The sequence below is a fragment of the Hyla sarda genome, chromosome 1 (assembly GCF_029499605.1).
Source record: "Hyla sarda isolate aHylSar1 chromosome 1, aHylSar1.hap1, whole genome shotgun sequence".
Classification (NCBI taxonomy): Eukaryota; Metazoa; Chordata; class Amphibia; order Anura; family Hylidae; genus Hyla; species Hyla sarda.
Window position 1 is genome coordinate 377,426,471 of NC_079189.1, and position 128,474 is coordinate 377,554,944.

General features: G+C 43.0%; 1 protein-coding gene across 1 annotated transcript; it reads right to left on the bottom strand.

Moving 5' to 3' along the window:
• Positions 1–8,075: 8,075 nt before the first annotated feature.
• RASEF (RAS and EF-hand domain containing) lies at positions 8,076–120,300 on the bottom strand. The gene is made up of 17 exons (XM_056523797.1): positions 119,270–120,300; positions 63,362–63,508; positions 61,368–61,458; positions 32,812–32,907; positions 31,144–31,221; positions 26,290–26,405; positions 26,133–26,201; positions 24,724–24,808; positions 22,277–22,353; positions 21,026–21,260; positions 19,176–19,322; positions 17,082–17,232; positions 14,876–14,957; positions 13,004–13,118; positions 11,513–11,632; positions 8,914–8,990; positions 8,076–8,617 (listed from the first exon to the last, which is right to left on the bottom strand). The coding sequence occupies exons 1-17, from the start codon at positions 119,632–119,634 to the stop codon at positions 8,509–8,511; spliced, it is 2,160 nt and encodes a 719-aa protein (XP_056379772.1). The 5' UTR covers positions 119,635–120,300; the 3' UTR covers positions 8,076–8,508.
• Between the last annotated feature and the right edge of the window lie 8,174 nt (positions 120,301–128,474).

The following is a 128,474-nucleotide window of genomic DNA, read 5'->3' on the forward strand; positions in this document are numbered from 1 at the left end:
TGCCTGATCACATCTTCCCCAGCTTTGCTATCAAAGTAATCTTTTTCCAATTTTACTGTTAAACCTATTTCTATAAGAAGCTTCATTTCAGATGTAGTGAGCGCCAACAAGGTTTCTGCAGCAAACTACGCTATATGCTTAGCAGTGCACACCAATGAATGTTGACTGCTTCTGTACAGTGCTAAGTGGTGATGCCTACAATGTATGCCTTACTACTCACTGCACATTCGTCAGACCTAGTGTAAAAGCACTCAGCCTAGCAAATGTACAGTGTACAGTAGTGAGTGGAGATGCATCCACTCTATGGGGGCAAGACGACTTACGAAAAAGTTGCCCATAGCAACCAATCAGATTGCTTCTTTTATTTTTCAGAGACCTTTTCAAAAATAAAAGAAACTATTAGATTTTTCACTATGGACAACTGGTCCACTTTTCCTCTGCACAAGTTTTGATGATTCTTCCCCAATATTCTTAAATTTACATTCTTGAGGTTGCAACATCTGTCAGATTGTGTGCTCCTAAAAATGTTGCACTTTGGGCATGCGCCCCTGTGCTTCCACCACACACACTAAGCCACTGGTATGAGGACTAGTGATGAGTGGCATAGGCCATATTTGAATTCACAATATTTCGCGAATATATAGGCGAATATTCATCCTATATTTGCGAAAACCGCATATTCGCTTTATTCACACCCTTCTTTTTCTATGCGAAAATTAATTACCAAATTTGCATGCGCAATATGGGCGTGATCTACTTTCGCAACTTGTTTACTCTACTATGCGAAGTTTCCAGTGAGTTGAAAAAACATGGTTGAAAGCAAGTTTCTCGAGAAGCAGGAAGAACTCTTGATCCCTGTGCTCTTCACAAATGAAAGCAGGTTCACACTGAGCACATGTGACAGAGTCAGGAGATGCCGCAGAGAATGTTCTGCTGACTGCAACATCCTCCAGCATGACCGGTTTGGCGATGGGTCAGTAATGGTGTGGGGTGGCATTTCTTTGGGGGGCCGCACAGCCCTCCATGTGCTAGCCAGAGGTAGCCTGACTTCCATTAGGCACTGAGATTAGGCCTTCAGACCCCTTGTGGGACCATATGCTGGTGTGGTTGGTCCTGGATTCCTCCAAATGCATGACAATGCTAGACCTCATGTGGCTGGAGTGTGTCAGCAGTTCCTGCTAGAGGAAGGCATTGATGGTATGGACTGGCCCTCCGGTTCCCAAGACCTGAATCCGATTGAGCACATCTGGGACATCATGTTTCGCTCCATCCACCTACGGCCCGTTGCACCACAGACTGTCCAGGAGTTGGCAGATGCTTTAGTGCAGGTCTAGGAGGACATCCCTCAGAAGACAATCCGCAACCTCATCAGAAGCATGCCCAGGCGTAGTAGGGAGGTCATACGGGCACCTGGAGGCCACTACTGAGCCTCATTTGGACTTGTTTTAAGGACATTACATCAAAGTTGGATCAGCCTGTAGTGTGGTTTTCCACTTTGATTTTTGAGTGTGACTCCATATCCAGACCTCCATGGGTTGATAAATTTGATTTCCATTGATAATTTTGTATTTCATACGATTAGTTCATTCGTTCAGATCTAGGATGTGTTATCTTAGTGTTCCCTTTATTTTTTTGAGTAGTGTATTGCTATGCTGTCCATACGTACATGCCACAGACAGTGCTGTGATGTCACAACAAATACTTTTAGATTGGAATAATTAATATACTTTCATCTTAATCCTGCAGCGCTTTTTGCAAAGGGGATATGATCAGACCCGTGTGCAGGCCGACAAACAGACCATTGTCAAAGGCCTGAAAGAGGAGTTTCGGAGCAAATATGAAAGGTGCCACATCCGATTGGCCATTCTCAAAAAGTGGTCAGATTTGAAGAGGAGGAATATGGATCCGATCACTAAGATCCGGGGCAAGAAATGCCCAGGTACAATGCTTACATTACAATTGTTTCTCTCGCCAACACTCTCTAATGTATATATACAGTTATGAAAATAAGTATTTCATCCCTTTACAAATGATTACTCAGCATAAATGCCATTTTTCTCACCTTACATCACAAAAAGTGTACTAACAAAAATTTTGTGACTGAATTTTCCCACTGTCCTGAAATACAATATTTGACAAGCAAACACTCTTACAATGGCTAGGATAAGTAAAAGCATTTTAAAATTACTACTGTAGAAAGTTACACATGTCCAATTTGCTCAAAATGGCCTGGGCAGAAAGAAGAAAAATGGCCCGGTCATTAAGGGGTGAATTTGCATTGCTTATGAGTTCTAAGTTGTTTGTCTACATTCTGAATATTGTGTGATTACAGGGGCTCCACTTCCCTCTTTTCGGCAGAGGAGATCACCCGAGGAGATGGAGTTGGTTGAGGGGTCACCGGAGGAGCAGGAGGACGATGACGACGGAGAGCATGCAGGCCCCTTCCATCGTTCACCTGCTTCACTACCACCTGAAGTGGGGGAAAATGTGGAGGTGGAGGCCGACAAGGCTTCTCCATATCAGGAGCTGCATTCTCCCCCCCCCCCTCCCCCACCCAGTTCTTGATGAGGAAGAAGAGGGGGAGGAGGAAGTTGCCAACTGTCCCCACCATGAGGGTAAATAAGTGCACACAGCATTATAATTTTGTATCCATAAGATGTTCAGAAAAAAATGGCCAACAATGAAGGAAAAACCACACAATACAGTAATATAATACAATAACACTAGACACTAACTCTACATAAAAACTATTAAATAAAAGAAATCACATTTTACTCTACATAACTATCACAAACTAACCAACTAAATAACATTAAACTATAGTGAACTAACACTAACTAACCAACTAAATAAGAAATGAACACATTTTTTTAAAATTTTATTCAGCCGATTCACTGAATATTCCGAAAAAGATCAGTTCGATCCTAATCAGGCTAGAGGTGGCAGAAGCATGAGGAGACCATATAGTGGCAGAATGACACAGACTTGAGGTGGCAGCAGCATGAGTAGACTGTATTGGGGAAGAATGACCCAGGCTTGAGGTGACAGCAGCATTAGGAGACCATATAGTGGCAGAATGACACAGGCTTGAAGTGGCAGCAGCATTAGGAGACCATATAGTGGCAGTATGGCAAAGGCTTGAGGTGGCAGCAACATTAGGCAGACCATGTAGTGGCAGAATGAAACAGGCTTGAGGTGGCGGCAGCAAAAGGAGACCATATAGTGGCAGAATGACTCAGCATGGAAGTGGCAGCAGCATTAGGAGACAATAGGGCAGCAGAATGACACAGCCTGGAGGTGGCAGCAGCATGAGTAGACCATATAGTGGCAGAATGACACAGGCTTGAGGTGGCAGCAGCATGAGTAGACCACATAGTGGCAGAATGACACGGGCTTGAGGTGGCAGGAGCTTTAGGAGACCATATAGTCGCAGAATCACTCAGGCTTGAGGTGGCGGCAGCATGAGTAGACTATTTAGTGTCTGAATGACTCAGCCTGGAGGTGGCAGCAGCATTAAAAGACCATAGGGCAGCAGAATGACACAGGCTTGAGGTGGCAGCAGCATGAGTAGAACATATAGTGGCAGAATGACACAGGCTTGAGGTGGCAGCAACATGAGTAGACCATATAGTGGCAGAATGACACAGGCTTGAGGTGGCAGGAGCATTAGTAGACCATATAGTGGCAGGATGACACAGGCTTGAGGTGGCAGCAGCAAAAGGAGACCATATAGTGGCAGAATCACTCAGGCTTGAGGTGGCGGCAGCATGAGTAGACCATCTAGTGTCTGAATGACTCAGCCTGGAGGTGGCAGCAGCATTAACAGTCCATAGGGCAGAAGAATGACACATGCTTGAGGTGGCAGCAACATGAGAAGACAATAGGTCTCAGCCTGGAGATGGCAGCAGCATTAGGAGACAATATGGCAGCAGAATGACACAGCCAGGAGGTGGCAGCAGCATGAGTAGACCACATAATGGCAGAATGGCACAGGCTTGAGGTGGCAGCAGCATTTGGAGACCATATAGTGGCAGAATCACTCAGGCTTGAGGTGGCGGCAGCATGAGTAGACCATCTAGTGTCTGAATTACTCAGCCTGGAGGTGGCAGCAGCATTAAAGGACCATAGGGCAGAAGAATGACACATGCTTGAGGTGGCAGCAACATGAGTAGGCCATATAGTGGCAGAATGACACAGGCTTGAGGTGGCAGCAACATGAGTAGACCATATAGTGGCAGAATGACACAGGCTTGAGGTGGCAGCAGCATGAGTAGACCATATAGTGGCAGAATGACACAGGCTTGAGGTGGCAGCAGCATTAGGGGACCATTTAGTGGCAGAATGACTCAGCCTGGAGGTGTCAGCAGCATTAAGAGACTATATAGTGGCTGAATGACTCAGCCTGGAGGTGGCAGCATCATATGGAGACCATAGGGCAGCAGAATGACACAGGCTTGAGGTGGCAGCAGCATTATGAGACCATATAGTGGCAGAATGACACAGACTTGAGGTAGCAGCATTAGGAGACCATTTAGTGGCAGAATCACTCATGCTTGTGGTGGCAGCAGCATTAGGAGACCTTATAGTGGCTGAATGACTCAGCCTGGAGGTGGCAGCAGCATGAGTAGACTATATAGTGGCAGAATGACACAGGCTTGAGGTGGCATCAGCATTAGGAGACCATATAGTGGCAGAATGACCCAGCCTGGAGGTTTCGGCAGCGTTAGGAGACCATATAGTGGCTGAATAACTCAGCCTGGGAGTGGCAGCAGCATAAGGAGACCATAGGGCAGCAGAATGACACAGGCTTGAGGTGGCAGCAGCATTAGGAGACCATATAGTGGCAGAATGACTCAGCTTTGAGGTGTCGGCAGCATTAGGAGACCATATAGTGGCTGAATGACTCAGCCTGGAAGTGGCAGCAGCATAAGGAGACCATAGGGCAGCAGAATGACACAGGCTTGAGGTGGCAGCAGCATGAATAGACCATATAGTAGCAGAATGACACAGGCTTGAGGTGGCAGCAGCATGAATAGACCATATAGTAGCAGAATGACACAGGCTAGAGGTGGCAGTAGCATTAGGAGACGATATAGTGGCAGAATGACTCAGCTTGGAGGTGATGGCAGCATTAGGAGACCATACAGTGGCTGAATTACTCAGCCTTGAGGTATTTATGGCCCCTATGAGTTTAACAGGAAAAAAATAAAAAATGCAAAATGCGTATATTACTCTTAGATTAGATAAATAAAACAAAAATCCGAAACATCAAGCACCTCACCAAAAATACTGGTGCATGAATGTGGTATGTTAATAAAATATATAAAAATATGAGGAGACGGTGCTTCAAATTTTTAATAAGATTTATTTATACTAACAAACTAAAAACTGTAGATACACACTATTACTGCAATTATTGTTTGGATCAAGGTGGTAGATTAAAGTTCCCATTGAATATCAGTTAATCCAGCATCTACTACTCCGGCACTGGTGGCAGGAGATGGTGAAAATTCCGTGGCTATCGGCCTAAATGCTTCACAGTCACTGACAACACTAACATGTTTAAAGAATGGTATATAGAAGTAATTATTGATAATCTCCCCAAATACGTTGTAGACGTCCTGTAAAAGGTCAGCTCTGACAGCGGGAGGACGGCTGGCACTGTCTGCAACGGCCATACGATGGAGTCACTGCCGCACTCCATTTTGGTTAGCGGAGAATGGACACTTGTTACTCCAATCGGCAAGACTGGAGCTCCAGCGGAGTGGCATCTGACGTCAGGAGAAGGTCCACATGGGGTGAGATGTTGAGAGCAAAGGCCGGCTGTTTGATTGAAAGTGCATGAACGGGATACGTGTGTAAATGTCCGAACTATAAAAAAATATCGTCAATTAAACCGCATGGTCAATGGCGTACTTATTTTTGGTCACTTTTCATACCATAAAAAAGTAACAAAAGATGCGATCAAAAAGTCTGTTCAAAATAAAAATGGTACCGTTTAAAACTTCAGATCACGGTGCAAAAATACTACCCTGTACGTGGAAAAATAAAAAAGTTATAGGGGTCAGAAGAGGACAATTTTAAATGTATTCATTTTCCTGCATGTATTTATGATTTTTTTCCAAAAATACAACAAAATCAAACCTATATAAGTAGGGTATCATTATAATCGTATGGACCTACAGAATAAAGATAAAGTGTAATTTTTACCGAAAAACGTACGGCGTAGAAACAGAATTTACAAAATTGTGCTTTTTCTTCAATTTTGTCGCACAATGATTTTTTTCTCCGTTTCGCCGTAGATTTTTGGGTAAAATGACTGATGTTATTACAAAGTAGAATTGGTGGCGCAAAAAATAAGCCATCATATCAATTTTTAGGTGCAAAATTGAAAGGGTTATGATTTTTAAAAAGTAAGGAGGAAAAAACGAAAGTGCAAAAACAGAAAAACGCTTGGTCCTTAAGGGGTTAAGGACCATTTTTTGCACATCTGACCACTGTCACTTTAAGCATTAATAACTCTGGGATGCTTTTACTTATGAATTTGATTCGGAGAATGTTTTTTCATGACACATTATACTTTTACAAAATGTCATGAAAATTTTGAAAATGTCGCATTTTGCTAACTTTGAAGCTCTCTGCTTGTAAGGAAAATAGACATACCAAATAAATTATATATTGATTCACATGTACAAAATGTCTACTTTATATTTGCATCATAAAGTTGACATGTTTTTACTTTTGAAAGACATTAGAAGGCTTCAAAATTCAACAGCAATTTTCCAATTTTTCACAAAATTTTCTAAATCAGAATTTTTCAGGGACCAGTTCAGTTTTGAAGTGGATTTGAAGGGCCTTCATATTAGAAATACCCCCTAAATGACCCCATTATAAAAACTGCACCCCTCAAAGTATTCAAAATGACATTCATAAAGTGTATTAACCCTTTAGGTGTTTCAGAGGAATAGCAGCAACATGAAGGATAAAATTCTAAATCTTCATTTTTTACACTCACATGTTCTTGTAGACCCAGTTTTTGAAATTTTACAAGGGGTAAAAGGAGAGAAATCCCCCCCCCCCCCCCCAAAATGTGTAACCCAATTTCTCACTAGTAAGGAAATATCTGTGGATGTAAAGTGGTCTGTGGGTGCAATAATGGGATTTTTCTATATATATATATATGGGAATTGTAGTTTGCTATCCACATGGGCTGCTGTTGATGCCATTCTTCTCTTGTTGCTCTGAGAAGCATAATGTAGGGAGAAACTGTTTAGTAACCGTGCAAGTTTACTATGTAGAATTAGGTTATACTGCTGTTTTTTGCATGGAATGCACCTGCCAGCCTTCTTTTATGTTTTTCATGTCATCTCCAGAGTTTTAGTTTTAATAACTAGTTTCCTCTTGCTGTCACGTCAAACAAGTAATTTACTTACACTCAAGTGTCATAGAGGCTGTGCTGAGCTGCAGCATGCACATCTCCTCTCTCCCCCCTCCCCTCCCCTCCGACTAGCATGACTGCTGTACAGGGCTCAGTGCTAGAAGCCAAGCAGGGAGGGGGAGGAGTGCATGCTATAATTTTAATAACTAGTCTCCCTTTTCTGCTCACATCAAATAAGTAGTTTACTTACACTCTCGAAATACACCTGTTCTTTGTTCTGCTAGCATGTCATGACCTGTGGTGTCAACTCTTTCTTCCAAGTGGTTTATTTTGCAATATTCTAATAATTGTTTTAAATAACCATAGCAACAGCTCTAATACAGTGGGTTACTGTGTTAAAAATAAGTTAGTAATCAGATACAGATTCTTTTGCAATGAAAGCAAAGACTCTATTACATGTTGTCATGGGTAGGGCATGAGAAAATACGGATTCACAAAATAGGGCTATAGAATGGGCATCTAAGCTTATAAAATGGCACTGCCTATGGAAGGAAAATAAGTTTCAGCATTTTCATTCATGTTTTATTTTCCATCTGTTGTGGCAGTGGACCATACCAAAATTCTACATTTTACAACACATTCTACGAAACACCTGCTCAGAATGAAATATTAAAAAGACAATAGAACTACATTCTTGGCATGAATTTTTTTAATAAATTATGAATAAGAGCAATAGTGTAATTAAGGACAAATACAGGGACATTCACATAGTATCTAAGAGAGAAACCAAAAAAGCATACGAAGTCACATTTATAAATAAATGTATAAAAACAGGCCGATTACATGCATTCTACATATCTTCAATATGTAGACAGAAGAACGCATGGTTAATAGCGACAGGGGTGTTGAGTTATAATCTTCTCTGTAGTTTATCCATATTGGAATCTGTACATGTACTGATGCATAAATAATATTATATCAGTTACCAGGTGCAATGTGCATTACAGGAGGAAGCAATGGGGGACAATAGACAGGCCTTATAGCATCATATACTGTATGTACAAGCCTTTGTCCAAAACACCTTATAAAAAGTAGCATTGTATGATTGGAAAGGGGCTTGTTAGAAAAGTTTAGACATTACAGCAGTTTTTCATTTGTGTCGGCTTTTTGGTAATGGCTCCCGAAAGATTAGTTACAGATCCTCTGTCATCTTCATTATCAGTGCGTTTCCTCACTTCCCTAAACAAGAAAAGACAATGGAAAGTAAATTTTAAGGCACACATCGCTTCCCTGCTCTGCACACAGTCCCCAATGGTCAGAACACAACAGTGGCCTCGCTCAACATAGCCCACACATTATTTTAAAGCAATATGGAGGCTTACTTTATAAAACAAAATACCTATTACAAATGATGCTCATGCAGACAGCTGCACCTGTCACATGGGATTTTATAGCTTTGTTTTTGTACTATAACCTAGTATAGGTTCATTTTAGATTCTGATTTATTCTTTACATATGGTAGGTATTATACATACCGTGCAAGATGAAGGACAGCCTCTACAATATTTGATCCCTCTTTGGCACTAGTTTCACAGAATAAAGCTCCATATGTCTAAACAAGAAGAAGAAAAGTTCATTTGCTTTATGAATCCTATGTTACAATGTAGTTGGGCGAACTGTATCTTATGTGGATAGGGAATAAGTGTTAAAGGGCTTGCCCCACAGGATAGGGCATGAGTGTATGATCGCAGGAGGTTCAATTGATGGAACTCCCCCATCAAGATCTCAAGAACAGAGTCCTGAGTCTCCTGTCAGAATGGAGAGGTGATCTAATGCGTGCCCTGCCATTCTATTCTCTGGCTTTAGGAGGTGCAGTAGATAGTTGGGTGCTGTTTCTGGCAGTTCCAAAGACAACTAATAGGACAACAATACACATGCATGACCGCAGTGACTTTCTGATGGGAGTCTCTAGACCCCGTTCTCGAGATTGTGGGGATCTCAGCAATGGATATGGAATAAATATTAATGGTGGGAAAATGCCTTTTATGGTAGCACAAGCCCTTTAAGTTATGAAGCCATGATGACATGTATGATGTATGAGAAAAGGGTTTTCTCACCAGAGACCTATAGCACCTAACCTACTGTGTCATTAACATCTGATTATGTTGTATTCACATGCTGGTAGCCTGTACTGGTGAGTTCCCTGGTGAGGTCCCTGTACTGAGGCAACCATACAAAGCTGGTTTGAGTAGGATTGCTTTCTTAAAGCAACCCTAAAGTTGTTCATGTTGGCCAAACACCCAAATCATCAGGATTTGCCAACCAAGTTCTGATCTCTGAATGAAAATACTTAAAAAAAATATCTGTACATTTGCAATGATTTTGGTTACTCCTTTATCCAAATTGTTGTGCAGGTAATTGTCATCATTGTCTATCACTAAACAGTGACTGGTAACAACATAAAGGTCATAGCAAAAAAATAAATCATGTGTCCAAGTAAGTGAAAACGATGTTTTCACCCAAAACACTTCCCCACCTATAGCAATGTTTTCAGTTCACCTTCATCACAAGAAAAAAAGACAGGTGATCAACATTGTCATATTTCATTCCACACATCTTTGCATTAACCTGTTCCTTTGGTTTTATCTAAACACTTTCAAGCATTTCTGGTTCAATAGTTTTAACCCCTTAACGGCAATGGACGTAAATGTACGTCATGATGACGTGGTACTTAACACACCACGACGTACATTTACGCGCCGCCATGACTGCGAGTACTGGGTGCACGCGTCATGTGCGGCAGCTTTCAGCAGCCAAGGACCCGCCGGTAATGGCGGACATCCGCGATCGCGCAAATGTCCGCCATTAACCCCTCAGATGCCGTGATCAATACAGATCATGGCATCTGCGGCAGTGCAGTACTTTCAATGGATGATCGGATCGCCCGCAGCGCTGCCGCGGTGATCCGATCATCCAGCATGGCGGCCGGAGGTCCCCTCACCTGGCTCCAGCCGTCTCCCGGGGTCTTCTGCTCTGGTCTGAGATCGAGCAGATCAGAGCAGAAGATCACCGATAATACTGATCAGTGCTATGTCCTATACATAGCACTGAACAGTATTAGCAATCAAACGATTGCTATAGATAGTCCCCTATGGGGACTATTAAAGTGTAAAAATGAAAGTCAAAAAAGTCAACAACAAAAAAAGTCAAAACATTTTAAAAATCCCCTCCCCCAATAAAAATGTTAAGTGTACTTTTTTCCTCATTTCACCCACATAAAGTGTAAAAGTTATAGGTTGTCAAAATAGAAGGATTTTAAACTACTACTACTACTAATTTGGTTAAAAAGTTTGCGATTTTTTTAAGCGCAACAATAATGGAAAAGTATATAATCATGTATATCATTTTAATTGTATTCTCCCACAGAATAAAGAACACATGTCACTTTTACCGTAAACTGTACGGCGTGAAAATGAAACCTTCCAAAATTTGCTAAATTGCGGTTTTCTTTTTAATTTCCCCACACAAATAGTATTTTTTTGGTTGCGCCATACATTTTATGGTAAAATTTGTGATTTCATTACGCAGGACAATTGGTCACGCAAAAAAAAAAAGCCCTCATACTAGTCTGTGGATGAAAATATAAAGGAGTTACGATTTTTAGAAGACAAGGAGGAAAAAAACGAAAATGCAAAGATAAAATTGGCCTGGTCCTTAAGGTCAAACTGGGCTTGGTCCTTAAGGGGTTAATTGGGCACTGTTAGATCCAAAAACGTTTATATGTTATTACTGATGAAAATAAAATACCTTTGGTAATATGGTTGCTAATAAAAATTATGAATATTTGGTATAGAAAACGGCTCCTGAAAATCCCACCACTAGGGGTCCCCATACCTACAGGGACACTAACCAGTCCAGCAGCATCAGCTTGTCCATGAGTCATGGACAAGAGATGACTCATGGACAAGGCTGCACCAATCACCTCCAACCACCACAAGGAGGGACACTCCCCTTTCCCCTGAGAGGATTTCTAAGAATGTGAGCTGATGAAAAGAGGTATTTTTATAATAAGTATAGGTGACTCGACAATGTACACTTTCAAGCATTTCATTCAAATTTGCTTTTGAAACCTACCATGGATAATTTCTCTCCATAACTGGTCGGTACACATTTATGACCTTGTTCTGATAGTGTTTGTCGGAGATCAGCTTTATTCCCAACCATCATGATAGGTATACCGTCATTTGTTGAATCCTGCAAAATAACATGACAACTTAAATATAGATATACACCTATTGTGGTTAATATGATTATTATGTGCTTAGGTACATTTCCTGAAATACATTTATGTGAGTTTGTCAGAACTAGTTTGTTTCTATACTCTCAATATAAGTGTGTGTATATTATAGTGTTTGATTGGATAGAAGTAAAAAAAAAAAGGCTGGTTTCCCTTTAGCCTGGAAGAATAATAAGCAAAGATGGGGTAGGTAATACTGCAGAAGGCATAAGTCCATAATTTAGTTTAATAATACATGTCATAGCATAATTCCTAAGTGGTCTACAATGTTAATAAACATTGTTTTTTCTTCTTATTAGATCTACTCTCAGTTTATCTAAATGATGTAAACCTGTGTATGTATAAGCCTACATGGCAGTATATTTTATGCTGCTGTGACAACATTTAAAGGCTAGGCACACTATTGGCACTGTCATTTTTAATGTGATTCATGTATTTTTGGATAAAAAAAAAATGGTTAAAGGTTTTATAAAAAATTGTGAACTGTTTGGGTTTGACAGCTTCTATGCAAGCTGCAGAAACATATTCGATATGAAATCTGTCAGATCCCATGTTTGACAGTTTAGGGTGACAGTACATGAACAGACTGCTGCCTGGTGTGAATGCTGGTTAACTAAAGGAGCACTCGTTTAACTAGAATTACATGGCTCAGTAATCATGCAGGCAGAGCCACACAGACAATCAATTGGTTCAACCTTAAATCGGTAACCCAGCCCTAAAATAAATAAGGTATGGTACTTATACCTATACAAGTCCTGTTGCAGCTCACATTCTCCTGCCAGTACCCCACTGCTCAACTCTTCAGCCTGCATCCGAGATAAGCAATCAGTGCGGGACCGTTACGCTCAGCCAATCACTGGCCTCAGTGGTGTCATGTACTGCCAGTGCTTGGCTGAGAGGGCAATTCCTGCCCCCCAAATGCTTACCTCGGAGTAGGCACAGGGGACTGGAAGAAGAAGAATGGGAGCTGCAGGGGGACCAGAACGGGACCAGAAGTTTTTTCTATTTTAATACAATCTCAGCACTACATAATTTTTTTACAGTGCCGGAATACCGGAATACCCCTTTAACATCTACCCTTCATCCCCTATTACAATAAACAAAGGATTTTTTTTAACATGTGAAAACCATGTGATCAGCTGACAAACAAGCATTTGCTGGTTCATTGGCTGACCGTTGGACCTATTACACAAGAGGATTATCAGTCAAATGTGTACAGTGAAAGGCTGAAGCTGAAAAATCCAAATGGTTTAAAATAAAAAAGCTAATTACCAAAATATTTTTTATTCATAAATTCTTCATTTTCTTAAATGAAAGGGTGAACTAACCTCGATCATATCTATCCATTCTCTTACATTCAGGAAGCTCTTCTCACAAGTCACATCATAGAGAAGTAAAACTCCATCTGCTCTTCTGAAGTAAGACTTTGCAATGCTCCTAAATCTGAAACAACAAAACAAGTGATTTCTTAATGTTTTAAATACTTATGAATATACAGGGTGGGCTATTTATATGTATACACCATAATAAAATGGGAATGGTTGGTGATATTAACTTCCCGTTTGTGGCACATTAGTATATGTGAGGGGGAAACTTTTCAAGATGGGTGGTGACCATGGTGGCCATTTTGAAGTCGGCCATTTTGAATCCAACTTTTGTTTTTTCAATAGGAAGAGGGTCATGTGACATATCAAACTTATTGGGAATTTCACAAGAAAAACAATGATGTGCTTGGTTTTAATGTAACTTTATTCTTTCATGAGTTATTTACAAGTTTCTCTTTGTTTACAGCCATTGACATGTCGTCGAGGTTAACACGTAAGGAGCGGATAGAAATTGTGTTGAGGTCTGGTGAACGCAGTAACCGGGTCATTGCAGCAGATTTCAATGCAAGATCACCTACAAGACCACCCATCTCCCATGCTACAGTTAGCAGACTGCTTGCTAAGTTTCGTGAAACTGGTTCAGTGTTGGATTTGCAAAGATGTGGACGCATGAAATCTGTCACTAATGAAGAAACATCAGTGGCTGTCCTAGCTTCATTCAGGAAGAGCCACGGCGTACCACTCGCCGCATGTCACTGGAGAATGGCATTAGTCGAACATCCCTTCGGCGGATATTAGCTACTCACAAATGGCACCCTTACAAATTCCAGCTACTGCAGCATCTCAACGAGGATGACCCAGATCGGCGCACTGAATTTGCAGAATGGGCAAAACAAAAATTGGAAAGGGACCCTCAGTTTACGCAGAAGATTTTGTTCAGTGATGAGGCAAACTTTTATGTGAATGGTGAAGTTAACAAACAAAACCACCGCTATACGTCTGACACTCACCCACATTGGATAGATCCCTCCAAGACTGTTGGAACACAAAAATTGATGGTATGGTGTGGTATATGGGGTACAAAGATAGTGGGGCCATTCTTCATCAATGGAAACCTCAAGGCCACTGGATATGCAAAATTGCTACATGATGATGTGTTTCCCTCTTTATGCACTGAAGCTGGCACGTTCCATGAGTTTTTCCAGCAAGATGGTGCACCACCACATTATGGGTGTCAGGTCCGAGCATTCCTAGATGAACAGTTTCCTGGAAAGTGGATTGGTCGTCGTGGGCCCCCAAGGTCTCCCGATCTGACCCCCTTTGACTTTTATCTTTGGGGTCATCTGAAGGCAATTGTCTATGCTGTGAAAATACGAGACGTGCAGCACCTGAAACTACGGATACTGGAAGCCTGTGCTAGCATTTCTCCTGCGGTGTTGCTATCAGTGTGTGAAGAGTGGGAGAAGAGGGTTGCATTGACAATCCAACACAATGGGCAGCACATTGAACACATTTTATAAGTGGTTAGAAACTTGTAAATAACTCATGAAAGAATAAAGTTACGTTAAAACCAAGCACATCATTGTTTTTCTTGTGAAAGTCCCAATAAGTTTGATGTGTCACATGACCCTCTTCCTAGTGAAAAAACTAAAGTTGGATTCAAAATGGCCGACTTCAAAATGGCCGCCATGGTCACCACCCATCTTGAAAAGTTTCCCCCCTCACATATACTAATGTGCCACAAACAGGAAGTTAATATCACCAACCATTCACGTTTTATTAAGGTGTATCCATATAAATGGCCCACCCTGTATATTAAATTGAAATATATCTTTGACACAAATATAAGAAATCATAAAATCTTTGATGCAATACCTCTCCTGACCTGCTGTATCCCACAACTGTAATAGAGCTGGTTCCCCATCCACCACCAATGTCTTCATCTGAAAATCCACACCTATTTTTAAGAAGGAAATTAAAAAAAGATGTAAGTTATTTTGTGAAATCTTTATGAAATGGTATCATAATCACAGAAATGTAAAATCTATATTACTAAGCAGAAATTCAGAATTGTGAATGAGAGTGCGGAATCCCATAGAATTCTATGAGCTTAAATTTGAGGCAGAATTCTGCAAGTGGAAATTCTGCCATGTGAATAGACCTTCACAGGATTGTAGCTATACACAGCTATAGTTCAACAAGCAAAACTAAGGCACAGTAGGCCAAACAGGCTAACAGTATGGTGTGATATTGACAGCATACAGAAAAAAATTCTAGTTTTTTTTACTTGACTTTGTTTCTATAGTCACAAAAGAATACAGCAGTACTATAAATAACATGCAACAGTTGAGGGCCTTTGAGTCATTATACAATAGTGTATGCTGCCTGACTGTGTAATTTCCACAGTGATGAACGGTTACACTGAACCCCAATCTGTGGCTGTCCAACTGTTACAAAACTACAACACCCATAATGCTTGAAGCTTTGCAGGCATGATGGGAGATGTAGTTTTGCAACAGCTAGAGAGCCACTTAAACCGAGGTGATTTTAGAGTATGCAGCCTATTTTATTTTAATGGGTGTCTGACTTCTGCGACACCCACCGTAAAAAAAAAAAAGGGCTGAGTAGTCTAATATGGCCGGGCCTATTTTTGCTTCCAGTCCGGCCCTGGAAGTATGTGTATTACAGGAATTTCCCAACCTTTATCTCTACAGTTGTTTCAAAACTGCAGCTCCCATTATGCTCTGCTGTCTGCTTGATGGCAGTTGGAGTTTTGCAAAGGTGGAGAGTTCATATGGGGGGGGGGAGCTAATTCGTTGTTTTAAGGGACACAATGGCAATATTATATTTGGGAGTTCAGCATGTGGTAGTTCTATACTCAGGACAGTGTGAGGCAGCATCATAATCAGGGGCACAATTTGTGCCAGCATTATACTCAGGGACAGGTGTGTGGCAGTATTATATCAGGGGCATAGTGTTTGACAGAATTCTATTTAGGTATACAGAATGTGGCAGTTCTATATTCAGGAGCACAGTGTGACAGTAATTATACCAGGGGCACAGTATGTGGCAGTTATATATTCAGGGGCACAGTATGTGGCAGTTACATAGTCAGGGGCACAGTGTGTGGTAGTTACATATATAGGGGCACAGTATGTGGCAGTTATATATTCAGGGGCACAGTGTGTGGTAGTTGGAGAACAATTATGACTTATTAAGTGCTAATTATGTTCAATAACAGGCCATGCCTACTTCTGGCATGGCACTGCGGCCGCTAGGTGTGAACCAGGTCCTAGCGTTTAGCTCGGACCTACACTGGATGGCAGACCTGGAAAAGTGGACCCCTACTAAAAGTAGTTGAGTACTCCTGCTGTAGACCATAAGGAATTTTACCATAAGCACATCACTATTTAGGCATTCCAAAACAGCATATTTGTTGTTTTAATTCAGTGAATTAAAGTCTGGTGTGGAAATATGTGGCAGTGTTATGTGAGCACTATTAAAGCATTTTTAATTAATGTATAGAGGTGTTATTTAGGCATTGTATGTAGTATTATTAGGTACTAAATAGCTGCATTGTATGGGCACAGTATAGTAGCATTATTTTTTATTGTATGGCAGTATGTGAGTATGAACACTCAAACATTAAGGTTAAAAGTGCATGAGTATATGTAAGAAAAAATGTATACATATACACAAAGTACAAGATATACACAAAAATAATGGTGAGCGCTGTGCGGTGAGCATAATCTTGCTCATATTATATCAAACTGGTCCTGCACTAAAGGATATGCCACACTGCAGTCTTACTCTTGATTAACCACTGGTACAATATTTAAAGGGGGTTTCCCAAGATTAAAAGTGATCACCAATCCACAGGGACCACCATCGATCACAAGAATAGTGGTCCCTTGTCCTCCAGGCGAATGAAGCACCCAGAGGAAAGAAACCCTTTGTTCCTGTGATCGGATGGGATCCTACAGGTCAGATTCCAACCAATCAGATTGTTTTCCCCTCTACAGCGGAAAGGTGATACTCTTTAATGCTGTGATAACTCCTAATTCTCAGTGTGTTAACATACCCAGGGTTGCACTTGTGTTCCCTCGAAACTCATTTTTACAAAGTCTCATGAGAAAGCTGGACTTCCCGACAGCAGCATCCCCAGCGAGGACTATCTTGTATGCTTTCTCGGTGCTGGGAAATTTGCTCACACGGTCTGCAGTAGTCTCTGCCTGGTAGGAGAGATAATATTCTACTCAGTGTCAAGATATTTGTGATTATTCATTAATATTATTCATAGAAATACTGTAGATAGATATTGTGTAACAGTTAGGCATTACAAAAATGTTCTGGTGTTCAATGCAGTTGTACCTAAAAAAATCTTTATATGTTATACTTAGCTGGTTACAATAGTGTCAGACATGATGCAATTTCATATACACTTAGAAGTTACACTTAGGAACACATCCTTTGTCTCTCAGATAATGGCATCACGACTGATGTGGCATTATATATATATATATATATATATATATATATATATAGATATATATATATATAGTTGCAGTATCTTGTAATACCTTTTTTATTGAACTAACAAGATTTTATAGAGACAAGCTTTCGGGATTCCTCCCTTTATCAAGTCATAAGCATCAATGGACTAATACGGCTACTCCTAACTACTCTCTCTCTCTCTCTATCTCTCTCTCTCTCGTGTGTATATATATATATATATATATATATATATATATATATATATATATATACACACACAGTCATGGCATAAATGTTGGCACCCCTGAAATTTTTCACGAAAATTAAGTATTTCTCACAGAAAAGGATTGCAGTAACACATGTTTTGCTATACACATGTTTATTCCCTTTGTGTGTATTGGAACTAAACCAAAAAAGGGAGGAAAAAAAGCAAATTGGACATAATGTCACACCAAACTGCAAAAATGGGCTGGACAAAATTATTAGCACCCTTTACAAATTGGGGAAAAATAAGATTGTTTCAAGCATGTGATGCTCCTTTAAACTCACCTGGGGCAAGTAACAGGTGTGGGCATAATAAAAACCACATCTGAAAGCAGATAAAAAGGAGAGAAGTTCACTTAGTCTTTGCATTGTGTGTCTGTGTGTGCCACACTAAGCATGGACAACAGAAAGAGGAGAAAAGAACTGTCTGAGGACTTGAGAACCAAAATTGTGGAAAAATATCAACAATCTCAAGGTTACAAGTCCATCTCCAGAGATCTAGATTTGCCTTTGTCCACAGTGCACAACATTATCAAGAAGTTTGCAACCCATGGCACTGTAGCTAATCTCCCTGGGCGTGCACGGAAGGGAAAAATTGATTCATTCCGGCTGAGAGGTGTAAGAAGCTTATTGATGGTTATACGAAGCGACTGATTTCAGTTATTTTTTCCAAAGGGTGTGCAACCAAATTTTAAGTTAAGGGTGCCAATAATTTTGTGAAGCCCATTTTTGGAGTTTGGTGTGACATTATGTCCAATTTGCTTTTTTTCTTCCCTTTCTTAATTTAGTTCCAATACACAAAGAGAATAAACATGTGTATAGTAAAACATGTGTTACTGCAATCCTTTTCTGTGAGAAATACTTAATTTTCTTGAAAAACTTCAAGGGTGCCAACAGTAATGACCATGACTGTATATATATATATATATATATATATATATATATATATATATGACAATATAGTTATTTTCTATCTTGTAGGATTCTTTACATGCTATTAATTTCAGTCAAATTTAATTTCTACATTAAAATGAGTGGGAACTGGACATGCTTGACTTTACTGGGAATTAGAGCTTTACAGGCTTATGACATGTCTGGTTGACATGTCCTAAAAAGTCTATTTATGGTAGCGAGAAAATGACCTACTGTTTAAATCAAATTATGTTATATGTCATGATAAACTTCATTAAGAATTTTAAATATTTTTTTTTTAAGTTAAACAATTCATTTTCTGATACATTCCCTTTAAAAAGTGTCCAACCAATTCTTTTTTTTTTACCACATGTATCTTTTAGGACAAGTATGGTTCGCCTATCCACTTTCAGCACTGTGTTTTTAGCTATGATTAGATCAAATTACATTTAAAGCATTCATTTTAGTGTAAAGACTTGTAAGCAGTCACAGGATCTCTGCTTACATTTGTCACATGTGCAGGCAATGCTGAGATACACTTTCTCGATGATGCACCTGAGCTGCTCCTGCTGACCGGTCGTGATGGTTTCCAATCTAGATATGAGCCACCAGATTCAGGAGCATAAGATTCTTCATCCCGAATTTCAGGAACCTGCAAAGGATTAACAAAGATGACATACCGCATTAGTACTACTTCATAATGCATCTATCAAATTTGTGAAAAATATAGCTTCAATTTAAGATAGAATATTTGTAAATTAATTTTAGTCATTTAAAAAGATTTTTATAAAACTGCGTGGTTTTGGTTTATTAGCCCTTCAGCCCTGGCACCGAGATCCTGAAAGTCCCTTCCATGGAGAACAGCTATTTTTTATTCTCTCCATTTCAGGCAGAGGGACCAGAACTTGACTGTTTGCCAGTACTACACATCCAAACACCATAGACATCTGTAGGCACATAGGGGAATATTTATTAAAACCTGCCAAGAGGAAAAGTTGCCCAGTTGCCCATAGCAACCAATCAGATCGCTTCTTTCATTTTTGACAAGACCTCTGCAAAATGAAAGAAGTGATCTGATTGGTTGCTATGGGCAACTCAGCAACATTTCCTCTAGACAGGTTTTGATAAATCTCCCCCATACACCTTAGGCTAAAGTAGGCCGAACCCGGCGACTTCAGACTTCTCAGCTCTCCACTGACAGATGATGTCCAAGGAGAGATGGGTTATGAGTGGTGGATTTTACCACCTGACCATATTGTTTCTGTGAGGAATAAGCTGGCACTAGAGCTGTCTGATAGCAGCTTACCCTTCCCTTTGCCATAGCGAATGCATGAACAGGGGCTCAGGAGAGATAACTGTTGGCCAAACTTATTTTCGCCCAACAATTATCGCAAATGTGATGTCAACTTAATTTCCTTTTCCTTAGTTTCTCTCTAGGCTAACACTATGCTGGGGAATGAATTACAGTACACTACTATAGATGGTATGTGTAGGGAGAAGCTGTTTTTGATGCACTGGCTTTGAAAAGTGCTATGTGAGCAGAAAGGAAAGAAACAGCAGCAGTAAAGCAAAGAAGGGGTTACAGAGAATATTTGACTGCTGCTGTTGAGTTGAGAGAAAAGCCTTGATTTACCTTTCAGGCCGAGCTTTGATCCTTCTAGTGGAAGCAGACAAGTTCCCAGATTGCAGGTACATAGCCTCTCCCTCTCTCATATACCACTAGCTAAGCACTGCTCCCACTTTCTGTGCTCTGTCTTGCTGTCTCTGTTCCCAAGAAGAAATTTCCCTAACAAAAGTCAGTAGACAGCAGATAGCAGGGAAAGGAGTCACCAGTGGCCAAGACTTTTTTGGGGGGTAAGGAAGTTTGTGTTAGGGAAGTTTTTGAAACAACAGTAAACATTAAAGCCTAAGTCTAACTTTAGCTTTTACGGGTTCCATTATAATTACACATTGACACATATGCCACAGTATTCATGTTGAAAATAAGGACGAAATTAAGTTTAGATATATAGGTATATACAGTGTGGCATTATTTAGTTCTACAATAGGACAGCATTGTTTGTGTGAACTGACATGCTTTTATATAAGGACTCCTTGCGTATCAGAAGCCATGAACATCCTCATTACATAATATTACAATAATCCCTGTATATTATATATTATCTCCACAGTATTATATATTATTTCCACAGATGATAAAATTATTTTACGTAAAGAGAAAGTGTTATTGATATGAAGAATTATTTATTATTATTTTCCTTATCATTATATATAAAGAGATAAGTAACAGCGACCTATTTAAAGTAAGGTGACATCTGTGGCTCGGAGAAAGAGTGTTCTGATGCACATACTCACATCTGTATCTGATGCATCACCGCCATAGCCTTCATGAGCAAATCGTGAGCGCTGAAAACTTCTTGGAGGCCTGTATTCTACCTCAGAATCGTATTCATTGGAGTCCCTCAAGGTGGACAGTCCACTGTCTATACAACTTTCAGGAAGGCTGTCAACCTCACAGTTCATTCTCTGCATTGGATCACATGCCGCCAAAGTATCATAGTCTTCATCTAAGAAGGATGATCGAGGAGACCTTGCAAAAGGAATTTTACTATGTTACACGTGCACTAGTGCCTGCTCTCTTATAGGGCTAGTGTGCGCTGAAGTTCTGCATCACCATTCAGTGATCTTCAATCTTAATCCTTCTCTTATCATTTCCTGCCCTAGCAATAAGGTTCTTAGCAACTGTTTGTACAATGGGTTCTACAGAACAATTTACTCATACTTGACTACAGGGCTCCCTGTTGCTAAGTTTAGATGCTTGTGGGCGAAAAAGAAGGGAGGCTCTTAAACTTTGCCTTTCAGTTTAGACCCAAGTGAAATCCATTGCAACCTTGGGGATTAGCATCATCTTCCAGGAAGCCATTCTTTCACATGTCCTTATAATTGTTAGAGCTATGTTTTTTACAATACAGAAGTCAAAATCCTGGGCTTACTGTCATACAGCAGCGGAGCAGAATGACAACATTTTGGATGTTTGCAGCTGCCACTAGGAGGAGCTAACAAAGTGGATTTGCTAATGTATACATCTACCTTATAGCTCCCTCATTTACTCTTTTTGTGCATTGTGCAACAACATTTTTCAACCTTATCCAGGGATGATTTTATAGAAAATGGGGTACTAGGTAATGAGGCCCTTGCTTGACATTTTAGACAGTTACAATAGTATTTTAGAAAACTGCAAAAATAATAACTATAATTATTATCAAAAAAAAATACTACCATTAAGTTCCCTTATACCACTGTCATATATTGCTCACAAACAAATTGCCATGCAATGGCCAGACAATACTGCCATACAATGCCAGACAATACTGCCATACAATCCTGAAATAACGCTTCACATATTAATGTATATATAGCTTACATAATACAACCTTATAGATCTGTACATAGCAAGAAAGAGAAGGCTGTGCAACTGTGATTTAGGAAAAAGAGAGTCTCGGCAACAACCCAGTTTGATGCCCCACAAAACCAGCCCTAATCCAATCACAACATGAAATAAAAAGTAGAAATAAAAAATGAGACATCACTAAAAGTCATACTTACCGGTCGTAGGGAGAATTAGATCTGTTTAGCTTAGGACTGTGTCTGGAAATTGTACTTCCAGGTGAAGTGTTTGCACGCTAGAAAGACAAAGCACAATGGCCAAGGTTTATCAGTGCTAAACAGCCTAAACTGAAACTAGACAGTCTAAGAAGTCACACAATTTATCATAGTGGCACAAGCTGTCTAATACATTTTGCACAGTTTTGTTTAACTCTTATAGCAATTCGAGATTTGCTTTAAAAAAAAAAATCTGGGTAAATCTAGATTTTGGTGCAATTTGTTTCAATTAAAGCCAAACCCCTTTTAAGTCACGCCCCTTGTTTAGTGAACTGCAAATTAAGTCTAAAACTCATAACAAATGTTAAGATGCAACAAATTTTACCACAATTCACACAATTTAGAGTGTAACTGCCGTTAGCAAGAACTTAATATATAATGTAGATACCATTATATGTATATTTTCATTGGTTAAAAACATCTGTATATTTTGTCCCTACAGCTATTGCCTGTGTGTCTCTGTGAGGAGTCCTAATACAGGAAGTGTAGGTGGACAAGCAGGGCTGTGTGCAGGCTCCTGGCTTTGTCAATCATCCTGATCTGTGAGCCGGGAGAGTGTCACTGAGCCTTACTGCACAAAGCCCTGCTTGTACTCAGTGTACAGAGCCCTGCTTGTCCTCAGTGCACAGAGCCCTGCTTGTCCTCAGTGCACAGAGCCCTGCTTGTCCTCAGTGCACAGAGCCATGCTTGTCCTCAGTGTACAGAGCCCTGCTTGTCCTCAGTGTACAGAGCCCTGCTTGTCCACAGAGCACAGAGCCCTGCTTGCCCCCTGCTTGTCCTCAGTGTACAGAGCCCTTCTTGTCCTCAGTGTACAGAGCCCTGCTTGTCCTCAGTGTACAGAGCCCAGATTGTCCTCAATGTACAGAGCCCTGCTTGTCCTCAGTGTACAGAGCCCTGCTTGTCCTCAGTGTACAGAGCCCTGCTTGTCCTCAGTGTACAGAGCCCTGCTTGTCCTCAGTGTACAGAGCCCTGCTTGTCCTCAGTTTACGGAGCCCTGCTTGTCCACAGAGCACAGAGCCCGGCTTGTCCTCAGTGTACAGAGCCCTGCTCATCCTCAGTGTTCAGAGCCCTGCTTCTCCTCAGTGTACAGAGCCCAGATTGTCCTCAGTGTACAGAGCCCTGCTTGTCCTCAGTATACAGAGCCCTGCTTGTCCTCAGTGTACAGAGCCCTGCTTGTCCACAGAGCACAGAGCCTGGCTTGTCCCCTGCTTGTCCTCAGTGTACAGAGCCCTGCTCATCGTCAGTGTTCAGAGCCCTGCTTGTCCTCAGTGTACAGAGCCCAGATTGTCCTCAGTGTACAGAGCCCTGCTTGTCCTCAGTATACAGAGCCCTGCTTGTCCTCAGTGTACAGAGCCCTGCTTGTCCTCAGTGTACAGAGCCCGGCTTGTCCTCAGTATACAGAGCCCTGCTTGTCCTCAGTGTACAGAGCCCTGCTTGTCCTCAGTGTACAGAGCCCTGCTTGTCCTCAGTGCACAGAGCCCTGCTCGTCCTCAGTGTACAGAGCCCTGCTTGTCCTCAGTGTACAGAGCCCTGCTTGTCCTCAGTGTACAGAGCCCTGCTTGTCTTCAGTGTACAGAGCCCTGCTTGTCCTGAGTGCACAGAGCCCTGCTTGTCCTCAGTGTACAGAGCCCTGCTTGTCCTCAGTGTACAGAGCCCTGCTTGTCCTCAGTGTACAGAGCCCTGCTTGTCTTCAGTGTACAGAGCCCTGCTTGTCCTCAGTGTACAGAGTCCTGCTTTTCCACCCACACTTCCTGTATTTGGTTTCCACACAGAGACACACAGACAATAGCTGTAGGAACAAAAAATACACATTTTTACCAATGTTTATTACAAATATACAGATAATGTTACATATATAAAATACATTATATAAAAAGTTTTTGCTAAGAGCAGGTAAACTTTAATTTGAGGAAAATGCACATAAATACATTTTCCCCAAGCTGTCATAGGAGCTGAGGTGAATATACACTACAATTTCTCAATTGATGAAAAATGAAACCAGCAAATCAGTGAAAGAATAAAGTGGGAAAAAGAATAAACCAGAAAAAGAAATATTTTATGCTATTTTGTGTAGAAACTTTTCCCTTACATAAAGAAACTTTCCAGGTTTCCTGATTGCCATGTGAACTCAGTGAGTTCTTTCTATATTCTAATTTGTAATAGAAATGATGTAAAAATTGCCAGGCAGAATTGTGCAGCCAAGCTATAAAATGTCTTTTATAGCAGATAAATTTGTTCTCCAGATAATATTTTTCTTGCTGCTAGGAGAACCAAGTAGAAAAGATTAAACTTTGCTAAAGATGTCGATGCCCAAAGCCAAACTCATATTCACATGGCAGGGAGCGTATAATTACGCACTTGTACAGCAGTAACCAGAGTCAGGAACTTACCAGTGATCTGTTATACTTGATCAGGCTGTTCTCCAGCACGGTCCGCAGTCCATCATTACTGTCATGCAGCTTTCTATTAGCTGTTCTGTAATCAAAAGGAATAAAATGTGAACTAAAGAAAAGCTCCGGGGTCTTTTCTGCTTAATTTAGATAGTGTAAAAGAGAATTATAAAATTATCATTTAAAAAAAATGATAATTTATAAAAAAATATCATTTAAACCTAGCAATCAAACGTATAGTTAAGAGTAATGTTGCCATTATTATCTGCCAGCCAAAAATCTAAATGCACAGTGTTTCCCCAATAAGAGCATTCATATGTAAACACACTGAAAAATTACCAAAACACAAAAATCCCCAGAATGGGTTAGGGTCAAAATGATCTAGAACAAATTGACCAGGGGTTGCCCCCTGATCACAAAACCCTTTTTAAATTCCCACCCCTTAACACTTAACTTTTATTATGTCATAAATAATAATGAAAAGTATAATGTGAAGTGGAGTCTATTAAAACCCCAGTCCTTTAGTGTGTATATCAATATGCATACATATTATCAGATACCTCTGTGCATGTTCAGTGAAGTAACAATCACCAGTGGCCTGCAGGTACCCTGGTTGATTATAGTATTGACACACTGTTAGGACTGCAATTAAAACCAAACACTGCCCCCTCTACATGTTTCGTTACAACACTAACATCCTCAGGAAGAAACAGGCATCCTGAGGACGTTAGTGTTGTAACGAAACATGTAGAGGGGGCAGTGTTTGGTTTTAATTGCAGTCCTAACAGTGTGTCAATACTATAATCAACCAGGGTACCTGCAGGCCACTGGTGATTGTTAATTCACTGAACATGCACAGAGGTGTCTGATAATATGTATGCATATTGATATACACACTAAAGGACTGTGGTTTTAATAGACTCCACTTCACATTATACTTTTCATTATTATTTATGACATAATAAAAGTTATGTTTTAAGGGGTGGGAATTGGTTCTAGACACTGAAAAATTAGGCACTTTGTTTTACTAGATAATACAAATTTAAATTTATAAAAATTTTTTTTTCATATATTGTACTTAAAACAGATACCAAATAACATTGTGGAGGCACAATAGCCCTGTTCAAGTTTGGCACCCATGTAATAGGGTCCTGAGGCTGTGTGGATATTTTTATACCAGTGCAGTTATTGTTATGAACCTCTTAGAATACCTGGTTTTAAGTGTTTTTAAAGTAAATAAAATTGATTTTTTATAGAATGGTAGACATTTTCAATATAGAAGTGGATTTGTATATTTAAAGTTTTCTATTATGATAACATATTTAAATAAGGGGGGTAGTTTAATATGTGCCCAGCCTAAGAACTGAGGTCTTGCCTTTTAAGCTTTTTGTGTATAAAAATGTACATACTGCAAAATTTCGATTTGCCGTGCCAAATTGTCACGTTCATCTGTATATTCCCTGATAACTTCCATGTCTCTGTAATGGAGAATACATCAGTATTACATTCCAACCATGAACTTTCTTAACACTTTTCTCAAGAAGTAAGGCTTGTTATACTGTATACCTTTCAGAGGTCAGGCTTTGATCCGCATAATCGCTCTTCAGAGCATCCAGTTCACTCTGGAGAAAAGAGATGCTGGTTTGAGCCTCTAGGAGATCTTTTTTAAGTTTTTGATTTTCCTGGTAGAAAGACATAGCAACAATTTTAATATGAGAAACATGAAGTTAATGTATATTACTCTGACAATGATGGCGATGTTAATATTTAACATTCCATCAGTAGTCATCCAGTTGATTGTACAACTATCTCACTACCCAACAGAGAAAAATGTCATCACCTTGTGCTTTTCTCTTTTCTGGATGCTGTGTAACGCCAGCAGGAGCCTCTCGCCGGCATCCTATCATTAACCACCATACTTTCTGACATCATTATGCTCCTGACACTTCCAAGCCTGACCTAATGGGGGCATACACAGGCTCCTGCAAATTCCTAAAGGGCCAATATGCACGCTTCTAATCTGTCCCTGGTCAGCACAAACTATTTAAGACTTCTCTGCCCAGCATCCTGTACCTGAGTAATATTGTGGTTCCATAGTGTCTATAGTAAATATAGTACCCACATTGACGGACCACCATTGTGGAGCAACCTGGTATCCTCTAACAGCAGAAGTCTAGCTTCCACATAATAGAGCAAGATAAAGGGTGGTAACCTACAGGTGCTTAGACACCGCTCCCAAGCAAAGCCCAAAGCCATACCAGTTCGGTTGCACATTGAGTGCGCATACAGTGCCTCATAACATTTCAAAGAAGCTAGTAGCCTTGGAGTATCTAAAATCTGGAAGCCAAAGCATTGAAAATATACAATTTTACAAAGAAACATCCAGTAAATCCCCTGAAAGATATCAGAACAGACGTGAAAGGGAAAAACCTCTTTATTAGTTCACAAGCAGAGTACCCAGTGTTGTCTTTTTTTTCCTACTTAATCATTGTGGGAGACGAAAAGCAACATAGGTGGAAGCTCTTGTCCTCATATCCCTTTGTTATATCCCAACCCAATATCCCCTCCTCATATCCCGGCCTTATATCCCACCTCTTATCTTGACCTCATATCTCATCTTATCCTGTTATCATATCCCAACCTTATAGCTTGTCTTTATATCCCGTCCTCATATCTCATCCTCATATCCAATCCTCAGGTGGGGCTGAGTGGTGATTAAGAGATGATATAGAAACTAGAAGGGGGCATGGCTTTGTGGTAAAGGGCATGGCTTTCAGGTGGGGAGTGGCTTCAACTCACTCAGAGATGCAGAGCAAAGCGTGTGGAATAAGGGACCGTAAGTCCCATAGACTTGCATGGAACATCAGGAAAAAAACACCCTCACCTAAGGGGGTAGGTTAGGGTTAATTTAACATCCTATATTTTTATTTGAGACATAAGTACCATGTGTACCAAGTATTATCAAAATATATCCAGCCATTTGGAAGTTATAGACTTGCATGGGACTTAAAACAAAAACCCCTCAATACATACACACATTGGGGAAGATTTATCATTAGGTGTCTATTGTAGACATAGATCTACCCCTTTACACCGGTATCTAATTTACACTCTTGCTCAGAATTTACTAAAGTTGTGCACTCCTTTGATAAATTTTGTGCAAATATAGAAATGCCCCCCTCGCTCTGCCGTGCACTCCTTCTCTACCTCACACTTCACAGAGCTGTGACATTTTCCCGCTGTACACTGCTCACATAGCTAGAAGTGCCGGAGCAGCAGTGTGTGCCGAACAAAACTCTGCACAATAGTAAAATCATAAATCTTTATAAAGTACACAGAGGGGAAGATTCTATTTTGGCGCGAAAAGTATCAACCACATTTTTAAGAGTTTTGTTCCGCGGTTTACACTGTTCATGTCAGTTTTGTAAAAGTGGGCTTGTCCAGGTATATTGTCTGCTTTACATGATATTTTCGAAGGGGTGAGAGTCCAGTTTACATCAAAAATTTCACATCAGCTTTTTGTTAGTGTAGAAATCACTGAAATGGGTGTAGTCCTATTGTTTTTGTTTTCTTCTCATTTTAGATACGTGAATGTGGAGGACTATGTCAGATTCGGTGGACTGCGACGATGACCAGCGTTTTTTAAATGTCAATAAAAGGGTTAATGAGGGCTGTGGGGGAGTGTTTTTATTTTTATTTTTTATAAAACATTTTTTTCAATGTGTTGTGTTTTTTAAAATTGAATTTTCAGGCTTAGTAGTGGAAGCCGTCTTGTAGACAGAATCCAGTACTAAGCAAGGGCTTAGCGTTAGCCCCAAAATCTGCTAGCGCTAACCCCCAATTATTGCTCCCCGGTATCCACCACCACAGGGGTGCCGGGAAGAGCCGATACGAACAGGCCCGTAGCATCAAAAATGGCGCTTCTGGGCCCATGCAGTAACAGGATGGTGTTATTTAGGCTGGGGAGTGCCAGTAACACTGGTCCTCGCCCACCCTGGTAACATCAGACTATTGCTGCTTGGTTGGTATCTGGCTGATAATGAAAAAATGGGGGAACCGCAAAAATGTTTTCATTTATTTAAAAAAAAAACGCAAAGGGTTCTCCCTATTTTCAGTATCAGCCAGATACCAACCAAGCAGCAAAAGCCTGACGTTACCAGGGTGGGGGAGGACCATTGTTACTGGCCCTCCCCAGCCTAAATAACGCCAGCCTGTCACCGTCTAGGCCCAGGAGCACCATTTTTTACTCTCTGGGCCTGTTGGTACCGGCTCTTCCCGGCACCCCTGTGGCTGTGGGTAACAGGGTGATAATTAGAGGTTAGCGTTAGCTAATTTTTGGGCTAACGCTAAGCCCTGGCATAGTAATGGATCTTGTCTATAAGCACATTGAAAAAAATTTAGATTTAACAAATGCACTCCCCACAGCCCTCGTTAACCATTTTATTGAAATTTAAAAAAAACGCTGGTCATCGTCGCAGTCCACCTAATCTGACGTCGTCCTCTGCATTCTTGTATCTGAAATGAGAAGAAAAGAAAAACAAGAAATATGGGTTAGTACATTTTTTGCGCTCTCCGCTCTCCCCTGTGGAGAGCGCACATAATGCAGTTTGTTCATAAACAGGGAGCCTCCATCATGGGGGCTGTAGTGAAGCAACAGCTGGAGTCTCCATGTTTGGGAACACAGAAAGGCTCTGTTCCCATTATGCAAAATGCATAATGAGAACAGAGTCAGGCCTGGACTGTGTAGCTCGATCTGTCCCTCTGCTTTTGGACTACTACTACCATCATGGGAGTAGTTATATTATCGCAGCACTGAGGGATGGCACTTGCACATCCCCCGGCTGCGGCTCTTTTAGGACTACTATTCCCATCATGGACAGACTCTGCCCATGATGGGAGTTATAGTCCAAGGGCTGAGGTGCAGACCGCACCAGGTCATTCTCCAGAGACCAGCTGTGATACGCATTTATTAACTGTAAAAGCCAGGGGAACATGCGGCTCCACTGCGCTGGCCGCCGGCTCCTGTATACACCGTTCATAATTCATAATCCCCGACGCTGGGAGACAGGAGCTATAATTGGTGAATAGCTTTTCACCAATCAGAGCTCCTAGTAGCGCAGTGTAGCCGAATGTGCCGCCGGCTTTTACAGTTAATAAATGCGGATCACAGCGGGTCTCTGCAGAATGACCTGATGCGATCTGCACCTCAGCCCCTAGACTACAACTCCCATCATGGGCAGTAGTCCTAACTGTGCCAAAATAGTTAATACAATTCTCAGATGCTTTAGAACACTTTGGTACGTGTCCTCCAAGGTGGTGTATATTTGCGCAAGAAAAGTGCATGTGCAAATTTTTTTCGCGTAAAAAAAAACAACAACACGCAGTTAATAAATTTGATTGTACAGTAGAAAGTGCTCTATGGTAAACGTAACTGTAGACATGGCTATGATTAATTCTACCAAATTTTGTGCAAAAATAAGATTGAAATTTTTGCGTTAAAAAATAGACAAAAAAAAGCTCTATATACAATGATAAATTCCCCCCATTGAGTTTTATATATAAATATGTATGTGTATATATATATATATATATATATATATATATATATATATACATATATATTAAAATGTTTTTAAAAAATTTATTAAAAGCCACATGAAAAAATGATGGAGACTAAATTAAATCATAATGTATAATACCCCCCGCTAGTACACACGTACCCCGTGAAACACAAGAAACATGCAGTGTTAAAGCGCAACTGTCATGTCATATAACCAAACCACAGTGTGTGTAATGTGTTTAGAATATTTATCCATTACTTTTACCTTTTTATTACGGGTTTTATCATCCCAAAAGACGCTTTTGTTTGCAGCCACCAACAGTCGGATAGGGCGGCCAGGGGTTCACTATGCTCCGGGGCCTCATCGCTTGCGCCCTTTATCACCACCTAGTTCCTGCTACGAGTTCACTAAGAGAGCACTCGGTCCCGAGGCCTTCCCTGCCCAGAGCAGCAGCCCTATGCTAGAGAGTGAGGGAAGGCATCAGAAGCTAGCGCTAGCAGAGGGGGCAAGTTTGTGCTCACTCAGTGGACTCGTGGTAGGAGAATAGTGGAGACGGAGGCGCATATGCTGAGGACCTGTTTGTCAATCACACAGTGATCCCAGCGCTGAGGGAGAGGAAATGCCCAGGGGCATAGCAAACCCTATCCGACTGTTGGTGGCTGCAAACAAAAGCGTCTTTTGAAATGATAAAACCAGCAATAATAAAGGTAAACATAATGCTGGATAGATATTCTAAACACATTTAACAGGCTGTGGTTAGGTTGCAAAACAGTTGTGTTTTAAACACTAAAGCTCCACAAAGCCACAAAGTCACATAGCAATGATTGTTTTTTTTTCTCTTGTAGAATGGATAACTCACCAAGGTCAATTCATGCAGACGTTTCTTCAGAGCAGCCACATCTTCCTTTAAGCTTATGTTCTTTGACTGTTCTTCCAGCTAAACATACCGTAAGACACAAAATAACACTATAGTTAATCCAGACTTACAATATGGACCTTTAGTATAATCAACCTAACACAATAATATAAAATAAAGTGTATAGCAATGGCATTATTACTTAAGACTGGTCCATAACTGGTTTGGATTACTGATTTACTGCTCTGTCATATCAACAGAACTCATTGACATTGGCGTCTGGCAATTTACCAGACAAAATAGCACTACATGCAGCATTATTTTGTACAGAATATTTTCAAATCAACTGGTGCCAGAAAATTATGCAGATTTGTAAATGACTTCTATCTTAATCCTTCCAGTACTTATAAGCTTCTGTATACTACAGAGGAAGTTGTGTAGTTCTTTTCAGTCTGACCACAGTGCTCTCTGATTACACCTCTGTCCATGTCAGGAACTGTCCAGAGAATGAGCAAATCTCCATAGCAAACCTTTTCTGCTCTGACATGGACAGAGGAGTCAGCAAAGAACACTGTGGTCAGATTGGAAAGAACTACACAACTTTCTCTGTAGTATACAGCAGCTGATAAGTACTGGAAGGCTCAAGATTTATATATAGGAGCAATTTATAAATCTGACTAACTTTCTGGCACCAGATGATTTGTAAATATGTATTTTTTCCTCTGGAGTCTCCTTTTAATGTATGTCCATCGTTATCCAACGTTGACGTCTTTATCATATATATATATTCAACCTGTTGCTCACACTGTTCACACTAAAGTACATTTATAGTTTTTTTTTCATACATTTATACAGTATGGAGGAGAGTTATCAAAACCTGTCCAGGGGAAAAGTTGCTGAGTTGCCCATAGCAACCAATCAGATCGCTTCTTTCATTTTTGAAAAGGCCTCTGAGAAATGAAAGAAGCAATCTGATTGGTTGCTATGGGCAACTCAGCAACTTTTCCTCTGGACAGGCTTTGATAAATCTCCCCCATTTGTTTAAACTTTTCCCATAAAAATATAGAGAATGGACAACTACATGTCCAAATACAGGAGGTACACTTGGAACAACTACGCAATAAATGGAATATAACTGCGCATGTGGAAGATTAGGAAATCCACAGCATGTTCTCAGTTGCGAGTAGACTGTATATGGGTTTCTGATGTTAATCTGTATTAATGGATAATAAACTCAGTTGTAGAAACCAATACCAAACAGCTGCTGACAAGCAAGTAAGATCATAAGATGTGAAAGGGGCCTAGATGGCCGTGACAGGAATATAGAACACACATGGAATACTGGGTACAGTTTGGGGGGGGGGGGGCAACATATGGTAGAGCAAAATAATTAAGAAATGAGTAGAATGTAGTGCCAAGAAATATTAGGATTATTTATTTCGGCACTTTACTTGTGACAAAGCTGGGTACAAATTGCTGTACTATGTGGAGTGAGCCCTATAAATATCTGCTTAATAATTATGGGTCCTTTATCTGAGCATTTGGCAGCCAACTGCATTCCCAAAAGAGAAATCATCTACAAGAATGTGGGGTTCACCTTCTATCCTACTACTCCACATGAAAGAAATGGCCACCAGTCTTCGCCCTTCCTCCTTGTGATGTTTTCATTACCTTTTTTAGCTTTTTAATTGCAACCTGGAGTTCAGCAACCTCAGATTCATGTTGGCGCTTTAGGTCAGTGAGAGCCTCCTCTGCTTTTCTCTTCTCCTGAAATAGCAAAAAATAATACAATGTAACAACAAAGTAACTGCAGTACATGAATGGATAAGCTTGTACATAAGAATAGAAAGAGCTTCATTTAGGAGTTCACTTACCAATTGGCTGACAATCATCTAAAATATAAGGCCACATATTTGCTGTGTTATAAAATGGCAGACAGCTCACAAGGAGATGGCTCTCTTCTCCTGGGAGTAAAGCTGTGCTATATGTAAAGCAACTGTCTTTTCAGTCTGACCACAGTGCTCTCTGCTGACACCTCTGTCCATGTCAGGAACTGTCCAGAGCAGGAGCAAATCCCCATAGCAAACCTCTCGTGGTCCGGACAGTTCTTGACAGAGGTGTCAGCAGAGAGCACTGTGATCAGACAGAGAATAACAACTCAACATCCTCTGGAGTATACAGCAGCTGATAAGTACTGGAAGAATTAAGATTTTTTTTAATAGAAGTAATTTACAAATCTGTTTAATTTTCTGGCACCGGTTGATTTTAAAAAAATAGTTTTCCACCAGAGCACCCCTTTAAGTAAAGCAGTAACCTTGTGTCAGATGTTTATATAGATGTCTTTGTACATTTCAGTCTGTGATGTGCGGTATTGTTAAAATGTTACTGTCATTAGGGGAAAAAAAATCACGTCACAAAGATATGTTAAAAGTTTAGTCGGCACATAGACACCTTCCGATATCTAAATATAGCTGGGTTGAAGAATATGTGGTGGCCCAGTACAGAAGTGGCCCTTCTGTACACTGTTTGGTCCTTTTAGGTGGACTCAGTCCCAGTCCCCTGGCCCCACACTCCTCAGGACTCTCGTCACACTATGGTTCATATAAAGGGTTAACGTGTTGTATTTAAGTGAATATGTCTTTAAGTCCTGTTGTTAACCCCTTAAGTAGCCATTTTCACCTTAAGGACTTTTTTTGCAATTCTTACCACTGTCACTTTATGCATTAATAACTCTGGGATACTTTTACCGTTTATTCTGATTCCGAGATAGTTTTTTTCGTGACATATTCTACTTTAACATAGTGGTAAATTTTTGTCGTTACTTGCATCTTTTCTTGGTGAAAAATCCCCAAATTTCATGAAAATGTTGAAAATTTTGCTTTTTTATAGATTTGAAACTCTCTGCTTGTAAGGAAAATAGATATTCCAAATACATTTTATATTGATTCACACATACAATATGTCTACTTTATGTTGGCATCAGAAAGTTGACATGTTTTTACTTTTTGAAGACATTAGAGGGCTTCAAAGTATAGCAGAAATTTTCAAAATTTTCAAGAAAATTTCAAAATCTGGACTGGTTAAGTTTGAAGTGGATTTGAAGGGCCTTTCTGTAAGAAATACCCCATAAGTGACCCCATTATAGAAACTAAACCAATCAAAGTATTCAAATAACATTCAGAAAGTTTATTAACCCTTTAGGTGTTTTACAAGAATAGCAGCAAAGTGGAGGAGAAAAATCAATATCAGCATTTTTTAAATTTCTGCATTCCTTGTAGCCCCATTGTTTTCATTTTAAAAAGTGGTATAAGGAGAAGAAGCCCCACAAAATTTGTAACCCAATTTCTCTTGAGTATGGAAATTCCTCATATGTTGACATAAAGTGCTCTGCGGGCTCACAACATGGCTCAAGAGGGAAAGGGAAACGTATTTTTAAAACAAATTTTTCTGTCATGGTTTTTGGGGGCCATGTTGTATGTCGGAAGCCCCCATGGTGCCAGAACAGCAAAATAACCCCCACATGGAATACTATTTTGGAAACTAAACCCCTCAAGGAACCTAACAAGGGGTATAGTGAGCCTTAACACCTCACAGGTGTTTGACGACTTTGCGTTGAAGTTGGACGTGAAAAAGGAAAATTAGATTTTTAACACTAAAATGATGGTGTTACCCCAAATTTTTATATTTCACAAGGGGTAATGGGAGAAAATGTACCCCATAATTTGAAGCCCAATTTCTCCCGATTAAGAAAACGCCCCATATTTGGACATTAAGTGCTCTGCTGGTGCACTACAATGCTTAGAAGGGAAGGAGCAAAATTTGGCTTTTGGAGAGAGAATTTTGCTGAAATGGTTTTTGGGTGGCATGTTTGATTTAGCAAGTCCCCAGGGTGCCAGAACAGCAAAAAAAAAACATATGGCATACTATTTTTTGGAAACTACAGCCCTTAAGAAACGTAACACCTCACAACTTTGCATTGAAGTTGGACATGAAAATAAAAAATTTGATTTTTAACACTAGAATGATGGTGTTACCCCAAATTTTTCTTTTTCACAAGGAATAATAGGAGAAAATGTAGCCCAAAATTTTAAGCCCCATTTCTCACGATTAAGAAAACTCCCCATATGTGGACGCTAAGTGCTCTGCTGGCGCACTACAATGCTCAAAAGAGAAGGAGCAAAATTTGGCTTTTTAAAAGCTGAAATGGTTTTTGGGATGCATGTTGACTTAATAAAGTCCCCAGGGTGCCAGAACAGTAAAAAAAAACTCCACATGGCATACTATTTTGGAAACTACAGCCCCTCAAGGAACATAATAAGGGGTATAGTGAGCCTTAAAACCTCACAGGTGTTTGACGACTTTGCATTGAAGTTGGACGTAAAAATGGAAAATTTGATGTTTTTAACACTAAAATTACAGTGTTACTCCAAGTTTTTCTTTTTCACAAGGGGTAATTGGACCCCAAAATTTGAAGCCCAATTTCTCCCAATTAAGAAAACGCCCCATATGTGGATGTTAAGTGCTCTGCTGGTGCACTACAGGTCTCAAAACAAAAGAAGCGCCATTGGACTTTTGGAGAGTGAATTTTGCTGAAATTTAAGTTGGGGGCCATGTGCATTTACAAACCTCCCATGGTGCCAGAACAGCAAAGAAATCCCCCACATGTGACCCCATTTTGGAAACTACACCCCTCACAGAATTTAATAAGGAGTGCAGTGAGCATTTACACCCAACTGGCGTTTGACAGATCTTTGGAACAGTGGGCTGTACAAATGAAAAATTTAATTTTTTCATTTTCACGGACCACTGTTCAAAAAATCTGTCAGACACCTGTGGGGTGTAAATGCTCACTGTACACCTCATTACATTCCTTGAGGGGTGTAGTTTCCAAAATGGTGTCACATGTGGGGGGTCAACTGTTCTGGCACCACGGGGGGCTTTGTAAACACACATGGCCTTCAATTCCAGACACATTCTTTCTCCAAAAGCCTAACGGTGCTCCTTCTCTTCTGAGCATTGTAGTTCACCCACAGAGCACTTTACTTCCACATATGGGGCATTTACATACTTTACACATTTTCATACTTTACAAATTTTGGGGGGCTTTTTTCCTATTACCCCTTGTGAAAATAAAACATTTGGGATAACACAAGCATTTTATTTAAAAAAAATTATGTCCAACTTTAACGAAAATTCTTCAAACACCTGGGGGGTGTTAAGGCTCATTATACCGCTGTAACGATCAGCCATACCTGTACAAATCACCTCAAATATACATGGTGCTATCACTCCTGAGCCTTCTTGTGTGCCCGCAGAGCATTTTACATACACGATGAGTATTGCATTACAAATTTTGGGGATCTTTTTTTCCTTTTACTTTTAAAATGAAAAGTATGGGGCAACACTAGCATGTTAGTGTAATTTTTTTTATTTTTTTTACAATAACATGCTGGAGTAAACCCCAACTTTACCTTTTCATAATGAGTAAAAGGAGAAAAAGACCCCCAAAATTTGTAGTGCAATTGCTCCCGAGTACCGAAATACCCCATATGTGGCCCTAAACTATTGCCTTGAAATACGACAGGGCTCCAAAGTGAGAGAGCGCTATGCGCATTTGAGGCCTAAATTAGGGATTTGCATAGGGATGGACCCGGAGGCAAGAATTACCTTTGCCTCTAATACCAAAATTACCCTACGGCAGTGTTTCCCAACCAGTGTGCCTCCAGTTGTTGGCAAAACTACAGCTCCCAGCATTGTAGTTCACCCACAGAGCACTTTACTTCCACATATGGGGCATTTACATACTTTACACATTTTCATACTTTACAAATTTTGGGGGGCTTTTTTCCTATTACCCCTTGTGAAAATGAAACATTTGGGATAACACAAGCATTTTATTTAAAAAAAATTATGTCCAACTTTAACGAAAATTCTTCAAACACCTGGGGGGTGTTAAGGCTCATTATACCGCTGTAACGATCAGCCATACCTGTACAAATCACCTCAAATATACATGGTGCTATCACTCCTGAGCCTTCTTGTGTGCCCGCAGAGCATTTTACATACACGATGAGTATTGCATTACAAATTTTGGGGATCTTTTTTTCCTTTTACTTTTAAAATGAAAAGTATGGGGCAACACTAGCATGTTAGTGTAATTTTTTTTATTTTTTTTACAATAACATGCTGGAGTAAACCCCAACTTTACCTTTTCATAATGAGTAAAAGGAGAAAAAGACCCCCAAAATTTGTAGTGCAATTGCTCCCGAGTACCGAAATACCCCATATGTGGCCCTAAACTATTGCCTTGAAATACGACAGGGCTCCAAAGTGAGAGAGCGCTATGCGCATTTGAGGCCTAAATTAGGGATTTGCATAGGGATGGACCCGGAGGCAAGAATTACCTTTGCCTCTAATACCAAAATTACCCTACGGCAGTGTTTCCCAACCAGTGTGCCTCCAGTTGTTGGCAAAACTACAGCTCCCAGCATGCCCAGACAGCCGAAGGGCATGTTGGGAGTTGCAGTTATGTAACAACTGGAGAACAGTTTGGAGACCACTGTTTAGTGGTGTCCAAACTGTAGTCCTCCAGATGTTGCAAAACTACAACTCCAAGCATGCTCAGGCTGCCCAGCCATGCTGGGAGTTGCAGTTCAGCAACACCTGAAGGGCCAGATGTTACCAAACTGCAACTCCCAGCATCCCTGGGCAGTCTGAGCATGCTTGGAGTTTGCAACATCTGGAGCGCTGCAGTTTGGGCACCACTGTATAGTGGTCTACAAACTGTGCTCTTCCAGATGTTTCAAAACTACAAGTCCCAGCATGCTGGGACTGTCTGGGCATGCTGGGAGTTGAAGTTCTGCAACATCTGAAGGGTCAGATGTTACAGTACTATAACTCCCAGCATGCCTGGGCAGTCTGGGCATTCTTGGAGCTGTAGTGTTGCAGCATCTGGAGGGCTACAGCTTGAGCACCACTGTATAGTGGTCTCCAAACTGTGGCCCTCCATATGTTGCAAAACTACAACTCCCAGCATGCCCAGACAGCCTTTGGAAGCAACTCCTGAGGGCAGAACGCCCGCATGATTCAGAGGAGCGTTGCCGGTGAGACTGTCTCCACACCACCGATCCTGGGGGTCCTGGGCCAAGATACCAACTGAAGAGTCAGATGTGAGTACTCCGGCGGAAGCCGTGTTTTCTACCTTTTCCAGCCAGTCCAGCCTAGAGTCCACCCCCCCCCCCCCCCCAGGCCCAGAAACCCGCAGCACGCCCCAGATCCCCCCCACTTCCAGAGTGGGTGTTTGGCGATGAGCAACAACTTATTGAATATATGCACCAGTATCTCCTCCCTCTGCCAGGAAAGGAGCATCACCCTGTCCCAGCAGCAGTGTCCGAGAGGGCCAGACAAGAAGCCCAGATGTCTGCAATCATAGAAGAACTGAAGGCACAGAGGAGGCGGGAGTATGGCCCAGAGCAGGAGAACAACCCCTGGAGAGGCAAAAAGCCACAGTAATTAAATTTGAATCCAGGGGTTGGGAACCTTAATGGACTGCTACCATGGGGGCACTGTCCTTGTGACTCGTTGGGCAGTCAAGAGAAACTATCTCCCTACACTCCTTAGAGAGCGGAGAGATAGTGGAGTACACCCCAGTCCGCAGTGCAAGTGGAGAATGAGCGGCAGCAGTGACAAGACCAAAGAACCCCACACAGTTCTCCTTTGTCTGCTTCCCCTCTGAGGATTGGGAGTCGGATCCCTTCGGGCTGCTACCTCCACAAGCCAGAAGTCAAATTCAAGTCAAGGAGGAAGAGCTTCTGCCTGAGGTGCCCGTCATGGCACCTAAGTAACACCCTGGCTCAAAGAAGAAGTCTATAGATGTGCCTAGGCCTACTCCTAGCATTCAGGAGGTTTGGCCTACCCAACGGGCACCAACCAAGGTGCCTCGGCCTACTCCTGCTGGGGAGGAAGTTTGGCCGGCCCAACATGCACCAACACTTAGTCCCCCAGTGGCGCAAGCTGCTGCGATACAGATGGTGGTAACAGTGAGCCCCACCATAACTGATTCCAAGCTTTCTCAAGTGTCTTGGAACACGAGTGAGTCCCTTAGAGGGGGCACAGTCCCATGGTCCCCGTTTCATGTCCCAACCTAGAAAGCATCCTGACATGTGAGGCTGGGATGGAAAATTTCCAGGATGAGCTCACATCTGTTAATCTTGTTTCTTTTTATTACAACTTAGTCATGAGACTGACAACTGTTTTGTGGGAGGGCCACTACTGTTTTACAGGTTCAACGTAATGTTCAAGAAATGCACCTGGTGGACTAACCAAGAACTACTTGTAACCATTCTGCATAAGTTTATGTGCCCGGCTCAAGCCTTGATCCTTTACTACAGACTCTTGAGTACCAGAACTGTAGAGCGGTACTATTATTCCATGCAAAGAGTAATATATTGTTTCCTGTTTTTGCACAAGTATATGCAACAATAAGTATTATTGTGAAGTTGATTCACTGGGACACCTTGTAATAAAATGTATATAAAATGTTTGCGCAAAATGTCTATTGTGTCTAATGTTTATGCTAGCTATGGCGGTTATACAGGAGGTATCCTGATCCCATCAGGAAAAGCGTATCTACTTACCCCATTGCCATAAAATGCACGTTAGTGTATATAATGCTTATGTATATAATAGTCAGCAGTCAAAAATATACTATTATTGTCTAGTCATTAGAAAGTATATAATTTCATGTACGGAAAGTCAATAAAAATATCAAATAGTCAGTAATGTACATACTATATATTGTGTACAAAAATGTTCATATGTCATATTCCGTTAGCTATATAGCCAATGTATATTCAGTCCACATCAGTCTACAAAATGTGTCATGTCTATGTCTATTATTTCCTGTCCAATGTGCACAGGGTTCTCTTGTGGCCATAGAGATCACCTGAATGTCGTAAGCTGCACATACGAGGAGAAGTAGCGTACATGCCGATGGGCCCCGTTAGCACAGGCATCAGGGTAGGGAGCCTCATGCAGCCTGATCCATACTAACTATAATATTTACAAAAATGTGAGGGGTGTACTCACTTATGTGATATACTATGCCTAGCCCAGAATCCAACAGTATACCATCGGGTGGTTATAGGCTAAACCACGCCCTGGCATCACGATTACAAGGGGTTAATACCATCTGCCCCTAGGGTAACAACGTCTGCCCCGCACCAAACACCCGCCACCACATGACAGTAATGCTTTATGTACTGGTCATAAACAATGCCTCAAGTTGAAGATACGGTGCAATACATGACAAATCTGATAAGGCTTCCTGCAATATTTTAATACAAACTCTGCACCAGAAACACAGCTGTATGGTACTATGTAAGCCAGTTTTGAAACGCTTGTTGGCCAAATTCAAAATTTATGTGATACACATTCTGAATAAACCAATGTGAAGGAGTCTCAGAGAAAGAACAGTAGTCTACGACATGTTACTTTAAGGATTTGAGAATTTATGCTACACATGCTGTTTACCACTAGGGGGTGGAAAAGCTGCATCTTAGCCTAAATCATCAAGTATTCTTACTTACATAGACAGATTTAGAGTGTGTATGTAAAGGAAGCTGCCTCTGTGGAAAACTACAGAACGATAAGTGACAATAACAGGGCATAAAATTGGGGCACATTTACAAAGTGTAATTGCAGGTTTTGTTGATAAATATGGGGGAATTTTTTGTACCTGCCAAGCTTATAGACATGATGCATATACATATGTAAATTTGGCTCTTTTGTGACAAGTCAGACCTCTCAGACAAGTGTGCAAACAATAGTTTTCAGGAAAGGATCTGTCCACTTTGAACAATCTTCACTTGTTCCATGACAAGAAGCTGATCACAAAGCACACTCTGCTGGTACTCTCAACAATCATCTGTTAACTATGGGGAAATGTCCTAAAGGTGGCCATGCACTTTCAAAAGGTGTCAGCTGAATGTTCATTTGACCAACAGCTATCGCTCCCGATCTCCCCATTCACAGCCAAACATTCATGTAATCTTAATAGAAAGAGCAGGGGTAAGCCTCTGCCAGACAGTTATGGCAGTGGTTTATCTCTTCCTGATCAAAAGCATAGTTGAACTGGAACGTTATGAGGCCCCTATGTACAGTGGAGAGTCAGCTTGTACTTGTGAAGTTTGTGGGTTCAGCCTAGCATTGGCTAAAGTACATGAGGACCATAAAGAGGTATGAACATTTTCTCCTAAATACAGGCTTCCCTGTAGGTAGCTTTCTCCCTGTATAAAGCCCCCCTGTAGTTAACTTACCCCCTAAAGGAAGGACAACCCCCCACCTCCCAAGGAGAAAAAATGATCACCTGCCTACTCCAGCAGGTTACCTGGCAATGATGGACATCTTCTCTAGCTTTTTCAGCAGTCTTTAGAGGCCGCAGGGCGCTTCTCCCCAAAAGGAGTGATGTTTCCAGGCTGTATTGGCCTAGACCTCATAGTTAGGCTGCGCTAGTTAGCTGTTGATCAGCTGTTTGGCGCCCTGCATTATGCACTGAACTTCAATGGGAGCTGAGCTATAGTTACTCAGTGCCACTACTACACAATAAATAGTGCAGGGCTTCTGGCCCCTTTCACTGTATATATTTCGGGATGCCGAACAGCTGATAGGTGGAAGTGCCACGTGCCATTGCCTTACTGATCAGCGATTAATGGCTGTGGATAGTCCATCAATCAGTATAGTTCCAGAAAACTCCTGCAGAATCACTGCAGGAGAAACTATGAATTACAAGGACCCATTAAAATCAATGGATCATCTAAAAATGCAGAAAACATCAGCCCCTCAAAAAAACAGATTGCTCTTGGTATCCAATCTTCATTCTGGACAAAAGATAAGGAGCCTAAAAAGAAACCTCTCTAAAGTATACTAACATACAATTCCCAAATACATGAAAGCAAATATAAAAATTAGTTTTCTATACTCTACAACCCTTTTAAGTTATAATAAAGAGTAGTAGAAAGTGTAGTTTACTAGTAGTGACAGGGGGGAAGAACAAGTTTGTTTTCTCTTCAAAGTGTGGAACATAAATGCTACCAAATGTTTGTTTCTCCATACACACAGCAGATAGACTAGAACCTCAACCTTGATTTATAGCTCATAAGCAAACTTGTCTGCTCTCCAGAAAGGACATAAGGAAGAGCCCAAAAAGGTTTGTACAATGAGCAGTGTTTGGCTTCATGCCATGCCAAAGTCTATTGGACCTGTCTCTAACCTACAGCCTTTGGAATCACGCCCAGTTTACTCACTCTGCTACGATTGTCTAATAGGGGGATCCAACAGAAAGGGAGTGTGGAGGACTCTCTAAGTGACTAGCTGGTTGGCATTACTAAGCACACAAGAAAACCATACAGCTACCTTACATATCCGAGGTCTGGAGTATAAGTGTCAGTATTTATGAGAGAAAGACTGCATACAATTTCTTAGGAGTTAATTCTTGTTTTTTGTTTTTTTGTTGTTGCTAGAAATATGGTCATGGTATTGCTAAGAATGTGACATTACTCATTCTAATTTACTTACTGGAAAACAAGTAAGGGTTGAGGTATAAGTTAGAGGTGGAGTTGCATATTATTTTATCAGAACTTTCCTTTGGCAAAACTCATTTACTATTCTGCTGTACACAGGTGGCCTAACGCTTTATGGTGAAAGAGGCTATTCAAACCCCTATTCACTGTAATATACCAAGCTGACAAACAAAAGCAAGAATGTTGAAGAAACACGCAGGAGAAATGCTCCTATCCTCAGTAAGTGCACTGGAAACACCTCCAGAGGTATGCTTTTATCATGGAAATATCGTGTCTTTGTACAGCATGTATTTTTCTTGGATGAGAGTAAACATTAACCATGAACAAACAAGAGTACTGTTCAAAAGAAATGCTGCAGATTTCCAAGTCAGAATCAGTCAATGCTAATATAATACATAAACCGATTATCATTAACACTAAACAATAATTATGCGCTATTACAACTTGCAAGAGTAATTCCCTATCCATAGGATAGGGCATAACTAGCGGATGAGGGGGGAGTCTTAACGCTGGGACCCAATTTGATCCCACAATGGAGTAAAGTTGCAACACAAGTTTGTTACTGAAAGGAGCATTCAGAAATGTTTGTAAAGCCCATAAAGATGAATGGATCAGTGGCCACACATGCACAGCCTTCTCTGTTCATTAGGGGATGCAATTTTACTCCATTCTGGGGATTGGTGGGGGTCCCACTGGTCAATCCTCCACCTATACGCAAGTGAATTCATATCTTCTAAATAGGGGATAACTTGCTCAAGTGAGAATATCCCTGTAAGGAGACTTTTTCTATTCTCTCCAATGGCCCTGGCCTTTATTGCGATGGTGCCACCTTCATGCTGTTGCAGGCAGTCTAGCTGTAGTGGGTTCTGGTGAGCAGCTAGAATGGGGCTGCTGTACAATTTCAGAGGGACTTTTCAGCTCCACTACAGTGTCCTGGGCTTTCTGGAGCCTCTGTTGCACACAGCAGTCCGATCTCCCACCTGTAGAGGTAGTGCTTTTAATTTTCCCATTCCCTGTGTGAGAATCTAGTCACCAGACTACAAGTTGGTTGTACATCTCTATTTTCCTTCAGTGCCGCTACATCCAGGTCTGCAGGTGTCCACTGTTCACTTTCACCATGGGCCGGCACCATCATGTCCTCACACAATCTGTTCCTTCTGCGCATCAACCAGAACAGAAAATAACTTAGTATGTGTTCTTTATCTGGTACAATGCTTCTATCACTCTGAACTAACACAGGCTACTTGGTCATAGTGTAACCAAGTGTGACATCTATAAGGCAGAATCAATTCTTTCACACAGCATGAGCTGTTGACAATGCGGCATAGTCTTGAGCAAGGACTGTAACAGCTAACTTGTAATGACTTTTCTGCTGATAAATAGTCCAATAATGGGAGCTGCTGAAGATAGAAAATCTCAGTGTGGTCTACCAGGGTCTGCTGTGTACCTGCTCTGTCCAAATTACAACAGCTTTGGCATAACTCCTGGTGTTCAATGTATAAAGGAATCTATTTTTGCATTTTAAGTCCAAACATAAAGGGGGTTGTTTATCATTGTGTTCTATTGCTTTTTTGGTCTACATTTGCACATTTTTGTTATTTTTGCGATAATTGCGGGTTTTTTCAGTGTTTTTTTTTTTTCAAAGTTCAAAAATTTGTCATTTTGACCTTTTGGTGTTGCTAGACCATTTTTTGAAGTGACGGATGCAGTGGTCATGAATTTATTATCTGCGTGTTTTTTATTTTTGCATAAATTTTGCGCAAATAGAGCAAAAATATCCGCAAATCTAGACCACCTCCCGACCAGCTCTAAAAAAAGATTACTACTCCTGTCTGTTTGCCAAAAATAAAAAATCAGCCAGAGTGAAAGAGATGGAGAAAGGAAGGGAGCAAGAAAGAGAGAGAGAATAAGGTAGAGAAGAAGAATGTCAAAAAAAAGTTAAACATTTTTTAAAAACGCACATAGGAAAAATCAAGCAGTTGTCCATATGAAACAATCAGATATATTTTTTAAGGTACAAAAAAGGAATGGTAAAGACGTAAGAAACAATAAGATTGTTATCAATGACCAACATCTCACAATTTCATGTGCCCAAGTTTAAAAAAATATTTGACAAAGTTATGATAACATTATAAAAAAAAAATGTGAAAGGTAGATAAAAAAAATGCCTGTTCAACTAAAACATCCATCTCTCGAACAATAAAGTTTATTTTTTTCCTGGCCTGCGGCAAGGTAAGCTACTGCTCATATGTGAGGAAGACTCTCTTTGCAGACCTTCTATTAGACATTAATTTGCCTTAAAATTTAAACTAAAACAAATAAAACCAAACACACAGACAAACAAGCTCCTCAGAAGAAGAGTAGACATGATCTGAAAGCGGCAGTAGAAAATGATCTGGGTGCAGATCTGCATGAAATTTATCATGGTCACTGCGACAAACAACAAAAATGATCTAGCCAAGACTATTATTGATAAATAACCCCCAAAGTTCTCTTATATTAGATCATGGGGGGTTTGTATTACAGGGGCAAGGCTGTGGCAAAACAAAGGAAAAGGCCAAAGGAAAGGAAAACGCAGAAGGAAATACAGTGGTTGGGATGTTAAAGACTTGGCACTACTGGATGAAGAATCACATTGCCCAAACTTGCCCTATGCACTACAAACGCTCTCTAATATTAGATCAAAGGGGGTTTGTAGCGCAGGGAGCAAGTTTGAGCAACACGATTCTTCATCCAGTAGGGTCAACTCTTCAACATAATTCACAGTTAGATCCACTTGGGGGAAACCAAAAAGTACCAGGAAGTACAATAGTTCACAGAGGGGTACACACTTTAAAGCCTGCACCCCTATTTTTGTTAATCAGCAAATCTGTAGTTTCTCCTATTTTTATTGCAGAAAGCAAACATTCATGGTGCTTTTTGTGCACATTGTTGCTTATTAAAGATGCATTCCAGGAATTTATTATACAGAATAAGGTAGAGGTTTGTGTGTATGTGTTGTGCTTACCTTTTTTAGGTGATGTTTAGCTTATGCTGCTATATTTCATATGAAGCCTCTGGTTTGCAGAGAGAGGGGGTGGAGTCTCATGAATGCACCTACGGTAATTAGGCTGCTAGTGCTGGAGTTTACCCAGATGAACCAATTAGACATAAGTGATAAGTGGGTTGGGGTCAGTTTACACTATATGCAGCTTTGATTTGCTTTCTTATTGAAAGTGCTTTTTTAAGAGAAATATTATCATGATGAGAATATAGTAATATGATGCAAAAGTGACTTCATCTATATTTACAACATGGTTGCATTAGGAAGATTTGAAGCCTGTAACCTGTTTTCACACATTAATTTTTACAGCATTATTCACATATTTTTACTGTCTTTTTGGTGGTGTTTTTGCTGAGATTTAAAAAAATAATAATATGCATTTTTACCATGATTTGCACAACTGCAGAAAAACAGCACAATTTGTACTGCAATTTTGAGAAAATCACAGCAAAAACAGAAAAAAAGTAGCAAAAATGCAATGTCTAAACACAGCTTTGAGGGAAATGTATAACTACTATATTTTTTGATCCCATAAAAATAGCTGGAAGGGGTAGGGAGCAGTCTCTGGGCTGTCGAGAAGGATCTCATAGGTGATGATATCCTCTTGCAGTTCACAGGAGGTCAGCTGACCCAGGTAAGGCCACTTCCTCTGACACATTAAACACTGATTTTCAATGGGTTAGGTGGGAGATCAAATGACCCAGTTACAGTAATGCAATGGACTAGTGGTTTTTAGTGTAAATGTTGTGGGCAAACAAACTAATCCTATACTGCTTCTTTAAATAGTATTTGCTAAATGTAAGATACATTTTACAGGTTCTCTAAGATGGCTACTGGACAGCATGAGAGGATGGGCCTTTTTTGTACTTGACCTGAATAAATACAAAAAACAGTGGTATCTGTACACCTCTAACTATAATTGAACATAACTCATGTAAAATTAGTACATTTTTCAGTCCACAATATGTGTTGAATAGTGCTATATCTTGCCGTTTAGCTGTGAAGACAACATAGCAAACCCACTAAACATAATCAGACCAAAATAAAAGATTTGACTATTCAATGGCATTGTGCTTTTATATATAACTATCATAAAAATAATACACTGTTTTTATGTAGTCTAGCAACTGGTCATGTGTCCCTGTGTCGGAGAGGTGTTCACAAGGTTCACACAGATGTGCATCTTACTACCAGCCCACAAAGTAAAGACTGAGAAAGCATGCAAAATTTGCTTTTCAGGTGTATTTGTTGACTTTAAATAAGAATTGTATCTAGAAAAACCTACCTTATCTAAGTAAAGCCTGTGATATGTTTTCAGTAACTCATCATAAGTCATAATTAGAGATGAGCGAATCTAATCTGAGAAATTTGAATTTGTTACGAATTTCAGGAAAATTCGATTCACAACTAATGCATATATCGCCGCAATTCGATCGCGCGAATCTCTTCATTAAACTCCATTTAGTGCGGTCCACATGTGAGGACATGGGGCATGGAATAGGTTGACTAAGGCGACTAAGGTTGCTGAAACGCGTCACTCTACTCCATGATCCGTGTTGCTGTTTGCTGTGTGTATCTACAATAAATTCCATCTTGCATCGTGCTTTGTGCTGGACATTGTTCTACTTTTTCAATTATTCGTCTACGTGGTGTCCGCACGAGTCCGCGCACTGAGGCGGTGGTGGAGAGCTGGATGATCTCTCTATTTGCATACCACATACGTACATCTCAGTGGTGTACTATTATTTTGTTCCTGTTAAAGTTGTAAGGGCCTAGATATTGTGAAAGGCCAGGCAAAAGTACACACCAGCTGGTGTTGTACACAAATACTTTTTTAAGCGTACTGGAGCGCATCGTCCTCCACTCATAAGTGCATACCACTTGATACATCTCAGTGGTGTACTATTTTGTTCCTTTTAAAGTCTTAACCGCCTAGATACTGTGAAAGGCCAGCCAAAAGTACACACTGGCTGGTGTTGTACACAAATACTGTTTTAAGCGTACTGGGGCGCATTGTCCTCCCCTCATAAGTGCATACCACAAACGTAAATCTCAGTGGTGTACTATTTTGTTCCTGTTAAAGTCTTAAGGGACTAGATACTGTGAAAGGCCAGCCAAAAGTACACACCGGCTGATATTGTACAAAAATACTGTTTTAAGAGTTCTGGAGCACATTGTCCTCCGCTCATAAGTGCATACCACATACGTACATCTCAGTGGTGTACTATTTTGTCCTTGTTAAAGTCTTTAGGGCCTAGATACTGTGAAATGCCAGCCAAAAGTACACACCAGCTGGTGTTGTACACAAATACTGTTTTAAGCGTACTGGAGTGCATTGTCCTCCCCTCATAAGTGCACACCACATACGTACATCTCAGTGGTGTACTATTTTGTTCCTGTTAAAGTTTTAAGGGCCTAGATACTGTGAAAGGCCAGCCAAAAATACACACCGGCTGGTGTTGTACACAAATACTGTTTTAAGCGTACTGGAGCGCATTGTCCTCCGCTCATAAGTGCATACCACATATGTACATCTTAGTGGTGTACTTTTTTGTTCCTGTTAAAGTCTTAAGGGCCTAAATACTGTGAAAGATCAGCCAAAAGTACAAACTGGCTGGTGTTGTACACAAATACTGTTTTAAGCGTACTGGAGCGCATTGTCCTCCCCTCATAAGGGTATACCACATATGTACATCTCAGTGGTGTACTATTTTGTCTCTGTTAAAGTCTTGAGGGCTGTGAAAGGCTAGCCAAAAGTACACACCTGCTGGTGTTGTAGACAAATTCTGTTGTAAGCATACTGGAGTGCATTGTCGTCAGAGTTCCCCTCACTCAGGTTTATGGAACGGACTGTTGCAAAAATTTCTACAACTTAAACTGCTCCCCTTTGAAATCCTCCCTTGATGACCTTGTCACATATAGTACTACCTCTTTTTTTGATAGCACTTTTATCACAGATTTTAGTGTTTTTTTTAAGTTTGTGTTTTTTCACTTGTATGTTCTGTAATCAGGGCTGTAGCTCTGATGAGGCGAATGAGGTGATCTCCACAGGTGCGCTGTTGCAAGGGGGCGCAAGGGGGTCCAGCACACAATACACTGAGGCATTGATTCCCAACCAGGATGCCAGGACACTCTGGTGGGAAATATTGTGCTAACATTTTTTTATTTTTCTGCCCAAGCCTGCACACCTCTGAGTCACAGGCATGCTGGCCTGGCGGGAGGGAAGTCTATGTGCAGTGCCTGGATGGGTGATGCTGCAGCTCCAATCCTCGTGTATCCTACCTCTCCTGTGGAGCAGCTCTGGACTCTGGATTCTCCCTGGTCCCTCAGCAGAATGTTGTGGATGGAGGGAAGGGGCAGCGCTTACAGCTAGTGCACCCCCACCCTTCTTTAACTCCTCTACACCACTCTGTCACCCCTCGTAATCGCTCTGTAACCCCTGGACACCCGTCTGTTATTCCATACACCCTTCTGTCACCCCTATACATCCTTCTGTCACCCCTCTGAACCCTTTTGCCACCCCTGTACACCCCATGGCTACCCCATACACCCCTCTGTCACCCCTCTACACCCCTCTCTCACCCCATTATGCCCCTCTGTCACCCATGTAAATCCCTCTACAACCCTGTCTCCCATGTACACCCCTATGTAACTGTGAAGGGCAATGCAGGAGGCATTGTGTGTTCTTGTTGGGGGAGGGAGGGCTGGAGGCATTTGAGTGAGTCTGGAAACACTGGAGGAGATTTATCAAAACCTTTGCAAAGGAAAAGTTGCCCATTTGCCCATAGCAACCAATCAGATTTCTTATTTCATTTTGCAAAGGCCTTGTTAAAAATGAAACAAGCAAGGTGTTTGGTTGCTCTGGGCAACTGGGCATTTTTTCCTCTGTACAGGTTACGATAAATCTCCCCCTTTTGCATTGTGGGAAGGCTTTGTGTTTGGAGGAGGCTGGAGAAATTTGTAGGGAAAAAGGGAGGATGATGCTGGAAAAGTGCACAGCCTAATACTAATATGTTTGTGTTGCAGGTGCCATGATGTCCTGTGCCAGATGGGGAAGAAAAAAAAGAGAATGACTCTGATTATTTGGTAAGGGTGTCCCGCTAATTTTTTTTCCCAAGGGGTGCCCCAAGCCAAAAAGGAGGGAGGGGGGGCACAATTTTCTGTTCTCGCCTCAGGCTCAAAAAGAGCTAGCTACAGCTCTGTCTATAGTGCACATCATGTAACAATGTTTAGCACTTAGCTGATCACTGTTATTTTCTGTTCTTGCCTCAGGAGCAAAAAGAGCTAGCTACAGTTCTGTCTGTAGTGCACATCATGTATCAATGTTTAGCACTTAGCTGATCGCTGTTATTTTCTGTTCTCTCTTCAGGAGCAAAAAGAGCTAGCTACAGCTCTGTCTGTAATGCAAATCATGTAACAATGTTTAGCACTTATCGGATTGCTGTTATTTTCTGTTCTCGCCTCAGGAGCAAAAAGAGCTAGCTACAGCTCTGTCTGTAATGCACATCATGGAACAATGTTTAGCACTTATCTGATCGCTGTTATGAGAGCCTTGTAGTTTGCAGACTTTGTTTAAAGACGTTTTATAATTTATGAAAAGTGACTTGTAAATTTTTTAATAATATTTAAAGGGGTACTCCGCCCCTAGACATCTTATCCCCTATCCAAAGGATAGGGGACAAGATGTCAGATCGCCGTGGTGCCGCTGCTGGGGATCCCCGCTGCGGCACTGCGCTATAATTACAGCACAGAGCGAGTTCGCTCTGCACGTAATGACACGCAATACAGGGTCCGAAGCATCGTTATGTCATGGCTCCGCCCCTCGTGATGTCACGGCCCGCCCCTTTCAATACAAGTCTATGGGAGGGGGCGCGGCGGTCGTCACGCCCCCTGCCATAGACTTGCATTAAGGGGACGGGCTGTGATGTCACGAGGGGCGGAGCCATGACGTCACGCGGCTCCATCCCCTGTATCGCCCGTCATTATGCACAGAGCGAACTCACTCTGTGCTGTAATGATAGCGCAGTGCCGCAGCGGGGATCCCGGGGGTCCCCAGCAGCGGCACCGCGGCGATCTGACATCTTATGCCCTATCCTTTGGATAGGGGATAAGATGTCTAGGGGCAGAGTACCCCTTTAATATAATTTAAATAAATATTGCTATACATAAAAGCCAGGTAAGAAGTCAGGAATGGAAGGTAACTCTTGTCACTACATTCTCATGGCATGAAAGACATTTTCAAAAGAATCTGCATGTCATACTGGATAACAGTATTATTTCACTAACCCAGCAAACACCCTATGCGTGTTACAGCAAGGCAAAGTACTCCACACCCCTATTGAGGCTCTCTGTAGTCCAGAAACAGACGTATTTATTAGCGATTCGCCGCCAATAAATTCGGACCAAAAAAATTTTGGGGGAAAGTTCGGTGAATTGGCCAAATCGAATCTTTCAAAAAGTCACTCATCTCTAGTCATAATTGTTCAAAGTGATTTTCCTCAACTGTGAACCAAAGCTGGCAATAGAGAGAGGAGCCCACAACGTTCTTTTCAATGAGAGCTGTTTCCCTACACAAAGTTTTGTACAAGTCCCAAGGGGTATGAAAAATACTTTAGACAAACTTATAGCATTTACAGACAAGTGCAATTTTAACTCACAGTTCAGCTGTTGCCTTCATTCCATGGTTTATTCATTTTTTTATGCATGGTTCAATGCAAATATTTTTGGCATAGCAATGCCCTAGCTGAAGATGTTACAGACCCGGCTACTACTTGTCTGGACGCAACTTTTCGGGGAACCTTCCATTACTCATGTTTGATCACCAATTGGATTGTCTGTAAATGCTGCAAGTTTGTCTGAAGTATTTTTCCTACCTCTTAGGACTTGTACAAAATGTTAACACAGGGTCTGATAGAACTCTGTCCAAGTGGTTTAACCTTAAAGGGGTATTTCAGGAAAAAACTTTTTTAAATATCAACTGGCTCCAGAAAGTTAAACAGATTTGTAAATTACTTCTATTACAAAATCTTAACCCTTCCAGTAGTTATCAGCTGCTGAAGTTGAGTTGTTCTTTTCTTTCTGACAACAGTGCTCTCTGCTGACACCTCTGCTTGTCTCAGGAACTGTCCGAAGCATTAGAGGCTTGCTATGAGAATTTGCTCCTACTCTGGACAGTTCCTGAGACAATCAGAGGTGTCAGCAGAGAGCACTGTTGTCAGACAGAAAATAACAACTCAACTTCAGCAGCTGATAACTACTGGAAGGATTAAGATTTTTTAATAGAAGTAATTTACAAATCTGTTTAACTTTCTGGAGCCAGTTGATATAAAAAAAAAATAGCTGGAATACCCGAACACAACACAACACAAAAAAAAAATACCCAAACACAACACATTACTTCCTTACACAAAGCCCAGGAAAAAGACCTCCAAAGGGATTTAAAAAATAACTGTAAACTTTACTGACTCCTGAGATGTACTAGCTCTGTGTCCTATTTAAAGGGATACTCCGCTGAAAAAATCTTATCCCCTATCCAAAGCATAGGGGGCAAAGATGTTAGATCGTGGGGTCCCGCAGCAGGGGATTCCCACGATCTCTGCTGCGGCACCCCTGTCATTCGGCGCAGGGAAAAAACTCTGCTCAGTGCCCCATGACAGGCAATAGCAGACGTCACGCCCCCTCACGTCTATGGGTGGAGGTGTGACGGCTATGTACTAGCCATCATGACCCTCCCATAGACATGAATGGAGGGGGGCGTGGCTTCAAGTTTCGAACGCAACCTCTGTCAGTCTGGAGATTACAGGGGTCCCCAATGTAGGGACTCCCGCGATCTAACATCTTATCCCCTATCCTTTGGATAGAGATAAAATGTTTTCAGCGCAGTACTCTTTTAAGTGAGCAAACTATCAAGGATCTTTACAGAGGATGGACTGTGTTTGACTTTGTAAATTCCCCTCCACTTACAATATGGACAATGCTGAGACACGTCTCCTTTGGCTCATTCAGAGCCGACTTGTTGTGTGTTTACTGGACCAAGACTGGAGGCAAAAGATGCCCAGCATTCTTCTGAAATTTGTTCTCTCAAATGTTACCCCTGTTTTTGTATTTTCTTTCTGTAGAGACCTCTATTCTTGTAGCGGGACTCACTAGGCAGCTTTATTTGGATCTTAGTTACAGAAAGGATAAGGAATGGTGTGCCTGCCTTTAGCTACACCTAAGGCTTACTGCTGGAGTCTCCTCATGTGGTGATGGGAACTGCAGAGCATGCGTGCTCACTCTACTTGAGCTCAACAAACTAAAAACTTGCTTTCATCTATATTCCCAGGAGAGGAGGTGGAGAAAGACAGCTTTTGGACAAGAGGTGGACATATGACCAATTCTGCTTTTTCACTATAGAAATACATTTTTCAAAGGCAATGCATACACTGTTTAGCAAGCTTTGTGATCTCGTGACTGCCCCCTACTTGCATTGTATCCACTACAAGGACTAAACTGGTGAGTATTTTTTTTTTTTTATAATACTCTGCACCTGTTGGTCCTCATTTGGCCTTGTTTTATGTTTTGTTTGTCATGATAAATTAATAAAAAGAAAAAGAGAATGTTACCTTAAATCCCTTCACACTACATAACGTATATCTGTGTCATGACCAAGGGCTTCTTCATACTCTGTGATGGATGCGTATGACCCACTGATTAAGGGAGGGAGCACAGCTGATATACAATGTCAGGGTGCTACCACAGCTCTAACCCCAGCAATTTTACTACTTAGATGCCATGGTCATTAAAGAGAATTGCGGCATCTAAGTATTTAAATGGAGGGGGTGCTCCTTCTGCAAGCTCATTGTCCCTAACCGTCAGATGGTCTACCATCTTAGTATATCTATCAGAGAGGCCAGACCCAATAGGATGCCTGTCAGTTATTTCATACAACAAATAACACATGTTCAGGAAAGAAGGAGGTAAGAAATTTCTCAGTTCTGCAAAAGCAGTCAAGCAGGAACTCCACCTTGAGAAATGTTTACCTTCTAGGTAGATTTCTGTATGCTTGCTGTCCCTGGATACACCAGAAGTTACTCATCTAAGCTAAGTGGAAACAACGGTGTCTACCCTACAAATGTATTGGATGGCAATAAAGACATACAGATTTTTCCGCAAAGATCATTTGGAACTTATTGTTACATTGGTATTTTCACTGTAAATTGCAATTTACTAATTTAATGGGGGAAAGACAATTTTATTAAAATTGACAAATTTCCAGGTGCTGTAAAAATTATCTTTTATTTAAAGGAGTACTGCAGCCATAGAACATTTAAAGGAGTACTGCAGCCATAGAACCTGCGGGAGATTACGGGGGGTCCCAGCGGATGGACCCCCCGCGATCAGACACTTATCCCCCCTGCAGGGGTATAAGTGTTCTATGGCTGCAGTACTCCTTTAAATCAATACAGTAAAAACCACCAAAACTAAAACCTTATTCACCAACCAATTCACCAATTTACTCCATAACAGAATAGTATATACAATATTACTACGGCGGCGGCAATACTACTTCTGACCTAAATTAAAGCAATATCACTAAGAAATAATACAATATACTAACACAAACAAATGAGGTGTGGTACTCTTTTATACACTGCTCAAAAAAAATTAAGGAAACACTAAGATAACACATCCTAGATCTGAATGAATGAATTAACTCATCGTATGAAATACTTTCGTCTTTACATAGTTAAATGTGCTGACAACAAAATCACACAAAAATTCTCAATGGAAATCAAATTTATCAACCCATGGAGGTCTGGATATGGAGTCACACTCAAAATCTAAGTGGAAAACCACACTACAGGCGGATCCAACTTTGATGTAATGTCCTTAAAACAAGTCAAAACGAGGCTCTGTAGTGTGAGTGGCCTTCACATGCTCCTGACGAGGTGGCGGTCTCCTGAGGGATGTCCTCCCAGACCTGGACTAAAGCGTCCGCCAACTCCTGGGACAGTCTATGATGTAACGTGGCGTTGGTGGATGGAGCGAGACATGATGTCCCAGATGTGCTCAATCAGATTCAGGTCTGTGGAATGGGTGGGTCAGTCCATAGCTTCAATGCCTTCCTTTGCAGGAACTGCTGACACACTCCAGCCACATGAGGTCTTGCATTGTCTTGCATGAGGAGGAACCCAGGGCCAACCAGCATATGGTCTCACAAGGGGTCTGAGGACCTCATCTCGGTACCTGATGGAAGTCAGGCTACCTCTGGCAAGCACATGGAGGGCTGATCCACTGCAGAACCGGTCATGCTGGAGGATGTTGCAGGCAGCAGAACGTTGTCCACGGGGTCTCAAGACTCACGTCATGTCACGTCTGTTACATGTGCTCAGTGTGAACCTGCTTTCATCTGTGAAGAGCACTTGGCACCAGTGGCAAATTTGCTAATCTTTGTGTTCTCTGGCAAACGCCAAACGTCCTGCACGTTTTTGGGCTGTAAGCACAAGCCCCACCTGTGGACGTCGGGCCCTGTGGACACATGCACATTTGTGGCCTGCTGGAGGTCATTTTGCAGGGCTCTGTCAGTGCTCTTCCTGCTCCTCCTTGCACAAAGACGGAGGTAGCAGTCCTGCTGCTGTATGTTGCCCTTCTACGGTCTCCTCCACATCTCCTGATGTACTGGCCTGTCTCCTGGTAGCGCCTCCATCTGGAGCGCCTCCGTCTGGACACTACGCTGACAGACACCGCAAACCTTCTTGCCACAGCTCGCATTGATGCACCATTCTGGATGAGCTGCACTACCTGAGCCACTTGTGTGGGTTGTAGACTCAGTTTCATGCTACCACTAGAGGGAAAGCACCGCCAGCATTTAAAGTTACCAAAACATCAGCCAGGAAGCATAGGAACTGAGAAGTGGTCTGTGGTCACCACCTGCAGAACCACTCCTTTATTGGGGGTGTCTTGCTAATTGCCTATAATTTCCACCTGTTGTCTGTTCCATTTGCAGCATGAGAAATTGATTGTCAATCAGTGTTGCTTCCCGAGTAGACAGTGTGACTTCACAGAAGTGTGATTGACTTGGAGTTACAGTGTGTTGCTTATGTGTTCTCTTTACTTTTTTTGAGCAGTGTATAAAGATAATTCCTTTTACTCCCAAAAACACATTCTCAACGTGTTTCTCATCAGGGGAGGAGATTGGTTGCACAATAATATGTGATGTCCCAGTACAGGACATGGTCCTGCACTACACTTAGGCCCTGTCAGGTTGAACCCCCTGGTGACCTGGGGGCTCTCCTGCAGTGTCTCTCCTGCTGTTATTATGAGGTTGTTTGGTGTAATAGGATTATAGTCAGTATGTCAATGTATAGTCAGTATAAAGGACCTTTGGATGACTCCAATAAATGTCTAAAGGACCTGTGAAATGTCACATGTTATGTTTATGTTATCACATGTTACCCAGAGGGCACCAGTTTAACACATGACCAGCAGCTTGACCAATGGGCTTTGGCTCAGCCCCCCTCTATATCAGGGGGTGGCCATCACAATTCTTTCTCTTATACCATCATCACTTTACTGAGACTTGCAAACACCGGAGATCTCAGTGCTAGTGTCCAGTACCTGGAAGGCCTCAAATCTATAGTCATTCTAGTAAGTCAATTCTATGTCTGCTGTCACTATCTACAGTCTAGTCAAGCCTCAAGTCAATTACAAGTACAACTAGTCCCAGCAAGCTGCGAGGTCCTTCTGTGTTCCTGGCCACCTCTCTGGGATTCTGGCCTAGCTGTGAAGATAATAACACCTATCTGACCTCAGTAAAGCCTCCGTTAAACCATAACCTGGTTGTGGACTCTCATTTTCTCTGCCTAGCTATTGCAATAGCGGAGATATCGTTTGGGTGGTTCCCGATACCCAAAAACCACTCTGGCGTCACGAACATTAGGGGTTAATAACACCTTGCCCCTAGGGTTAATACCATCTTGCCCCATCCACCTACACCGGTACACCCGATGGTCCCGCCATCACCATGGGTCACCACAAATTTGCCAGAAGAAGTGGCCATAATGTGAGCTGCTGTTTTTTTTTTTTTTTTACATTGTGCAATATAGAGAATGCATATCTTTACAAGGAATCAAAAATATTGCTAAATACATACACCAGCAACAGTTGGGCTATGTCCACATAGTGGATTTCTGCTGTGAATTTGCACTTTTAATGGTGTGGATTTGGACCTGCGCTCCTCTTCCGGTTATGGATGGGTGATCCAGGGATTATATTTGAAGTTGTGAAGGAATTTTTTCCTTGGTATGGGGCAATTGGCAATAGCCTCATAAGAGTTTTTTGCCTTCTTTTGGATCAACACAGTAGGGACCAAAGAGGGTTATAGGTTGAACTTAATGGACTCTGGTCTTTTTTCAACATTAGAACTATGGAGGACATTTATCAAGGCTTTTATTTTGTCGCTCAAATGTCGCACCTTGTGCAAAAAATGTTGTGACTTTTTGCACTCCACCAGCTTTGTACAGGAGATCACGGGGGGCCCTAGTGGTTGGACCTCCCCTCGATCTACAATTTATCCTCTATCCGCAGTATAGTTATATTTAGCATGAGACATCTCCTTTAACCCCTTAACGACCACGGACATAAATGTACGTCCTGGTTTGGCGGGACTTCCCACACCAGGACGTACATTTACGTCCTGTGTATGACCTTCCGATGCTCGCGTCATACACGGAAGGTTCCGGCTGCTAGCAGCAGCCGGGGACCCGCCCGTAATGGCCGACATCCGCAATCGCACGGATGTCCGCCATTAACCCCTCCGATGCCGTGATCAATACAGATCACGGCATCTGCGGCATTGCGGCACTTTGATTGGATGATCGGATCGCCCGCAGCGCTGCCGTGGGGATCCGATCATCCAGCATGACAGCCGGAGGTCCCCTTACCTAGCTCCGGCCGTCTCCCGGGGTCTTCTGCTCTGGTCTGCGATCGAGCAGACCAGAGCAGAAGATCACCGATAATACTGAGCAGTGCTGTGTCCTATAGATAGCACTGCAAAGTATTAGCAATCAAACAATTGCTATAGATAGTCCCCTATGGGGACATAAAAAGTGTAAAAAAAAAAAAAAGTTAAAAATCCCCTCCCCCAATAAAAATGAAAATTGTCAGTTTTTCCCATTTTATCCCCAAAAAGTGTAAACATTTTTTTTTTATAAACATATTTGGTATCGCCGCGTGCGTAAATGTCCGAACTATTTAAATATATTGTTAATGATTCCGTACGGTGAATGGCGTAAACGTAAAAAATTTAAAAAGTCCACAAATGCTGCTTTTTTGTCACATTTTATTAAAAAAATTAATAAAAAATGATCTAAAAGTTTTATATATGCAAATGTGGTATGTAAAAAAAGGACAGATGACGGCGCAAAAAATAAGCCCTCATACCGCCCTATATACGGAAAAATGAAAAAGTTATAGGTGGTCAAAATAGGGCGATTTTAGATTACTGATTTTGTACAAAAAGTTTTAGATTTTTTTTAAGCGGTACAAAAATATAAAAGTATCTAGCCATGGGTATCATTTTAATCATATTGACCCACAGAATAAAGAACACATGTCATTTTTACCGTAAAGTGTACAGTGTGAAAACAAAACCCTCCAAAATGTGCAAAATTTTGTTTTTCATTTAAATTTCCTATGGGGACATAAAAAGTGTAAAAAAATAAAAAATAAAAATCCCCTCCCCCAATAAAAATGAAAATTGTCAGTTTTTCCCATTTTATCCCCAAAAAGTGTAAACATTTTTTTTTATAAACATATTTGGTATCGCCGCGTGCGTAAATGTCCGAACTATTTAAATATATTGTTAATGATTCCGTACGGTGAATGGCGTAAACGTAAAAAATTAAAAAAGTCCACAAATGCTGCTTTTTTGTCACATTTTATTTAAAAAATTAATAAAAAATTATCTAAAAGTTTTATATATGCAAATATGGTATCTAAAAAAAAGGACAGATGACGGCGCAAAAAATGAGCCCTCATACCGCCCTATATACGGAAAAATGAAAAAGTTATAGGTGGTCAAAATAGGGCGATTTTAGATTACTGATTTTGTACAAAAAGTTTTAGATTTTTTTTAAGCGGTACAAAAATATAAAAGTATCTAGCCATGGGTATCATTTTAATCATATTGACCCACAGAATAAAGAAAACATGTAATTTTTACCGTAAAGTGTACAGTGTGAAAACAAAACCCTCCAAAATGTGCAAAATTTTGGTTTTCATTTAAATTTCCTCCCTGAGGCCAGGTCTCCACTGAGTAATTCTTCGCAAAAACGCTGTTAAAAACGCCCATTTTGCCACATGGCGTTTTTTTGCGAAAAAACACTGCGGCCAGATGTTAGCTGTAAGTCTATGGGAAACCCTTATCCCCTTAGCGTTTTTGAGTTTGGTGTTTTTTTTATCCTTTTGGCGTTTTTTTTGTGATTTTGGTCAAAAACGCTGGATTTCAAAAACGTTTGCTTGCTGAGGGTCTGGCGTTTTTTTCGCAAAAACGTTGCGTTTTTTCCCCCATAGAAGTCTATGGAAGTGAAAAAACGCAAAGAAAAACGCTATGTGGGTTTTAACTTTTTTGCAGGCGGTTTTTAATCTTTTTTGAACTTTAGCGATCCAAAAAAGTGAGGGAGATACCTTTTTTATTTAAATTTCATAGGGTAACATAAAAAAAAATTATAAAAATATACATTAGTGTTAAATTTTAAAAATATACATTAGTGTTAAAATTACAAAATTTTTATAAAGAAATTTTATTTAATTTTGAAACAGTAAGCAATTTATGTGGGCGGGCAGGGCACTAAAATGTATCCGACAATTATAAAAATATAGTGTATGTGAGTGTCTTTAACTTTTTTATTCATTTTTAAGTAGTACTACTACTCCCAGCATGGGCCACACTGTTCCATGATAGGAGTAGTAGTACTTTGACTCACTGTCAGATTGCCCCGGCTGTCACATTTGTCAGCAGAGGCGATCCTCCAGTATACTGTATAGGCTGGCCTCTCTCCTCTGGTCCCCTGTACTGCCGTATATTTACAAATATTCATATTTCCCGCTGAGATGTGATTGGCCAGAGGGTTCTAGCCAATCACAAATGTCTGGGAAATATGAATATTAGGACATATACGGCAGGGACCTTAGAAGAGTGGCCGGCCGTATCTATACTTTAAACAGGATGATCACAACTGATGTCTAGAGTGACATCAGCTGTGATCATTTCTACTACTACCCCCAACATGGAGCACACACTGCTCCATGATGGGAGCTGTAGTACCTGCATTAATAGATCGCAACAAGCGTCACCTCTGACACCTGTTGCGATCTGTAAAAGTACTACAGCTCCCATCATGGAGCACAGTGTGCTCCATGTTGGGAGTAGTAGTAGAAATGATCACAGCTGATCACAGCTGCGATCATCCTGTATAAAGTATAGATGCAGCCGGCCGGCCGCTCTTCTAAGGTCCCTGCCGTATATGTCCTAATATTCATGTTTCCAAGACATTTGTGATTGGCTAGAACCCTCTGGCAAATCACATCTCAGCGGGAAATATGAATATTAGTAAATATACGGCAGTACAGGGGACCAGAGAAGAGGGGCCAGCCTATATAGTATACAGGAGGATCGCCGTGGCTGACAAATGTGACAGCCGGGCGATCTGACAGTGAGTCAAAGTACTACTACTCCTATCATGGAACAGTGTGGTCCATGCTGGGAGTAGTAGTACTACCTAAAAAATTAAAAAAATAAAGGTTAAAAAGTAAAAAAAAACACAAATACACTTTATTAAACACATTATTAAAAACATACTTTTTTTTTACATCCCTACAGCATCCTTTTTTTTTTTTTTGGTACCCAACAAAGGGTACCAAAAAAACGCCAAAGTGCAAAAAAAAAAGCTATTTCCACATAAAGCCTAAAATGCAAGAAAAAAACGCCAGAAAAAAAGCCAAGAACGCAGGGCAGTTTTTCTGGAGTTGTTTCTGGCGTTTTTTTGGACAAAAAAAAAAACACTTAAAAAAACTCAGTGGAGACCCAGTCCGAAAAACATTTTTTTTGGGTTCGCCTTACATTTTATGGTAAAATGAGAGGTTTCATTACAAAGTACAATTGGTCACACAAAAAACAAGCCCTTATATGGGTCTGTACATGGAAATATAAAGGAGTTATGGATTTTAGAATGCGATGAGGAAAAAATGAAAACGCAAAAATAAAATTGGCCTGGTCCTTGAGGTGAAAATGGGCTTGGTCATTAAGGGGTTAATGGTGTGGATTTGGACTTGATTTAGTCCCATTTGCACAGGTTTGACATTAAGGAAGGGACAAGCCACTTCTTTTTTTTCCAGACGAGCATTTCAAAGCTGCATCAGGTAACAACCTATGATGAAGTGTACAGTGTGAATGCCAGTCTAGATTCCCATTGAAAATAACATGACGCAAATTTAAAGGGGTTATCCAATAGGAGGGGGATTTTTCATGTGATGTGATGCTTGAATATGTGTGTTCATTTTTAAACCAAATCTACAGTAAAAACAGTGAACTTATCTCCAGGTAAAACAAGCACACTGCTAACCTCTTTCTTTATCCTGTTCTCAGCCGCCTGTATCCGATGATCCATCTCTTCTTCTAGCTCACTCAGCTGCATAGCCGCTTTGTCCTGGGCTCTACAATTGAAAATTAAAACCATCAGCAAACAAAAACTGTAAAATTCCTCCCTTACACAAAAAGCTGTAGGAGCTAGAAAAAATGCTTTTCTACCGTGTAACAAGGGTATTATTTTCTCAAAGTTATACTGCACCTCTCAGTATGATGTTATTTATAATGCAGTAATAGGTTTCTCCAAAATGAAAAACCTAAAAGTCCAAAATACAAAGAACGTAAAACTACCAAAGTCTGAGAGTAATTCTAAATATTTGCTCAGGTTATATCATTATTTGAGGCAGTCACTGCAGCCAAGTGAATTCTGTAAGGCGATGTTCACACGGCAGAATTTCTATGCCGAATCGAGAGGAAAATTCAGTGAGAAAATTTAGCTACTTGCAGTTGACATTGTGGTGAATGGAATTTCCAAAGTCCCATTCACATGGCAGATTTCCACTGCAGAATTTCCAAAATTTGCAAAAATTTTGTATTTCAGATTCTGCAAAAAAAATTGAACCTGTCACTAGTTTGCAGAATTCATCAGCAGAATCTGCAAAACTGCAAAAGATCCATTTCAGCTTGGCAGAAAGGAACCCAATCATCACCCCTCACCCGCACAAAATAATCATTTTTTTGTTTGCGCCGTACATTTTATAGTAAAATGAAAGATGTCATTTCAAAGTACAACTGGTTGCACAGAGGCGAGGAGGAAAAAATGGAAAATGCAAAAATTAAGCTGTCTGTATCCATAACCACTTAAGGACACGGGGATTTAATATTTTTGCACTTTCCGTTTTTTCCTCCTTGACTTCTTACAGCCATAACACTTACAATTCTCCACTTACAGACCCAAATGAGGGCTTGTTTTTTGCACCACCAATTTTACATCACTTATTTTACCGCCAAATCTGTCACTCGTACCGCTCCCATCTCCTTCTGTAGCCCCGCCTGACTTCTGAGCTGCCCCTCATAAAGCCATGTGACAATACCACTGAGGCACAGCACATGCGCGAGATCAACCTTGGCTTCACATCACTGCTGAGAGATGGATTGGGCTTGGTGGTCAGGTGGGGCTACAGGATAACAGGAGTCATTGCCCCCAGTGCACCAACGACCTGTAACATACAGAATATCCATGGCTATATTGCTATATTTTTTAGCAGCGTTGCAGAAATTTTTTCTAAGCATAAAGACGCCAAACATTGACAACTGGGCATTACCATTCTTCTTGTCAATAACACGTCTGACACTGTCAACATTGACTGGCCAAAGTTGGAAAATGTAGGGTCACAAACCATTGACAAGGGTAATGGTAACACCAAGCTGCCAATTTAGGCAAGTGATAAACAGAGACTTTTTGTAGCTCTTAGGCTAAGTTTCCACTAGTTTTTTTTCTGGCAGTTTTTGGAAAACTGCCACTGCAGCTTTTGAGCCAAAGTCAGAAGTGTATTCATAAGGGAGGAGAAGTATAAGTCCTTCCTTTATATGTCCTATTCCTTTTAAATACATTTCTGGCTTTGGCTCAAAAACTGCAGTGGCAGATATCCAAAAACTGCCAGACAAAAACAAGTGAAAACCAAGTGCCATTCAAAGTGACATCCCATACCACAGTCATGTGACTTATAAATATAGGTCTGTTCTTTCTGAGAACATTTATTAAAGAAATGACCCTACTTTATAACTATTATTAATAGACACCATAAAGAGCATTCATACATAAATTGAATGTGATCATTAAAACATTATTAATATACTTTTTGAATACCACTACAGAATATAAAAGCTGATGAAAAGATGGTCACGGCCAATATGGATCACATATGTGAAGGTCAATGCTGAGTCACAACACCCACATTATCTAAGATAGGCCAATGACTTTTACAATGGCACTTTCCATAGGAAAGTGAAAAATGAAGATAAAAGTACCTTTTCACTGCAATAGCTAAGTTTTCCATTTCTGTGCTTTGAAGTCTGATCTCCCGAACAAAGTTTCTGATGACATGCTCGTATTGCTGTACTAAGCGTGGTTCCACTAAGTTGATGTTCTGATACAGTACACTAGCTTTTTCTTTCCTGCAGAGTAAGAAAAAACAAAGTCACCATTTTTCTCACTAAACATATTTCCAGAGGTGCTGTTTACATGAAATTTTGACCAGATGTTGGTAACAGCCCAAGCAATCCAAAGGAACCAAAACACATAAGACCAAAAATGAAGTTATGTGTAATGTGAAATGACACAGGGAAAAAGTATTGAACACGCTTACTGATATTTATTTAAAGACAAAGTATCATGGAAAAAAAATGATCCCCTATCCATATCCCTATATCCACACCCCCTCCATATAGCTCTATGGGAGAGCCAAAGATTGCCGAAACGGCTTACCCATAGAGCTATATGGAGGGGGCGTGGCGGCCCTCGTTTTGGGTGGGGGTCGTGGCGCACCGCTGTGAAGGAGAGCCGGGGCCCAAACAGGAGATCATGATACTTCTCCTTTAGTACTTTGTGAAAAAAAAAAAAGCCTTTGTTGGTAATGATAGCCTCAAGACGCCTCATCTATGGAGAAACTAGTCGCATGGATTCCTCTGGTGGGATTTGTTTCACACAGACTTTCACCAAATCTAGAAAGGTTCCCTGGGCCTCTTCTATGAATCATGCCTTTCTAAGGCAAGGCAGAAGTGGAATGAATTTGGGGCTTTTTTAAATGTTTGCGCATTATCATTTTTTTTAAATGCGCATTTTACAGTTAATGTTTCCAAAGTTGTCTATTTTGAAATTGCGCAAATTTGCCATTTTTCTCCTATCATGGTGTGGAATATGACATCCAAAGAGTTCAAGTTTGCTCTCATCTGACAACACTATATTCTCCCAGTGTTTTACTGGAAGCAAACTTTTGTGGATTACCTACTGTTTTCTTTGAGACAACAATACCTGCTAATTCCAGGTCTTTTTGAAGCTCTCCCCAAGTGCTCCTTGGTCTTTGCTCTAATTAGTCTTTGCTCTTCTCTGTCAGAAATCATGCGAGAATCACCCGTTTAAGGCAAATACATGGTGAAATGATTGTCTTCTGCTCACGGAAACATTCAGAAGCTTAGAAATGCATCTGTAACCAACGTCATTGTTTTATTTTGCAACAATTAGGTTGTGAGACAGCTCTTTGCTTTTACCCTTGTGTCTTGTGTGACACCTTGGCAATGATACCTTTTTGTAGGCCATGAGTTGGGGCTGGATTGCCCCAACTCATTACTGTGAAATTTCAGCTTTGAAAGCCAAGAGATTTGTCTTGACTTTCCATGCCTTTTGTCACCTCTCTTTATTTGTTCAATACTTTTGTCCTGTGTCATTTCACATTATTACATATAACTTAATTTCTGGGATTATTTGTTTTGGTCTCTTTGTATGGATTACTTGGATTGTTCCTCATTGCCATTTGTCCTTCAGGGTACGTTCACATGTACATAATGAACTGCAGAAATTCCACAGCAGATTTTCTACAGATCAATTAGAGATTCAAAACCTGTGCAAAGGAAAGTAGAGCAGTTGCCCATAGCAACCAATCAGATCACTTCTTTCATTTTTCAGAGGCCTTTGAAAAAAAAACAATGTGATTGGTTGCTATGGACAACTGATCAACTTTTCCTCTGAACAGGTTTTACTAGATCTTCCACTATGTGTGTGTGTGAACATACTTTTAAAGAAGAACTGTGTCCAGAATACAACAAGTCATTTTGGAGCCTTGCATGCTTCCAACCCTAAGGGTACATTCACACAAGCTTACGCCGCTACGAGCAGACACACTGAAGGGATGTGCGAGTCGCCGCGCATGCGCGGTGAACTCGCACACATCACGGCTGCTCCCCCTGCTCCATGGGCTAGGCTGAGAGCTGGCTTGATGTGCGAGTATACTGCGTATGCGTGCTGCGACTTGCGCATCGCAGTGTGTCTGCTCGTAGTGGCATAATGCTGCTCCGAGCAGGCACATGTAAAGCCACCATGCAGCGGTCCTTCAGTGGCAGATCCGCAGCATAAAATACGCTGTGGGTCTACTCGTGTGAATGTACCCTAACATCGTTTTTATTTTGTTGCTACGCCACCACACCCCTATTCCCAAGGTATAGGGATTTTTCAACCAGTCCATTAGGGTGTAAATCAAGTTCATGCTCAACTGATATACAAAACACTTTTCTTTATAGTGACCACAGGTCCTTCACAAACACTTATGCTATGTTCACATGGCAGAATTTCTACACAGAATTCTGCATGAATTTATTGCCTATTCACTTCAATGGAATTCCTGCAGCAGAAATTCAGTTCTGTGAATGTTACAGCAGAATCCCATTGAAGTGTATTGACTATGTATTCATGCAGAATTTTAAGGCAGAATTCCATGCAGAAATTCTGGCATGTGAACATAGCCTTATTTTTTTTACATTTTGTTTAGCATATAAAATGCACCATGACTTTCGGCCATTTTGGAGCTGATGTATCAAGCCCTCTGTGCCTTGTCAGTTGGTGCACAAAACCTCCCTGATCATACAAGACCCCCTGTGTTTTTATACAAGCATTTGTGTTTGTTTAGTTACATATATAACATTAGTGTTTTATAAAGAAGCCTTAAAGGGGTTATCCAGCTTGGGTGGAGTTAGAGCTTTGCTTACTTAACATTAACAGCATATGAGAAAACTAAATCTTTACCTTCAGCACCTTTAGCGCCTCAGTGCCTCCGGTGTTCTGCTCTGGTCTGGAGTGATGTCTTACCCAGAGTGTCATCCTGCAACTGAGCTAATCCATGGCCAAGACAGGACATCGCTATGACAAGTGATTGGCTGAGGGGCAATGTGACACTCTGGGCCATGACATTGTCACGATGCCGGCTGGCAGGTAGTGGATCCTCTGTGCCAGAGAGGGATTGGTGTGGACCGTGCTAGTGGACCGGTTCTAAGCCACTACTGGTTTTCACCAGAGCCCGCCGCAAAGCGGGATGGTCTTGCTGCGGCGGTAGTGACCAGGTCGTATCCACTAGCAACGGCTCACCTCTCTGGCTGCTGAAGATAGGCGCGGTACAAGGGAGTAGGCAAAAGCAAGGTCGGACGTAGCAGAAGGTCGGGGCAGGCAGCAAGGATCGTAGTCAGGGGCAACGGCAGAAGGTCTGGAAACACAGGCAAGGAACACACAAGGAACGCTTTCACTGGCACTAAGGCAACAAGATCCGGCAAGGGAGTGCAGGGGAAGTGAGGTGATATAGGGAAGTGCACAGGTGAACACACAAATTGGAACCACTGCGCCAATCAGCGGCGCAGTGGCCCTTTAAATCGCAGAGACCCGGCGCGCGCGCGCCCTAGGGAGCGGGGCCGCGCGCGCCGGGACAGAACAGACGGAGAGCGAGTCAGGTAGGGGAGCCGGGGTGCGCATCGCGAGCGGGCGCTACCCGCATCGCGAATCGCATCCCGGCTGGCAGCGGAATCACAGCGCCCCGGGTCAGAGGACGTGACCGGAGCGCTGCCGCGGGGAGAGTGAAGCGAGCGCTCCGGGGAGGAGCGGGGACCCGGAGCACTCGGCGTAACAGTACCCCCCCCCTTGGGTCTCCCCCTCTTCTTAGAGCCTGAGAACCTGAGGAGCAGACTTTTGTCTAGGATGTTGTCCTCAGGTTCCCAGGATCTCTCTTCAGGACCACAACCCTCCCAGTCCACTAAAAAAAAATTTTTCCCTCTGACCTTTTTGGCAGCTAAAATTTCTTTGACCGAGAAGATGTCCGAGGAGCCGGAAACAGGAGTGGGAGGAACAGATTTGGGAGAAAAACGGTTGAGGATGAGTGGTTTGAGAAGAGAGACGTGAAAGGCATTAGGGATACGAAGAGAGGGAGGAAGAAGAAGTTTATAAGAGACAGGATTAATTTGACACAAAATTTTGAAAGGACCAAGATAGCGTGGTCCCAACTTGTAGCTAGGGACACGGAAGCGGACATATTTAGCGGAGAGCCATACCTTGTCTCCAGGGGAAAAAACGGGGGGAGCTCTTCTTTTCTTATCCGCGAACTTCTTCATGCGTGATGAAGCCTGTAAGAGAGAATTTTGGGTCTCTCTCCATATGATGGAAAGGTCACGAGAAATTTCATCCACAGCGGGCAGACCAGAGGGCAAGGGAGTAGGGAGGGGGGGAAGAGGGTGACGGCCGTACACCACGAAAAATGGGGATTTGGAGGAAGACTCAGAGACCCTGAAGTTATACGAGAATTCGGCCCATGGGAGGAGATCTGCCCAGTCATCCTGGCGGGAGGAAACAAAATGTCGCAAATAATCACCCAAGATCTGGTTAATCCTTTCTACTTGTCCATTGGACTGGGGATGATATGCAGAAGAAAAATTTAATTTAATCTTGAGTTGTTTACAGAGAGCCCTCCAGAATTTAGACACGAATTGGACGCCTCTATCCGAGACAATCTGCGTAGGCAACCCGTGAAGACGAAAAATGTGTACAAAAAATTGTTTAGCCAACTGAGGCGCAGAAGGAAGACCAGGAAGAGGGATGAAATGTGCCATTTTGGAGAATCGATCAACGACCACCCAAATAACAGTGTTGCCACGGGAAGGGGGTAAATCAGTAATAAAATCCATACCAATCAGCGACCAAGGCTGTTCGGGGACAGGCAGAGGATGAAGAATACCAGCGGGCTTCTGGCGAGGAGTCTTATCCCGGGCACAGATAGTGCAGGCTCGCACAAAGTCCACAACATCCGTCTCCAGAGTCGGCCACCAATAGAAGCGGGAGATGAGTTGCACAGATTTCTTGATACCCGCATGACCTGCGAGATGGGAGGAGTGACCCCATTTGAGGATTCCGAGGCGTTGGCGAGGAGAAACAAAGGTCTTTCCTGGAGGAGTCTGCCTGATGGAGGCAGGAGAAGTGGGGATCAGGCAGTCAGGTGGAATGATGTGTTGCGGAGAGAGTTCAACTTCTGAGGCATCCGAGGAACGAGAGAGAGCATCGGCCCTAATGTTCTTATCGGCAGGACGAAAGTGAATCTCAAAATTAAATCGGGCAAAGAACAGAGACCACCGGGCCTGGCGAGGATTCAGCCGTTGGGCAGACTGGAGGTAGGAGAGGTTCTTGTGGTCGGTGTAGATAATAACAGGAGAACTTGATCCCTCCAGCAGATGCCTCCATTCCTCAAGTGCTAATTTAATGGCTAGAAGCTCCCGATCCCCGATGGAGTAGTTCCTCTCCGCTGGAGAGAAGGTCCTAGAGAAAAAACCACAAGTGACAGCATGCCCGGAAGAATTTTTTTGTAGAAGAACAGCTCCAGCTCCCACTGAGGAGGCATCAACCTCCAATAGGAAGGGTTTGGAAGGGTCAGGTCTGGAGAGGACGGGAGCCGAAGAAAAGGCAGACTTGAGTCGTTTAAAGGCGTCTTCTGCTTGAGGAGGCCAGGACTTGGGATCAGCATTTTTTTTGGTTAAAGCCACGATAGGAGCCACAATGGTAGAAAAATGTGGAATAAATTGCCTGTAATAATTGGCGAACCCCAAAAAGCGTTGGATAGCACGGAGTCCGGAGGGGCGTGGCCAATCTAAGACGGCAGAGAGTTTGTCTGGATCCATCTGTAGTCCCTGGCCAGAGACCAAATATCCTAGAAAAGGAAGAGATTGGCATTCAAACAGACATTTCTCAATTTTGGCATAGAGTTGGTTGTCACGAAGTCTCTGAAGAACCATACGGACATGCTGGCGGTGTTCTTCTAGATTGGCAGAAAAAATTAGGATATCGTCCAGATATACAACAACACAGGAGTATAACAGATCACGAAAAATTTCATTGACAAAGTCTTGGAAGACGGCAGGGGCGTTGCACAGTCCAAAGGGCATGACCAGATACTCAAAGTGTCCATCTCTGGTGTTAAATGCCGTTTTCCACTCGTCCCCCTCTCTGATGCGGATGAGGTTATAGGCGCCTCTTAAGTCCAATTTAGTGAAGATGTGGGCACCTTGGAGGCGATCAAAGAGTTCAGAGATGAGGGGTAAGGGGTAGCGGTTCTTAACCGTGATTTTATTAAGACCGCGGTAGTCAATGCAAGGACGTAGGGAGCCATCTTTTTTGGACACAAAGAAAAATCCGGCTCCGGCAGGAGAGGAGGATTTACGGATAAAGCCCTTTTTTAGATTCTCCTGGACGTATTCGGACATGGCAAGAGTCTCTGGGGCAGAGAGAGGATAAATTCTGCCCCGGGGTGGAGTAGTGCCCGGGAGGAGGTCGATAGGGCAATCATAAGGCCTGTGAGGAGGTAGAGTCTCAGCTTGTTTTTTGCAGAAAACATCCGCGAAGTCCATATAGGCCTTAGGGAGACCGGTTACTGGAGGAACCACAGAGTTACGGCAAGGGTTACTGGGAACCGGTTTTAGACAGTTCTTGGAACAAGAGGACCCCCAACTCTTGATCTCCCCAGTGGACCAATCCAGGGTAGGGGAATGAAGTTGAAGCCAGGGAAGTCCAAGGAGAATTTCCGAGGTGCAATTGGGGAGGACCAAAAGTTCAATCCTCTCATGATGAGATCCGATGCTCATAAGAAGGGGCTCCGTGCGGAAACGTATGGAACAGTCCAATCTTTCATTATTTACACAATTGATGTAGAGGGGTCTGGCGAGACTGGTCACCGGGATGTTGAACCTGTTGACGAGAGAGGCCAAAATAAAATTTCCTGCAGATCCAGAGTCCAAGAAGGCCACTGTAGAGAAGGAGAAGGCAGAGGCAGAGTAGACATCAAGGACTGTCTCACCTTTGTGCGGAGTCAGCGTACGTCTTTCCAGGCGGGGAGGACGGATAGGACAATCTCTCAGGAAGTGTTCGGTACTAGCACAGTACAGGCAGAGGTTCTCCATACGGCGTCGTGTCCTCTCTTGAGGTGTCAGGCGAGACCGGTCGACCTGCATAGCCTCCACGGCGGGAGGCACAGGAACAGATTGCAGGGGACCAGAGGAGAGAGGAGCCGAGGAGAAGAAACGCCTCGTGCGAACAGAGTCCATATCTTGGCGGAGTTCCTGACGCCTTTCGGAAAAACGCATGTCAATGCGAGTGGCTAGGTGAATAAGTTCATGTAGATTGGCAGGAATTTCTCGTGCGGCCAGAACATCTTTAATGTTGCTGGATAGGCCTTTTTTGAAGGTCGCGCAGAGGGCCTCATTATTCCAGGACAATTCTGAAGCAAGAGTACGGAATTGTACGGCATACTCGCCAACGGAAGAATTACCCTGGACCAGGTTCAACAGGGCAGTCTCAGCAGAAGAGGCTCGGGCAGGTTCCTCAAAGACACTTCGGATTTCCGAGAAGAAGGAGTGTACAGAGGCAGTGACGGGGTCATTGCGGTCCCAGAGCGGTGTGGCCCATGACAGGGCTTTTCCGGACAGAAGGCTGACTACGAAAGCCACCTTAGACCTTTCAGTGGGAAACAGGTCCGACATCATCTCCAGATGCAGGGAACATTGGGAAAGAAAGCCACGGCAAAACTTAGAGTCCCCATCAAATTTATCCGGCAAGGATAAGCGTATCCCAGGAGCGGCCACTCGCTGCGGAGGAGGTGCAGGAGCTGGCGGAGGAGATGACTGCTGAAGCTGTGGTAGTAACTGTTGTAGCAAAACGGTCAGTTGAGACAGCTGTTGGCCTTGTTGCGCTATCTGTTGTGACTGCTGGGCGACCACCGTGGTGAGGTCAGCGACAACTGGCAGAGGAACTTCAGCGGGATCCATGGCCGGATCTACTGTCACGATGCCGGCTGGCAGGTAGTGGATCCTCTGTGCCAGAGAGGGATTGGTGTGGACCGTGCTAGTGGACCGGTTCTAAGCCACTACTGGTTTTCACCAGAGCCCGCCGCAAAGCGGGATGGTCTTGCTGCGGCGGTAGTGACCAGGTCGTATCCACTAGCAACGGCTCACCTCTCTGGCTGCTGAAGATAGGCGCGGTACAAGGGAGTAGGCAAAAGCAAGGTCGGACGTAGCAGAAGGTCGGGGCAGGCAGCAAGGATCGTAGTCAGGGGCAACGGCAGAAGGTCTGGAAACACAGGCACGGAACACACAAGGAACGCTTTCACTGGCACTAAGGCAACAAGATCCGGCAAGGGAGTGCAGGGGAAGTGAGGTGATATAGGGAAGTGCACAGGTGAACACACAAATTGGAACCACTGCGCCAATCAGCGGCGCAGTGGCCCTTTAAATCGCAGAGACCCGGCGCGCGCGCGCCCTAGGGAGCGGGGCCGCGCGCGCCGGGACAGAACAGACGGAGAGCGAGTCAGGTAGGGGAGCCGGGGTGCGCATCGCGAGCGGGCGCTACCCGCATCGCGAATCGCATCCCGGCTGGCAGCGGAATCACAGCGCCCCGGGTCAGAGGACGTGACCGGAGCGCTGCCGCGGGGAGAGTGAAGCGAGCGCTCCGGGGAGGAGCGGGGACCCGGAGCGCTCGGCGTAACAGACATCATTCCGGGCCCAATCATCAGGGACCAGAGCAGAACACTGGAGGCACAGCGGGAGCGCTGGAGGTGAGTAAAGGTTTCTTTTTTTTATACGCTTTAAGAAAAAAAAAGTGCCAGAAAAAAACACCATATCTACTGTATGCTAAAAACACACACACAAAAGAGCCACCAAGGACAAGCTACACTAATACATATACATACTAGATGCAAAACAAACTGACTCCTATGTTAGGCACAAGCAAAAGATCAGGAAACTGAACTTACCCTAGGAGGAATAGGATAGAACTACAAACCCAAACTCCAATCATGGAGGGACACAAAAACACACTAAGCACAAACATGGCTGAACTGGGGTCAAGATACAAATCTCAAGAAACAGGTGTGAACACACATCATCAGAGACTACTTAACAAGATACTAACCGGACAGACTATATATATATATATATATATATATATATATATATATTTATCAGGGCTAAAAGCATAACAGGACGAAAAAAAACATGGCAATACAAAGTACACGTGCACTCACAGGGAAAAACTGCAGAGTAAATTCAAGTTAAATCAGCAGCCCAGGTCACAAAGGCTGGGGGCCAGATATAACCCCACCTGTACTGCTATTGGAAAGGGACTGTGGGGGGGGGGGGGTTTATCATTCATTTAGAAACCTTTTTTTTTGTTTTAAATTTGCCACGTGTTTGACGCAGGCACATTTTGCGCCAACACATTGCAACGTTTGATTAAAGCAAAACCCGAAAATGCTCTAATTTAGAACACCTTTGCCATTTTCTGTGGACAGGGATTCATGACGTACGTCTGTTTTTTATAAATAGCCTTTTTTTGGCGGGAGGTCTGCCATTGCAGAAATCTACGCAAGGGCAGGCCACCTTTGAGAAAGTGACAGCACACAGGCAAAAAAATTTTCACTTGGAAGGGGAGTTGCGTGATTTGTTTCCACCCTTTTTTGTGGTGGCGGTTTGGTCCATTGCACCATAGCTATCAAATGCAGTGAGCCACTTTGATAACTACGATGCAATGGCACCAAATCACCTTCCAACTAAAGGCGGAGAAAAAACACTTTGCAATGTTACTTTTTGTAAATACCCCCCCCCCCCCCCCGTAACTCTTTCCAGACGAGAGAGCAAGAGCATCCTGCACTACCATATTTAGATCTCTCTCTCTCATGAATCAGTGTTTCTATTCACATCACTGGTCATAGCAGTGATGCGGAGTGCTGCAATGTGCCGCTCCACATCTCAGGAATATAAAGGAAGATCACAACGGTTGTCAGGAGTGACACCGGGGGCAATCTGTCTTTAGTTGCAGGTACTACAGCTCCCAGCATCACATAAATTGGTCTCTGATTGAAAAGTTATAAACATTTTGTTCTAAAAAATATAAATTTCGTTCCCTTCAATTTTCAATTGCAATTTCCACACAAAGGTAAAAACGCCAGAAAAAAAGTGGAAGTTTTTCTGGAATTTTTTTACCCTAAAAAAAGCAAGACAAAAACCTCTGTGGAATCCTAGCCTTACTCCTGTCTCCAAGACTTTGTTTATGCTGCACCAATTCTTTAACCCCTTAAGGATCAGGAGGTTTTCCGTTTTTGCACTTTCGTTTTTTCCTCCTTACCTTAAAAAATCATAACCCTTTCAATTTTGCACCTAAAAATCCATATGATGGCTTATTTTTTGCACCACCAATTCTTCTTTGTAATGACATCAGTTAATCATTGTGAGACAAAATAAAAATAAAAAACGCCATTTTGTAACTTTTGGGGGCTTCTGTTTCTACACAGTACATTTTTCGGCAAAAATAACACCTTATCTTTATTCTGTAGGTCCACACGGTTAAAATTATACCCTACCTATATCGGTTTGATTTTGTCGTACTTCTGAAAAAATCCTAACTACATGCAGGAAAATGTATAAGTTTAAAATTGTCATCTTCTGACCCCTATAACTTTTTTATTTTACCGCGTATGGGTCGGTATGAGGGCTCATTTTTTGTGCCATGATCTGAAGTTTTTAGAGGTACCCTTATTGTATTGATCGGACTTGTTGATCACTTTTTATTCATTTTTTCATGATATAAGGAATTTTTTTGCGCATACGCCATTGACCGTGCAGTTTAATTAACAATATATTTTTATAATTCAGACATTTGCGCACGTGGCGATACCACATATGCTTATTTTTATTTACAAATTATTTTTTTTATGGGAAAAGGGGAGTGATTCAAACTTTTAATAGGGGAGGTGTTAAATGATCTTTATTGACTTTTTTTTTCACTTTTTTTTTGTAGTGTTATAGCTCCCATAGGGACCTATAACACTGCACACACTGATCTTTTACATTGATCACTGGTTTCTCATAGGAAACCAGTGATCGATGATTCTGCCGCTTGACTGCTCATGCCTGTAGCTCAGGCATTGAGCAGTCATTCGGCGATCGGACACCAGGAGGCAAGGTAGGAGACCCTCCTCGTGTCTAACAGCTGTTCGGGACGCCGCGATTTCGCCGCGGCGATCCCGAACAGCTCCCTGAGCTAACCGGCATGGTTTCACTTTCACTTTAGACGTAGCATTCAACTTTGAACGCGGCGTCTAAAGGGTTAATAGCGCGCGGCACCACGATCCCTGCCGCGCGCTATTAGCCCGGGTCCCGGCCGTTGTTAGAGGCCAGGCCTGACCCGCTATGACGCGGGGCCACGTCCTGGCCCCGCGTTATAGAAAGGGAAAGGACTCAGGACGTACCAGTATGTCCTTGGTCCATAAGGGGTTAATACCCTGAACCATCAGACTGAGGCTAGGTTTCCACTTGTTTTTTGTGTGGCCAAAATGGCCATAAAAATGCCCATTCTGGCGCATGGCATCTTTTTTATGATAAAACGCTGCGTCGAGATGTTATCTGCAAGTCAATAGGGAACAGCAAAATGCCATATCCACTTGGCATTTTCAGTTTTGCTTTTTTTTTTATCCTTTTGGCGTTTTTCAGCTATTTTTAGCTCTTTGGCAGTTTTTCAAAAACGACCTCTTGTTGAGACTTTGACATTTTTTAAAGGAAAATCTTGGCGTTTTCCTCCCATAGAAGCCTATAGGAGTGAAAAACCGCCAAGAAAACGCCATGTGGGTTTTAATTTTTAGCTTTTGCAGGCATTTTTTTAAATTCTTTTTTAGAAGTTAGTGATCCAAAAAAGTGATGGAGATACCTTTTTTAATCAAATTTCATATGGTACCATTAAAAAAAAATATTCTAAAAGATACAGTAGTGATGGAAAAAATTGTATTTCACGAAATTAATATTTTTTTATAACAAAATTTGTATTCATTTTTTAAACAGGGATCAATTTATATGGGTGGGCAGGGAACTGAAAATGTAGCCAACAATAATACAAATTTAGAAAGGGGCCATTTAAATGTAAAAATATTATATTTGTTATAATTAATTTTGTTAAACTTTTTATTAATAATGTATTTTAATAATGTGTTGAATGAAGTGTGTGTGTGTTTTAACTTTAACTATACAGGAGGATCACAGCGGGTGTCAGAAGTGACAATCGCTACGATCTGTCTATTAATGCAGGTACTACAGCTCCCGGCATGTTGGGAGCACTAGTACCTGCAGTTAAGGACAGATAACAGCGGGTGTTACTCCTGACACCAGCTGCGATCGTCCTTCATCCTTGAGATGCGGAGCGGCTTTTTCCTGCGCTCCACACCTCTGCTCTGTACTCCGGCCAGCCAGTGATGTGAATAGAAATTTACATCACTGATTCAATTTTCCTGCTGAGTGTGGGGATTGGCTGCCACCATCTGGCCAATCACCACTCTGGGCAGAAAATATGAATTCTTTTCACATCACTGGCCAGCCCGTAGTTCAGAGCAAAGATGCGAGCGCTGTATAGAGCTTCGCATCTCTGCAATAGATAGGACGATCGCATCAGGTGTCAGGAGTGACACCGGGGTGATCTGTCTATTAGTACAGGAACTACTACTCCCATCATTGAACAGGAACTACTACTCCCATCATTAACAAATGTTAAAAATGTAAAAAATAAAGAAAAAAAGTTAGAAACACACACTTTATTAAACACATTATTAAAATACATAACTAATAAGAATTTTAACAAAATTCATTATAAAAAATATATTATTTTTACATGGCCCCTTTCTACATGTTAATTATTGTCGGATAAATTTTTAGTGCCCTGACCGCCCACATAAATTGGTCCCTGTTTAAAAATTTATAAAAATGTTGTTATAAAAAATGTCTTTAACCCCTTAAGGACCGGGGGTTTTGGTGTTTTTGCATTTTCGTTTTTTGCTCCTTGCCTTTAAAAAATCATAACTCTTTCAATTTTGCACCTAAAAATCCATATGATTGCTTATTTTTTGCGCCACCAATTCTACTTTGTAATGACGTCAGTCATTTTGCCCAAAAATCTACGGTGAAACGTAAAAAAAATCATTGTGCGACAAAATTGAAAAAAGCCCGCCGTTTTGTAACTTTTGGGGGCTTCCGTTTCTACGTAGTAAATTTTTCGGTATAAATGACACCTTATCTTTATTCTGTAGGTCCATACGATTAAAATGATACCCTACTTATATAGGTTTGATTTTGTCGCACTTCTGGAAAAAATCATAATTACATGCAGAAAAATTAATACTTTTAAAATTGTCATCTTCTGACCCCTATAACTTTTTTATTTTTCCGTTTATGGGGCGGTATGAGGGCTCATTTTTTGCGCCGTGATCTGAAGTTTTTAACGGTACCCTTTTTGCATTGATAGGACTATTTTGGACTTTGGAATTTTTTTGCACGTACGCCATTGACCGAGCAGTTTAATTAACGATATATTTTTATAATTCGGACATTTCCGCACGTGGTGTTACCATATATGTTTATTTTTATTTACACTGTATTTTTTTTTTATGGGAAAAGGGGGGTGATTCAAACTTTTAATAGGGGAGGGGTTAAATGATCTTTATTCACATTTTTTTTTTCACTTTTTTTTTGAAGTGTTATAGCTCCCATAGGGACCTATAACATTGCACACACTGATCTTTTACATTCTCATGGGAAACCAGTGATCGATGATTCTGCCGCTTGACTGCTCATGCCTGGATCTCAGGCACTGAGCAGTCATTCGGCGATCGGACAGCGAGGAGGCAGGTAGGGAACCTCCCACTGTCCTGTAAGCTGTTCACTTTTAGCTGCGTGGCTCAGCTCTGAGCACGCGGCTAAAGGGTTAATAGTGCGCGGCGCTGCACGCTATTAGCGGCGTGTCCCGGCTTCACTATGACGCCGGGCCTGCCGTGATATGATGCGGGGTTACCTTGTAACCCCGCGTTATATCACGGGAGCAGGACCAAGGACGTACCGGTACGTCCTTGGTCCTTAAGGGGTTAAAGGGGTATTCCAGGATTTTTTTTTTTATTTGACTATGCTACAGGGGCTGTAAAGTTAGTGTAGTTCATAATATAGTGTCTTTACCTGTGTGCGACGGTTTTCTCACAATTCTTATTTGGATTTTCATCCCAATATTTATTTTTAACAGCATAAAAAATGACTGCTGTCTCAGATTTTTCCCAGCTTGCAATGCGGTCGAGACCCGACTCACTAGTCAGCTGATGACAGGAAGCCTGTGTGCTTCAATGGGTGGAGAGAGCAATCTGCAAGTAATGCAACAGCTGGAGGCACCCTGATTGAAGACCATAGGTCTGCAGCTCATTTATGTTTCAATGGGTGGGGTAGCTGATGTGTGGGAAGGAGGAATATGGTATCATGGGATTTGTAGGCAAACAAGAAAACTGAAAACAGGAAAAATAAGTTCACAGAAAGCTAGCCACAGTGTTCTGGTAATCTCACAGCATAGCCATTTTAGCCCAAGACAAGCGCAGATCCTTCCTAAGCATGTCCATTACTGTCTGCCAGGTATGTACTAAAATCACCTTATGCTTTAAATACATATTTTTCCATCCCTACTGCACCCTTTTTTTTTGGTACCCAACAAATTTAGAAGAAAAAAAAACACCAAAGGGGCCAAAATGCAGTTTTCACAAGGTAAAAACGCCCAAAAAAATGCAAAAATAGAGGGAGAAATAGTGGCAGTTTTTCTGGAGTTTTTGGTTAAAAAATTTTTTTTTTAAACTTAAAAAAAGAAAAAAAAAAACTTAGTGGAAACCTAGCCTAACACCCAACATTTTAAACATTCCCTAAAAAATGTAAAGTATTGTGCTATATGAGTATAATTATTATTATTATTGTTCTTATTATTTTTAGTAGTATTATTATTATCAATAGGCACCCTGGTGACCCTGAAATGTCACTTACCTCCCTTATGTACCTAGATTGACCCTAGCAATTTGTATTGAAAGAAGCTTATTGGAAGGGGAACTCCAGGGAATTGAATTTATCAGTGTCTAATCCTAGGGAGTCCGACCACTGGGACCATCCACAATCTCCGGAATGGGGCCCGAGCTACTTACCCGTCTTTAGCGCGCTCTGGCCCCCACCTTTCTGGACAAGTGCAAGTGACAGCCTGCTCAGTCAATCACTGGCTCTGGCAGGACATCACTGTGGCCAATGATTGGCTGAGCCAGCTGTTACTTGTTCTCATCCAGGAACGTTGGGGTCGGAGCATGCCGAGGAGAGGTAAGTATCCGGGCTCTGTACAGAAGTTCGCGAATGGCAGTCGGACCCCCCCCCCCCCCCTCATCACCCCCCCCCCCCCCCCCCCCCCGCGCGATCAGACTCTTATGTTGTGGATAGGTTGATAAGTTCAGCTCCCTGAAGTGCCCTTTTAATAGGATTGAGGAGTTATGCAGATGCATTTGAAAGTTTTACAAAGGCATGTCCCAAGTCCCAAGTTAGAGGGACAAAAGCTACAACAGCATTAAAACGGTTATGTCAGCAAATCTTTCTTGCTGGTTTGTGAATGCTTCAGTGCTTTCTTCCTGTAACAGCTCCCTATTCTGTATAAGTCGGAGGACACATTTAATTGCTCTGCAATCTACACATATGTGAAGAGAGAGACAAATAACCAAGCATAAGAGCAGATTCTCCTTACCTGGGTGTCCACTCCTTTCCCTGCTGTCCTCATTACAGAGCGTACATTACGGATTCATAATTACTGGCAATTTGCTGCAATCTTCTAAAGCTGTCACACCTACAGAAACCTATACGTTTCCATTCAATATAGTTACCCAAAAGGATGAGACTTCTCACCAGTTATATAATTTTTAATTTGCCCAGAATGCTGTAATAAGACAAAGAGAATAACATCCAGCTTACCACACCATAAAGGCATCAGAAACGCGTTGGTGTTCCAGCTGCTAAGCTATTTTTTTAATGCATGGACATGATAAATAAAGCAAGAGGACTTTTAACTGCATCTGCTGGATACATTTATCGGTTGTTCCACAAGTTTCCAGGTGTTCGGGATTGCGGACAGGGGATCTGTGCAATCATTAGTTGAGACTCTATGGCAGTGATTTCCAACCAGGGAGTCCCGACCCAGTGGGTATAAAGGATGTTTAAAAAAAATTATAATTTCATTACTTGACGGTAGTGTATGCGCCACATGCTTAGTGCTTCCACCAGGGATGAGCCAGCGTACAGGCACCGGGCGGGAAAGCATCCATGTCGCTGCAGCAATGGCGTTAGAAACTTTCTCAGCAGCCCACAGTTCAGCAGTGTATCAACAGTGAGCCAACAGCAATGTGGGTTGCTGAAGTCAGTGTGGGTGTCTGGGAGGCAGGAGGCAATGTGGGTGGCTGGAAGGCAGAAGACAATGTGGAGCTTGGATGCAGAAGGCAATGTGGGAAGCTGAAGACAATGTGGGTGGCTGGAAGGCAGTGTGGATGGCTGGGAGGCATTGTTGGTGGCTGGGAGGCTAAAGGTAATATGAAAGGCTGGAGGCAATAGGGGTGAGTGGTTTGTTGATTGGAGGCAATAGTGTTAAGTGTGTGGGTGAAAGGCTGGAGGTATTTTGTTGGAGAGGCTGGATGCATGGTGTGTAGGAGAGGCTGAGGGCATTTGGGAGAAGCTGGAGGCACTGTGTGTGTGGCTGGGGCATTTGGGGAGGCTGGAGTAATTGTGTGTGTGGGAGGGATGGAGGAATTTATGGGAAGCAAGAGGCACTGTATGTGGGGAGAGGCTGAAGACATTGTATGTGTGTGGGAGAGACTGGAGGCATTGGGTGTGGGGGGAAGGCTAGAGGCATTTTGGGGAGGCTGGAGGCATTTTGTGTGTGACAGGCTTGAGGTATTGTGTATATGAAAGAGGCTGAAGGACTTTGGGGGAGGTTGGAGGCATTGTGTGTGGAGGGGGAGGCAGAAGGCATTGTGTGTGGAGACACACATTGTGTGTGGGGGAGGCTGAATGCATTTTGGGGAGGCAGAAGGCACTGTGTGTGTGAAGAAGAGGCTGGAGACTTTGTGGGTGTGTGTGTGTGTGTGACAGACTGGAGGCATTGTGTGTGTGGGAGAGGCTGGAGGCTTTAAGTGTGGGGGGAATGGCTAGAGGCATTTTGGGGAGGCTGGAGGCATTGCGTGTGACAGGATGGAGGCATTGTGAATGTGGGAGAGGCTGGAGGCATTGTTTGCATGTGGAGGGAGGTTAGAGAAATTTTTTAAGGAAGCTGGAGACATTATGTGTGTGACAGGCTGATGGCATTGTTTATGTGGGAGAGGCTGGAGGCAATGGGTGTGTGTGTGTGTGTGTGTGAGAGAGAGAGAGAGAGAGAGAGAGAGAGAAAGAGAGGCTGGAAGCACTTCTGGGAGGCTGAAGGCATTGTGTATTTGTGGGGGGCAGAGGCAGGAGGCATTATGTGTGGAGGTGAGGAAGGAGGCTTTGTGCGTGTGGGAGAGGCAGGAGGCATTGTGTGTGTGGGAGAGGCTGGAGGCATTGTGTGTGGAAGAGGCTGGAGGCAGTGTGCGAGAAGGAGGTTGGAAATATTTAGTGTGTTGGTGCGGCTGGAGGCATTGTGTGTGTGTGAAGCTGGAGGTGGTGTGAGTGTGTGTGTGTAGGAGGCTGGAGATGTGGTGGCCCAGTACAGGAGTTGCACCCCTGTACCATTGCTGCCCTGTCAGGCATCCTCCCTACAGTGTCACCTGGGCACCCTTGCACTTGTTCCCCTTGTACGGTTATCTTTATGCTGTGTATTGTATATAAATTGTTATGCCTAAGAATAGTTGACATGGGATTAACCTATTGTCATGTGATTGTAACCCAGTGAGGTATCAGTAACCATGTGACCTAAGGGTGACCTATGGGACCCCTCCTAGTCTCCCCACCATAATCCCTGGGTGGAGCTAGCTCGCTCTCTTAGCTCTTAGTCTTTGCTGAGAAACAGTGAGGTCAAGTCCCAGGTGTCTGTCTGGAGTCCAGAGGGTCCTAAAGTCAGTCAAGCTGCCATGGATTGTCAAGTCCATTGCCCCACAGATCAAGTCAAAGCCTGGTAAGCTACAGAAGGGGTGAAGTCAGTCATAGTCTGTCATAGTCAAGTCAGTCCAAGTCATCCTGTCTCAAGTCAGGGTGGCCTGCATCCAAATTTTCCAAGTCCACTGTAAGTGCCAGCAAAGTCCCTGAAGTCACTGTTCACCTCCGTGGGCATAGCCAAGCTGTATAGACTGTGACACCTGTCTGACTCAGCAAAGCTGCCATTGTTCCGTAACTTTGCATCAGAGTCATTATTTGCCCCCATGCCTAGCCCAGGATCCAGTGGTATTCCTTCGTGTGGTGTAGAGGATAAACCACGCCCTGGCGTCACGAACACAAGGGATTAATGCCATCTGCCCCTAGGGTAATTCCATCTGCCCTTATCACACCCTCACCACAGAGACATTGGCCCTATTTACTAAGAAAGTAGTGTAGTTTTCTTTGTGGGTTTTAATTCCCCACAATTTTTTTTCCACGGTTTTTACTAAGGTTTCCCTACATTTTGCACTTTTCCCCTACGTTTTGCTTTTTTAAAACATGTTTTCTGTGCAAACCTTAGTAAATATGTAGTTTTTTTTGTGAAAATGTCGGGGACACAACGCTTTTCTGTAACCACGCCCCTTTTTCCAATGGCCACGCCCTGTTTTTTTGGGTTTTGTCGGTAAAATAGAGAGTTGGTCAGGTTTTTTTCAATTCTGGCTCAAATTCTGGCACAGAATCTGGCGCACAACACGACAAAACATTTTGGGTTTACAATAGTAAATCAGGACCTTTGTGTATGTGGGTAAGGCTGGGGGAATTTGTGGGGAAAAGGGTAGGATGATGCTGGAAAAGAACAGGGCCTAATATGATTGTTTTGCAGGTTCTGTGATGAAGAGTTGTGGCTGGAAGAAATTGTCATGATGGTCTAGACCAGATGGAGAAGAAAAGGGAAAAGTGAACTACTCCGATAAAAGAAGACGAGTCCTGCATATAGCGGCACTGTAATATACATAGCTAATAGATGTATAGGCATTGTGCTTTTTTTTTGTCATGCATTGAAAATTATTCTGAAGGAGTGTCCCACAAAGTCGAAAAAGGTTGGGAACCACTGCTCTATGGTCTGGTAAGCTGGACATCACTCTCTTTGTCTTATTACAGATCCATACACAGTAGACAATTATTTATTACCGTAACATTAATGTTTCAGGACAGTAAAAGTGCATTTACACAGATGCTACTTTGGCTTATTCATTATGATTAGAGATGAGCGAACTTTTCAAATATTTGATTCGACTGATTCGCTGAATTTTCTGAAAAAATTCTGTTCGATACGAATTTATTTGCGGCAAATCTTTATTAAAAATGGCTATTTCAGGGCGTAGAACACTTTGCTTTGTTCTACCAAGCATATGGAGTGTGCTGAGGTAGTGAAATAATACTGTTATTCAGTATGACATGCAGATTACCAGAATCGCTTTTAGAATCACTGCCGCAGAGCGGCACAATGGGTGGCATCAGTATGAGGAGACCATATTGTGGCTGAATGACACAGCGTGGAGGTGTTGGTAGCATGAGGAGACCCTATAGTGGCTGAATGACACAGCATGGAGGTGTTGGCAGCATGAGGAGACCATATAGTGGCGAAATAACAGCATGGAGGTGTTGGCAGCATGAGGAGACTATATAGTGGCTGAATGACACAGCTTGGATGTGGCTGAGGCATGAGGAGACCATATAGTGGCTGAATGACAAAGCGTGGAGGTGTTGGCAGCATGAGGAGACCATATAGTGGCTGAATGACACAGCGTGGAGGTGTTGGAAGCATGAGGAGACCATATAGTTTCTGAATGACACAGCGTGGAAGTGTTGGCAGCATGAGGAGACCATATAGTGGCTGAATGACACAGCGTGGAGGTGTTGGCAGCATGAGGAGACCATATAGTGGCTGAATGACACAGTGTGGAGGTGTTGCCAGCATTAGGAGACCATATAGTGGTTGAATGACACACCATGGAGGTGTAGGCAGCATGAGGAGACCATATAGTTGTTGAATGACACAGCCTGGAGCCGGCAGCAGCATGAGTAGACACTAGGGCTTCACAATTCCTAATATTAAAAGATGAATTTTGAAATTAAAATTGAAGATTTATGGTAGCTAGTGCTACCTTAAAAAAATTTAGGCCCAGGCCCAGCAGCATCAGTAAAACATATTTTGGCTGAATGACACAGCCTGGAGATGTTGGCAGCATGAGGAGACCATATAGTGTCTGAATGACACAGCTTGGATGTGGCTGAGGCATGAGGAGACCATATAGTGGCTAAATGACACAGTGTGGAGGTGTTGGCAGCATGAGGAGACCATATAGTGGCTAAATGACACAGCGTGGAGGTGTTGGCAGCATGAGGAGACCATATAGTGGCTGAATGACACAGTGTGGAGGTGTTGGCAGCATTAGGAGACCATATAGTGGTTGAATGACACACCGTGGAGGTGTAGGCAGCATGAGGAGACCATATAGTTGCTGAATGACACAGCCTGGAGCCAGCAGCAGCATGAGTAGACACTAGGGCTTCACAATCCCTAATATTAAAAGATGAATTTTGAAATTTAAATTGAAGATTTATGGTAGCTAGTGCTACCTTAAAAAAATTTAGGTCCAGGCCCAGCAGCATCAGTAAAACATATTTTGGCTGAATGACACAGCCTGGAGGTGTTGGCAGCATGAGGAGACCATATAGTGGCTGAATGACACAGCTTGGATGTGGCTGAGGCATGAGGAGACCATATAGTGGCTAAATGACACTGTGGAGGTGTTGGCAGCATGAGGAGACCATATAGTGGCTAAATGACACAGCGTGGAGGTGTTGGCAGCATGAGGAGACCATATAGTGGCTGAATGACACAGCGTGGAGGTGTTGGCAGCATGAGGAGACCATATAGTGGCTGAATGACACAGCTTGGATGTGGCTGAAGCATGATGAGACCATATAGTGGCTAAATGACACAGCGTGGAGGTGTTGGCAGCATGAGGAGAACATATAGTGGCTGAATGACACAGTGTGGCGGTGTTGGCAGCATGAGCAGACCATATAGTGGCTGAATGACACAGCCTGAAGCTGGCAGCAGCATGAGTAGACACTAGGGCTTCACAATCCCTAAGATTAAAAGATGAATTTTAAAATTTAAATTGAAGATTTAAATGAAATTGTTTAGGCCCAGTCCCAGCAGCATCAGTAAACCATATAGTGTCTGAATTGCACAGCCTGAAGTTTGTGGCAGCATGAGGAGACCATATAGTGGCTGAATGACACAGCGCAGAGGTGTTGGCAGCATGAGGAGACCCTATAGTGGCTGAATGGCACAGCCTGGAGGTGGCTGAAGCATGAGGAGACCATATAGTGGCTAGATGACACAGCGTGGAGGTGTTGGCAGCATGAGGAGACCATATAGTTGCTTAATGACACAGCCTGGAACTGGCAGCAGCATTAGTAGACACTAGGGCTTCACAATCCCTAAGATTAAAAGATTAATTTTGAAATTTAAATTTAAGATTTTAAATTTTTTTAGGCCCAGGCCCAGCAGGATCAGTAAACCATATATTGGATGAATGACACAGCCTGGAAGTGGCTGAATCATGAAGAGAACATATAGTGGCTGAATGGCACAGCTTGGAGTTGGCAGAAACATGAGGAGACCATTGAAATTAAGATTTTGAAATTTTAATTTAAGATTTTGAAATTGAGGATTTTGATATTGAAATATTTACTCCCAAGTTTTTGTGTCCCAGGCCCCAGCGTGTGAGTACAAAGGACCAAATTTAACAAGGAGTCACATGGCAGCACAATGACAGAGCCTAGAGGTGGCATGAGTATGAGGAGACCATATAGTGGCTGAATGACTGCCTGGAGTTTGTGGCAGCATGAAGAGACCATATAGTGGCTGAATGGCTCAGCCTGGAGTTGGCTGAAGCATGAGGAGACCATATAGTGGCTAAATGGCACAGCCTGGAGGTGGCAGTCGCAGCATCAGGAGTCCTGAAAGTGACCCTAATGCAGAGGAATTTCTGAAACTGAGTACCAGCACCTTATGTTTTGCAGTGTCTATGGCAGCACAATGAGAGAGCCTGGAGGTGCTAGCATCAGCATGAGGACACCATAGAGCAGCACATTTAGAGAGCCTGGAGGTGGCAGCATCAGCATGAACAGACCATAGAGCAGCACAATTAGAGAGCCTGGAGGTGGCAGCATCAACATGAGGAGACCATATGGTGGTACAATGACAGTGCCTGGAGGTGGTAGAATCAGCATGAGGAGACCATATGGTGGCACAATAACAGAGCGTGGAGGCAGTAGCATCAGCATAAGGAGACCATAGAGTAGCACAATGAGAGAGCCTGGAGGTGGCAGCATCAGCATGAGGAGACATAGAGCAGTACAATTAGATAGCTTGGAGGTTGAAGCATCAGCATGAGGAGACCATATGGCAGCATAATAACAGAGCATGGAGGTGGTAGCATGAGCATGAGGAGACCATATGGTGGCACAATGACAGAGCCTGGAGGTGGTAGCATTAGCATGAGGAGACCATAGAGCAGCACAATGACAGAGCCTTAAGATGACAGCAGCAGCATGAGGGCCATGCCAAGTGAGGGTTGAGTGTGAGGAACCCACAGACTGTTGACTGGGGGTGTCGGATGTCACTTGGGATGAAGTGGATGACCGAGTGAACCTCAGACCTCTCGCTGCGACTCAGGCTGCCACACGTCCCTACTCTGCTGCGACCTCTGTTTGTGCCTGATCAATTTAGGCCTCTGCCACTCCACTGTACACGTCCTGGCACTACTCTGCCTGACATGCAATTATAAGGGCAGAAAAATGCGCCACAGTACACTTAAAAAAGTACCTGAGTACAACACCAGCCAATGAGTACTTTTGCCTGGACTATCACAGTATGTAGGCCCTTGACAGATTAACAGGTACAAAATAGTACACTAGTTAGATGTACGTATGTGGTATGCACTTATGAGGGCAGAAAAATTAGCTACAGTACACTTAAAAAAGAATGAGTACAACACCAGCCGGTGAATACTTTAGCATGTACTTTCACAGTATGCAGGCCCTTGACAGATTAACAGGTACAAAATAGCACACTACTTAGATGTAGGTATGTGGTATCAGGTATGCACTTATGAGAGCAGAAAAATGCGGTACAGTACGCTTAAAAAAAAGTATTTTAGTAAAACACCAGCCGGTCATTACTTTTGCCTGGACTTTCACAGTATGTAGGCCCACGACAGATTAGCAGGTAAAAAATAGTACACTACTTAGAGATGTAGGTATGTGACATGCACTTATGAGGGTAGAAAAATGCGCTACAGTATGCTTAAAGGGTAGCTCCCACCATCATGATTTTTTTTTTCTGTCCCTGCCTATTGCCCTTCTATCCCTAACACCCTCCCTGCCTTTATTTATTTTTTTTACTATTTTTAAAATGGCATTTAGTCTGCCTGGTAGTGTGCTCACTACCAGGCAGACTTCCCCAGCAGGCACCACGTCACTGATGCCTGCTGGGGGGGGACTTCCGCCCTTAGTTCTCCCAACAGGGTGCCTCCAGCTGTTTCACCACTACAACTCCCAGAATGCCCTGACATCTATTGGCTGTCAGGGCATGCTGGGAGTTGTAGTGGTAAAACAACTGGAGGCACCCAGGACAGGAGTTTCATGGGGGAAGGAGTGAGCCAGGAGCGGGAGGGACGTGTGCGGGAGAGACTCTTCCTGCCGCTCGGTAAGTAAACGCAAACAACCCCCCCCCCCCCCCGTACCTTGCAGCAGCGCCCCCCATCCTCCCCCGTACCTTGCAGCAGCGCCCCCCATCCCGCTCGTACCTTGCAGCAGCGCCCCCCATCCCCCCGCACCTTGCAGCAGCGCCCCCCATCCCCCCGCACCTTGCAGCAGCGCCCCCCATCCCCCCCGTACCTTAGAGCAGCACTCCACGCACCTTGCTGTAGCAGCCAACCCCCCCGCGCCGCCCGCACCTTGCAGCAGGGCCGTCAGCCGATGCGGAGCCCTGGCTGTTACTGCGCCTGCGCAAAATTTCGACTGATGCCCTGCCGGAATCAGTCGGAATTTTGCTGTGACGTCACTCTGCACTGCATTCGGCCACTAGGAGGGCGCCCCCTAGTGGCCGAATTTCAAATTGCTTTTAAAACGTTTTAAAAGCATTTTTTTTAATAAAAGTATATTAGAGATATGTTGTAGTACTTGAGTACTACAACATATCAAAAATTATTTTTCATGACAGTGCCCATTTAAAAATACGTATTTTTGTAAAACACCAGACGGTGATTACTTTTCCCTGGACTTTCACAATATTTAGGCCCACGACATATTAGCAGGTAACAAATAGTACACTACTTAGAGATGTAGGTATGTGGTATGCACTTATGAGGGCAGAAAAAAATGTGCTACAATACGCTTAAAAACTCCATATTTTTGTAAAACACCAGCCGGTAATTACTTTTGCCTGGACTTTCACAGTATCTAGGCCCTCGACAGGTTAACAGGTACAAAATAGTACACTACTTAGATGTACATATGTGGTATGCACTTATGAGGGCAGAAAAATGCATTACAGTATGCTTAAAACAACTTATTTTAGTAAAACAGCCGGTAGTTACTTTTGCCTGGACTTTCACATTAGCTAGGCCCTTGACAGATTAACAGGTACAAAATAGTACACTACTTAGATGTACGTATGTGGTATGCACTTATGAGGGCCGAAAAATGCCCCTTAATTCCCTGGTTGAACTTGATGGACATATGTCTTTTTTCGACCGTACTAACTATGTAACTATGTAACTATGTACGCTTAAAAAAAAATATTTTTTTGCACAACACCAGCAATACACAGCAGTGCTGCAGCACAAAAAAAGCTGTGTACTAAACTCAAAATTGCACTCTGTCAAATACTATTAGGAATGGACTGCTGGGTATTATAATGTCTACAGACTAGTATAACCAGCAGATGATTTGTTGTGGAACAAAGACACTGAATTGCTCTGAAAAAATTATTCCTGCCTCCTCTTCTAAGGTTTATGAAGTTGAGGCAGCTTGTTGAACTGTATGAGGCAACACACAGCTATCTGTAATACAATGCTGAGGAAAGTGACTCGGAGGTTAATGTCTGCAGCTGCAGTAAAAATCCTTTTCAGTGAAAAAAGCAATGCTCTCCGTCCACAAGAACGCTGATGTGACATGTGAAACACTACTGGAATGAGCTTTTCTGTGTAACACACACACAGCAATGTACGTCCTATCTCTATGCAGTGTAATGAATGATATGACGAGCCGCAAAATGGCTGCCGAATATATAGGGCTGTGACATCACAGGGGTGACTGGCTGCTGATAGGCTGAATCCTGCATGGGATTCAGGGCCATTCCGCCTACTTCCCTTCCCGCCTTGCCTTCCCGCTTTCCCAGCGTCCCTTGCCACATATACTGACATGTGGTCCACCATTTTAGATGCCCTGGAGCCTGGACCGCAGTAAATGAAGTTTAATGAAGAGATTCACGCAATAGAATCGTGGCGATATTCGCATTCATTGCGAATCGAATATTTCATGAAAATCGTAAGGAATTTGGGTTTGACATCTTTGATTCGCTCATCTCTAATTATGATCTACATCTGGTTTTGGCTTCAAAACTATGTACAAGCACGGTAATGTAGACTGATGATAACATGTAAGAGAATACCATAAAAGAATATGATGTACCATATATGAATCATAAGTCTATTTAGCTATCGGCAAAAGCATATCCATGACCATGTGTTCCTGTATGAGCTATACATTTTCCACCATAAGGTGATTTTAGTACTTACCTGCCAGACAGTACCACAAATTAGCACTGTTTTCTATCAATGACCATGCAGTGTTATCTGCAAAATCTCACAGCTGTTAAATGGTTACCACAAAACTAAAACTTCTTCCTTATCCACAGGATTGGGGACAACTGATCAGTGGAGAAGCGACCTTTGGGACCCTACTCATAATAAAAAAAAGGGCGTTCCTTGTTTACAAAGTGAATGGAGTTTATGTTCCTCCTCCACACCAGTCACTTGCTATGGGATCGGTCAAAAACCGCTAAGTACAGTGCTCCGCTATTTTTATTCACTTAAGGGACAAGATGCAGGTGGGGTATCTAGTGGTGAGACCCCACTGATAACATTCCTATTTCAGGATAACCTCTTTAACCTCTTGGGGATGCAGGGCGTATACATACGCCCTGCATCCCCGATCCTTAAGGACTCAGGGCGTACCTGTACGCCCTGAGCCTGGTCCCGGTGTTTAAAACGGGGTCACGCCGTGACCCCGCATCACACCGGGGTGGTACCGGCTGCTATTCATAGCCGGGACCCTTGGCTAACAGCGCGCAGCACCGATCTTTGTGCCGCATGCTATTAACCCTTCAGACGCGGCGATCAAAGTTGACCCCCGAGTCTGAAAGTGAAAGTAAATGCTTCCCGGCAGCTCAGTCGGGCTGATCGGGACATCGTGATAAAATCGCGATGTTCCGATCAGCTGGGATGCAGGCGGAGGTCTCCTTACCTGTCTCCGCGGCGTCCGATCGAGGTTTGATTGCTCCAAGCCTGAGCTACAGGCTTGAGCAATCGAGCCCCTATCTCATTGATCCGTGCAAAGCTATGGCTTTGCAGGGATCAGCATAAGAGATCAGTGTGTGCAGTCTTATAGGTCCCTATGGGAGCTATAACACTGCAAAGAAAAAGTGAAAAAAAAAGTCAACAAAGGTCATTTAAACCCTTCCCTAATAAAAGTTTAAATCACCCCCCTTTTCCCATAAAAAAAAAAATGTGTAAATAAAAATAAACATATGTGGTATCACCGTGTGCGGAAATGTCCGAACTATAAAAATATATCATTAATTAAATCGCACGGTCAATAGCGTACGCGCAAAATAATTCCAAAGTCCAAAATAGCGTATTTTTGGCCACTTTTTATATCATGAAAAAATGAATGAAAAGCGATCAAAAAGTCCGATCAATACAAAAATGGTACCGCTAAAAACTTCAGAACATGGCGCAAATAATTAGTCCTCATACCAGCCGGTATGCGGAAGAATAAAAAAGTTATAGGGGTTAGAAGTTGAGAATTTTTAACATATAAATTTTCCTGCATGTAGTTATGATTTTTTTCCGAAGTACGACAATATCCAACCTATATAAGTAGGGTATCATTTTAACCGTATGGACCTACAGAATAAAGATAAGGTGTCATTTTTACTGAAAAATGTACTACGTAGAAACGAAAGCCCCCAAAATTAACAAAATTACATTTTTCTTCAATTTTGGCGCACAATGAATTTTTTTTAAGTTTTGCCGTGGATTTTTGGGTAAAATGACTACTGCAAAGTAGAATTGGTGGCGCAAAAAATAAGCCATCATATGGAATTTTATGTGCAAAATTGAAAGCGTTATGATTTTTTAGAAGGTGATGAGGAAAAAATGAAAATGCAAAAATGGAAAAATGCTGAGTCCTTAAGGTGAAAATAGGCTGAGTCCCTAAGGGGTTAAAAAAAATGCACCAGTTATACGTTAAAAAAAAGTTTCAGCCACATCACAGTCCAGCCTATATTGTGGTAGTACCAAATGATTCTCCTTTACTGCAAAGTCACTATTCTAGCAGTATGTGTTTTGGCTCCTGTGCTCCTTACGTCATGCAGTATTATCCTGTACTAAACATGATTGTGTGCTATCAGGTTACCGTAATTGCTCTGGAAATACAGGGTTGCTGCTAAGTGCTTATCGTAAGATGCCTGAACAGGACGCATTGTCATGTTATACAGAATTCCCCAACTTACCTGCTTGTTCACACTGTTTACATAGCTAAAAACTGTGCTGCTTTGGATGCAGGATGTCAACATACCCTAACATTATGTTCAGACTAGATTTAAAGGGGTATTCCCGAATTTTTTTATTTGACTATGCTACAGGGGCTGTAAAGTTAGTCGAGTTCACAATACAGTGTCTGTATCAGCGTTTGATGGTGGTCTCGCATTCTTCTGTGTTCTTTGCCCTGATGTTTATTTTTAACAGCATACAAATGTTGCCTCGGGTTTTCCCAGGTTGCAGTGCGACTGAGACATTACATCACTAGTCAGGTGTTGAAAGGAGTCTGTCTGTTTTAATGGGTGGAGCGACCGGTGGGTAGGAAGGAATATCTTTCTGCAGTGAATTGTAGTTTGGCAACAGCTGGAGGCACCCTGGTTAGAAAACACTGGTCTATTGGTTACAGTACAGCATGGAACATGACAAGCACGAATCCTTCATAGGCATGTCCATTACTGTCTGGCAGGTAAGCACTAAAATACCTTATGGTGGATAATCCCTTTAACTGCCATGGATTTGCTGTCCAGATTTGTGAGGGAAATATACACAGGCAAATTGGCCAGATTTTAGTGTGGATATTTTGAGGAATTTCCATATTTTTGGCACAGACTAAGTGGCACGGAAAAGAACCATTTATCCTTTAGATCCACAAAATCCCCAACAATACATTTCATTGCAGATTTTGACTAGTTAACTGTGAAAATCGGCAACAAATCCACAACATATCCCACACATAAATTAACATTCTGCGGATTTCACATATATCCTGCAGGTCCATTTCCAAGCAGATTTTTTCCACTACATGTGGATAAGATTTTAATCCACAGTGAACACATCCTGCCGAGAACACAAGGGTATAAAGGGGTACTCCAGTGGAAAACTTTTTTTTTTTTTTTTTTTTTTTAAATCAACTGATGCCAGAAAGTTAAACAGGTTTGTAAATTACTTCTATAAAAAAAAAATCTTCCAGTACTTATTAGTAGGTGTATACTACAGAGGAAATTCTACTGTCCAGAGCAGGAGAAAATCCCCATAGCAAACATATGCTGCTCTGGACAGTTCCTATAATGGACAGAGATGTCAACAGAGAGCACAGTGGTTGCGACAGAAAAGAAATCCCAAAAGAAAAGAATTTCCTCTGTAGTATACAGCCACTAATAAGTACTGGATCCCCATAGCAAACATATGCTGCTCTGGACAGTTCCTATAATGGACAGAGATGTCAACAGAGAGCACAGTGGTTGTGACAGAAAAGAAATCCCAAAAGAAAAGAATTTCCTCTGTAGTATACAGCTGCTAATAAGTACTGGAAGGATTAAGAATTTTTAATAGAAGTCATTTACAAATCTGTTTAACTTTCTGACACCAGTTGATTTAAAAAATAAATTTTCCACCAGCATACCCCTTTAATCCTCCTGCTGATCCACTAAGGGGCTTGCTAAGAGTGAATGGAGTGGCAGTTACACATTGATGTCCTACTCACTATGGGACTGCCAAGGCTTGCAAAGCATTCTTGTTTTAACACTCTTTGTCAGTCATATCGAAAGTTTTTTTTTTTTTTTTTTGTTTTTTTGCATTGTGAATAGAGTTTTACTCTCTTTTTCTCTGTGCACTGTGGATGTTAACGCAATGTCCTTTATAAAAGACATAAACAGTACAACTTGTTTGATATTAGTTCTGTTATATTGCATTTATTTTGTCAGATTATTTTTTACTTGTAATCCCTGCAGAAACTCAGGTATTTCCAAAGGCTTCACCTTATTTTTCTCTGTGCACTGTGGATGTTTACTCAATGTACTCAATGTCATTAAAGGGGTACTCCAGTGGAAAACATTTGTTTTTTAATCAACTGGTGCCAGAAAGGTAAACAGATTAGTAAATTACTTCTATTTAAAACTCATAATCTTTCCAGTACTTGTCCACTGCTGTATGCTCCAGAAGAAGTTCTTTTCTTTTTGAATTTCCTTTCTGTCTGACCATAGTGCTCTCTGCTGACACCTCTGTTCACGTCAGGAACTGTCCAGAGAAGGAGAGGTTTGCTATGGGGATTTGCTCCTGCTCTGGACAGTTCCTGACATGGACAGAGGTATCAGCAGAGAGCACTGTGGTCAGACAGAAAATAAATTCAAAAAGAAAAGAACTTCCTCTGGAGCATACAGCAGCTGATAAGTACTGGAAGGCTAAAGATTTTTAAATAGAAGTAATTTACAAATCTGTTTAACTTTCTGGCACCAGTTGATTTAAAAAAAATTGTTTTCCACTGGAGTACCCCTTTAATAAATACATGAACAGAACAACTTGTTTGTTATTAGTTCTGTTAGATTGTGTTTATCCTCTCATATTATATTATATATGTAATCACTATAGAAACCCAGGTGATCTCAAGGGGTCCACTTAATTTTTTCTCCAACACCTTTGTCTGTAAGGGCTCGTTCAAACCACCATTGTGCTTCTGTCGGCCAGTCCATCAGAATGATTGGAGTTAAGCGGAAAAAAAACAGTGCATGTCCTATTTTTTTTCTCCGCTCAACTCCATATAATGACCCAATTTTGTGACCCAATAGTGTCAGTTGTGCTCTGACTCATTCAGGGTCTATTTTTGACACACAAAAAACCAAAATGGACCCAGAACAGGACATTGCATAATGGCATATGCTTAGCAGTTATGTCTTTGTAACTCAGAAAACAATCAGAGTTCCTAGAAAACAATGCAACTCTAGTCTTATTTTGTTCCGCTCTACATTATTTGGAAAAGATTGCATAAGCCAACAGAAAACTTGCTGGGAGTTAAACCTTATTACTGAGTTCTATCAGACAGAGATAGGTAAACATTTGCATACATGTGACTTGTGGAAAAACAGACCATATTAAAGATTACCTGTAATGCCCGCTGATAAGTTGCTAACAGTTTCTTATATAACAAATGTGTTTCATGCTAGCATGAGTACTGAGGCAGTGTTTTAGCTGTCCTGGCATGCTGGTAGTTGTAGTTTTGCAACTACACTGTTTGAAAAATGCTGAACTAATGGAACTATATGATAACTGCTGAGTACATGTGCTGGAATCCCCCATACTATCCCACTATAGGCCTCTCAGGCTATGTTCACACGGTGGAATGTCCGCACTTACATTCCACCGACAGTGGAGCACTGGCAGAACATGCAGGCGCTAGGACCATTTGGAAATGCTCTGTCTCATAGATGACAATGCATTTCCGTGCAGACTCCACAGAAAGAATAGACATGACTATTGTTTCTGAGGGTGCCAGAATCTGAATTTCCATACCAGAAAGATCTGGCGCAGAAATTAATGGTATCATAAACAACCTTTAAGGGGTGACCCCCCTTAAGGGGAAACCCTTACTAGAACCCTCCCTTAAAACGTATATATCTTTATTGTTCTTTGTTAAAACAAATGGTACCCCAAATTAATTGTAAAAATTTGCAGTGCTGTAGGAATTTTTTAGTTTAGGGTGTGGGCAATCCCACACTCTATGACCAGGTCAGGTCCGGACCGCGGTGTCTCCTGGATGCAAATATTGCGGACCACTGGTGTATCCAATGTCCGCTAGTCACCTCGGTCCCTGACTCTGTTATTATTGCTTATACCCTAAAACCACGCAGACTAAAACATTAGACTGTAGGCCTCCCCGACGTTTCGGTGACAAATCACCTTTGACAAGGGTTGCGAGGCTACTGTGACAAAGCCTTAACAAAGGTGATTCGTCACCGAAATGTCGGGGAGGCCTACAGTCTAATGTTTTAGTCGGCGTGGTTTTAGGGTATAAGTGATAATAACAGAGTCAGGGACCGAGGTAACTAGCGGACATTGGATACACCAGTGGTCCGCAATATTTGCATCCAGGAGACACCACGGTCTGGACCTGACCTGATCATAGAGTGTGGGATTGCCCACACCCTAAACTAAAAAATCCCTACAGCACTGCAAATTTTAAGAATTAATTTGGGGTACCATTTGTTTTAACAAAGAACAATAAAGATATATACGTTTTAAGGGAGGGTTCTAGTAAGGGTTTCCCCTTAAGGGGGGTCACCCCTTAAAGGTTGTTTATGATATAATTGCCCTGATAACTCCCAGGGACTAATTTGTGTTTTTGCAGAAATGAATGGGACTCTCCTGCAACTCAGTAGGGACTCATTAGGGTTATAGGTTGAACTTGATGGACTCTGGTCTTTTTTCTACCTTATGAACTATGTTACCATGTTACTATGCTGTGGAGCTGAGTTGCATTTTTTATCACTCCTATTAGCCAAATGGTGAACATTGTAGTGTCATTTTGACTGAAAGGAAAACGGACCTGTATCTCTAATATGCTGGGCTTACATACAGAGGCAAATTCAGATGGCTCTCCCTTCCAGAGAGTGCTCACGTTATCATTATTAGATTAAATATGTCTTACAAGACAAATCTGAGTCTGCCCCAAGGTCCACCCATTAATCTGCCCCATGAACCTACTCCAATTTTATTTTATTCTCTAACTTCTTTTATTACTAACAGTATGAAGTGGCTCATTGATGCTTTCAGTAAGGAATGGCCAAGAAGAATGACAGCGGTCCTAGTTGAGGTATCTTCAGCCCTAGTAGCAGGGTGACGTTAAAGTAGTGGCCATCACTTATGGCCCAGCCTACTAGGCAAATGCCCGATGCATCTGATGGCCTGGTGGTGGGTGGCAAGTGATGTTGGTTGCTGGGCCAAGACCTCTTACTGGGGTACTGGTTGTACCATCCTGATGGTGACCCTGACTACATGGCAGCAGCCTTCTCTGAGAAAGAGTTACTATAGCACAACTCTTTAACATTAGCAGCCACTTTAAAAACTTTGTGGGCACTAATTTTACCAAGCAATGCCACCAGATGCCTTTTCTCTTTCATAGCATTGCCTTACACATATTTCACAGTTTCTGCAAGTTTCCAAGAAGCAAAATATTAGTGACCAATAAGCAGTGATCAGTATTGAAAAGATGCGACCAGTGACTGGCCTTGTAGGATCTTGAATTTGTAGGAACTTGTCTCCTCATTTTCCTATACAAACAATTTAGGATGGTTGCCAACAAAAGATGGATTTACCATCAGCGTGCTGCACCACAGTCACCATTGCATAAAACATATGTAAAGAATCACACTCACAATCTCTATGAATTTATGGCTTACAAAATTCACGCTGATCTTAAAGGGACTCAATAGGTTTAGGAATGTCCCATCTAAGTTTAGCATAAAATCTTGACATAGACCCTGATCCCTGAGATGCATTACCTACTGGTACATATTTTCATCCAGCATACTTCATGAAATCAGAATTTATCTCCTGCACCATGAGCCGAACTGCTCCATCCACCCACGGCTGATCGACAGCTCTCTGCCAATATAACCTTCGAAGTATAAACAGATAGCTGTCAACCAGCGGCCACAGCAGGGGGATCAGCTGAAAATCCAGCACTACCCAGCACTCTCACATTATTGGAAGAAATAGTATGCTAGGCTCAAGGTGTATAGTTTCAGTCACTACTTTATGTTGCCTTATCTGGTGGCAGATTCAGATGACAAATGGCCTATTGATGGATATTTAAATTAGAAAAAAAATTAAAAAATGTTAAAAAATGTTATAGATGTTTTTTCCAAATCTTAAAATGATTTTGAAGCTCTTATTCGAGCCATTGAGCCTAAAAATAAGATGACACTTCCTGTTCTGTAGATAAAACTTCTCAGCAGTGTCTTTATTATCAGTACAGATAGAATTACAGTGAAAGGTGACACTAATCTATAGATAAGAAGGGATCAGGTTATTCACAATAGGTGATGGTCACAGCTCCCCTCCTTCCCCTCTGGAAAGGTCAATAAGCATACCTAGAAATGTTTCTAGAACTCAATAAGTCCCCTCCAAACTACTGATTCCTATGGTCCATGTGGCTGCTGTTACCAAATGCTGTTAACACAGCCAAATGATAATGTGCACAATTAATAATGTGCACAATTAAAAAAAATATATACAATCAGAAAAAAGAAACAGATAAGAAAACAACTTATATATTTCAATATATGGCTCTAATTATTATTATTATTTTAGTTATTTTTTTAATAAAAAACCTGTATGTGAGAAATTCCCTTTGATATGTTGGTCTGTTTGCCCCTATTGGGATGAAGTAACTCTGTTCTGCCAGCTATTGTCTGTGGCAGAGATTAGCTGTGTCTGTGGCATTGTAAACTAAATGTAGCATTAAAGGGGTACTCCACCCAAAGACATTATCCCCAGGGGATAAGATGCCTCATCGCGGGGTCCCGCTGCTGGGACCCCCCGTGATCTTCAAGCAGCATCCGGCATTTTAAACAGTATGTTTAGAACGCTGGATTCCTGTGGTGGGAGATGTGATGTGATGCCACGCCCCTGAATAGGGGATAAGATATCTGTGGGAGGAGTACCCCTTTAACATGCAATGTCCCAAAAAGACCAATCTTTGTAAAAAAATAAATAAATACTGTAACCTAAGGCCACAGTAACTGCAGGAAAAACTGTTGTACCAAAGCAGGAGAAAGCAATGAAGCATTGAGAGACCAATTACTAATAGAAGGTAGTAAAAAAAACAATGTTAAAGGGGTTCTCCGGTGCTTAGACATCTTATCCCCTATCCAAAGGATAGGGGATAAGATGCCTGATCGCGGGAGTCCCTCCGCTGGCGACCCCCGTGATCTTGCACGCGGCACCCCGTTTGTAATCAGTCCCCAGAGCGTGTTCGCTTTGGATCTGACTACCGGCGACCACAGGGCCGGCGGCGTGTGACGTCACGCCTCCGCCCCCATGTAACATCACGCTCCGTCCCTCAATGCAAGCCTACGGGAGGGGGCGTGAAAGCTGTCACGCCCCCTCCCATAGGCTTGCATTGAGGGGCAGAGCGTGACGTCACACGGGGGCGGAGGCATGACGTCACACGCCGCCGGTCCTGTGGTCGCCGGTAATCAGACCCGGAGCGAACACGCTCTGGGGACTGATTACAAATGGGGTGCCGCGTGCAAGATTACGGGGGTCCCCAGCAGCGGGACTCCCGCGATCAGGCATCTTACCCCCTATCCTTTGGATAGGGGATAAGATGTCTAAGCACCGGAGAACCCCTTTAATGTGAAGAAGAGAAAAAAGGAGATATAAACCTATGATCAAAAGGCAGCAAAGCCTAAAATGTGGATACAGAGCCTGCTGCATAGTGTGGAGTCCCAATGCTACTTCATCACTGCTGAGTTTTTCTAATGTGTATGTCATTTATACACTGCTCAAAAAAATAAAGGGAACACTTAAACAGCACACTGTAACTCCAAGTCAATCACACTTCTGTGAAATCACACTGTCCACTCAGGAAGCAACACTGATTTACAATCAATTTCACATGCTGTCTTGCAAATGGAACAGACAACAGGTGGAAATTATAGGCAATTCTGCACAGACCACTTCTCAGTTCCTATGCTTCCTGGCTAATATTTTGGTCACTTTTGAATGGTGGCGGTGCTTTCACTCTAGTGGTAGCATGAGACAGAGTCTACAACGCACACAAGTGGCTCAGGTAGTGCAGCTCATCCAGGATGGCACATCAATGCGAGCTGTGGCAAGAAGGTTTGCTGTGTCTGTCAGCATAGTGTCCAGAACATGGAGGCGCTACCAGGAGACAGGACAGTACATCAGGAGACGTGGAGGAGGGCGTAGGAGGGCCACAACCCAGCAGCAGAACCGCTACCTCCGCCTTTGTGCAAGGAGGATCAGGAAGAGCACTGCCAGAGCCCTGCAAAATGACCTCCAGCAGACCACAAATGTGCATGTGTCCATTCAAACGGTCAGAAACAGACTCCATGAGGGTGGTATGAGGGCCCGATGTCCACAGGTGGGGGTTGTGCTTACAGCCCAACACCGTGCAGGACATTTGGCATTTGCCAGAGAACACCAAGATTGGTAAATTCGCCACTGGCGCCCTGTGCTCTTCACAGATGAAAGCAGGTTCCCACTGAGCACATGTGACAGAAGTGACAGAGTCTGGAGACACCGTGGAGAACGTTCTGCTGCCTGCAACATCATCCAGCATGACCAATTTGGCGGTGGGTCAGTAATGGTGGGGGGGTGGCATTTCTTTGGGAGGCCGCACAGCCCTCATTGCCATTAGGTACCGAGATGAGATCGTCAGACCCCTTGTGAGACCATATGCTGGTGCGGTTGGCCCTGGGTTCCTCCTAATGCTAGACAATGCTAGACCTCATGTGGCTGGAGTGTGTCAGCTGTTCCTGCAAGAGGAAGGCATTGATGCTATGGACTGGCCAACCCGTTCCCCAGACCTGAATCCGATTGAGCACATCTGGGACATTATGTCTCGCTCCATCCACCAACACCATGTTGCACCACAGACTGTCCAGGAGTTGGCAGATGCTTTAGTCCAGGTCTGGGAGGACATCTCTCAGGACACCATCTGCCACCTCATCAGGAGCATGCCCAGGCATTTTAGGGAGGTCATACGGGCACGTGGAGGCCACACACACTACTGAGCCTCATTTTGACTTGTTTTAAGGACATTACATCAAAGTTGGATCAGCCTGTAGTGTGGTTTTCCACTTTGATTTTGAGTGTGACTCCATATCCAGACCTCCATGGGTTGATAAATTTGATTTCCATTGATAATTTTTGTGAGATTTTGTTGTCAGCACATTCAACTATGTAAAGACGAAAGTATTTCATACAATTAGTCCATTCATTCAGATCTAGAATGTGTTATCTTAGTGTTCCCTTTATTTTTTTGAGCAGTGTATGTTTCAAGTGTAAAGTGTAAGGACACCCACAAAATAGAAAGTACTTTCCAGCCCAAAATGTCCCATATAGACAACTGTGAAAAGCCCCTGTCATCATTACAAGGTAACAATATAAAAAGAAAGGATCCTAACTGACTCCAATTTACATATATGGCCCTCATGGCTACATTGTATCATACAAGATCCTATTTATTAAAGTGGAAAAACTCAACCAATATATAACACACAACAGATAAAGTGTTCGCACTCCACCGCTTATGTTAAAAAATAATACTTTATTGAAAAACCAAAAATGATAAAATATGGACAGATTTCTCAAAATCTGGATAATGTGAGGGTCTCAGATAATAGGCCGAGCAAGCAACAGAGGAGCATAATAATCATCATAAAATACCTGGGAGCACCTGTCTTATTATGATAGCACTAGGGCTGGGTGGTATGACCAAATATGTGTATTGCGGTATTTCTGTAACTTATAGCGGTTCCGGCTTCTTACATGACAGTGGGATCAACCTATCACCGGCCGAGGTGGAACATCGCTGCGGCCGGTGATAGGTTGATGGCTGTCCGACATTCCATTCCCTAGGAAGCTGGCCCGAACCGACGGGGAAGGTGAGTTAAAGTATATTTTGTTTACTTTTTGCAGCCCGGGCATAGGGATACAGCTATAGAATGTCAGCGCCGGCGGCCGCAACAAACAGGAGGACGAGGAGAGCAGTGCTTGTGGGTGACATGTGATTAGTTCTTCGATGGGGACAGTGCAGCGTTGGGCTGATAATTCATTCATTCCTGAGGGGGAGGGGCCAAACAGGTATTGCGGTATGGTGAAAAATTCATATCGTGCAGCACAAAAATTTCGGCATTCAGTATGAACCGCTATACCGCCCAGCCCTACATAGCACTAATCCATATTTAGTGATGGGGGTAAACAAAATCAACTATGATTTTCCTCTTAGGTGGGTATTGTTACCACATCAGTGCTAAGTATAGCTCTGATAACCCCCTTATCACAACTCAATAAAGTGTCAAAGCTACTTAGGTTAAATAAAGTGCATGATAAAGTTCATAAGGTGTGTTCGTGCTTACCCTTTCTGTGCTGCTCTATACCCCAACGCTGTTTTGTTATCTTTCTCAAGGGTCTGCTGCATTTGGTAACAATACCCACCTAAGAGGAAAACCATAGTTGAATTTGTTTACCCCATCACTAAATACGGATTAGTGCTATGATAATAAGACAGGTTCCCCCAGGTATTTTATGATTATTATGCTCCTCTGTTGCTTGCTCGGCGATTATCTGAGGCCCTCATATTATACAGATTTGGAGAAAGCTGTCCATATTTTATCATTTATGGGTTTTCTATAAAGTATAATTTTTTAACATAAGCGGTGGAGTGCGAACACTTTTTCTCTTGTGTGTTACATCATTACAAGGTGTAGAACTGAACATGGATAAAATAGAAGCTACTATTATCACTGTATACGATGGTAATACACATCCTGGTTATAACAGCTCCACAGCATACACCCTGACAAAGTGCAGCACATTATAATGGAGGGATTTGGAGCAGTAATCTACCTGGCTGGGCAGTGGTTCTCAGCAACAATGCTGGCAATTTCTACTGAACAAGAAAAATCTACTGTATCTACTGTACCAGATCATTAATTATGCCTAAAATCTATGGGTGATGGACCTAATAAAAAAGGTTCCCAGATGGATCTAAATAAAACTTAAAGGGGTACTCCGGTGAATTTTATTTTTTTATTTAATTAACTGGTGCCAGAAAGTTAAAGGGGTATACCAGGCCAAAACTTTTTTTTATATATCAACTGGCTCCGGAAAGTTAAACAGATTTGTAAATTACTTCTATTAAAAAAATCTTAATCCTTCCAATAGTTATTAGCTTCTGAAGTTGAGTTGTTTTCTGTCTAACTGCTCTCTGATGACTCAAGTCCCGGGAGCTGTCCAGCTCCTATGGGGATATTCTCCCATCATGCACAGCTCCCGGGACGTGACATCATCATTGAGCAGTTAGACAGAAAACTTCAGAAGATAATAACTATTGGAAGGATTAAGATTTTTTAATAGACGTAATTTACAAATCTGTTTAACTTTCCGGAGCCAGTTGATATATATAAAAAAAGGTTTTGCCTGGAATACCCCTTTAAACAGATTTGTAAATTACTTCTATTTAAAGATCGTAATCCTTCCAGTACTTATCAGCTGCTGTATACTACAGAGGAAGTACTTTTCTTTTTAAATTTCCGCTATATCTTTTTAAATCTTCCTACAGGGCTATATGTGGGCCTGTTTTATGGGGGTCCAATTGTACTTTGGAAGGACATCACTCATTTTACCACAAAGTCGCTTTACGTCATTTTTTACGGTAAAAATGTTATTCTGTTGGTCAATACCATTTCAACAATACCTAGTTAATAGGTTTTGTTTAAAAAATCTGAATTCCTTAAGGACCAAAGACCATTTTAGCCTTAAAGGGGAACTACCGTGGAAAACAATTTTTTTTTTTTTATAAACTGGTCCCAGGAAGTTAAACAGATTTGTAAATTACTTCTCTGTAAAAATCTTAATCCTTCCAGTACTTATCAGCTGCTGTATAATACAGAGGAATATCTTTTTTTTTTTATTTCTTTTCTGTCTGACCACAGTGCTCTCTGCTGACACCTCTGTCCATGTCAGGAACTGTCAGTTCCTGACATGGACAGAGGTGTCAGCAGAGAGCACTGTGGTCAAACCCGGAGGTTTCCCAAACTAGAGACGCAATCCCCGCATAGAATGCGGGTGCTGCAGGGAGATCGCGGGGGGTCTCAGCAGCGGGCCCCCCGCGATCAGACATCTTATACCCTATCCTTTGGATAGGGGATAAAATGTTTTTGCCCGGAATACCCCTTAAATTTACAAATCTTTTAACTTTCTGGCATCAGTTGATTAAAAAAAAAATTTGTTATCCACTGGAGTACCCCTTTAACCCCTTAAGGACGCAGGACGTACTCAAACGGCCCCTTTTCCGAGTCCTTAAGGACTCAGGACGTTTGAGTACGTCCTGTCATATCCCGGCCCCCCACCGCTAGCCGGAGGGGCGCCGGAGCCGGATGCCTGCTGAAATCGTTCAGCAGGCATCCCGGCAAATCGCCTAGGGGGGTCATGATGACCCCCCATGTCGGCGATCGCAGCGCATCGCTCGCCAATTCAGACGAGCGATGCGCTGCGATTCCGTTCCCCGCCGCTCGCCGGGCGGGGATCGGAGCCGGATGTCTGCTGATTTCTATCAGCAGACATCCCGGCAGTGTGCCGGAGGAGGTCCGGAGGACCTCCTATACCGGCGATCGCTGCAGGACGCCGGTAACTACAAACCGGCGTTCTGCAGCGGTTCTAGGTCATCAGGGTCACGTGTGACCCTGTGACCTGGATATAGATGGTGACTGGTGGTGTAGTATACACCACCAATCACCATCCATGCTGTACTGGGGGCTGGCATTGTGGCCACCCCCTCAGTACAGCTGTGATTGGGTGGCCAAAGTGGCCATACCAATCACAATGTAATGGGAGGGGATCTGGTGGGCTAGGAGCATGTTGCTCCGTTCTGCCCGCCATTTCAGAGAGATCTGGTGTGCAGGACGGAGCCCCGTGCTGCCCACCATCCCCTCAGTAAAAAAAAAGTGCCCCTTGCCCCCTTTCTGTGGCCCCTTGGCACAGAAATCCCCAGGGATAGCTTTAGATTAGGTAGGGACAGGTTAGGGTTAAAAAAAAAAAGTCTTTTTTATTTTTTTATTTTTTCCAGCGTACCTCAGTGGGTGTCCGTGGGTCCGTAGCACCTTTAGCTGCGTGACCCCGGCCCTGCTGGGTCGCTGCGGTCTGCCGCCAGCGTTTTTTTTGGGCGCAGATCTTTTATTTTTTTTTTTTTCCTAAGCGTGTGTGCGGACCCTCTTAGTTATAAAAGAGCGGTCCGCCACCGTTTGTTAAAGCCCACCCGCCGCTGATCAGTCCCGTAGTACTGATCAGCGTTTTTTTTTGTGGTGCCGGCGCTTTTTTTCAGGTTTTCTAGCGTGTTTTTGCACCCATAGGCGGTCCGTGCCCCCAGTAGCAGGCGTGTACTGTGTGGCCGGACCTTACCTGTGTGTGCGGCGTGCCTCACCGCTGTCAGTGATTTATCACTGATCAGCGTTTTTTTTTGGTGGTAAAGGCACTTTTTTCGGTTACCGCGTTATTTTTTTGCACCCATAGGTGTTCCGTGCCACCAGTAGCAGGCGTGTACTGTGTGGACGGACCGTACCTGTGTGTGCAGCCTGTCCCACCGCTGTCGGTGATTTATCACTGATCAGCGTTTTTTTGGGGTTCAGGCGGGTGCATTTTTTCGAGGTTAAGCGTTTTTTTTATTTTATTTTTCGTTTTTTTTGTGTGGGGGTCTGTGTACAAGCCACCAGCCACTGTTCTGGGCTGAGTGGCCGGACCCCCCACTGACTTCTGCGCCCCCTGCCGCCACAAGCGCTAATCAGTGCGCACACCACTGATTAGATAAACGCTTTTTTTTGGCGCAGGGCTTTTTTTGCGTTAGAAGTCCCCTTTCACTTTAAAAAAAATAAAAGTCCCCTTTTTTATATTTTTTTTCTTTCTGTTAGGGCGGGTTAGTTTAGTTTAGTTAGGTTAGGCTAGGGAGGGTTAGGGAGGTAATATCGCACCACACCACACGCAGCACATACACCAATAAAGTTTTTCCCCACACACACACACACCCCCCCCGTATCCACATTAGAGTAGGGAAATGGCCCGCAGAGTGTTCTCGGCGGAGGAGGCATATGACCTAATTGCCTCCGACACCGAGAGCGGCTCAGAGGACGATGAAGACCCCACCTTCCTTATTTCATCGTCCTCCTCATCATCTAGTTCAGATGATGAGCCACCAAGGCGGCGGAGACGCCGCCGTGCGCTGCCGCAAACCTCCTCTGCCCTTGACCCTGTGCCCCATGCTAGTATGAGTCCCCCTGGCGCTCATACTAGTGAAGCCCCCCTGCCAAGGTCACTGGTACCTCGTACCGGAGAACTTGACTGGGCTGAGCCAGCGGACCACGAGCCCGTGATTCCTGAGTTTGTTGGCGACTCAGGAATCAAAATTAACATTGTCGGGTTCACTGAAAAGGACTTTTTCGGTCATTTTTTCAGTGATGACTTTGTTAATTTGATGGTTACACAGACGAATCTGTATGCCCAACAGTTCGTCGCCGCTAACCCGGGCTCATTTTTAGCTAGACCCGGCGGCTGGACTCCAGTCGATGCAGCCGAAATGAGGACCTTTTGGGGCCTCGCGCTGCATATGGGTATAGTTAAAAAACCCTGTGTCAGGCAATATTGGAGTGGGGACGTCTTTTACCAGACACCCCTCTACAGTATGGCCATGACACGTCCCCGGTTCGAGGCCATTCGGAGATGTTTGCATTATGCTGATAATGCGGCATGTCCCCCCCGAACTGATCCTGCGTATGACCGCCTGTATAAAATCAGGCCGGTCATCAATCACTTCGGGGCCAGATTTTGGGAGGCCTATGTCCCGGGGCGGGAGGTCTCTATTGATGAGTCGCTCATCAGCTTCAAGGGGAGACTCAGCTTCCGGCAATACATCCCGACCAAGCGAGCGCGGTATGGCGTGAAGATGTATAAACTTTGCGAGAGTACCTCCGGGTACACTTGCAAGTTTATAGTGTATGAGGGACGAGATTCCCGTTTTGAACCCCCAGAATGTCCCCCCACTCTGGGTGTTAGCGGGAAAATCGTTTGGGGCCTTTTGCACCCATTGCTAGATAAAGGTTACCACCTTTATGTGGATAACTTTTATACTAGTATCCCTCTCTTCACATCCCTCGCCGCCAGATCCACGGTCGCTTGTGGGACAGTCCGGAAGAATCAAAGAGGCCTTCCGCCCCATCCCCTACATGCTCCTATCCCCCGGGGTGAGTCCCGTGCCTTTTCCCATGAGAACCTGTTGTTGGTCCGGTATAAGGACAAGAGGGATGTTCTTATGCTCACCACAATTCATGGGAATGGCAGCACCCCTGTCCCTGTGCGAGGTACCGCGGGACCGGTCCTCAAGCCTGATTGTATTCTGGACTACAATCAGTATATGGGGGGAGTTGATCTTTCTGATCAAGTCCTCAAGCCATATAATGCCATGCGGAAAACACGTGTATGGTATAAAAAGGTTGCGGTCTACATGGTACAGGTTGCCATGTACAACTCTTTTATACTGTACCAGAACGCTGGCAACACAGGGACATACCTGGAGTTCCAAGAGGTAGTTCTAAAGGCCCTCATCTTTGGTGACCGCCAAGGAGCGGGTCAGAGCACCTCTGGAACTTTAGGTCCCCGAATCGTCCCGGGCCAACACTTTCCTGGTGTGATCCCCAACACTAGAAGGTCGGGACGAACCCAGAAGAAATGCAGAGTGTGTTACAGGAAGGGGAGACGGAGGGACACCACCATTCAGTGTGACACTTGCCCAGATAATCTGGGCCTCTGCATAGAATGCTTCAGGGAGTATCACACTTCCATGGAGTACTAAATTTTCCATCCTTTGCCCTAATTTTCATTCCCCAGAATTCGGCTCCAATGTACCAGTCCAGGGTACATTGACTTCCAAATTTTATACCAAAATACCCTATCCCCCCCCCCCCCCCCCGCCCCAAAAAAAAAAACCTTTTTCCCAATACTCCAATATTTTTTTTTTTCTTCACCCTAAAAAATGGGTCATGGGACACAGAGTCAACAGCATTGGAGGTTTGCAGTTGCCTCAAATGCGCAACGCTCTCTCTCTCCACCTGAGCGGGTTGCGCATTTGAGGCAACAGAATAGGGACGGCCCCACACATCCCCTTCCCAGAATGATGATTCAGAGTATAGGGTTTGGGGCGGGCATCATTTTTACTTTTGGCTGTCCTCTGGGTCATCATTCTGGGAAAATAATTGGCATATCAGTACTAAAATTGCAATTTTCTTCCCCCCATAGTACTCTTCATCCATTCCTGGAAAATAAATGAAGGGAACACCCGTCTGTTCCAAATCTCCACTTCACCCTATACACCTTCCCTAGGGGGTGTACTGTTTGTAGTATTCTCACATGTGGGTGTTCCTTTCTTGTATTTTCCTCCAAATGTATGCAACTGTTAGGTCCGTAACAAACATCCGCCTCAAATGCGAAGAGTTCTCGCTGAGCTCTGTCGTATTTCCAGGCGACAATTCGGAGTCACATGTTAGTTGTTCCCAGAAAGATGAAGCAGAGTATAGGTTGAAAATTGCAATTTTCAAAAGCTACCCTTCATCCATTCCTGGAAAATAAATTTAGGAAACACCTGTGCATTAAAAATGTCCTCTTTACCCCTATACCCATTCCTCAGGGTGGGTACTTTCTGTAATGGTGTCACATTTGGGTGTTTCATTTTTGTATTTTCCTCGGAATGTATGTAACCGTCAGCTACGGATATGCCATAGGTCACAAATACAAAGTGACCTCTATGACTTCTGAGCCTTGTTGTGCGCCCGTCCAGCACGTTACCCCATATGTGGATGTATTTTTATAGTCAGGGGGAAAAGCCCTCAAAAATTTGTAACCCAATTCCTCATATTACCCCATGTGAAAATGTTAAAAATTGGGTAACCCCAGCATTTTTAGTGTAAAAACATCTTATTTTTCAATTTATGGCCCATTTTTCAAAAAACCTGTGAGGTGTTATTTTCCACTGTACCCCTTGTTACGTTCATTGAGTGGTGTAGTTTCTAAAATTGTGTCACATGTGTTTTTTTTTTTCTGTTGGGGGCTTTATAAATGCACATGACCCCCGGCTTCGATTTCAACAAAATTTCCCTCCTTCTATTCTGAGCATTGTAGTGCGTCCACAGAGCAATTTACATCCACATATGGGGTATTTTTTTTTCTCAGACAAAGTTGTTCTACAAATTTTGGGGGCCTTTCGCCCTATTACCCAATGTGAAAATGAAATATTTGGGCTAACACTATCAATATAGTGCAAAAAAATCTAATTTTTCACTTTTACGGCCCATTGTTCAAAAAAACTGTGAGGTGTAAGTACTCACTGTAACACTGTTATGTTCCCCAAGGGGTCTAGTTTCCAAAATGGTATGCCATGTGTTTTTTTTTGCTGTCCTGGCACCATAGGGGCTTCCTAAATGCGGCATGCCCCCAGAGCAAAATTTGCTTCCAAAAAGCCAAATGTGACTACTCCTCTTCTGAGACCTGTAGTGCGCCAGCAGAGCACTTTTTACCCCCATATGGGGTGTTTTCTGAATCGGGAGAAATTGGCCTTCAAATTTTGGGGGGTATTTTCTGCTTTAACCCTTTGTAAAAATGTGAAATTTTGGGGAAACCAAGCATTTTAGGTAAAAATTATTATTTTTTTTTTACATATGCAAAAGGCGTGAATCACCTGTGGGGTATTAAGGTTCACTTTACCCCTTGTTACATTCCCCAAGGGGTCTAGTTTCCAAAATGGTATGCCATGTGTTTTTTTTTTGCTGTCCTGGCACCATAGGGGCTTCCTAAATGCGGCATGCCCCCAGAGCAAAATTTGCTTCCAAAAAGCCAAATGTGACTACTCCTCTTCTGAGACCTGTAGTGCGCCAGCAGAGCACTTTTCACCCCCATATGGGGTGTTTTCTGAATCGGGAGAAATTGGGCTTCAAATTTTGGGGGGTATTTTCTGCTTTAACCCTTTGCAAAAATGTCAAAATTTGGGGAAACCAAACATTTTAGGTAAAATTTTTTTTTTTTTTTTACATATGCAAAAGTCATGAAACCCCTGTGGGGTATTAAGGTTCACTTTACCCCTTGTTACATTCCCCAAGGGGTCTAGTTTCCAAAATGGTATGCCATGTGTTTTTTTTTGCTGTCCTGGCACCATAGGGGCTTCCTAAATGCGGCATGCCCCCAGAGCAAAATTTGCTTCCAAAAAGCCAAATGTGACTACTCCTCTTCTGGGACCTGTAGTGCGCCAGCAGAGCACTTTTCACCCCATATGGGGTGTTTTCTGAATCGGGAGAAATTGGGCTTCAAATTTTGGGGGGTATTTTCGGCTTTAACCCTTTGTAAAAATGTGAAATTTTGGGGAAACCAAGCATTTTAGGTAAAAATTATATATTTTTTTTTACATATGCAAAAGTCGTGAAACCCTTGTGGGATATTAAGGTTCACTTTACCCCTTGTTACATTCCCCAAGGGGTCTAGTTTCCAAAATGGTATGCCATGTGGGGTTTTTTTTGCTGTCCTGGCACCATAGGGGCTTCCAAATGCAGCATGCCTCCAGAGCAAAATTTGCTTCCAAAAAGCCAAATGTGACTACTTCGCTTCTGAGACCTGTAGTGCGCCAGCAGAGCACTTTTCACCCCCATATGGGGTGTTTTCTGAATTGGGATAAACTGGGCTTCAAATTTTGGGGGGTATTTTTTGCTTTGACCCTTTGTAAAAATGTAAAATTTTTGGGAAACCAAGCATTTTAGGTAATTTTTTATTTTTATTTTTTACATTTGCAAAAGTCGTGAAACACCTGTGGGGTATTAAGGCTCACTTAATTCCTTGTTATGTTCCTCAAGGGGTCTAGTTTCCAAAATGGTATGCCATGTGTTTTTATTTTGCTGTTTTGACACCCTAGGGGCTTCCTAAAGGTGACATGCCCCCCAAAAACCATTTCAGAAAAATGTTCTCTCCAAAATCCCCTTGTCGCTCCTCCCCTTCTGAGCCCTCTACTGCGCCCGCCGAACACTTTACATAGACATATGAGGTATGTGGTTACTCGAGAAAAATTGGGCTACAAATACAAGTAAAAATTTTCACCTTTTACAACATGCAAAAATTCAAAAATTGGGTCTACAAGAACATGCGAGTGTAAAAAATGAAGATTTTGAATTTTCTCCTTCACTTTGCTGCTATTCCTGTGAAACACCTAAAGGGTTAAAACACTGACTGAATGTCATTTTGAATACTTTGGGGGGTGTAGTTTTTATAATGGGGTCATTTATGGGGTATTTCTAATATGAAGATCCTTCAAATCCTCTTCAAATCTGAACTGGTCCCTGAAAAATATCGAGTTTGAAAATTTTGTGAAAAATTTGAAAATTGCTGCTGAACTTTGAAGCCCTCTGGTGTCTTCCAAAAGTAAAAATTCATAAATTTTATGATGTCAATATAAAGTAGACATATTGTATATGTGAATCAAAATTTTTTTTATTTTCAATATCCATTTTCCTTACAAGCAGAGAGCTTCAAAGTTAGAAAAATGCAAAATTTTCTATTTTTTCATCAAATTTGGGGATTTTTCACCAAGAAAGGATGCAAGTTACCATAAAATTTTACCACTAAGTTAAAGTAGAATATGTCACGAAAAAACTATCTCGGAATCAGAATGATAAGTAAAAGCATTCCAGAGTTATTAATGTTTAAAGTGAGAGTGGTCAGAATTGCAAAAAACGGCTGAGTCCTTAAGGTGAAAAAGGGCTCAGTCCTTAAGGGGTTAAGGACCAGGCCAATTTTCGTTTTTGCACTTTCGTTTTTTTTTCTCCTCCCCTTATAAAATCATAACGCTTTCAAACCGATACAATGGCTTGTTTTTGTGTCACAAATTGTACTTTGTAATGACATCACTGATTTTATAACAACGGCGAAACAAAAAAAATATTTGTGGGGGTGAAATCGAAAAAAAAAATGACATTTTGTAATTTTTGGTAAAAATTACACCTTATATTTATTCTGTAGGTCCATATGATTACAACGATACCCAATTTAAATAGGTTTTATTTTATTTTACTACTTAAAAAAATATATTTTTATGATATATGAAGTGCTTTTTATGATATATGAAAATGTGCAATTTGGGACTTTGATATTTTTTCTGTGTACGCATTGACCGTGCAATTTAATTAACATTATATTTTAATAATTCAGACATTAACGCACGCGGCGATACCACATATATTTATGTTTACTTTTGTTTACATTATTTTGTTTTTAAAAATGGGAAATGGGTGATTCTAACTTTTATTAGGGGAGGGGCTTATTCACATTTATCAACTCTTTTATGTTTTACGCTTCTTCCTTTTTTTAACTCCCCATAGGGGGCTATAACATGCAATCTTGTGATTGCATACACTGTTCATTGCTAGACATTGGCTCAGCATTGATCAGAGTTATTAGCTCTCTGCTGCAGCATAAGAGGGTCTATCGGATGGCCAGGAGGCAGCAATGGGCTCTCCCGCTGTCCACTAAAGCTGATTGGGACATCCGCAGCAAAATCGCAGGTCCCGATCAGCTCCCTGAGCTACCTTCAATGTTAAATCCCTCATTTAGACAAGGCAATCAACTTTGATTGCGACATCTAAAGGGTTAATGCCAGGTATCAGTCTGATCTGCAATGTCCGGCATTAACCATGGGTCCCTGCTGCTGATAGCAACTGGGACCCAGCGGAAACAAATCGCTCAGCTTGTGAGCGCGCTTCTAACTATGGTAGCAGGACCAGGGCGCACAGGTATGCCCCTGGTCCTTAAAGGGGTACTCCGCCCATAGACATCTTATCCCTTATCCAAAGGATAGGGGATAAGATGTCTGATCGTGGGGGTTCGGTCTCTGGGAACCCCTCCAATCTCTCATACAATACAATGAGGAGTATCGTGACATCATGCCCCGCCCCCTCAATGCAAGTCTATTGGAGGGGGCGTGGTGGCCGTCACGCCCCCTCCCATAGACTTGCATTGTGGGGGAAGGGCGTGTATGCTTTGGATAGGGGATAAGATGTCTAGGGGCGGAGTACCCTTTTAAGTACAGGGGACAAAAGGCGCACCTGTACTCCCTTGGTCCTTGTGAGGTTAAAGGAGACGTATCATAGTGAGGTTTTAGATCGCAGAGGGTTCAAATGCTGGGACCCCCTGCGATCTCCTGTATGGGGCCCTGGCTCTCTCCAGGAGTGGCGTGTCATGACCCCCGCCCGAAGTTGGGGCCGCCATGAACCCTCCGTATATCTCGATTAGGAGAGCTGGGCCTCATACAGGAGATCGCAGGGGGTCGGACCCCCCGCAATCTAAAACTTATCCCCTATTCTGCAGATAAGGGATACGTTTTTCACTATGACATATATGAATTCAATACACTTAAATTTTTCTGTATATGGGGCTCAATTTTTGCACCATGATGTGTAGCTTGAATCGTTCCATTTGTTTTGATGGGACTTTTTTGATCACTTTTTATTTCTTAGTTTTTTTTTTTTTCCTTATATTTTTCTGACATATGAAGTGACCAAAAAACAGCAATTCTGGCATCTGCCATTTTTTATGAATACACCATACACCATTCACTATGCGCTTTTAATAACATAACATTATATTTTCATGGTCAGACATTTACACACAGTGATACATAATGGGCCTCATTTACTTAGAAAATCGGGTTGTAAGTCTATCTTGCTTTCTTACCCGACTGCTTTTTTCCCCTGGTATTTATTATTATGTCGCATCCTGTTTGTCGCACGTGGGTTTTGTTGGTTTTGGTTTCTAACTCCTCTGAGTTGTCGTGAAAGAATCCACAACAATTCAACAAATTCGGGTTGGAAACATTTATAAATATGTGGGAAAGCTCAGAAATGTCAGGTTACGCCCCTTTTTCGGGTTTGGGAGAATCCACATCGGGTCCGTCGGGGAAAAAATGTTGCATCGTGTCGCAGACTGGCGCACAATGTCTGCAACATGTCGCAGACAAAGATGCGCCAAAAAAAACCTGACAAAACAAGTCGGGTTTAGAATAGTAAATGAGGGCCAATATGTTTAGGCTTATCTTTTTAAAAAAATTGTAATTTGGCAAATGGGAAAAAGGTGGTGATAAAAAAAATGTATTAGGGGGGGCTTGTCTGTATTTTTAATTATACTTTTTAAAATTATTTCTTGGCTTATCCCTAAAACCTCTTAATTCAGAACACATAGGTGTACACCTTTAATAAGTCAGCTTAGCATTTAACCATCACCTAACCACCACTTTACAACAGGTATAGACATAAGGCACTTAAAGGGGTACTCCGCCCCTAGACATCTTATCCCCTATCGAAAGGATAGGGGATAAGATGTCTAATCGGAGGAGGGGTGCCACTGCTGGGGACCCTCGCGATCTCGGCTGCGGCACCCCAGACATCAGGTGCACGCGCCAACTTTGCTCCGTGCCGGATGACTGGTGATTCGGGGCAGAGGCTCGTGACGTCACAGTCACGCCCCGCTTGTGACGTCATGGCCATGCCCCCTCAATGCAAGTCTATGGGAGGGGGAGTGACGGCCGTCACGCCCCCTCCCTTAGACTTGCATTGAGGAGGCATGGCTGTGAAGTCATGAGCGGGGTGCGGCCATGATGTCACGAGCCTCCGGCCCTGCACCTGATGCTCTAAATGAATGCTGGGTGCAGCAGGGAGATTGTGAGGGTCCCCAGCAAGGGGTACCCATCAGACATCTTATCCCCTATCTTTTGGATGGGGGATAAGATGTCTAGGGGTGGGGTACCCCTTTAAGGACCCCTGTACAGCTTGTCAAGAGTTAAGAGTTGTTATCCAGCTCCAAAGTCTTTCAAGGGAGAGTGCCAATGGTGGATTGCAATCCATCCACAATTATTTTGAGCCATAGAAATCCTAGTCAGTTCTTCACATACACTACACAGGAGAATGCTTTTCTATGGCTGTGGGCCCCTGAACAGCATTGTGGGCAACACATATGACACCTTAACTGATGCCCCCCCCCCCATAAAGTATCTGTTAAATAACCTAACTTAACGGGGGCCTGTCTGACCACAGATTTCCTTATGGTCAGTTTCCTAGGAGCACAATGCCCCATGATCCTTTAGTTCGTGCCATCAGACCTGCAGTCAGGCTGGGACTTAAAATATACCAAGCAAACAAGGTGCCATGTTAGATTGACAGGATTGTTTCCCTACCCTACAGACTACATGTTCAGTAATCCACTGAGTGACCAATACTCTCCAACTAACAGGAAGACATTTGCTCTGACAAAGCCATTACAACTAGAGTAAAAACAAGCACTACTTCCACTAGCTGGTTCCATGCGGGTAGTCAAGTAAACTCTAGGACATGTCCCGATCTTGAGAACAAGGCCCCCCCCCCCAGCCCCATCCAGCCTGCAGCCAGAGGTGGTTGAAAGCTGAAAACTGTTGAACAGCTTATTTCACACAGTTAAGTAAATTCCTCAGGGATTAACAGGCGTTGCGTGCAGCCCATTATTTTCTGAGTACTGGCATCAAAAACTATCTCTAAAGGGACTCTACATAAAGAAATTGATCATTCAAAAACACCCCAAATAATGTCTATGGCAGTCATCAGCCTGTTTGACTATTTTAGCATCCCAACCTCCTCCAAGCCGGCTGAAAAGGGTTGAGGGGGACTCTCAACCTCAAAACAGGTGGGGGTCACAGAGGTAGCGCCAGCATCTAACAGACATTTATGGCAAAAACTAAAGATAAGCCATAAAAAGGTACATAGAATGTGTCGGCAGATAAGAACCATTTGGCCCATTTAGTCTGCCCAATAATCTGAATCCTATGAATAGTCCCTGGCCCTATCTTATATGGAGGATAGCCTTATGCTTATACCATGCATGTTTAAACTCCTTCACTGTCTTTGCAGTGACCACTTCTGCAGGAAGGCTATTCCATGCATCCACTACTCTCTCCGTAAAGTAATACTTCCTGATATTACTTTTAATCATTTGTCCCTCTAATTTAAAACTATGTCCTCTTGTGGTAGTTTTTATTCTTATAAATACACTCTCCTCCTTTACTGAGTTGATTCCCTTTGTTGATGTCCCACATAGAAATACACCATAGGAATGCAGTGCGCACTACTACTTTAAGGCGGTTGGACATTAGGTGCTTAAAGGGGTACTCCACTGAAAAACATTTTTTTGTTTTTCAACTGGTGCCAGTAAGTTAAAAAGATTTGTAAATTACTTTTATATAAAAACTTTAATCCTTCCAGTACTTATCAGCTGCTATATACTACAGAGGAAGTTCTTCTCTTTTTTAATTTATTTTCTGTCTGACCACAGTGCTCTCTGCTGACACCTCTGTCCATGACAGGAACTATCCAGAGCAGGATAGGTTTTCTATGGGGATTTGCTCCTGCTCTGGACAGTTCCTGACATGGACAGAGGTGTCAGCAGAGAGCACTGTGGTCAGACAGAAACAAACTCCAGAAAGAAATATAACTTCATGTGGGACATACAGTAAGTACTGGAAGGATTAAGATTTTTTAATAGAAGTAATTTACAAATCTGTTTAACTTTCTGGCACCAGTTGATTTAAAAAAAAAATGTTTTCCACCGGAGTACCCCTTTAACCCCATTTACATCAATGAAACTGAGCTGCAATACCAAACAAAACCTAAAGACAGGTGTGATGCTGTGTTTGTTTGTTTTTTTTGTTTTTGTTTTTTTATCAGCTCTGTTTTTCTGTTGCTGGATTACCCCTTTAAGCTGGCCACATATTAGACACAGGATCTCCGAACCCACCGATTTCCATAGGACTGGCCGAGCATCAAATATGTATGGGAGCCTCCTGACTGCCGCCAAAGGTAGATGTCAGGAGAAAGAATTTACACTATGGTGCCAAAGGGAAAGTTAGATATTGCCAGCTTGAGATGACACTGGTTGGGAACAGCAGGGAAACTAGACGCAATGACTGATTACAATGGTGTGGCATGGATGGCACCACTATATACAGGTCCTGAGTTGTCTTATTCTGATCTATTCTTGCATTTGTAAACATTTATGGAAAAGCTGGGAGACAAGCAATATCAGCCACATAGGTTGTGCCCCATCTTTTTCTAATCTCATCCCCCACCCCAGAATTAGTATACAGGGGATATCCGTCCATCAGGAGCCTTTGAAAGAGAAGTAACAGCTGGCACACTGTTCAAATGGCTAGAACCCATAAAGACCTAGTGCCCAGCAGCTAGTACACTCTCCAGATGGCCAGCACCCCTATAGACCTGGTGCCCAGCAGCTAGTACACTCTCCAGATGGCCAGCACCCCTATAGACCTGGTGCCCAGCTGCTAGCACACTCTACAGATGGCCAGCACCCCTATAGACCTGGTGCCCAGCTGCTAGCACACTCTACAGATGGCCAGCACCCCTATAGACCTGGTGCCCAGCTGCTAGCACACTCTACAGATGTCTAGCACCCCTATAGACTTGTGTTCAACAGCTGGTACACTCTACAGATGGCTAGCACCCCTATAGACCTGGTGCCCAGCTGCTGGCACACTCTTCAGATGGCTGGCACTCCTATAGACTTGGTGTTCAACAGCTGGTACACTCTCCAGATGGCTAGCACCCCTATAGACCTAATGCCCAGCAGCTGACACACTCACTGAATGGCTGGTACCCCTATAGACCTGATGACCAGCAGCTGGCACACTCTTCAGATGGCTAGCTTCCCTATAGACCTGGTGCCCCGCAGTTGGCACACTCACTGGATGGCTGACATGCCATAGACCTGTTGCCCAGCTGCTGGTACACTCTCCAGAGAACTAGCACCCCCATGACCTGTTGCCCAGCAGCTGGTACACTTTCCAGATGGCTAGCCCCCCATAGACCTGGTGCCCAGTAGCTGGTAGACTCTCCAGATGGCTAGCACCCCATAGTCCTGGTGCCCAGCAGCTGGTACATTCTTCAGATGGCTAGCACCCCATAGACCTGGTGCCCGGCAGCTGGTACACTTTCCAGATGGCTAGCACCCATAGACCTAGTGCCCAGCAGCTGGTACACTCTTCAGATGGCTAGCACCCCATAGACCTGGTGCCCAGCAGCTGGTACACTCTTCAGATGGCTAGTACCCCATAGACCTGGTGCCAGGCAGCTGGTACACTTTCCAGATGGCTAGCACCCCATAGACCTAGTGCCCAGCAGTTGGTTCAATCTTCAGATGGCTAGCACCCCATAGACCTGGTTCCCAGCAGCTGGTACACTCTTCAGATGGCTAGCACCCTATAGACCTAGTGCCTAGCAGCTGGTACACTCTTCAGATGGCTAGCACCCTATAGACCTGGTACACTCTTCAGATGGCTAGCACCCCATAGACCTGGTGCCCAGCAGCTGGTACACTCTTCAGATGGCTAGCACCCTATAGACTTAGTGCCCAGCAGCTGGTACACTCTTCAGATGGCTAGTACCACATAGACCTGGTGCCCAGCAGCTGGTACACTCTTCAGATGGCTAGTACCCCATAGACCTGGTGCCCGGCAGCTGGTACACTCTTCAGATGGCTAGCACCCCATAGACCTGGTGCCCGGCAGCTGGTACACTCTTCAGATGGCTAGTACCCCATAGACCTGGTGCCCGGCAGCTGGTACACTCTTCAGATGGCTAGTACCCCATAGACCTGGTACACTCTTCAGATGGCTAGCACCCTATAGACCTGGTACACTCTTCAGATGGCTAGCACCCTATAGACTTAGTGCCCAGCAGCTGGTACACTCTTCAGATGGCTAGTACCCCATAGACCTGGTGCCCAGCAGCTGGTACACTCTTCAGATGGCTAGTACCCCATAGGCCTGGTGCCCAGCAGCTGGTACACTCTTCAGATGGCTAGCATCCCATAGACCTGGTGCCCGGCAGCTGGTACACTCTTCAGATGGCTAGCACCCCATAGACCTGGTGCCCGGCAGCTGGTACACTCTTCAGATGGCTAGCACCCTATAGACCTGGTGCCCGGCAGCTGGTACACTCTTCAGATGGCTAGTACCCCATAGACCTTGTGCCCAGCAGCTGGTACACTCTTCAGATGGCTAGTACCCCATAGACCTTGTGCCCAGCAGCTGGTACACTCTTCAGATGGCTAGTACCCCATAGACCTTGTGCCCAGCAGCTGGTACACTCTTCAGATGGCTAGTACCCCATAGACCTTGTGCCCAGCAGCTGGTACACTCTTCAGATGGCTAGTACCCCATAGACCTGGTGCCCAGCAGCTGGTACACTCTTCAGATGGCTAGTACCCCATAGACCTGGTACACTCTTCAGATGGCTAGCACCCTATAGACCTGGTACACTCTTCAGATGGCTAGCACCCTATAGACTTAGTGCCCAGCAGCTGGTACACTCTTCAGATGGCTAGTACCCCATAGACCTGGTGCCCAGCAGCTGGTACACTCTTCAGATGGCTAGTACCCCATAGGCCTGGTGCCCAGCAGCTGGTACACTCTTCAGATGGCTAGCATCCCATAGACCTGGTGCCCGGCAGCTGGTACACTCTTCAGATGGCTAGCACCCCATAGACCTGGTGCCCGGCAGCTGGTACACTCTTCAGATGGCTAGCACCCTATAGACCTGGTGCCCGGCAGCTGGTACACTCTTCAGATGGCTAGTACCCCATAGACCTTGTGCCCAGCAGCTGGTACACTCTTCAGATGGCTAGTACCCCATAGACCTTGTGCCCAGCAGCTGGTACACTCTTCAGATGGCTAGTACCCCATAGACCTTGTGCCCAGCAGCTGGTACACTCTTCAGATGGCTAGTACCCCATAGACCTTGTGCCCAGCAGCTGGTACACTCTTCAGATGGCTAGTACCCCATAGACCTTGTGCCCAGCAGCTGGTACACTCTTCAGATGGCTAGTACCCCATAGACCTGGTGCCCAGCAGCTGGTACACTCTTCAGATGGCTAGTACCCCATAGGCCTGGTGCCCAGCAGCTGGTACACTCTTCAGATGGCTAGCATCCCATAGACCTGGTGCCCGGCAGCTGGTACACTCTTCAGATGGCTAGCACCCCATAGACCTGGTGCCCGGCAGCTGGTACACTCTTCAGATGGCTAGCACCCTATAGACCTGGTGCCCGGCAGCTGGTACACTCTTCAGATGGCTAGTACCCCATAGACCTTGTGCCCAGCAGCTGGTACACTCTTCAGATGGCTAGTACCCCATAGACCTTGTGCCCAGCAGCTGGTACACTCTTCAGATGGCTAGTACCCCATAGACCTTGTGCCCAGCAGCTGGTACACTCTTCAGATGGCTAGTACCCCATAGACCTTGTGCCCAGCAGCTGGTACACTCTTCAGATGGCTAGTACCCCATAGACCTTGTGCCCAGCAGCTGGTACACTCTTCAGATGGCTAGTACCCCATAGACCTGGTGCCCAGCAGCTGGTACACTCTTCAGATGGCTAGCACCCTATAGACCTGGTGCCCGGCAGCTAGCACTGACCTTGGGATGTAGTTGGACTCGTCGCCCAGCCTCAAGGTGAAGTCTTTCCAGCCGGGGCTGAAGTTCTCCTCCTCCAGGACTTCACTCTCAGACAGGCGGGGGCTCCTCTTGGGCTCCGCACCGGACAGCTCCTCTGCCGCCTGTAGCCCCTGAGTCCCACGGAAGCCCATGATTAAATCCTCGTAGGTGATGGAGCCGTCCCTGTCCCTGTCCAGGCGCCTGAAGATGTTCTCCACCTCTGACGGAGTCACCTGGAGCTCGGTGCACAGGGACGAGAAGTCCTCCCTCCCCAGGCGGCCGGAGCGCTCGGCGGCATAGGAGAGGAAAAGGGCGCGGAGCCGGGACACGTCTGCCTTCTCTTCCATCCAGAGCTCAGGGGTCCGGGGAAGCCGCAGCTGACACTTATTATACAGGGAAGTCCCGGTACCGCACCGCAGGACCCAGCACTCCTCCCTGTGCCAGTCTGGCCCGGTGCCCGGCAGCCGCCTCCTCCCCAGGCTGGTGGGTCAGGTGCGCTCTACCCTCAGGTGCTGTCCCCTCCTGCCTTGTGAGCGGGCTGCTGTGTAGACGTCGCGGTACCGCCCTCCATGGCTCGGTGTACTACCTGTGCTGCCCCATAGTGTGCCACCAAGCTGCCAAGACCACAGTGCTGGCACAGCAGGGACTTAAGGCTAACCCTTCACTCCCTGTACATAATAGGGAGATATATATACGTACTATATACTGTATATACGGACGTCTGCTGACAGTGACACCTGTAAAGGTATGTTCACACCGGACACATCCGCCTCCATTATCCGCTGCAGATTTACAGATGGGAAATCTACATTGTATTGCGAATGACAAATCCAAATGCTGCAAAGAAATATACCCGCAGTTTAGATTTGTTGCAGATTTTCCCGATGACTTCAGTTTAAAAAAAAAAATCAGTATTGTTCCGGATTTTGATGCGGCTTTTAAACAATTGACTAGGCTCAATCTAATTCAGATTTGTCACTATTGATTTCCCTGCAGAAACACAGTCCGCACAGAAAATCCATAGACTTTACGTCATGTGTAGGGGCAATAAGGAGTGGGGTACACAAGGGTATGTTCACACTTAATAAAGGGGTACTCCAGTGGAAAACTTTTTTTTTTTTTTTTTTTTTAATCAACTGGTGCCAGAAAGTTAAACAGATTTGTAAATTACTTCTATTAAAAAATATTAGTCCTTCCAGTACGTATTAGCTGCTGAATACTACAGAGGAAATTATTTTCTTTTTGGAACACAGAGCTCTCTGCTGACATCATGAGCACAGTGCCCTTTGCTGACATCTCTGTTCATTTTAGGAACTGTCCAGAGTAGGAGAAAATCCACATAGCAAACATATGCTGCTCTGGTCAGTTCCTAAAATGGACAGAGATGTCAGCAGAGAGCACTGTGCTTGTGATGTCAGCAGAGAGCACTGTGTTCCAAAAAGAAAACCATTTCAGCAGCTAATAAGTGCTGGAAGGATTAAGATTTTTTAATAGAAGTAATTTACAAATCTGTTTAATAGAGATGAGCGAACTTACAGTAAATTCGATTCGTCACGAACTTCTCGGCTCGGCGGTTGCTGACTTTTCCTGCATAAATTAGTTCAGCTTTCCGGTGCTCCGGTGGGCTGGAAAAGGTGGATACAGTCCTAAGAAAGAGTCTCCTATGGCTGTATCCACCTTTTCCAGCCCACGGGAGCACCGGAAAGCTGAACTCATTTATGCAGGAAAAGTCATCAACTGCCGAGCTGAGAAGTTTGTGACGAATCAAATTTACTGTAAGTTCGCTCATCTCTACTGTTTAACTTTCTGGCACCAGTTGATTTAAAAAAAAAAAAAAAGTTTTCCACCGGAGTACCCCTTTAACCTCTATTTTATGTGGATATATGTTAGGACACAGCAATATGGATGGTTTCCTTTAAGATTATTTGACTGTATTTTTCTTGGTAGATCTTTCCAATAGTTTTATGATCTTATTGTGCACATATGATGTATGTAATCTGCTCGCCATATGGAACTTTTACGTATGTTGTAATCTCTATTGTTATACAGTTCTTCAGGTAAATATTGACCTATAACTAAATAGCATCACATTGTATCTAGCAGTATCTGCTTGCCTTATGCCAGTGTTTCCCAACCAGGGTGCATCCAGCTGTTGCAAAACTACATCTCCCAGCATGCCCAGACAGCCTTCGGCCCTGGTTGGGAAACACTACCTTATGCACTGGGAAAGCTACTTGTACATACATCAAAGTATCATAGATCCCTAGTCTCTGAATGGAGGCCAAAATGGCACCACTTTGACCTCTGTTTGAACAATATAGAAATCAGTAGACCCTGTTTTTTGTTTGTTTATTTTGGATTGATGCAGAGTAGTGATGAGCAGTAGGGGCCATATTCGAATTCGGGTTATTTCACGAATATATTGACGACTATTCTGCCTATGATCGCGAAATTCGCATATTCGCTACGTTCATTAATTTTTTTCCCCATGCGAAAATTCGCATAAAATTCACATAAAAATTTGCATGTGAAAAAAAACAATAAAAAACACGAATATTCATCATTACGAATGTATAGCAGTATACTCTAACTATTCGCAAAATCGTGAAGCGCCGATATTCGCAATAAAGATTCGCATTACAAATATTCGTGCTCAACACTAATGCAGAGTTCACTGTTCCACAAATGACAGGGATCACACCATTTCCAAAACAACAGGTTCCTGGTATGCAGTGCTTAATACACTGCTCCAAAAAATTAAGGGAACACTTAAACAACACAATGTAACTCCAAGTCAATCACACTTCTGTGAAATCACACTGTCCACTCAGGAAGCAACACTGATTGACAATCAATTTAACATGCTGTTGTGCAAATGGAACAGACAACAGGTGGAAATTATAGGCAATTAGCAAGACACTCCCAATAAAGGAGTGGTTCTGCAGGTGGTAACCACAGACCACTTCTCAGTTCCTATGCTTCTTGGCTGATGTTTTGGTCCCTTTTGAATGCTGGCGGTGCTTTCACTCTAGTGGTAGCATGAGACAGAGTCTACAACCCACACAAGTGGCTCAGGTAGTGCAGCTTATCCAGGATGGCACATCAATGCGAGCTGTGGCAAGAAGGTTTGCTGTGTCTGTCAGCGTAGTGTCCAGAGCATGGAGGCGCTACCAGAAGACAGGCCAGTACATCAGGAGATGTGGAGGAGGCCGTAGGAGGGCAACAACCCAGCAGCAGAACCGCTACCTCCACCTTTGTGCAAGGAGTAGCAGGAAGAGCACTGCCAGAGCCCTGCAAAATGACCTCCAGCATGCCACAAATGGGCATGTGTCCACTCAAACAGTCAGAAACAAACTCCATGAGGGTGGTATGAGGGCCCAACGTCCACAGGTGGGGGTTGTGCTTACAGCCCAACACCGTGCAGCACGTTTGGCATTTGCCAGAGAACACCAAGATTGGCAAATTCGCCACTGGCGCCCTGTGCTCTTCACAGATGAAAGCAGGTTCACACTGAGCACATGTGACAGACGTGACAGAGTCTGGAGACCCCGTGGAGAACGTTCGTCTGACTGCAATGTCCTCCAGCATGACCGGTTTGACGGTGGGTCAGTAATGGTGTGGGGAGGCATTTCTTTGGGGGCCACACAGCCCTCCATGAGCTTGCCAGAGGTAGCCTGACTGCCATTAGGTACCGAGATGAGATCCTCAGACCCCTTGTGAGACCATATGCTGGTGCGGTTGGCCCTGGGTTCCTCCTCATGCAAGACAATGCTAGACCTAATGTGGCTGGAGTGTGTCAGCAGTTCCTGCAAGAGGAAGGCATTGATGCTATAGACTGGCCCGCCCGTTCCCCAGACCTGAATCCGATTGAACACATCTGGGACATCATGTCTCGCTCCATCCACCAATGCCACGTTGCACCACAGACTGTCCAGGAGTTGGTGGATGCTTTAGTCCACGTCTGGGGTCCTCCCTCAGGAGACCATCCACCACCTCATCAGGAGCATGCCCAAGCATTGTAGGGAGGTCATACGGGCATGTGGAGGCCACACTCTCTACTGAGCCTCATTGTGACTTGTTTTAAGGACATTACATCAAAGTTGGATCAGCCTGTAGTGTGGTTTTCCACTTGGATTTTGAGTGACTCCATATCCAGACCTCCATGGGTTGATAAATTTGATTTCCATAGATTTTTGTGTGATTTTGTTGTCAGCACATTCAACTATGTAAAAATGAAAGTATTTCATACGATTAGTTCATTCATTCAGATCTAGGATGTGTTACCTTAGTGTTCCCTTATTTTTTTGAGCAGTGAACCTTCTAAAAGTCATCTAAGGAAGGACAACCAGTGAACTGGAAACAGGATCATCAGCTCCCAAGGCTCACTGACGTATCTGAAAGCTAGCATGTCTGGTGTGATCCTACAGAAGATCTACAGAAGCACAAATTACTGAAAGATTTAATGCTGGCTATGATAGGAAAAATGTCACAACACACAGTGCCTCATAGCTTTCAACGTATGGGGCTGTGCAGATGATGACTAGTCAGAGTGCACATGTTGGCCTCTCAACCAAACAAGCAGTAAGTGCCTACCAGAGTTGGACTGGCCATCAGGCACACCGGTCCTCCCACTGCTGCATACAGAAGGTTACTACCTACAAGGGGGAGGGGGCCTACTTACTACCTACTACTACGTAAAGTGGGCTAATTTATACTGGGAGACTGCCACTATAAACACTATATACAGGGGAGGGCTACTTACTACCTACAAGGGTGCGGTCTACTGTATAAAGGGGAGCTACTTACTACCTACAGGGGGCACTGCTACTATATAGAGGGGGGGCTCTGTATACAGGGGGGCTGCCACTATATACAGGGGGGCTACTTACTACCTAGGAGGGGGCTACTAATACTACCTATAGATATCAGGGGGATAGGGGTGTGGTAAGCGGACAGATCTGCTAATTGCTACCTACAGGGGGAGCTGCTGCATACAGGGGGCTAGTATTTACAAGGGGGCTACTTTCTACCTACAAGGGGGGCTACTTACTACCTACAAGGGGGCTACTTACAGTGGGGATCAAAAGTTTGGGCACCCCAGGTAAAAATTTGTATTAATGTGCATTAAGAAGCCAAGGAAAGATGGAAAAATCTCCAAAAGGCATCAAATTACAGATTAGACATTCTTCTAATATGTCAACAAAAGCTAGATTTTATTTCCATCATTCACACTTTCAAAATAACAGAAAACAAAAAAATGGCGTCTGCAAAAGTCTGGGCACCCTGCAGAATTTATAGCATGCACTGCCCCCTTTGCAAAGCTGAGACCACCCAGTGTCATGGATTGTTCTCAATCATCATCTGGGAAAAGGTTTTAAATGCCCAGACTCATCTGACCTTGCCCCAACAATCAGCCCCATGGGTTCTTCTAAGCAGTTGTCTAGAAATCTGAAACTGAAAATAGTTGACACCTACAAAGCTGGAGAAGGCTATAAGAAGATAGCAAAACATTTTCAGATGTCAATATCCTCTGTTCGGAATGTAGTTACATTCAACAAATGGCAGTCATCAGAAACAGTGGAAGTTAAAGCAAGATCTGGAAGACCAAGAAAAATATCAGACAGAACAGCTCGCAGGATTGTGAGAAAAACAATTCAAAACCCACGTTTGACTGCACAATCCCTCCAGAAAGATCTGGCAGACACTGGAGTTGTGGTACACTATTCCACTATAAAGAGATATTTGTACAAATATGGTCTTCATGGAAGAAAACCTCTTCTACGTCCTCACCACAAAAATCAGCGTTTGAACTTTAAAAATGATTATATAGACAAGCCTGATGCATTTTGGAAACAAGTTCTGTGGACCGATGAGGTTAAAATTGAACTTTTTGGCCGGAATGAGCAAAGGTACGTTTGGAGAAGAAGGGGAACAGAATTTAATGAAAAGAACCTCTGTCCAACTGTTAAGCATCGGGGTGGAACAATCATGCTTTGGGGTTGTATTGCAGCCAGTGGCACAGGGAACATCTCACGAGCAGAAGGAAAAAGTGATACAATAAAATTTCAGCAAATTTTGGATGTTAACTTGATGCCATCTGTGAAAAAGCTGAAGTTAAAGAGAGGATGGCTTCTACAAATGGATAATGATCCTAAACACACCTCGAAATCCATGGGGGATTACATCAAGACTATTGGCTGGCTACAAAAAGCGTTTACAAGCTGTGATACTTACAAAGGGGGCAGTACAAGATATTAACTCTGCAGGGTGCACAAACTTTTGCAGACGACATTTTTTTGTTTTCTGTTATTTTGAAAGTGTAAGTGATGGAAATAAAATCTAACTTTTGTTGACATATTATAAGAATGTCTAATCTGTAATTTGATGCCTTTTGGAGATTTCTCCATCTTTCCCTGGCTTCTTTATGCACATTAATAAAAATTTTTTACCTGGGATGCCCAAACTTTTGATCCCCACTGTAAGTAACTGCCTAATATGCTTCAATAAACGCCATCTACAAATTGTCTCCAGAAGGTGATTGCTATCATCAAGTATCTACCTTATATGTACAGTACCTACCAGAGGTGCCTGCCACTGATTCTTCCATGCAGTGCAAAAGCTTCCATTGGAGTGCACTGGCCATATTTCACATGTAACTCCATATAGTTGAGTCACATGAATCCAGTACACAGCAGTGGCACTCATATTTCCCCTATGTTGGAATGGATATTGGCACTTTGGTCTACCAATACAGCTGTCATGGGAGTATAGTCCGCCAATCCATCACTACAGGCAATTCAAAAATACTTTGCCTGTTCCATGTTTTAGAGCACCATGTCTGCTTCTATTTATTAGAATGGACCACTAACACTCAGGTCAACCATTCTTGATATACCGGTAGTTTATCCACTATTACAGTATTGTTACGGAATGTATAGCCTGTTAAAGGGAACCTGTTATTGGAGTGGTCCTCAATGGCTTCTTTCACTCTGTTGGCTTTGATTAATAGATCTCTCTCTATACCCAAAGAGGAGGAAAGGCTGGTGGGAATGGCAGAAGGCACCAGGGACCACCCTAATGCATGGGAGCAAAACTGTGCTAGCAATCAATAACCAATAGCTGCACAATGTTGACAATGGTGTGGCTTATGTGGGCATGGTTTTGAACACATGCAATGATTGTGACTGGCCGCTGCCCCCTTCATCTCGGAAGATATACTTCCAAGATGTGCAGAGGGCAGAAGTGAGTGCTGCCGAGCTAAACAGGTAGGATCATTTCTGCTCCTGGGCGAACCCCTTTAAAGGGATCTAGTAGAGAAACGCACCACTGGCTACTTTGTTACATCAACATCGGCTATAAAGAAACAGGAGCAACATAATGCCTCTCCACTATACAGCTCCCATCAAACAACACCGCAGATCTCAGCATCTTGTGCTGGATATATGCAAACCTGAATGTTGTGCTTCGCCTCAATTACTCCTGATGACGAAATATTTTCTATTTTATTGGTTGTTGACAAAACACATCCCTGACATTAAATGATGCCTGAAGGAAAAAGGAGTCTCCAAATTGTGTATGCAATGTAATGTATCCCTATCTAATTGATTTCCGCTCTTATTAAGCTGATTTAAAGCACTCTGTGGACCTATCTTTAGCAAGCTGCTTTATTAGACATTAACCCCTTAAGGATGCAGACAGTACAAATTTTTGTACCTCTACCTCATAAATGAAGTCACTGCAGAGCATGCCAATTCCAAATTCTTTATTAAAAGCAGGTTACAATACCACAGGCAACAATTGTTTCGCTCATTAAATAGCTTCATCACAGCCTTCATCCACAGAGGCTATGTTATTAGCGATACAATTGTTGCCTATGGTAATATGCTCATAATAAAGAAGTTGAAAGGGGCATGCACTGCAGCTACATCATTTCTGGCATGGATATACTTCTGTGGTTCTATTGCTCAGCTGAATTTGATCTTACTTACTAGCTCCTTAGAGCAGTCACATGTTAAAGGAGTTATCCCATCTTAAACATTTCTGGAATAGCCGCAGTATGTAATTAATCCAGGGATCCCTGTTTGTCGAATTTAAACACCTTGAAATCCTTGGAGAAGAGGCAGTGTTCTCTCAAATGAAGTCTATCAGAATTCCAAAAAGACTGTGCATGTTTTTACCTATACCATGAAAATAATGAAGTTAGCACACCACACAGCTTGTGTAAATGCTTGTAGCAGCACCATGTAACAATGCATCCCTGTCCTCTTTGCTATACCTTGATATTTCCTTAAAGGAGTTGTCTAGTTAACAATACAACCTGTGTATGTGGTGTCAAAAAATATAATAAACCAACTTACTAATATAATGCAGAGATTTTCCATATCACAGACTCTGAATGCAGAGAGCTCCCATCCCTCCTTCCCCTTCACCTCCTTCCAGCACAGGATGAGACCAGTGATGTGAAGTGGGGAAGCTGGTATTATTGCTCATTAGATTTATGATTCATAAGATAAGGCAGCAGAGAGCCTGTTCTGACAGAAACTACTGTGACTGAGAACAGGCTCCCTGCTGCCTTAATAAATGAGTCATAAATCTAATGAGCAATAATACCAGCTCTCCCTATTAACATTACTGGTATCATGCCTTGCTGACAAGAGGGTAAGGGGAAGAAGGGACAGGACAGCTCTTCATTCAGAGCCTGACATGACAGCATAGCTTACAAGGGAGAAAGCACAGCTATAACACTATATTAGTAATCTGCTTTATTACACTTTTTGACATCATATACAGGTTTCTTTTGATGGACAACCCTTTTAATGCTATTTAGCATTTCTATTTTTCTTAAAAAATGTGTTGGCTTGAATTAAAGGGGTACACCGCCCCTGGCATCTAGATCACCGCGGTCCCGCTGCTGGGGACCCAGGGGATTGCCGCTGCGGCACCCCGCCATCATTACTGCACAGAGCGAGTTTGCTCTGTGCGTAATGACGGGCGATACAGGGGCCAGAGCAGCATGACGTCATGGCTCCGCCCCTCATGACATCACGGCCTGTCCCCTTAATGCAAGTCTATGGCAGGGGGCGTGACGACCGCCACGCCCCCTCCCATAGACTTGTATTGACGGGGGCGGGCCGTGGCGTCACGAGGGGCGGAGCCGTGACGTAACGATGCTCCGGCCCTTGTATTG

Bases quoted from the DNA above. Each gene is read 5' to 3' on its own strand.
- RASEF (XM_056523797.1), bottom strand. From the start codon at position 119,634: ATGGAAGAGAAGGCAGACGTGTCCCGGCTCCGCGCCCTTTTCCTCTCC. The intron at 21,261-22,276 runs GTAAGTATGACT...TCCTTTTGCAAG, and splicing joins TCTAATTCTCCCTACGACCG to GTCTCCTCGATCATCCTTCT. The intron at 8,991-11,512 runs GTAGGTTTCAAA...CTTCTTGTTTAG, and splicing joins ATGGAGAGAAATTATCCATG to ACATATGGAGCTTTATTCTG.